This window comes from Schistocerca serialis, chromosome 2, assembly GCF_023864345.2.
Source record: "Schistocerca serialis cubense isolate TAMUIC-IGC-003099 chromosome 2, iqSchSeri2.2, whole genome shotgun sequence".
Taxonomy (NCBI): Eukaryota; Metazoa; Arthropoda; class Insecta; order Orthoptera; family Acrididae; genus Schistocerca; species Schistocerca serialis.
The window spans coordinates 853,760,109-853,904,287 of record NC_064639.1 but is presented as its reverse complement, the minus strand read 5'-3'; the positions used below and the strand labels follow the sequence as shown (position 1 = coordinate 853,904,287).

The 144,179-nt window shown below is 41.9% G+C and overlaps 1 protein-coding gene across 3 annotated transcripts; it reads right to left on the bottom strand.

The window, feature by feature from the left end:
* Nucleotides 1–30,420: 30,420 nt before the first annotated feature.
* Nucleotides 30,421–120,299, bottom strand: LOC126458151 (torsin-1A-like). Of its 3 annotated transcripts, XM_050095012.1 has the most exons (8): nt 119,850–120,299; nt 119,618–119,710; nt 108,956–109,218; nt 72,777–72,928; nt 69,370–69,518; nt 65,227–65,385; nt 52,987–53,134; nt 30,421–31,246 (listed from the first exon to the last, which is right to left on the bottom strand). In XM_050095012.1, the coding sequence occupies exons 1-8, from the start codon at nt 119,884–119,886 to the stop codon at nt 31,111–31,113; spliced, it is 1,137 nt and encodes a 378-aa protein (XP_049950969.1). In that variant the 5' UTR covers nt 119,887–120,299; the 3' UTR covers nt 30,421–31,110. The 3 variants fall into 3 exon arrangements, with proteins under 3 accessions (XP_049950969.1, XP_049950968.1, XP_049950970.1); XM_050095011.1 differs by having other exon boundaries at nt 30,422–31,246; nt 119,618–120,292; XM_050095013.1 differs by lacking the exon at nt 65,227–65,385 and having other exon boundaries at nt 30,428–31,246; nt 119,618–120,187.
* Between the last annotated feature and the right edge of the window lie 23,880 nt (nt 120,300–144,179).

Sequence of the window (144,179 nt, the reverse complement as noted above, 5' to 3'; positions counted from 1 at the left end):
GTTCGATCGCGTCCGCAATGTTATTTTGTGCCAGGAAGGGCTCTCAACAAGGGAAGTGTCCAGGTGTCTCAAAGTGAACCAAAGTGATGTTGTTCCGACATAGAGAGACAGGAACTGTTGATGACATGCCTCACTCAGCCTCCCCAAGGGCTAAAACTGCAGTGGATGACCACTACTTATGGATTATGGCTCGGAGGAACCTGACAGCCACGCTACCATGTTGAATAATGCTTTTCGTGCAGCCACAGGACGTCATGTTACGACTCAAACAGTACACAATAGACTGCATGATGCGGAACTTCACTCTCGACGTCCATAGCGAGGTCCATCTTTGCAACCACGACACTCTGCAGTGTGGTATAGATGGGCCCATCAACATGCTGAATGGACCACTCAGGATTGGCGTCATGTTCTCTTCACCAATGAGTGTCACACATGCCTTCAACCAGATAATCGTTTGAGACGTGAATGGAAGCAACCCGGTCAGGCTGAACGCCTTAGACACACTGTCCAGCGAGTGCAGCAAGGTGGAGGTTCCCTGCTGTGTTGGGGTGCAATTGAGTGGGGCCGATGTACGCCTCTGGTAGTCATGGAAGGCGCCATAATGGCTGTACGATACGTGAATGCCATCCTCTGACTGATAGTGCAATTATGTCAGCATCATATTGGGGAGACATTCGTCTTCATGGATGACAATTCACGCCCCCATCATGAACATCTTGTGAATGACTTCCTTCAGTATCATTGCTCGACTAGAGTGGCCAGTATGTTCTCCAGTTACGAACCCTATCGCACATGACTAGGATAGATTGTTTCTGGACGACGTGACCCACCAACCACTCTGAGGGATCTACACTGAATCGCCATTGAGGAATGGGACAATCTGGACCAACAGTGCCTTGATGAACTTGTGGATAGTATGCCACGACGAATACAGGCATGCATCTATGCAAGAGGACATGCTACTGGGTATTAGAGGTACTGGTGTGTACAGCAATCTGGACCACTACCTCTGAGAGTCTCGCTGTATGGTGGTAGGACATGCAATGTGTGGTTTTCATGAGCAATAAAAAGGGCGGAAATGATGTTTATGTTGATCTCTATTCTAATTTTCTGTACAGGTTCTGGAACTCTCGCAACCGAGTTCATGCAAAACTTTTTTTGGTGTGTATATATTGCATACCTCTCAGTGACTGGAAGTATGGAAGCATGTACATACTTCTCCGCTGTCTATACAAAGGATAGCAAAAATGATCCTCAGAACTAGTATTTAATGTCATAGATGTCCATCTGTTGTAGAGTCCTAGAACATATTCTGAAATCAAGCATATTGAAGTATCTCAAACAAAATGATCTTCTCCAAAACTCGTTCCACTGACTTCACTTTAGTACGGAAATTAGAAGTATCTGTCAGAAAATTTTGCCATTGATTGACTTTCACCAACTAATAATAGCGCTTCCAGTTTCCAAATACTCATGAAGTTTGCATCATGAATCCACATTATGATCACTAGCATATACCATTCACTTTGATTTTTGAATAATTATGTGACCAACATAATAATCATTAGTCAAGGCACTCAAATTATCTGCCATACTTTACTCTATTCATGTAGATACGAAACACATCTGTTTAGACAAGTCAGTTTTTAATGGTGGGCTATGTAAGCCTCAGTTCTGCATATACAAATAGAAAAATATTAAGCAACTGTTCTACATTAAAAAACTAATTCATTTCAACAACTTTTTAACATATTTGTGATATATGGCATGTTCTTCAAAATGTTCATGTGAATCACAATATTCACTCACATTATTGGCATTTGGAACGGTTAAAAAGTTTATCCAGCTTCCCTTTAATGAATAACGACTATGAGCACATCCATCTTAAAACAGAAAAAAGACTGACCCATGCTGGCCATAAATGAAACTTGCCAAGTGACTCGAGTGTTCTTACTCTTGTTTTCAGTTAATATGAAGATTACAATACTATTACCAGTTTGTACCATCACACAGTTGCTTGCTGTTCCAGATTCTAATTTGTACAGTCTATGTGTACATCGAAATTACAAATTATAACAGCTCACAGTACAATGTAAAATGGATCTTACTATAAAATTATAAAGCTTAAACCTTCGGATACAAGGAAGATTTGGGAGATGCTCCTTTGTTCTATGACATAAAGTGAAATACTGTGGTGATGCATCAGCTGAGAATGTATGATCCAAATAGCGCTTGGAGGTGGAAGCTCGAAACCAAATACTGTGCCATTTGGCAGGAGGGAATGAGCACATCACTGTGTCTGAATACATAAACATTATCGCAAAAACACTAAATGAACTAGATTTTACTAGCCTTCATTCAACCAAATATCTCTGAGACTGTGATGTTTGGGTTATGCGATTGATACACTTAGTTGCCTACATCGTATGGTGTGAGGGTACTTCTGAAATGATTTTTAGCGAACTTTGACAACAACGTAGTGCAAAGAGTGTCTGTCGACAAAAATAAGATATGTTAACTGTAAGTTGGTCGATTAGCTACCTGGTCCTGAATTGGTATTATTCGGAAGGCTTCTGTTGGTAGTAATTTATTTTTACGAACGTTTCCTAGCTGACAGTACTTCTCAGGGTAGCCACTGTTGCCTGCTGTGTTACCTTGTTGTACTTCACTCTAACTCGTTTTAAATGAATTAATATTTGTCATTGACTGTAACTTTTATTACAATATTCACTATTGTAATTTCGACATTAGGTCTTGTTCAAGTTGTTACAAGTGCTCTTCACACAGCAGTAGTCAATATTAATAAAAAAGAGTAAAAACGTTAACCTCTATGGTCATATCAGCCTTTGTTATAAACATCATCGATACATGGCAATGGGGTAAAAACTCATGAAACTAGATACATGCTTTCTGCATTTGTCAGTAATTAAGATTGAACTACTGTAGTACAGTGTTAACTATAGTGGCTCACATTTTTATTCTATTTATTAATGTTGACTACTGCTGTGTTTTCAGCATCTGAAACTGCGTGGAAGCGGCCTAAGGTCAAAACTGTCATGTTGGGTATTGTAATACACAATACACCGAATGACGAATATGAAGTCATTTAAAAATTCTAAGGGACTGTGATACCACAACAAATACAGTTGTGTTCATTCTAGGTTATTTCATACTGGTTCCTTTCCTTGTGATACATGTATGTAATTGTTGCAGTTATGATGTTTAGTAAGTGTGTCAGTGCTGAAGACGATTCCAATTTTGAAAATGCACAACATTTATGTGATGTTTATCTTTATGTGTGACTTAGGCTTTTGCACCAATGGAGTCAGATGGGACTTGCTCCCCCCACATGACTGCTTACTCCGTGGTGGTCTATGTGGGGAGCTGGGCTTTCTTCCTTCATTCCCTGCAACCTCCATATGGATAAAAAACTGTATTATAGTCAACATTCTTAACAATGTACAGCAGACTGCAGTGGAATGAAACAGTAAACACAGCAATTGATCTGCTTCGTCATACATAAAAGAAATGTATTTTTTAATAATGTGAAAATACACATAGCTTTATTTAAATCATTATTTATATTTTCACTGTTTTAAAAACACTACACAATCATGCACACATAATATTAACCAGTACTATTATTTTCAGTACTGTAAAACAGCGTAGTGCAGATTAGAGGCTCCTGACTAGCATTGCTAACCATGCTGTTTTTGGGTAGATTGTCACGGAATTTTAATACTGACCAGGATCCCGAGTATCATACACGCAAACAAGGTTGACACTCGGCGCGGTGTCTGACGGGAGCGACTGTGTATGGCAAATGCCTTTATGGTCGCTCCCAGCAACCAGCACGTGCTAAGTGTCAACTTTGTTTGTGGATACAATAAAGGGACTCAGGACACACTTTTTCTCCGCCTGTACCGAATCTGCTAATTAAGCGAATGAAGAGAAAGAATGATGTGTGAATTTGCTCTCCCAATCACTATACACGATGCAAAATACACATTTATCTGTTAAATTAGAGATTACTGCCAGCGCATTTCACGTTCAATTTGAGCATTTCAGAACTAGAAAGGATCGGCGTTTCGAAAAAATGTTTCGTCCTTCCTCTAATGATGATAGCTGTTCGTCAATTTCGTCTGTGCTGAAGAAGAAAGTTAAAGATATACGGCTTTTATCAAAGACTGGTTAGAAAACGAAGGTTTCTTACATGGTTGATAAAAGAAAACGACTTTACGCAGTTGTTTGTGATTTGCACCACTACGTTTTGATAAAATATGAAGTTGGCCGTTGTGGCCGAACGGTTCTAGGCGCTTCAGTCCGGAACCGCGCTGCTGCTATGGTCGCAGGTTCGAATCCTGCCTCAGGCATAGATGTGTGTAATGTTCTTAGGTTAGTTATGTTTAAGTAGTACTAAGTCTAGGGAACTGATAAAATCAGATATTAAGTCCCATAGTGCTTAGAGCCATTTGAACCTTTTTTTGATAAAATTTGAGGAAAGAAAAGCTGTATTGGATTACCATAAGACACAAAAACACATACAGTTGTAATAGTTGTGTCATAAAAATAAAACAATTACAATTTTCTTTGCGAAGAATCATATGCCTGAAAAAGATGCTGCAATACATGCTGCCATTGCATCTGTTTATCACAGTGTACGACAGAGCCTAACTACACGTCACTGGATCACCAAATAAAACTGCATCATACCCTGTTTCCACAGAGTAATACTGCATCTAAAATAGTGCTGACAGCTCCAGTCAACAATGACAAAAACCATTCGGTTTTTGTCTTACTGGGAAACGAAAATCCATCAGTTTTGAGAGCTAATTGCAACTGTCATGTCGTAAATAATACTGTAAAATACGGTCCTAAAACATTTCATTACAATGTAGAGACGTTAGTTCTCAAACTCTGCGGTAAATTTGGGCTCTCTGTATCAAATGTTCAGTGACTGAAAGATTTTTGAGAGTTTGTGGAGATAGAGTTTAAGTAAGTATTATGACACGTTTGTACCGGATGCTACTTCTTGTAATTGACAGAATTGTAGACTCCTGGCCTACGATCAAGTCATATTTTACTTCAAAGGGCGAGGAACGCTTGTGGGAATCCTCCGTAGCTGAGGTGCAGTAAAGTGATGTACAGATACTTTGGCGAAGAATTCCACACTTTATTCTCACTGTTACATACTGCACAGATACAAAACGTGTAACTGCGATGTTCAGTACTCAAGAGACAAGCGGCAGCAGGCAACTGATACAAGCGTCCGGGAATAACAGAAATGGGGACGCTCGACTACCGAGTAATCCCACATGCCTCTACTGTCATGGTACTGTGATCCTTTGTGAGTTCAGGGTGCCCATTTCTCGCTACTGCTCAGCTCGTCAAGTTAGGGAGCCAAGTCAACGTCTTCACAACTCAAAGCACACATTACAAAAACCCCAATACGTAATTACAATATTGTGAAGAAATAAATGTAGCAGTCAACAGTATACAAAGTGGGTGCACAGTGGAAGATTGAATGAAGAAATTAAATTGTAGGGATGTGGAACGTCAAGTGTTATCAATACATTGTAGGCCACATAAGTGAAAGAAATGTATTTATTTGTACGCTAAATAACCTAATCTAACCTTCACAAATTCCTCGTTAAGTGATTTACATTTCAGGTCACGTTTTTGGAACAGCTTTCGTCTGTTGCTAAAAATCTTAACCTAACCACGAAACGATCATTGGCAGAAATGGCATTCGCGGTTTGAAAGAGGAAACAAGCACTGTAACCAGTTACGTATTTTTTCATGCTTAGCACGACGCATTTAAAGCGTTTATTCTCATAATCAAGTAAAAATATCTGCATATGTATTTTTTGTGATAAATCTGTCTGTTCCCCGATTGCAGACCAGAAACAAGACAGCGGTAAGGTGTGAGAGGCAATACAACGCCCATATAAACATAACACAAAATACCTATGTAAATATTTGCTCTTCATAATGAGAATAACTCCTCGTAACACATCGTGTTAAGCATCAAATGATAAGTATACAGTGCAGTCTTTCATTATTTAACTCATGAATGACAGTTGCAGGCCTTCCGAAAACTTCGATTATAATGAATGAAATTAAGAAATGACATTTATTAAATGGGTATCTTGTTTGCAAATATGGGGACAACTTTCATATGGACAAATTGAAATGTTTATTCGCCCATTCTCAAATGATTTCGTAGTTCTTTATGTCCTTGCACTGTTGCTCGTAGAGCTAATTCTGGTGTATATTTTGTGTTCTACTCGCTGTCCATGATGTCGTCCACAATTTATCCATTTTTCTTTCTTTTCAAGAAATGATCTCGTCCCCAACATTAAATTAATTGCTGTTGTACAGATGACTAACTGTTCAGCACCATTTCTGAGCAACTTTACGAAAAATTTTAAGATAGCGTAGCTCCAGTGGAGTAGTTTGGTAAAGTATTTTGACAAAATCTTTGACAAAGATCTCGCAAAAACGTGTTTGTGACTAATCTTCAACGGGTCGCTGTTTTGAATTGGCGTCTCCCACCTCCCCAAGCTGAATAGCAGAAATGAACAGCCTGAACTCGCAAAGGATCATGGTGGCGTGACTGTAGAGACACCATTTGGATAGATCTGTAGTGGTCAGAAACGAGTACCCTTAACTCGCAAGGAATCATGGCACTGTGACCGTAGAGACATCTGTCAGATTGCTCGGTAGTCGACAGTCCCCATTTCTGCTAGCCCTAGATGCCTGTACAGCAACAGATGAACGAAGATAATGATTCTCCATTACAGATAAAACATTTTTGTAGTTGCTGCTGTCGATATACTGCGCAAGGTCTATCCTGACGGTTGATGCCTGCATAGGTAGAAGCAGTGGTTCACTCCCACACGTAGTTCTGTCGAAATGGTGGGGGAAGGCGGGTGGAGGGGTCCGCCGTAGCGGGGCGGATGTGGTCGCATCGGCAACGTGTTGTGGGGCGGCGGGTGGAAATTTTTCTGTTGTTGCCGTTCTCAACACAGGCTCTCTGACTACAACGTTGGCAACCAGAAAGTGATTAGCAAAAAACGTGGTGCCTGTAATTACCGTTCAATGTGCCCATTCTGATGGAGAAATAAAGTTATTGACCACTGAAGTTCATTACGCTGAGGATTTAGGATGATGTCTGGGATTCATAGAAAATGCAGTTTACTATAACAATATTCACTATATTCTGAAAACGATAAGGCGTAAAGTTCCAGACAGAAGTTTACCCAAGCAATGCTACTATCAGCTCTAGTACTATCAGAGCTGTTCAGAGTCTATTGTGCGGATCCTACTATCCCTAGATAACGAAACTGTTCAATAATCGTTATCAATGTAAATGTTCAAAGTGAATGCTCGCCAAAATTTGATGTTAATACTCATCAAACGCCACACTAGTAATGGTAGAAGGTCTGTCCTGCGACGACATGTGAAAATACGACATACGCAAATTGAGAATACTTCACTGAAGTCGTTCCACAATTAAAACTTTACCACAATGCGAACTCGTTGTTACGAGCATACTGAGTTACGTAATATGGCATCCAACGCTGTTCGTTGCAACTGCACAGACGCGACGGGGCTTCCGACACAGAGTGCGCGCTGATATGAATCTAGAAGAGAACTGGGGGCCTGACTAGCTCGCAGCGCTCTTATTTATATAGCAGCGACGCGGACCGCCAAAGGCGCAGCCAACCAAATTTACCTTCCTGACTAGCCGCTGGGGCTAGTAGAGCACCACTTGAAGTTACTAAATAATTAATTGCTTCATTAGCTGAAGGCCGATGAAGCTCTCAATTTAATTGTGCCATCAGCACACAGGTAAGTATCTATAATAAAATTCTGATGTGGCTAGGTTAAATACTTTTGGCGAGAGAATTATTTTAGTTGCACTGCACGTAATAGATGAGCTCTGAACTTGCCATTTGGAGAGACACTACTGCTATATTTTATAGCTACCTTTTGGAAACTTCTCACGTCTTTGTTATTATAGCGTCTCTCCATTCTACCTAAATCTAAACATCCTAGCTTTATCTAATCACTTACTTAATCTATCTTGCTTTCGTACTTTTAGAACACAAAAACAGAAAATCATGAATTTCAACCAAATATTACTTTGTGAGATCCAGCATGCTGTTTCCATTAAATCACAATGAAAAAGGAATCTGAATACAAATTTTGAAGTTTCTAGCTCCTTCCTGTTGCGCCGATGATATTTACGTAAAATGTCCAAATCTCGAAAACTGTTAAAGCTACTAAACTGAAACTGAACACATAATCATTGTAGCATCACTCCTTACATGCTATTAACTTTTCAGATTATTTACTTGACTTTTAAGGTATTGCACAACATTCGTGATGTCATAGCGGACTAGGCTGGCACACAGTGGAAAGCATATGAATTCTATATGGCATGAGTAGGCTGCTTCCCTACATCACCCTCTACTTAGTTTTCTTTGAATGTAAAAGAAAAAAATTACAAAAGGGGAAGCAAGAGTACAGCTTAACTCCCGACAAAAACGGAAAAGTCGAAATTTAAACATTTAGAAATATTAAAAGAAAACTTATTACCTACTCCAACTATTTAGATTGCTGGCATGTTCACTGCCTCTTAAGCAAAACTGCAAAACTGATTAGAAGCTCTATAAAATACATAAATTGCAAGTCTGCAAAATTCAAGGCACTAATGCCTTGCATGTTAAATTATTCATGACACAAGTATTAAATGGATGGCTTGATACTGCCTAGAAAATCACTCAAAATTTTAAGTAGTTTCGAAAATTAATGAAACAATTTGGCATACATATTGCCTCAAATACATAAAAACAAAAACATGTAAAATTATGAAAATGTCTGGCTCAAGTTTCACTTAATTAGGTGAAAATCTTAAACCTATTAAATTGTCTGTAGATATTTTTGCATACATAGGTACAAAGAAAATGAAATGGTTATTGTTGTTACATAAATAATTAACGAAATCTTAGCAATCTTTTCTACACCTGAAAGAGAATTTCACGAATCATAACACTTCCACTTTTATAAACGTTGTTGTAGCCGCTTTGGCTGGCGTTCTGCATTTCGATTCACAAGGGTAGAGGAGGGAAGTTGCTATGGTGTGCGTCATTCACGTCCACTCTATACTGCAATGGGGAAGGGGGAGGGTCACTGTGAGTTGTGTCCAAGTCACTCCACACTTTCACGCAGCTACCAGGCTCCCATTATCTAGTTTGCCCTGTAGAACAAACAAAAAGTGTACCTCAGACTCCGTTCAGTTAATAGCTAAGGGAGGGTCACAATGAAATGGGGATATATACATTTTGCCTCTCAACCTGTCACTGAAACAAAGTTAACAGAACTGTTTTCTACTTCAATCTCATGGTTACTTTACTGTAATTAAATCGGTAAACAAATGTCTCAATACGCCGTTAACCATGAACTAAAGAAAAATTTATGCCCAAGGCATACAAACATGAAACCTTTAAATCTCCCATTATCATTCTGGGCCAGAACACTGAACCAATGCTCAGTACATTCCTGACACAAATGTATTTATTTAGAGGCTGACTCATCGTCAACTATCTCATTCTTAGAGACAGTATGAGTATACTTAATTATTGGTTGTCATTTTTAGCTTCTCTGTACATTTCAGTAACTTGTGGTAATAGGAGTACAACTGCTGAGTGTTCAAAACACACTACGATTGGTCGATTACTAAATTAACTTATTGGTCCTTTGCTGCTGTGTCAGTTCCACATTTCAATGAAGTTTAATTATGCTGAGCTATTAATAATGGCCGGCCGGATTGGTCGAGCGGTTCTAGGCACTACAGTCTGGAACCGCGCGACCGCTACGGTCGCAGGTTCGAATCCTGCCTCGGGCATGAATATGTGTGATGTACTTAGGTTAGTTAGCTTTAAGTAGTTCTAAGTTCTAGGGGACTGATGACCTCAGATATTAAGTCCCATGGTGCTCAGAGAGTTTTGAACCATTTTTATTAATAATGTTTCACGTCTGCAGTTATGTTATTCAATTACATTGCTAGTGTATGCACTTATGTAATACTCACTCTATTAACAATTTAAATCACAGGATAGCACACTGGTTTTATTTCTGTGGTGTATTGCAGCTGATCAGTGTGCTCACATGGCTATCCATTTCCACTTGATCGGATGCTGAAACCACAGGTAGTCTCTCTCGACTTACCCCTAAAGTGCATAAAGTAATCATGGATATGCGTTATCCTAAATTCCTTAAACCTATAGGACATCATGAGCTGCTTTGTCTCATCTAACATAAGAGTACCTACAGTCACATTCACGCCTCCAACTCATAACCTTAACACGTGTAGGCGTGTCCTAGCACACACTACACCAAAATAATGGCCAGTTCCGACCTCATAATTACTTCAAGGACGTGTCCTGCACGTCTGAACCACAAACATTGTTCAATTCCATTATTATTGCCATTTCATTGCTATACAAGGTGGGTTCATCATTACAACTTATCTGCATATATTCCAAAACACTAAGCAATCTCTTCTACTGTTTACTAGTTAGCTCTAATGCAGACAATAGGTCTCATTGTCACTTCAGCTTCTGCTTAAAAACGAATTTGTGTATCTTTTTAATATTACTGTGGAACCATTTCCAATAAAACAACACTTTGTTCAAATGGTTCAAATGGCTCTGAGCACTATGGGACTCAACTGCTGTGGTCATAAGTCCAACACTTTGTACTTATAATATTATCAAGGTTCTTCCTAAAACGTATATATACATACTTGTTACTCAGACACATTTACGTCTTCATTACATCATACCTCTCTATTGTTTACTTGTCACTATTAGGTTTGTCACATCCAGTAGTTTCTTCACTAACCGGTGGATAGAATGGTTACAGAACTCATTGTTTGTTATTGGCAACATTTTCAAAATTTGTTATAGGAAGAAGAAATCGAAATCTTGGGGATAGGAAAGATGAAGAATGAGTGAGACCTGAAAAGGGGGAAAGACGATCTCACACAGCTGGGACTGCACAGCTGCCACACTGTGTAGAGGTTACAGAACAAAATTTATTGGCTTATTACTGACTTGATAGCCATATCGGAAACTTTTAGTATTTGAAGGAAGGGATCGAAACTTTGGTGGATAGGAAAGATGAAGAATGAGTGAGACCTGAAATGGGGAAAGAAAATCTCACACAGCTGGGACTGCACAGCTGCATCAGTACGTAGAGGTTACAGAACAACCTCCTCCCTACAAAACAACATCTTCGTCCCAATACCTTCTATTTTTCAGAACTCGTATAGGGAGATCCCAAGTCTCATCATTAGTTACTATCTGTTTGCAATAAATGGTACCATAATTACTCTGGTTATTGGCAAGACCATTTTTAACTGGCTTCTTTCAGAGTCAACAACACCCTGATACTTTGACAAGAAATCTATGCCCATTAGAACCTCGATACTGAGATTGTTAACTATTAAGCATGGATGATCAATTACATTACCATTAATATTAAAGAGCAGCAAAGCTTCTTGCTTTACCGTTTTTGACACCTTGCCAGTAGCACCAATTATTCTCTGTCCTGATACCTTCATTACTGTAAGCTTATCGTTACTAGATAATGCATCAAAGAAGGACTGAGACAACGCACTCACCTCACAGCCATTGCCTTAGAGACAATGTACATTGATACTAGTATTATAGGGTGGCTTATTCTAGGTTGTACAGGTGGTTCCTTAAATTCATCTAATAGTTCCTTTTGGATTTGTCTCCAGCTAAAGTGATCGACATCTGTTTTCATTACATCTGAATCAAGGTGTGTAGGGGTTTCCTGAACCACATTTTCAGCTGCCTTTTCCAATCGGTCTACTAACTTTAAATCCAAACACCACACGCTTCATTACATTTAGTTTGCTGAACGTGACCCAAATTATTGTGGTCGGAGCGACTCTGCGCCTCCAGACTGGGCATAACACTAGTTACAGGTAAACCACTTTCATTATTATCGTCGGGTTTCTTCTCAAGTGAAAACTGTTCACAGCCACTGGGTTCATCGACCCACAACTGGCTACCCCCTACATTTTCACTTACCTCCTGCCCTAAATCTATCAGCACAGTATCAACATCCTGCACAGGCACTTTAGATAAGAGCACATTATTCTCATCGTAAATATAAGCATGAATTTCTTCTACTTCTTTACCTGACAATTCAGTACTTTGTAGCTCTTCCCTAAAATTACGTTGCTGCGCCTTCTCTTGCTTTTCCCACTTACAAAGCGTCTCTAACACGGTATCAACTAAATACTGTGAGTGGTTTAATATTTCTGCTGCATCATTGGATGCTACCGACTCATCATCCAAATGCTCAGTTTGAGTATTTTGAGCTGTCTTACCAATCGCTGTAATTACTGGCTAAGGAAAAGTAACAGCCTGGTGAGCGCCAGTGTCCTCATAGACGGTAACTAGTTTTTCTGCCTCTGCCGACTACTGTTTCCCTTATTGCCATTATTGTTAACTGGAACAGCATTGCTTTCAACATTGTTGTTTACCTGCACATTTTCGTTAGGGACAAAATTACTATCATCAGGTTGCCATTGTTGGTTATCGTTATTATTTCTCCATTTCCTACCTTTCTTAGGATGGCGAACGCCTACTGTTCACATGTTTACATTGCCATTCTGATCATTTTTAAAATTACTGTTAGTGCTATTACTATTTCTGTTATTACGTGCCTGCTCCTCATTGGCAGCAACACGCTCTACACGTTCCAAATATTCAATGAAACGGTAAAGATTGTCTATAGGGGCGGATATGATTCTAGTTTGCCAATACCATGGCAATTTAGCTTCAAGACCTAGTATTATTATTTCAGGTTTCAGCTTTCCCGTCAAATGCGACAGACGTGAAATCCAAGATCTGGCAAACTCTCTGATAGATTCCCGTTTCCCACTCCAAAATTCTCTCAACACCTCATTCTGCTTATGACTAGACCAGCATTCATTAGTGAAAGCTGTCTTAAATTGGGCTAATGTGCGACACTTCAACATGACAACAGCTGACCAACGCATAGCATCACCTGCCATATGACTTCTAATAAATGAAATTTTGTCGCGTTCAGACCAAACTGATGGAAACACATCTTCAAAATCGTTTCAGAAGTCTAGCGGATGGGTATTTTTGTCTGGATCGAACGGTAAGAACTGCCAACATCCGATAAAAGCGGCGTTTGCAGCTACAACTTGTTGTACACTACCATTACCAGAAGCTACTGAAGCTTCTTTACTCTCACTTTTAGCAATGTTAGTACTAATAGTTTCTACTTTCATTTCAACATTACCTACTCTTTGCACAACATGAGTAGTATCAGCCTTAATTGGTTCTACCTCTGCTTGACATATGTTCACTTTTACATTAACATATTTAAATCTATCTGAGCGCAGTTCAGATTCCGCCTCTATCTCTTCTGTTAACTTTTGCTCCAGTTTCGCATCTTCCTTTTGGAAGTCTTTGTGAACCACGGCAACTTTGGACTTTGCCGTTTTATGCAACTCAGATAGTTGCTGAGCAACCTTTTCCTTAATGTCAGCATAGTTGGAATCAATCTAAACTGTCCAGACCTGCTTTGAGCTCAGCTTCTAAATCCTCTTTCAACTTATTGCAGCCAGCCTTGAAGGAAGTTTCTAATTCATCTGTCACTTTAGCATTACTGGCTGATATTGCCTGTAGTATTACTAAATCAATTATCCCAGTATCTTTGGATTGCTCATTAGCCGATTTTTTATCACACTCAGGTGACGAAACACTAGACCCAATGCCAGAATCATCAAAACTAAATGAAACATATGATTGATCTGTTATATCCAACTTCTCCTTTTTAAACACTGTTGACTGATGACTGTTCATTTTTAAACCATCAGAGAAACTATCATCCAGTAAATTAACAATCTCTGATTTCTGCTTTACTAGAGGGGTATCTATTATTGAATCATTGCCTCTTTTCAAATTATTGTCAGGAGACAATGGTCTGGATTCCACTTTAACATCACTATTTTCAAGCAGATTCACATTTGAACCGTTGTCTGGATTTGCACTTTCTTCATCAGACATTGGTTCTGATTTAATTTCAACCTCAGGTTCTTTTGGCGGTTCCATCGCCGACAGTCTTTTAGCGAAGGTTAGTAAAAGTTGAACAGATTTTCACTTAACTTAGTTCCTTCTGCAGGATGTATGGCGATGCCGGCGCGGCGTACCAGGATTACTGATGCGGCGCTGCACGTTGAACTGCAGACGGCACCTCGACACTCGACGGCTGCTGTGTATGTGCATGGCCCTCAACAGCAGGCATGGCTCCGGCCGCACGGACTGACGACTGCGGTGGGGCGAGACTGGCTTCTTGCGATGCTGGCGGCACAGCTAGATTGTACCAGCTTCGCCAGTCCAGATGCGTTGTAATCCAAGGGTGTCGTTAATCCAATTGCATTTCACTCGCGAATCCGAATAATTAAAATCATTTTCACTCAGTTTAACAGTATTTTTCCCGGCGATTAGCGCCATATGTGGGGTGGTGGGAGGAAAATTTTACTATTGTTGTCGTTCTCCACACAGGCTCTCTAACTACAATGTTGGCAACCAGATAAGTGATTAGCAAAAATTTGATGCCTGTAATTAAAGTTCACTGTGGCCACTCTGATGGATAAATAAAGTTATTGATCATTGAAGTTCATTAGGCTGAGGATTTAGGATGATGTCTGGGATTCATAGAAAATACAGCTTACTATAACAATTTTCACTATACTCTGAAAACGATAAAGCATAAAGTCCCAGATAAAAGTTTACACAAGCAATGCTACTATAAGCTCTTGTACTATCAGAGCTGTTCAGAGTCTACTGTGCGGATACTATTATCCCTAGATAACGAAACTGTTCAATAATCGTTATCAATGTAAATGTTCAAAGTGAATGCTCGCAAAAATTTGATGTTAATACTCATCAAACGCCACACTAGTAATGGTAGAAGGTCTGTCCGGCGACGACATGTGAAAATACAACAAACGCAAATTAGGAATACTTAACTGAAGTCGTTCCACAATTAAAACTTTACCACAACGTGAACTCATTGTTACGTGCATACTGAGTTACGTAATATGGCATCCAAGGCTGTTCCTTGCAACTGCACAGACGCGACGTGGCTTCCGACACAGAGTACGCGCTGATATGAATCTAGAAGAGAACTGGGGTCTGACACCACCTCGCAGCGTTCTTATTTATATAGCCGCGGTGTGGACCGCCAAAGGCGCAGCCAACCAAATTTACCTTCCTGATTAGCCGCTGGGGCTAGTAGAGCACCACTTGAAGTTATTAAGTAATTAATTGCTTCATTCACTGAAGACCGATGAAGCTCTCAGTTTAATTGTGCAATCAGGACACAGGTATCTATAATAAAATTCTGATGTGGCTAGGTTAAATACTTTTGGCGAGAGAATTATTTTAGTTGCACTCCACGCAATAGATGGGCTCTGAACTTGCCATTTGGAGAGACGCTACAGCTATAGTTTTATAGCTACCTTTCGGAAACTTCTCACGTCTTTGTTATTATAGCGTCTCTCCATTCTACCTAAATCTAAACATCCTAGCTTTATCTAATCACTTACTTAATCTATCTTGCTTCCGTACTTTTACGACACAAAAGCAGAAAATCATGAATTTCAACCACAATATTACTTTTGTGATATCCAGAATGCTGTTTCCATTAAATTACAATGAAAAAGGAATACGAATATAAATTTTGAAGTTTCTAGCTCCTTCCTGTTGCGCCAATGGTTTTTACGTAAAATGTCCAAATCCGGAAAACTGTTAAAGTTACTAAACTGAAACTTAACACATAATCATTGTAGCATCACTCCTTAAATGCTATTAACTTTTCAGATTATTTACTTGACTTTTAAGGTATTGCACAACATTCGTGACGTCATAGTTAATTACAGCGGACTAGGCTGGCACACAATGGAAAGCGTATGAATTCTATATGGCGTGAGTAGACTGCTTCCCTACAGTGTGTGACGTGTGGGTGTGTCTCCAGCTCTGGTGCCGAAGCTGTTGTATTGGCATGAAGATTCACGCCAGGTCGATTGAGGGTGGAAATTGAGATAAGAAGGGTGGAAAGGTCGTTGTCCTCCTCTGCTATTAGCACCCAAACAGGTCTGACCCGGCGGACGGATACGCTGTGGGTTTGTCTTTCGCTAATATCGAGAATGTTTGTTCCTCCATCGTAATTCTATGAACAGGCCGGCGTATCGTTGCTGAAGTCCAGCGCAGACTGTATCATTGTATAGCGTTACATGTGAGCAATTGCTTAGCACCTTGTGGATGAAGATTGGTCATAGCTTGTCAGCACGAGGTAGGTGGGTGAGTGTTGTTAATGTGCCATTGGACATTCTACAAGTGCATTCAAGTTCTAAGGCCTCCGATTTTCTTTCTAATTAACTACTCACCCGAAATCGATGAAACTGGCGTTACTTCTCGACGTAATCGCCCTGCAGACGTACACATTTTTCACAACGTTGACGCCATGATTCCATGGCAGCGGCGAAGGCTTCTTTAGGAGTCTGTCTTGACCACTGGAAAATCGCTGAGGCAATAGCAGCACGGCTGGTTAATGTGCGGCCACGGAGAGTGTCTTTCATTGTTGGAAAAAGCCAAAAGTCACTAGGAGCCAGGTCAGGTGAGTAGGGAGCATGAGGAATCACTTCAAAGTTGTTATCACGAAGAAACTGTTGCGTAACGTTAGCTCGATGTGCGGGTGCGTTGTCTTGGTGAAACAGCACACGCGCAGCCCTTCCCGGACGTTTTTGTTGCAGTGCAGGAAGGAATTTGTTCTTAAAAACATTTTCGTAGGATGCACCTGTTACCGTAGTGCCCTTTGGAACGCAATGGGTAAGGATTACGCCCTCGCTGTCCCAGAACATGGACACCATCATTTTTTCAGCACTGGCGGTTACCCGAAATTTTTTTAGTGGCGGTGAATCTGTGTGCTTCCATTGAGCTGACTGGCGCTTTGTTTCTGGATTGAAAAATGGCCTCCACGTCTCATCCATTGTCACAACCGACGAAAAGAAAGTCCCATTCATGCTGTCGTTGCGCGTCAACATTGCTTGGCAACATGCCACACGGGCAGCCATGTGGTCGTCCGTCAGCATTCGTGGCACCCACCTGGATGACACTTTTCGCATTTTCAGGTCGTCATGCAGGATTGTGTGCACAGAACCCACAGAAATGCCAACTCTGGAGGCGATCTGCTCAACAGTCATTCGGCGATCCCCCAGAACAATTCTCTCCACTTTCTCGATCATGTCGTCAGACCGGCTTGTGCGAGCCCGAGGTTGTTTCGGTTTGTTGTCACACCATGTTCTGCCTTCATTAAATTGTCGCACCCACGAACGCACTTTCGACACATCCATAACTCCATCATCACATGTCTCCTTCAACTGTCGATGAATTTCAATTGGTTTCACACCACGCAAATTCAGAAAACGAATGATTGCACGCTGTTCAAGTAAGGAAAACGTCGCCATTATAAGTATTTAAAACAGTTCTCATTCTCGCCGCTGGCGGTAAAATTCCATCTGCCATACAGTGCTGCCGTCTCTGGGACGTATTGACAATGAACGCGGCCTCATTTTAAAACAATGCGCTTGTTTCTATCTCTTTCCAGTCTGGAGAAAAAAAATCGGAGGCCTTAGAACTTGAATGGACCTCGTATACTAACGAAGGTAGTTCTGTGTGTGTGTGAATGGTGCGGAAGGTGAGAGGAAGTGTGCTGGAAGAGTGAGGTTCAAAAAATGGCTCTACGCACTATGGGACTTAACATCTGAGCTCATTAGTCCTCTAGACTTAGAACTACTTAAATCTAACCAACCCAAGGACATCACACACATCCATGCCCAAGGCATAATTCGAACCTGCTACCATAGCAGCACTGTGTTTCTGGACTGAAGCGCCTAGAACCGCTCGGCCACTCCGACCAGCTGGAAGGGTGAGGCAGTCACCGTTTAGTACCTCTGCAAGTGATGACTTCCTGTCGTCTTCGTATGCTGCCTGGATGCCTTGCAGAACCTCGTGGCATATTAAAACAGTCTTCAATACCCAATACCATCTTTCCACTAACCTTTTGACCTGTGCATGGTAGGCCACTGTGTGAAATCGTTGCATGACGCATAGTCTGCACAGTTCAGCAAAGAGGAGGAAATCATATTGCTGACCCTGGCCGATTGTGATAGATGGGAGCAACCAAAACGGAAAAACGAAGTGTTATTGAAAGCCCATGCATGGATTCGGCTGTTATGTCATGTAAAGGGGTTGTTTCTACCCAACAGATCCTGTGGTTGATGGCCAATAAAATGTATTTGTATCCTGTGAACTCTGGTTAGGGGCCCAGTAGGTTCAAGTGCACATGCTGAAAACATTCTTTTGGTACAGCGAAGATGCATTGTGGGAAGAGCGTGTATCATCCTGCCTTGCTCCACAGACTCTCCCCCATTTCCTGCATTCTGCTTTAACCCCTGGAGAAACAAAAGGCTCTATAATGAGCCTTGTGATGGTGCGAACTTTGGGGTGTGACAGATTGTGAAGGTTGTCAACAGTTGATTTCATGAATGGCATGAGGGTCAGTGGGTATAGTCTGCCCTGTTATTTGTCGAGCCATAGTGTGACGTGAGAGTCAGACGACCCAAATTGTTCACGTTGTGGGCCTGTTTTGGGGGCCTCTAGAATTCATGTAAATGACTGTTTGTCCTTGTGCATTCTCTAGGTACGAGTAGTTGATTAATTTACTGATGGCGTGGATACGAGACATATAATCTGCCGCCTCCCCCCCCCTCCCCCCACCTCCAACTCACGTGTTGGAAGTCAGTTGAGAACTGTGCTATGGTTCTGGGAGAGGGGGGGCGGGGGCGGCGGCAGTGAAAAGTGTGAGGGGGCACCCTCAGTGTCCTGCCTGAAATAGTTTACTGCCTTGTAGAATGCAAGTAGTTCAGTCATATGCAGGCTACATCCTTTGGGGTTTGTAACTAAATATTTCGATATTAGTTTGGTCCAAGATATTGTTGTTACATTCCTACAACAATAACTGATGTGGCTTACGACATTCCTCTGCATGTAGGTGTGACACGATTCGCCTTCTATTTTTTGTCGCTTCTTCTTCTTTGGACTTCTCTCTTGCAACAGCTTAGCATGTAAGCACCACTGCAATTACATTTAAGGAGTTGGGTAATAATAATTATAATTTCTACTTTCGTCTATGTTTCATTTAAAGAGCATTTCTGTTATCCCTTTGTCGCTAATGGTATAAAAATTTCTGTATTTCAGTGTAATTAGATCTGGAAGGAGTTCAGTTTGGTGAAATGTCGATTTGCATGCCAACCATGCACCATTACATGCAAATTTGCACAGCACAGGAAAGTGGAATCCTTGCAGTCTAAATTTACTACACGAAGTCTGATTTATACTATTCAGTGTAATGCAAAATTATTTGTTACATTGCATTTAATACAGTCATGGCCCACTGTCACCAAACTTAACTGCTCGCCAACAACAATTCGGAACATGACTAGTAGCAAAGAAAATGGCTCTAAGCACTATGGAACTTAACATCTGAGGTCATCAGTCCCCTAGACATAGAACTACTTAAACCTAACTAACCTAAGGACATCACACACGTCCATGCCTGAGACAGGATTGGAACCTGCGACTGTAGCAGCAGCTTGGTTCCGGACTGAAGCATCTAGAACCGCTCGGCCACTATTAGAAAAACAGGGAATCAAAATTAATTGCAACAAACCATTCACAGTAAAAGTGATAAAATATCGATATTACTTGGTTCCTTTTCATGTTTAGTTCCCGTGTTGCCCCCTCACATGACCCATCCTTACTTCCAAACAATTAAGATTTAGAAGAATGTAACTACAGAAATTTTCTCAGTTTTAGCTTTTCTCCTCTTGTTATCGCACGAGTTACGCTGGCTAAACAGAGACAGGACGTCTTCAACAGGACCACATGTATCATACATATATAAATTGTAAAAATCTAATTGTGTCAGCCACATTATTACATTTAGTCTTTATTTCTATTCACAGAAACAATGCACAGAAAACGACTCATATAAGAGTATAAACACACTAAAGAAGATTATAAAGATAATAATTACATAACTACAATAAAAACTGGATTTTTTCTCTGCTTCTGCTTTATATTTCTTAACAGTATTTTGACATAACTATTATCAGTGGCTTAGTTGAGCAAGGTGGCTGAATTCGTAACGGGAATGCCCGTAATGGCTCAGTGATGCGCGGCTGTTGCATTAAGTTTATGACGTATTTGAGAACATTCTTGCTTGGCATTCTTATTCAGTTGTATGTCGACATAATTTTGTTTATGTAAATCCACATATGTGACTTCAGCCATTTTGTAAATTTTATGGTAAAGGTAGGGAAATGAACGAAGATGGTGTCTGGAAGCATATAGGAGATAGAATTTATTGATGAGAGTGAAAATACTGACAATGTTGTGCATAATATAGATGCTTCAGGTCGCGAATCTCAATCGCACATTAAAACTGGGTCCATTAATCCTATTATTTGTCTCACCATTATCCAAATACATGGTTCAACTACAGTAACAATTAATAGTTTAGTGGAAATTACAAAGCAGACGTCATCTGAAACGTGTACTGAAGATGAAGTAAGCGCCTTGCATAATGAAATGCCTACCTTTCATACAGTAATGATATTTCTTCTCAAACTTCCAGCTCGAATACTACGGTATGAAACTTAATTTTATAATACATCTTGTTAGCCAGTGATGTCACCGACTTGAAGGAAGCATATAAAGTCTTACCTGACAAACAACTGCAAATCAATGCGCCAAGTTACAGTAATGAGAAAAGAGAATCGAAATCAACACACGAAGTAAACCTTCAACAGTTCGGCCTACACTTCAGAATGAAACTTTGGAAAAGGTCATTGAGCCCAAAGTGAGTGAGAATGAGCAATATTTTATTAGAAACACCAGATAATCGTAATGATACAATGCAGATCAGCAAGGTGGAGCCGGAGATTTCCAATGCAAAAGAAGCAACACAAAATACATTGTCATCTACCTCTACTCCACGTAGTGATAACATTGGCACCACAGTACATGCTATAACTTTAAAGAGCAAGACGGAAAAAGCAGGTATGTCACCCAAATGTAAGTTATATGACGTGGGATCAGTGCATCCACTATTAATCTGCGAATGTTTGTCTGACCAAGAACAATACAAGTAAGACAAACAATAATAATAACAACTACAACAGTTGCGGCATGGGGCGCTTCTTGCCGCTTCATTTCAAGAGATCCGTTGTCGTGGTACTTAAGGAACAACTGAGAACTGATGACATCGCTGCCCCAGATCACGTAAGTTACGTGATCTGGGGCTACACTTGGCAATACCGAGTGCGGTCCGTTTTGTGTTAATAAGATTTTGACAGAAACTCTCATATTTACTGTCATTCCGGCTTAGGATCGTACTCTGATCACGATAAAAACACAAACCAACCTATAAATAACCGACAATATGAAGCGAATAAAGCGCTGTATCATTGTGAGAGGTACAGAGATGAACGAGTGTTCCGGGGCTTACCCCAGTTCACTACTACCAGCGCCATGTCATCATAATGCGCATGTGCTTAACTTACAAAGGATTGCGCCATAATCTAAGAGTGAAATTAAAATAACTTCCCCAGACTTCGTCAGGGTACGCTTCAGTGCATTAATGTTAACAATGTTAGGCCTCAGAATGATCAAATGAATGTATTAGGTAAAACGTACGTTCTTAAGAAGAAGAAAAAAAGTGGCGCTGAATAATAAGACTACAAAACTAAACACTTTTCAGAGTATGCAAATGTATGTCACTTAAAAGTTGCAAGCCTCAACTTGATCAGAGCAATATTTTAACCGTAATCGGCGTCTTTACAGGAAACTGAAGGGGCTAAATTTTATACTCAGAAAGATGAATATTCGTATGCAACCTCAGTTACATGTAATAGCCTTATGTATGTGACACCAATATGCTGTATTTATTAGTTTCCAAGTTATTTACTAGAAACCAAATTTGAAAAGAAAACGTTCTCATTCGTGATAGATTAAGTATCATTTGTATTTGTAACAGAAAGTTCTAATTACAGAATTGTTGTAAATAACTGCAGTTAGAAAGAACTTAAAGAGACAGTTCAAAAGTCATGTTCTATTGTCAGCTCCGTTCTAAAAATTCTAGCCAGCGAGGTTTAAATGCATTCAAGCCATAACGTTTTCAGTAACTAAAGCAAACTTAACTTTATTTATATAAAAATGAAGATGATTGTAAATTCTTAAATGGCAGAACTATTAATTAATACATGTCCAACTAAGAGGCCATTTAGATGTTGCTACTTGTACCTAGGGCTGTTGATGGCAGATCTTCTGTTTGGTGGTCCGCTGCGCATAGAGTGAGATAGCAATCTGCTTGCGTCAAACGCCGGCATGCGCTATACTAGGATTACGCCAGAGCTGAACAGACTTGAAAGCGTTTTCGGTAAAAGCAGGAAGTGAACTCGCGAGGAGTGTACACAATGTTCACAGAAGTAACTGATAGTGTGCCACCCGTAATGTTAACTAAAACGTGTGGCAAATGGCAAGATTTTTTCCACTTTTAAGGTGAGCAATTAACTTTCAGTGATTAGCAGTCAGGACGATAGATTATTTTACCAGGACCTTTACGTAGAGGTCACCTCTGAAGTGTTAATAGTGCTGTCTCCGATAGGGATATTATGATTATTATTGCCTGCCGAGAAGCACTATAGTCCTTGGTCCGTGGATAAGCCATGACAATTTGCTGCATTTGCCACAGAGAAACAGGCCCAGCCTGTGGGCAGGTCGATGAGACTAGATCTGATGGGCAGGACCTGCACATTAGTGGGAAATGAAGGGCTTCAGACCAGCCGGCCCAATCCGTTAAGAGATACCTGCAGATATGGCCTGTCACAAAAAATATTATATTTTGTGTATGTGAACTTTTAAAGACTATATCAATCAGTTAGAACCCCAAACTTTTATTGATAGTCACAACTCCTCACCCTGCTGAGTAAATATCAAGTAGCAACATTTTCTTTGAGCGAGTTCAAAAAGTAAAGTGGACCTGCAGAAGTTGACAATCCGTCTTTGCAACTATGGTACAAGAAACAATACTGCCAAACAAGGAAAAATAAATAAATCTTGCAAACAGATGGTGTTTCCTAATGTGAACAAAAATCTTAAGTACTAACATCAACATCTTTTGTAATGATCTGTTTTTTGATGGAGAAAGCATGTCAGATGATACATGTGTTTCATTAAGACTACTGATGTTTTATATCAATACAATGAAACACATCTGGTGGCAAAATATACATTTACTTGGAGTTGCAAGGCAGATTTTAAATACCTTCACTGATTTCAGAAATAACCTCAAAAAAATAGGGCTTTTGAAAGAAAGGTAGGAAAGAGTCATACAGGTAGATGACTCCAATAAAACATTGGTTCCACTATGTTCATTATTGTCAGTTATTGCCGATTGTGTTACATCTATTATTTTACAGGTATTATGTGATTTTTATTTTGAGAAATTTTTTAGCACATAGTGTACAAACTGCCACGTTTTCTTCTTCTTATCATCCATTCTTTTTAATATATAAACAACTCTCGAAGTGCCAAAATGTACTAGAATAAATAAAATGTCTATAAAACGCCGCACTTTGCAACATACTTGCAATGAGACAGTAGAAATTTCATAAATTCATCACCTGTGCCCTCTGGCCTGCCGAGAAGCACTATAGTCCTTGGTCCGTGCATAAGCCATGAAAATTTGCTGCATTATGCCACAGAGAAACAGGCCCAGCCTGTGGGCAGGTCGATGAGACTAGATCTGATGGGCAGGACCTGCACATTAGTGGGAAACAAAGGGCTCCAGACCAGCCGGCCCGATCCGTTAAGAGATACCTGCAGAAATGGCCTGTCACAAAAATCCACTAGTGTGGCCAGCTATCAAGAAGTCACAGACAGCATGTCAATGAAATAGGACCATGGTGATCAATCCATGCAACAAATAACTTGTGCAATTATTCTGAGAATCAACAGTAATGAGGATAGTTAGCAATGCACCATACAAATGGTTGCTGAGCCACAGGCAGGTATGTAGAAAACAACTAAATTTTCAGCCATAGTCTTTGTCATAAAACGAGAGCACACACACATTCATACAACCACTCAGACAAGACTCATGCAAACGTGATCATCTCCAGGTGCTGCATCTACAGTCTGTGAGAATCAGATCCAAACAAACCACTCCTCATGCCTTCCTGCCTTTCGTCTGCAGCTGCTTAGGCTTGCGGAGGAGGAGATTAGTGTTCCTAACGTCCTGTCGACAAGGAAGTCATTAGAGACAGAGCACAAGCTTGGACTAGGGAAGGAAATCTGCCGTGGCCTTTCAAAGAAACCATCCCGGCATTTGCCCAAAACGAGTTAGGGAAATCATGGAGAACCTAAATGAGGATAGTGAGAGACAGGTTTGAATCGTCATCCTCCAGAATCCGAATCCAGTGTGCCAACCACTGCACCACCTCGCTCGGTTTAGGCTAGTGACAACAACTGATGGCAGCACTGACTGTAAGCTGAGGGGTGTGATAGGAAGGGGAGAAGCTGTAGCAATGAGGGAGTAGGGAAGCTGTGCATGTGCTCACCTGCACCCAACCAGTGATGATGCATGACATCTCAGTAAACAAACCATGTCATTTACTGAGACAAAAACGATTTTTTTCCAGTGTTTTTTTTTTCCATATTTCTCTAACACATTTGAAATTCCCTAGTTTCCAGAACCTATGAGAACCCTCATAAAGTACGAATACTGCCCAAAGGAGGTAACCGTATGCCTTGCAGAAGCCTTTTTAAGGATATTCCCAGTACATTTACTTTGCTTCTGATAATAAAAATCAGTTTCAGCTAAATGAGATTACATAATCGATACAATGCAAAGAATAATTTTCATGTTAAGTTTGCCTCATTCAGAATGGATTTATGCACTCTGGTTCAAAGGCATTCAACAAGCTCCCAGCAAACACACAGAAAAAAAACCTGCCAGTTAAAAATAAATAAATAAAATAAAAACATTAGCTGAACTTTCTACAATTATGTGACTATCTTGATTCAGAGTTTGAAGGCAAAATGCAAATAGCACTCATAATTTACATATATAAGAAAATATTTCTTTGAAAAATAACACTGTAGTCAAGTAAATATTAAACTACCATCAGCTGATAAACAGAAGCTATACTGTTGAGTAAAAATGGGGATACAATGCTTTTTTCAAAGTACTACTTACTAATTTACTGTATGTTGGAAGCCGATACCGAAACCATCGGTGCCAACGATGAAGGCACACCCAACGCCACGGTCAGTCTGAGACCCCATCAGTGTACACAAAGGTACTATCGTGAAGTTCCATACGAAGGTCATAAAACTGAAGCCAATGAAGTGAGGATGGAGTAGTATCCTTAGGAAGTGAATGAAGGACAAGGTGAACACAGACTGCCGCGCGAAGCCAACTTGGTGAAAGGTTCACACCCACCAGGAAAGGTGCAGGGAGCGTGAAGTTAATCTGCCAGAGCAAGAGCTGAAAGCGAACTCCAAGAGGTAATAGAAAAGAGGTGCGCACCATACTGATGATCAAAGGAGTCGTCGAATAAGGAGGCGCAGGATGGGTGGCCATGCATGGCAAACAAACAGCATGCATATCTGCTGAGGAGAGAGTCACTGTGGTAGGACTGCGATAGTTCGGCAGCTTCTGCATACAGACTCTCAACCGGGCTAGTGTAAAAGGTGCCAGTGGTGAAAAGGATGCCACGATGGTGGATATATTGAAACAGAATAAGAGGGACGACGTGCATATGCATAAACAAAGCACCCATAGTCTAGTTTTGAACAGCTAAGGAACCGGTACAAATGGAAGACGGTGGTTCGTCAGCACCCCTGGAAGTACCATTGACAACACGTAGGGCATTGAGGGACCACACACAGTGGGCTGCCAGGTAAGACATGGGATGACCAAAAGAGTTTCCTATCGAGAAGGAGCCCCGAGAATTACGTAGTTTCAGCGGAAGGAAGAGCAACAGGCCCAAGATGTAAAGTCGGTGAGAGAAACCAGAAATTCATACAAACCATTTTGTCAGTGGAAAAACGAAAGCCATTGTCAATGTTTATGAGTAAAGATGATGAAGAGACTGCTGCAGACACCACTCAATGAGACAGATCTGTGGAGAACTGCAATAGATGGCAAAATCGTCAACAAAAAGGGAGCTGGAGATGCCCAGCAGGAGACAGGCCATTATAGGGTTAATGGCGATAGCAAAGAGAACAACGCTCAGGACGGAACCCTGAGGCACACCGTTTTCCTGGATAAAGGTGTCCCACAAGGCAGAACCCACATGTACCTTGAAAACTTGTGTCTTTTGAAAATTCCTCAAGGAAACAGTGCGGGCAACCACAGAAGCCCCACATGTAGAGTGTACAGTGGATACCAGTCCTGCAGCAGGTGTCATTAGCTTTCTCCAAATTGGAAAAAAATGGCCACAGTGTGGGATTTCCGCAGAAAACCACTGATGACATGGGTGGACAAAGTGTCAAGATGGTCAACTGCAGAATGGCATGCTCAAAATCCACACTGTGCAGTGGTTAAAAATTGCGAGCTCTGAGCCACTATACCAGACAGGCATGAATCATAGTTCTACTGTAAACACAACTGGTGAAGGAGATGAGGCAGTAGTTAGAAGGAAGCCGTTTGTCCTTATCGGGCTGAAGTATGAGTATGACAGTGGCTTCACGCCAGCACATCTGGGAAATGTGCCCTCTGCCCAGATGTGGTTATATGTATTAAGCAGAAAAGTGCTTGCCTGCAAGAGAAAGGTGCTGCAACATCTGAATGTGAACTGTGTCTGGCCCTGGTGTGGAGGATCAGGATGAAGTGAGAGCATGATCTAGCTCCCTCATAGTAAAGGCGGCATTGTAGCACCCACAATTCTGAGAAGAGAAGGATATCGTCCAAGCCTCCTCTGCTCGTTTTGGATGGAGGAAGGCAGAGTGATAGTGGGAAGAGCTCCAAATTTCTGCAAAATGGTGGGCCACGGTGTTGGAGATAGCAATAGGGTCCACAAAAACATCATCTGTTAGTGTCAGACCGGAAATTGGGGAAACGATCTTGGCTGCAGAGCCACCAGAGGTTGGCCCACAGGATGGAAGACGGAGTGGAACTGTTAAAAGAACTAGGGAATGAAATCTAGCTAGCTTTTTTGCTATCCTGAAGAATGCTGTAGCGGCACCACAGTTTAAGATAGGGAAGTTAGGTTTGGTGCAGTATTTCGGAATGCACAAGTTACAGCCGGGTGTGGGCTGGATTGCAGTAAGTTACGCTGATCAGCAGTTGCAAAGTGGAATGGAGGCCACAGGGGCCATCGAACCGCTGAAAAGCGTAAACGCAGTGGTTCGCATGTCACAAGCTATAGGAAGAAGGGGACCACTGACGCAACCGTGGTGTGGGGCGTATGTCTCGGAGTGATGCGTTAGCGAAACAGAGCCGCAAAGCCGAGTATAAATAGGTGTTTTTTTCTAATGAGATTCATCCACGTGTGGCAGCTCTCCTGGACGGCAGGGCATGTCACACTACTGGCGACACACGGCAACAGATGGGGCGACAGCGTCCCAGTCCACGGTGGGTCGTTGGTTCGACCCTCTGAGGCCAACGCGGGGTCCACAACCAGCCAGAGTGGGCCACTCTTCAGGTCACTACCACGGGCAGTCATCTCGGCTCCCGACACACGCCGGAGGCTTACAAGGCGAGGGCCACAGGTCTGGGCGCTGGAACGGGAGCGGTCATTGCTGCCGCATTCCCAGCGACACAAGTAAAGGAAGAAGCAGCAGCGCGGCCGGCTACGGCTCTCGGCGGAGCAGTGTGGAGTCAACAGGGACGGTGGCCGCTGAGTCGGCTGCTGGCGCAGCCATCTTTACGTAACGGGAATCCTGCAGCTGGCGAACAAGGCCGGCACGACACAGCATTGCGTTGCACAGCCCGCTGGGGTAGTACTTCAGCAATGCGGGGCCTGTGACGCGGACTGAGGTCAACAAAGCTCTGTAGAGGAAAAAATAAGTCATCTGAAAAGCTCAGACGAGTTTTAATATGGCACCTCCTGGCACCCATTCACTACAACGCGATGACATTGTGCACGCATTTGTTTATAATAAATGCAGTTTGCCAATGTAGGATGATGGTTAAAAATGTGGAGAGCATGTCTCCACATGCAAATTGCGTTGCAGCATCCACCAAGGGACTGGGTGTGGTAAAGAAGAAGTACAAAGAATGGAATGTGCTGCAGTGGCAAGGATAATGCTTGTAAGATATTCCACCCAGTCATCACAAGTGGGGAAATCTTGTTCAACAAAGGTTGCCAGGGACGAGTAAAGCCCCCCAGTCAGCCTTCGTAAGCTGTCATTTGGGTGTGCATGCAGGTGGGGTGGGAGTCAGCAAACAGACAGCACATGGGAAACGGTCGCTTGAGTAGGCGTCAGAAAGAACGGGCCATTCAAGACAATGGGCAAGCTGGGAAATGCAGAAGGATAGGTCCAAATAGGAATAGGTGTGCGAAGAATCTGCTAAGGCAGAAGAGATTAAGTTGATTAAGAATGTCAACCAAGAGGGCACTTCTCGGACAGGTTCTGGGAGAATCCCAAAGGGGATGAAGTGCATTAAAAGCCACCGAACAGCAGAAATGTGTGAAGTAGCTGCCCAATAAACTGGAGGAAGTCTGCTCTGGTGACATCGAATGACTGAGGGATGTAAACGGTTCAAAGGGAAAAGTTCAAATGAGGAAGGAAAAGGCGAACTGCAACAGCTTGAAGATGGGTAGTCAGGGAGAAGGGTTGACTCTCAATGTATCATGTATGAGCAGCGTGACTCCCCCACGAGATGGAATGCCGATCTCAATAGGAAGGTCAAAACGGACCAAGAAGAAATACAAAGCTCAAAGCGGTCATGAGGATGCAATTTTGTTTCCTGAAGGCAGAGTACAAGTGGATGCTGCAATTCTAAAAGCAGACACAAATCCTCTTTGTTGATTCGAAAGCCAAAAAAAATGGTTCAAATGGCTCTGAGCACTATGGGACTTAACTTCTGAGGTCATCAGTCCCCTAGAACTTAGAACTACTTAAACCTAACTAACCTAAGGACATCACACACATCCATGCCCGAGGCAGGATTCGAACCTGCGACCGTAGTGGTCACGCCATTCCAGACTGTAGCGCCTAGAACCGCACGGCCACTCCGGCCGGCTTTCGAAAGCCACAAATGTTCCATTGGAGAAGAGTCATGATGAGGAAACTTGAAGGGGTCACCTCGGTGGCTGCAGAATGCCAGGCTGCGACAACTCGCTGCTGCAGGCAACAGAGGCTGGAGGATCCTGCTCCATGCTGTCGGCCTGCAGGGGGCGGGGGCGGGGGAAGCTGAATGAATGGTGTGCTCCAAAACACTTGCCCCTATGCCATCACTGCACTTCGTCATCAGATCTGATTGAGATGTATCCTACTTTACAGAGCAAGCAAACCTCTGATCCAGACATCCTGTAATTAAGAATGGACATCCAACACCTTGCCGCCTACTCATGGTTTCACTGTCCTTCAACTATTGTCCACAGTGTTCAGAACAGTAGTACAAGAATAGGCCATAAGAATGTGCACTTTGTCACAGCTGCTTTTGTCAGTAGACTATTTGTGGCTCATTTTGTCACCTGAACAAATTCCCATTCATCTCTACTCCACTTATATACCTTACCGCATCACGTGCCCACAATGCCACCAGGCAGCATTCAATATTTTGCAGTGGGCAGCAATCGTGTTGGCTCAAAAGTGTGTGTGTTTGCGTTTGTGTGTGTGTGTGTGTGTGTAAAACACCAATGACCACTGCAGTATCATAGCATAAGTACAGTAGGACAGCAGCAGGTATTACTGAATTTTTTAGTTGACCTTCAAAACATAGCTGTAGTATTTTAAACTTCAGGAAAGCAGAAACATGCTCATCTAATATTTGAAGTTTTTTTTCAGTTTACAAGTGAGCATTTCTGTCCTCTTCATGAAGACCTGAGAATAAGTTTCATAATTACACTATAGTAACAGGACTGCTTTCAAAAAATAACAATAATGTAGGTAGTGTTACACTGCTGTGTTCAAAAATAGGTTCTAAACTCATTTCAATGCATTCCAATATGAAAGTTTCATTTTTAACATGTTAATAAATTTCTTTTATTTTTTTACATTATTGCGTAACAAAGTACACTTACAGATATAATCACAAGATCCTTAGTATGATTACTGCACTGAAAATATTTCTCATATACAATTGTTCTATAAATATGCGCTTTCTGTATTCATTCACAAATAACTTATGCGTGCATATCGAAGTACATTTATACAATCCATACAAAACAATATGCAAACACTCATTTCTGCTGTCTTATAATGTCTATGGTAAACCAGTATAAGGTTTTTAAGCTGCACTTGTCTCATGCTGTAATGTGCAACAAAGCTATATTTTATATATTTTACACCCTTTTTTTTTTTTACATCAGCCACTCACAGACAAAATAGTGCAACAAATTAAAAAGGAGTATCACAGTTAGCTTTCAATGCCTATAACAAGCAATGAAAATAAAAGAGTTTCAATTACGGACCCAATCAAGTATTGGAAAACATGGCATACAAACATCTGTTAACCCATCTCCTCCCTACACACACACACACACACACACACACACACACACACACAATTACACTGCCTATAAAACATTGTACAATAAACATAAAAAATTGCTTTCAGTAAATTGTTCACATCACAACAACTTTTGCTATATAGTGGGTTAAAAATCTGATACAAGACATAAAATGCTCAGACACGGTAAGATCAAAGATTCAATACTGAAAAAACAATTCAAAGCTCTGTACGTCTTGGAGGGTACCTCTTCTTTTCCACAACTGTTGCAACCTTCTGTGAAACTCTTTTACATCCAGAGTTTGAAAATATTTTCATTTCCTCTGGGCCATATGTTAAGTATTCCAAAACTTCTCTGAAATTAAAAAAAAAATCAATATTACAGCTTTAATGAGGTGGCACAAGGTTGTATCAGTATTATCTATACAAACAGTAACTTCTGTTATGGAAATTTTAAAATCAAAGAGTTAAGAACAAACTATTCCCCAACATGAAAGGTTGCACACACACACTGGTAATAAATGAGCAATTCTCAAGCTTATACAACAGAACGTTTGTTATTTAACAGTACAAAGACATCCTAACAAGAAGCCGGGAAGAATGTGTCATTCAAAACCCTGGGTAATGGAAGTGCTTGTTGGACAAAAGGCTATAGTAATGAATAAAAATTACCACAATGGTTAGATCTATGTTCTAGGCATGTTTTCATTGTAGGAGCATGCAATTCCACTGTGTATTAAGGCACACAACAGAGTTGTTTTGTTTGCTTGTTTGTGGTACTTTATGGTGCTTAATAAAAGACTTGTTTTAAAGTGACTGGCTGTGCTGTAATGGGATGCCTGTTGTACAGCAGGAAGACAAAAGGTGACAGTAAACAAATCAGTGAACTTTGTAAATGCAGATAAGGCTTAGAATATAGGAACCACAGACTGACAGCTATGTGTGCAAAACTGAAGTACAGTGAGAAGTGCCTGAAACAAAAAGTGAAATTTAGTGTTGAGAAAATAAAGCATTAGCAAATTTATTAAAAAGAAGCAAGTGGGAAGAGGCGGTAACAAACATGAGGGAAACTGATTTCAAGAAAGCAGATAAACTGCTTCCTAAGAGGAAAGGAACAAGCAAAGTGGCAAAGAGAAGATATCTGCAAGATAGTTACTCTTAGGCTGTATCTAGGAAGTGTTATTTGTTTTTAAGAAATCAGGTTGGCTCAAATGGCTCTGAGCACTATGCGACTTAACTTCTGAGGTCATCAGTCGCCTAGAACTTAGAACTAATTAAACCTAACTAACCTAAGGACATCACACACATCCACGCCCGAGGCAGGATTCGAACCTGCGACCGTATCGGTCGCTCGGTTCCAGATTGTAGCGCCCAGAACCGCACGGCCACTCCGGTCGGCGAAATCAGGTTGACTATCAACACTGAGAAGATGGACATCACACTCTTTCAGATGCTTTCCTGGCATGCTTACATATATTTGTAGCTAATTGAAGTTCAATCATCAGTATTGTCAAAAGCTCAACATGTACTCTCATTCAATGAAATGAATGTATACAGTAGTGTTAAATATGATTTTGATAAAGATCGTGTTATGTGGCCACACACTAATGTGTTATTTGTTATGGTACGTGGTTTGTTTGCTGAATGGAAGCAACCACTCTATATGATTTTGATACATGGATAACAGATGATCAATTATCTTCTCCATGCAAGATGATGGGCACAATACTGCTGCAGCAGTGTTTGATCTCGGCATAAAATATCGATCAGTGTGGAAAGGTCTTAATGTAACAGAGACAAATATCTGCTTTCTAAATCTGCAGTACAAAAATAAATATGTCTGGGTGTTTTCAGATGTTCCACTTTTATTTAAATTAATGAGGAACCACTTTCTGGATGACGGCACATGACTTTTTGGTAAGAAAGCTGTTAATTAAGCTGTTGTAGAAAGACTGCTCATGCAGTACATCTTGGTAACTAGGAATATGAAATTAAATTTAGACTGCTATAATGCAACACGATGAGTAGAAGGAAAAGACATTCAAAATATTTCGTAAATATTTGTGATCATGTCTCATTTTGCATAATGCCAGACAATACAACATATCATCAGGCAATTACAGTCACAATTTTAGGGTTGCTGAGGGTGGCAGCAATCTGAAACAGAGTACAGTCAACACAAAGTGTTACAAACTGTGTCAACTTTTAACCATCAGCACTTGGGGGCTGGCAGCCAACTTATCACGCTCTTACTATACCTAGTCTACTGGGGGGCTCACAACATCCTCATTTATGTAAATTCCCAGTTAATAATAAGGTTGGTATATATGCGACCTGAGGCAGTGCCCCACGATGTCAGTGATAGCTCTTGGGGGAAAAGAGAGAGAGAGAGAGAGAGAGAGAGAGAGAGAGAGAGAGAGAGAGAGAGAGAGAGAAATACTGCTCTAGAGCCTTAAAATTGATAGCAGTAAACAGATCGGAAGAGCAGTGTAGTAGTTTTGGTACCTTGTTAACATCCAGAAGGTGGTGGTTCGAATGTCATCAAGTGCTTTGAAATTATTTATTTGTACATTTTTATTGAAATGACGCTGATTATTTTTATTCAGTTAATTGGTAAAAATGTATTTTTTTTATTTACAATCCTTTGTCACATTATTTTAATCACCATTTTAACTTTTGTCATTTGCTCTCATTTTTTCAACCTGTCATTCTTTTTTCATTTGGTATCTCCGTTCATATGATTTTAATTATTTTGGTATGGTAAATATCACACAAACATTTGTAACACAAATTTTTATTACATTGTGGATAAAATAATGCAGCAGAAGAATTAAAGGATTACAAACAAAACAAAATTCAAGCAAAATGATGAATAGAAATAATGAATGCTAAAAATGGTCAAAAAGATCAGATAATACAACAGAACAAATTAAATCAAAGTTAATACTAAACATAATTGTCCATGTTATTTTAAAGATACCAAATGAAAAAAATAAAAACAGGAAGAAAAAATGAGTGAAAATGAAAACGTTAATATGATGATTAAATTAACATGACACAGAATTCAAAATAAAAATAAATACATTTAAATCAATTAATTTAATTTAAAACAAATAATTATCAAAATCATTTCAAAAAATATCTTAGCAACCTCCACCTAAGAGGGAGTCCAAAGGCTAGTGTTGTGGAGAATAATCTCTGTTGAAGATAGAAAAGAAAATCATCAAAGCAACAACCTGAGATGCAAGTTTAATTGAAACACTCCAGGAGAAGTACTACACAAAATAGCAAATACTGAGAACTGGACTTCATGATTGCATCTTTAAGACTGGAAGTGCTAGATGTAAACTTCTGAAAGATTCAAACTTTAATTCTCTGCTTAGGCCTACCATGAACAACCTTCTTAACTTACTAAATGATTCAACATATTTACAGGACTAATCCACACTTTCAAGATCATTGATGTTTCTGCCTGTGATATCCAATAGTTGCGCTACAGTTCAAGAGTGTGTCATATACAACTTTTTCATTCACTGTAGTCTCCTTGTCATCAAAACGACAATTTGGTCTTTGCAAGATTATGTCTCATCTTCGAGGAAGCAAATTTCAAAATCATGAAGAAATCCTTACAGCTCTTACAGAACATTTTGGAGACAAAGGAAAAATCATTATCCTGAAGGCATGGAATTGTTAATCCCATGTCATGAAAAATGTGTTCCAGCAAAACTGGGATATACTAAAAGTAATACGCTTCCTATTCTACACTTACTCTCTTTCAAATTCTAAAGGTGGAAGGGGTAAAATACAGGGAGCGAAACGCTATTTACAATTTGTACAGAAACCAGATGGGAGTTATAAGAGTCGAGGGGCATGAAAGGGAAGCAGTGGTTGGGAAGGGAGTGAGACAGGGTTGTAGCCTCTCCCCGATGTTATTCAATCTGTATATTGAGCAAGCAGTAAAGGAAATAAAAGAAAAATTTGGAGTAGGTATTAAAATCCATGGCGAAGAAATAAAAACTTTGAGGTTCGCCGATGACATTGTAATTCTGTCAGAGACAGCAAAGGACTTGGAAGAGCAGTTGAATGGCATGGACAGTGTCTTGAAAGGAGGATATAAGATGAACATCAACAAAAGCAAAACGAGGATAATGGAATGTAGTCGAATTAAGTCGGGTGATGCTGAGGGAATTAGATTAGGAAATGAGACACTTCAAGTAGTAAAGGAGATTTGCTATTTGGGGAGCAAAATAACTGATGGTGGTCGAAGTAGAGGGGATATAAAATGTAGACTGGCAATGGCAAGGAAAGCGTTTCTGAAGAAGAGAAATTTGTTAACATCGAGTATAAATTTAAGTGTCAGGAAGTCGTTTCTGAAAGTATTTGTATGGAGTGTAGCCATGTATGGAAGTGAAACATGGACAATAAATAGTTTGGACAAGAAGAGAATAGAAGCTTTTGAAATGTGGTGCTACAGAAGAATGTTGAAGATTAGGTGGGTAGATCACGTAACTAATGAGGAGGTACTGAATAGGATTGGGGAGAAGAGAAGTTTGTGGCACAACTTGACTAGAAGAAGGGATCGGTTGGTAGGACATGTCCTGAGGCATCAAGGGATCACAAATTTAGCATTGGAGGGCAGCGTGGAGGGTAAAAATCGTAGAGGGAGACCAAGAGATGAATACACTAAGCAGATTCAGAAGGATGACCTGCGTGATGAAGGAGCTTGCACAGGATAGATTAGCATGGAGAGCTGCATCAAACCAGTCTCAGGACTGAGGACTAAAACAACAACAATTCTACACTAACATCTATACTCCATGACCCATTTTAAGTTGAGTGGGCAAATGTCACTTCTGGTAACATTATCACTCTCCCACACCTATTAACCATTCCATTTGTGAATGGTGCACGGGAAGAATGGCTGTCAGTAAAACTCTTTATAGGCTCTAATTTCTCTAGATTTTCTCATTACAGTCATTTCTGCTTTTTCTAAAATCAGCTTTACATGGTCATTTGACCTTAGGGTGGTCCAGGCGGTTGCTTCTAGATATTTTTGAGATGCCAATGTTTCCACTGATATACTTCCAATAACCTAACACAATTCTCTAATCTAAAAATCCTCTCCGAAGTGCACCACTCAAATCTGTAGTGCTACTAACATAAAAATCTAACAGCTCCAATTCTTTATTGCATTGCTCCTTTCTGGAAAATTAGAAATTAGCAGATAAAACATAATAATCATCTCCTTGCATAAAATATCCACAGTCAAGTAAAAGTGGAAAAGTAAAGTGTGCCCCTGGACTGAATAGCACTATCATAGTGATCATATGGTACAAACTGGGGGGAGGGGGGGGGGGGGATGTGAACTTCTGCATAGAGATAACCATGAAATTGGTAACATCTGTGTTATACCTTCAGAGACACATTTTATCCAAACACAGAAAACAAAGAATGCAAAAATACTATACATTAACTGATTATTGGGCATAGCAAGTACCACATACCAATCCTTTTACAACAAAGATTTAATGAATATGATTCATTACATAATATAACTTTTACTAAATATTTGAGGACTTCATTTTTCGGGTCAATGTAAACACTGAATTTCATAACATTTGGATCAAACAGTTGTCTATGACACTTTTCATCATGAAAGTTGAAAGTAGAGTTACACCAAAATTTTACTTGCAACAAATTAAAATTTTACAAAAGGCAACATGTTCTAATAATCTGAACTAAGCAATAATCCTCTATGGCCTATCGATACACGGTGACACAAGGAACCGGAGTGCTTAACATTTGTAAGCACAAAAAAAAAAAAACTCCACTAAACTTGTACACACACACACACACACACACACACACACACACACACACAGAAGGTTGCTGTACACCAGCGTCCTCCCCTGAAACCAGACACAAGTAGCAATCCCAACTCTGTTTGTACATAGTACTCTGTGTACATGCCAGATGACAACAGAAACATAAACTTCCCCCTCTGTACACGCCAGACTCCAGCAGACTCCGTGAGAGGCACCAGCATCGCCCCCCAGCAATGCACACAGCTGACCAACCACAGTCAACTGCCCTGCTGCAAACGCCACACGACCTTTCTTCCGCATACCACATCAGCCCCATCTGCATTTCACATGGCACTGATGGAAATCCTTCTGTCAGAGTACTTAAGGTGGCGCTTGACCACTAGCACAGCGCTCGCTCCAGGCTCAATACCAGCTTCCACTTAAGCCTTATCTGTCAGTAGCACTCTACAGCAGCAATGTTCAAAGCCATCCCAATATCCGACGAGACGTCAACCCAGCACAGTCCAGGACTCTAACCAATACTGATTTGTCCATACCTGACCAAGCCTAGTCACCATCTATCACTTCAGCTGGACGTTGACCAGACACCGACCTAGGACTCCAATTTGGACTACAGTGAGAACTCTTAGCATTTTATCACAAGTGACTCTTATTTTCTATTTCATGTCAAACAGTGAACTGTTTGTTAGTATGTTACTAATAAAAGTGTTCTTTTGTTGTAATGTGTGGAGGGACTCTATTACGTGCTGTCCCAGTCACTTCGTACGACCAAACCATAGAAGTGGTGACAAGGAATGATCTTACATGTGCAATTCTTCGATTCTTCTTTCATGGACATTTCTCTTATCGTTGTGATCACTACGGCTCAACCTGCACTGGAACTCTCACTTCTGCAACTCTCCCTATTATGTGATCTACAGTTGTAATGTCTCACCCATGGCATGGCTTGCTCGATTCTGCACTGTTTGGTGACAACGCCACCACACGTTACAGAAGAAACAGCACAGCTTCTGAATCCTGCATGACACTTCTTGCACACCACTGAGCTGCTTTGACAGTGCCTCACACATTCGAATGCCCTCCTCTACCCCTCCCAGCCCCCCCCCCCCCCTCCCACCTCCCCCGCCCAGCTTGGGACTCAGCATGTAAGCTGCTGCTTGCCCGGAGTTCAGCCATGCTTTGAATTTAGGACCCACCTTCCCTGCATGGCTGAACCACTTACTCCACATCTCAGTGCTTCCTGATATGTTTCTCCTGGCTGTATCTGGCCTGTCTGCCTCTGGCACCACAACCTCCAGTGCAGTTTCCCTGGATTCTTGATGCTCTCACTTGTTCTAATGCATCCATTGAGTCCAGTACCCTCTCCTGCTTTAATGCAGCCTCGGCCCCCATACCTTCTATAGTTTTCAAGGATCCCTTGGCTCCACTGCCTTCTCCAACCTTCCCGTCTCTTCAAGCTCTGCCAGTCCCCCAGCCCAGAAGCGTCCACCAATCCAGCTCCTAAGGCATGGGCCATGCTAGCTCCTGCACCATGGAACCTACATGTCTCAGTGCCTCCGGTGCATGTGCCTTCATCTGGGACACCACCTCCTCCTGTGCTGCCACCAATCCAAGTGTACACCCTGGTTCCAGTACAGCTGCCTCCAGCATCACTGGCCTGCTTATCATGCAACTAACCATCGCAACATGCCACCAGCTGGCATGTTGCCATACCACCTTCCCTTTAAGACTTTCTCCATTATTTCCAGTGCCCTCGGCGCCCATCCACTCTGGGGACTCTCCTTCGTCCCATGATCACATCGATCTGCTCTTTTCAAACTCTGTGGACACAGGTGTGTCACCTCCTGACATGTAACCTATGTTCTGCCTACAGCTGACACTTCCATTGTGTCCCTGGTTCACCCCATCCCATTCTGGGCCTCTTGCTTTCTCTACGTGTGTTACACCCATCTCCCATCTCATGTACTGACCTTCTAGTCTGGCAGATTACTACATGGCACTCGGTGCACCTACTGCATGGCCCTGTCTGGGGCCGCCTTGGCCTAGTCACCGCTCTCATATGTCCCCTGTCACTGCCATCTCCTGTGGCCTCTGCAGGGCAATATACGTGGACGAGGAAAAAATTCCTGGATTTTTCCCGGATTTCCCAGTTAAAGAGACATACCATGTACTGCTTGGGAATGTAATGTGGCAGTTTCCCGTTACTTTCCACATAGGCAGTAGGATGCATAGCCTAAAGTCAGCCGCTCACCATGAGTCAGACGCTGTCAGTAGCCGGCCAGACCACAGGACGTTTTGAAGAGATGGCAAGAATATATTGAATGTCTGTATAAGGGGGATGAAATGCAAACCGAAATTAAGGTTGAAGAGGAGCAATAGGTGCCGGAAGATGGAAAGGGATTTACCATCTTGGAAGCAGAAGTAGAAAAGGCGCTGAAGGAGATGAAGAATAGGAAGGCATGTGGAATAGATGATTTGCCAGCAGAACTGTTGAGGAGTCTGGGAAACAAGGCAAGAAAAGAAATAGCCTACCTCTGTAACAAGATATATGACAAAGGGGAATGGCCTGAGGACTTCGCTGCAATAGTTATGATACCAATAGAGAAAAAGAGAAACACTAAAAAATGTGAAGAGCACCAGACCATCAGTCTAATATCCCATGCAGCTGAAGTCTAGCTGAGAGTGTTGGATAGAAGGTTATATGGCAAGCTGGATAGAGGGATTGCAGAGGAGCAGTTCGGATTTAGAAGAGGAAAAGGAACAAGAGATGCTATTGGCCTGCTAAGAACTATAGGGGAAAGATATATGAAAAAGGATAGAGAAATCTTTTCTGTTTTTATAGGTTTAGAAAAGGCTTTTGACAGAGTTCAGTGGAACAAGCTGATGGATATCTTGAAGAGGAAAGGAGTAGATTGGAAAGAGAGACGACTGATACAGAATCTATATTTACACCAGAAAGTAAGGATAAGGATTGGAAATGAAATGCCAGAAGAAAGCAGCATTGGACGAGATGTTAGACAAGGTTCTTGCCTTTCCCCACTGTTGTTTAACATATACCTTGAAGAGATTATTGCGAAAAGCTTAGATGAGAAAAAAGGAATATGTATTGGTAGAAAGAGAATAGAATGTATAAGATTTGCTGATGACATGGTATTAGTGGTAGAAAGTGAGCGGACATTGAATAACATGCTCAAAGATCTGAATGAAGCTTGTGTGGAATGTGAGATGCAAATAAACACAGCAAAAACAAAGAGTATGGTCATCAGTACAAGACGCAGACTGTCCAATATTAAAATAGGACAATCTACCATTAGCCAAGTAAGTGAATTTAAATATCTCGGAAGCACAATAGCTGAAAACTTGAGATGTCACCAGGAGGTGAAAATTCGAACTGCCATAGCGAAGGAGGCATTCAACAGAAAGAGGAGACTCTTATGTGGCAAATTAGATAAAGGACTAAGGAAAAGGCTTGGCAAATGTTTTGTCTGGAGTTGGCACTATGTGGGGCAGAAAAATGGACACTGAGACGAGAGGATGAAAAAAGGTTAGAAGCATTTGAGATGTGGATGTGGAGGAGAATGGAGAGGATAAGCTGGATGGAAAGTGTGAGTAATGAAAGAGTATTGGAAAGGGTTGGTGAGAGAAGATGTCTGCTGAAGGTTGTTAAAAAAAAAAAAAAAACTGATTGGGACATTCATTGAGAAGGGAGTGCTTGCTAGTAGATGCTTTGAAAGGGTTGGTTTGTGGGGGAAAACTGAGAGGAAGAAGGAGATACACGGTGATAAATGACAAAGGGAAGAGGAAATTACGCAGACCTGAAGAGGATGGCAGAAGACCGGACAGCCTGGAGAACTACCATGTGAAAACCTGCCTTTAGGCAGAACACTGATGATGATGATCCCAGTTAAAAATACACTTTCTCCCATATGAAAATACACTTTTTCCGTGTTAAGTGACAGTATACTTTTCCTCATAATTGTAAAACTTATCAATCCTTTCAATGGTTGTGGTTTTAAACAGCGGCGTAGAATTGCCCGGCACTTTAGAAAACAAAACTCAGGGGGGTGGAAGAAAAAAAACCACGTTTTGGAAATATGTCTTAAGTGCAGCAACATGTACACTGCATATTTTCATATTACAAAAGTATAAATTCGAATTCCACCAAACACCACATGTTACTTTCTGAAGCACTGAAATCGAGATTGCGATGTGCTTTTGTAAGCCAGTCGTAGCTCATGTCAAGTGATCTCGCCAGCCAATGACAGAATAGGACACGTTATGTAGTCAGCCAATAGCAACATCACTGTTAAGAAGCGTAAACACAAAAATTGGAAAAGGGTAATGGTTTAAATTAATATAGGCAGTGTTGCTACAAGAAAAGAAAAGCTTTCACATATAATATTGGGCTCTAAGATTAATAAGCTGCAAGAGAAGCTAAGCTTTCACACATAATGTTGATCTTTTTTACAAGTGTTACACTTTAAGGTACATCACACAAATGTGCCAGTAAAATTTTTAACAACCACATAAATGTCTGATCTTCTGCGCTCAAAATTATTCTAAATGGTCGTCCTCAAAGAGTTGATTTTTGAATGAGAGTCAAAGGCTCTGTGATTTAAGAATTTCATCGTACATTCTGGAACAGATTTCATCTTGCGTGAAAGGAAATTTACTTTGAAAGTAACACTTCAAACAACTATTCGGAATATTTTCCTGCACTCTGTTAGAAATAGGTTCATTTCAGCAGTTGCCAGAGAGTGCCAGATAACAGGTGCCACTGCACATGCGCAGCTCCGATGATGCAGGAAGGCCATATGTTTGTATGTGTAAAACATTAAAAGATCTTGCATTATGTCATAAAAGAAACAAGACATCAGAGGATACTCAAAGAGCATGGGAATTTTGTGAACCATACTAAAATGCATAATTCGGCTTAAAGTGCACATTCGTATGTCCGGATTCGGATGTAAATTTTCTTGGAGTACCAGTACTGTATTATCTCACGTTTGGTTCTTTATTATGGCATAGTCACATATGTGCTAGAAGATGAAAATGTGCACTTGAAATGCAGCGATCAGTTGAAACTAGCCAATAGTGTGGAATAAAACAATTCGTTTCGAATAAATTAACTATCTCAACAGAAAAGGTTAATAAAAGCCAAATTTCTTTAACAAACCAACAAAAATAACTTCATTGTTCTGTAAGACAATTAATGCTTGACTGTCAGAAAGGTGGAAATAAAATAAAATCTGAAACTAATAACATATTTTAGCCTTCTGTAATTATGTGAAAGTATTTTAATGTACTTGATAGCTTCTGGCCACAGAAACCTGTTTTGTTTCCATTTGACGTGAGAGCAATAAACGAAAAGGAGACAGCAAAATCACTTAATGTAAACACAGGTAATGTGGAGACTACCACCTCCCCACTACACCTAAAGACTGTTCTGTGCTTCAGGTCCACATCTACGATATTTCCGAACCAGGGCAATATTAGACAGTGGCGCTCCCCCTCCCTTGAGTATTTGAAGTAGTACATCAAAAATTTAAAAAAAAGTCGACTTTTAAAAAATATCTTCATTTTGCAGCACACATCTTTTTGAAGAGTCTGATACATAAAACCTATATGTTCGAGGGAATGTAAGACATGCTATTTGGTTGTAAGTGTGCGAAAGTGCAGTGTTACGCCTCTTCACACAGCATTCCTTCATCGCATGTCTCTGTATTTCGCTCTGTGGAATTCAAAGCTGTAATATTTTGTAATGGGTGCTATCAAACTACATCCAGGACAGTGGAAATTATAATATCCTGTGGTGCCTCTCCTGCTCCCAGTCGGCCAGTCTGACATCCTGCCCCTTTTAAAAAAAAACTCGCAATTAATACTGGATGGGATTATTTGTCACCGGCAGAACAAGAACTCTTCACAAAATTTGCAGTCTTTACTGCTTATTAGCTAATAACTTGCTGTTTTGTGTGACATAAAATTAAGTATAAGATACATAAAACGAGTAAAGACAAGAGACAAGGAAGATAGTACACATTTCTTCAATCCTTATGTCCAAGCATTTTTTTCTCTCTAATCTTGCCCCATGAACCATGGACCTTGCCGTTGGTGGGGAGGCTTGCGTGCCTCAGCGATACAGATGGCCGTACCGTAGGTGCAACCACAACGGAGGGGTATCTGTTGAGAGGCCAGACAAACATGTGGTTCCTGAAGAGGGGCAGCAGCCTTTTCAGTAGTTGCAGGGGCAACAGTCTGGATGATGGACTGATCTGGCCTTGTAACATTAACCAAAACGGCCTTCCTGTGCTGGTACTGCGAACGGCTGAAAGCAAGGGGAAACTACAGCCGTAATTTTTCCCGAGGAAATGCAGCTTTACTGTATGATTAAATGATGATGGCGTCCTCTTGGGCAAAATATTCCGGAGGTAAAATAGTCCCCCATTCGGATCTCCAGGCGGGGACTACTCAAGAGGACGTCGTTATCAGGAGAAAGAAAACTGGCGTTCTACGGATCGGAGCGTGGAATATCAGATCCCTTAATCGGGCAGGTAGGTTAGAAAATTTAAAAAGGGAAATGGATAGGTTAAAGTTAGATATAGTGGGAATTAGTGAAGTTCGGTGGCAGGAGGAAAAAGACTTTTGGTCAGGTGAATACAGGGTTATAAATACAAAATCAAATAGGGGTAATGCAGGAGTAGGTTTAATAATGAATAAAAAAATAGGAGTGCGGGTTAGCTACTACAAACAGCATAGTGAACACATTATTGTGGCCAAGATAGACACAAAGTCCATGCCTACTACAGTAGTACAAGTTTATATGTCAACTAGCTCTGCAGATGATGAAGAAATAGATGAAATGTATGACGAGATAAAAGAAATTATTCAGGTAGTGAAGGGAGACGAAAATTTAATAGTCATGGGTGACTGGAATTCGTCAGTAGGAAAAGGAAGAGAAGGAAACATAGTAGGAGAATATGGATTGGGGGGAAGAAATGAAAGAGGAAGCCGCCTTGTAGAATTTTGCACAGAGCATGACTTAATCATAGCTAACACTTGGTTCAAGAATCATAAAAGAAGGTTGTATACCTGGAAGAATCCTGGAGATACTAAAAGGTATCAGATAGATTATATAATGGTAAGACAGAGATTTAGGAACCAGGTTTTAAATTGTAAGACATTTCCAGGGACAGATGTGGATTCTGACCACAATCTATTGGTTATGAACTGCAGATTGAAACTGAAGAAACTGCAAAAAGGTGGGAATTTAAGGAGTTGGGACCTGGATAAACTGAAAGAACCAGAGGTTGTAGAGAGTTTCAGGGAGAGCATAAGGGAACAATTGACAGGAATGGGGGAAGGAAATACAGTAGAAGAAGAATGGGTAGCTCTGAGGGATGAAGTAGTGAAGGCAGCAGTCGATCAAGTAGGTAAAAAGACGAGGGCTAATAGAAATCCTTGGGTAACAGAAGAAATATTGAATTTAATTGATGAAAGGAGAAAATATAAAAATGCAGTAAATGAAGCAGGCAAAAAGGAATACAAACGTCTCAAAAATGAGATCGACAGGAAGTGCAAAACGGCTAAGCAGGGATGGCTAGAGGACAAATGTAAGGATGTAGAGGTTTGTCTCACTAGGGGTAAGATAGATACTGCCTACAGGAAAATTAAAGAGACCTTTGGAGAGAAGAGAACCACTTGTATGAATATCAAGAACTCAGATGGAAACCCAGTTCTAAGCAAAGAAGGGAAGGCAGAAAGGTGGAAGGAGTATCTAGAGGGTTTATACAAGGGCGATGTGCTAGAGGACAATATTATGGAAACGGAAGAGGATGTAGATGAAGACGAAATGGGAGATAAGATACTGCGTGAAGAGTTTGACAGAGCACTGAAAGACCTGAGTCGAAACAAGGCCCCGGGAGTAGACAACATTCCATTAGAACTACTGATGGCCTTGGGAGAGCCAGTCATGACCAAACTCTACCATCTGGTGAGCAAGATGTATGAGACATGCGAAATACCCTCAGACTTCAAGAAGAATATAATAATTCCAATCCCAAAGAAAGCAGGTGTTGACAGATGTGAAAATTACCAAACTATCAGTTTAATAAGTCACAGCTGCAAAATACTAACGCGAATTCTTTACAGACGAATGGAAAAACTGGTAGAAGCGGACCTTGGGGAAGATCAGTTTGGATTCCGCAGAAATGTTGGAACACGTGAGGCAATTGCAACCTTACGACTTATCTTAGAAGAAAGGTTAAGGAAAGGCAAACCTACGTTTCTAGCATTTGTAGACTTAGAGAAAGCTTTTGACAATGTTAACTGGAATACTCTTTCAAATTCTGAAGGTGTCAGGGGTAAAATACAGGGAGCGAAACGCTATTTACAATTTGTACAGAAACCAGATGGCAGTTATAAGAGTCGAGGGGCATGAAAGAGAAGCAGTGGTAGGGAAAGGAGTGAGACAGGGTTGTAGCTCTCCCCGATGTTATTCAATCTGTATATTGAGCAAGCAGTAAAGGAAGGAGAAGAAGTAAAAACTTTTGAGGTTCGCCGATGACATTGTAATTCTGTCAGAGACAGCAAAGGACTTGGAAGAGCAGTTGAACGGAATGGACAGTGTCTTGAAAGGAGGATATAAGATGAACATCAACAAAAGCAAAACGAGGATAATGGAATGTAGTCAAATTAAATCGGGTGATGCTGAGGCAATTAGATTAGGAAATGAACACTTAAAGTAGTAAAGGAGTTTTGCTATTTAGGGAGTAAAATAACTGATGATGGTTGAAGTAGAGAGGATATAAAATGTAGACTGGCAATGGCAAGGAAATCGTTTCTGAAGAAGAGAAATTTGTTAACGTCGAGTATAGACTTAAGTGTCAGGAAGTCGTTTCTGAAAGTATTTGTATGGAGTGTAGCCATGTATGGAAGTGAAACATGGACGATAACTAGTTTGGACAAGAAGAGAATAGAAGCTTTCGAAATGTGGTGGTAGAGAAGAATGCTGAAGATTAGATGGGTAGATCACATAACTAATGAGGAGGTGTTGAATAGGATTGGGGAGAAGCGAAGTTTGTGGCACAACTTGACGAGAAGAAGGGATCGGTTGGTAGGACATGTTTTGAGGCATCAAGGGATCACAAATTTAGCATTGGAGGGGAGCGTGGAGGGTAAAAATCGTAGAGGGAGACCAAGAGATGAATACACTAAGCAGATTCAGAAGGATGTAGGTTGCAGTAGGTACTGGGAGATGAAGAAGCTTGCACAGGATATAGCAGCATGGAGAGCTGCATCAAACCAGTCTCAGGACTGAAGACCACAACAACAACAACAATCTTGCCACAGCTTTATATGGCATACTTTCCTTTCTGTGAAAAAATCTATTACCTCATCAAAGTTCGTCAATGATTAGCTACATGAAAAAACGAAATGTCGTCGTCTAATACTAGAAAAGCTGTTAATACAAATAATACGTAAGACTGGTGTGGTTTCTCGATCTGATTACATGTATTTTGTCACTGTCTGCTAGATAAAACAAAATAGGCCTGCCTAATATTGCAGCAATTGTTACACACACAAAATAAACGAGACTGTTTTGGCACAAATGGTCATTTTTATAACACAACAGATTATAATTCACGAAGTACCAATATAAAATGCCTATTAGGCCAACTACAAGCTAGAAGTTTTATGTCAGGAAATAGCTTCACATTTCATTCATACTCTCTAGCTCCTGATGCACAAGATCGAAGAGTAGTAGTACGAAACTTTTACATAAATTTGGAATCGCCATATTCTTCCATAATTTGTGAGAGTCCCATTTCTTCTCCTTTCTCGTTCTAACAACAGTATTGTCACCACTAATTCTGTAACTATTCCTGCCAGTGTCAATGCTTATTCTCTGGTTAACTTCACTAACTGCCACTACCACCGTGTTAGTTATCCTGAGTTTATTCTCCGGTTAGGTGTTATTACGTGTTCATACAACACGTTTTCTGTGCTACTCACAGAATAGAATTTCAGCGGCTGCTAGCCGGGGACTGTATAACTAGCCCTTAGTAGTGTATCGGTCTGGCCAAAAATTTTCTGTCAAAATTTCATTTTCTTGGACACACGAAGATGATAAAACATACTCTTTGTTATCTGTTATTCATGTTAGTCTTTTATTTCCACTCAGGTTGTCTAGATCTATGGATTTTGCTAGTAATTATAACAACGCTGATCATTTGCAAACCCAGTCAACCACATAAACAGAGAATGTCATTCACCTGTTCAGCTTTATTCGACACAGCTCGTATAGCCCCATCTCCTTTTGTCTGCAGGGAAGTTTATTTCTAGATGTGATGGGGATTCACCTGGCAGAGACATCACATACACTACGCATGCATTCAAAAATCAACTAACAATTCATTCAGAAATCAACTTAGAATTTGTTCAAAAATCAACAGGGATGCATTTCAAAATCATATGAATAATTGATAGCTGGATGCTAGGCGCTTTGTGAAACAAGGTCTTTTCCTCAATACTATGCACTTGGTGCACCGCCCTGCCCCTCCCCCCAAATTAAATTGCCGGCCGGGACAGATACCCCAGTTTGCCCCCGTCCCCTAGTTCTGGGCCTGTTGCGCATATGTGAATCTGGCAGCTTAGGCATACCAGTAAAATTTTTCCAGACAGCATCTGGCTGCCTGCTGCTATTGCTTATACAACTAACAGCCACACTTCTGTCGCCAGAAGCGGGAGAAGGTACTACTCATACGCAGCTCAACTGCGCACGCGTGTGAGCTCACTCGCAACCACTCAAACAAATCTGATGTAAGCAGTTGTGATGTCACGCTCATCGGAGGCAATTTGTTGTTATGAAGGATTGCATAGTCTTCCTAAAGCCTTTGACACATTTTGTTGTTGCCAGACATTTGTATGAGCACTGATTCGTTGTTGTATATGGCACATTTCCTTTGTAACTTAAGTCCCCCCCCCCCCCTCTCTCGTTCATGTTTTATTGCTGCAATATTATTCTGCAGTAGCAAGATACAGTACTTACCAGTCAAAGTTACAAAAATTTAACTGAAAACTAAAACAATGAAAAATTCCTGGAATTCTAAAAAACTCCCGGATCAAAAAATTCCTGGGTTTTTCCCAGATCTCCCGGGTCGTATACACCCTGCTCTCAGGCCTCCTGCTCTGCGCAGTGTGCTGGCCGCAATGGACTTCCATGCACCTCCTGTTCTCCAGTTCTCCAGACTTGCAAGTTTCGTCGCAAGACCTGGCCGCGCATAGTCTTGCTGTCTTTGCTATGAGGTTACAGCCATGGCCAGCCTCCCCTCCATGGGTGGCACAATAAATCTACAGGCAATGAGGTCCCCACCTACATTCCCTTCCAACAGGCACCACCATGCACCCACATGCAACACTGCACACGTCCACGCATGCACTGCAGCTTTCCTCACCTGTGGCTGCCATCACAACTGGACATCGGCCTGCATCTCAGTGTGGTGTTGCTCCACCTCTTCCCCAATAATATGCTGACATTTCTGGACGGGTCTCCCGTTTTCCTTTTATGCCTCTTTGATGCGTGTTTTCCTCTGTGCCTTCTTCATTAACTGGGTTTCCTCCTCTTTCAGTGCCTTTATGTTCATATCTTCCAATTCATTTCTTCCTTGAGCATAAATGCTTCTTCTCTCTGACACATCTGTGCCATGGATCACTTCTCCATTGTTCAAGCTCCTTGCATGCTCATCCCCATTCTTCACTTTTTGGTGCCTGTATCACACCCAGCATCCCTGGCCCCCCTCTCCACCTTCTGTTCATCTCCTCCTTCCCTCCAGCGATCTGTACACAATGGCTTCGCCTTCCATTTTTAAGGGGGGAGGGGCTGTAGTATCTGGCCCTCTGCCTGGCAATGTACACCACAGAACATACATGTGGCTATGGAGTTGCCATACACTCAGCTTTCCACCAGTCAGACACACGCGGCTATCCCAACTCTTGTCGTACACGCCACTCTGTGTACATGCCAGATGACAACGGCAACATGTACAGCTGTGTACATGCGAGAGGACAACAGCAACATTAACATCCCTCTGCGTACACGCCAGACTAAAGCAGAATCGATGAGACGAACCAGCTTCACCTGCCAGCAATACACGCAGCCGACTGCAGTGCTGCAAATGCAACGCTACATTTCATCCGGACAGAATGGGACACGGGTCCACACCTCAGGTGATCCTCACAGAAATCCTTCTGCCAGAGTAGTTAAGATGAAGCATGACAGCTAGCACAGCACTCACTCCAAGCTCGATGCTGGCTGTCCCTTGCAACTGATCCACTGGAAGCAATCTTCAGCAACAGTCCTCTGTGCTATCCTGCTCTCCGACTGGACCCGTGAAATTACAACCAATATTCCTAACTTCTCAGTTCACTGCAAAATCCTTGAACATGTTCTCAGTTCAAACATAATAAAGTTTCTTGAGACTGAGAAACTTTTGTCCATGAACCAGTGTAATTTTAGAAAGCATCACTCACATGCAGCTCAGCTTGTCCTTTTCTCATATGATATCCTGCAAACTATGGATGAAAGGCAATAGGCAGATTCCATATTTTTAGATTTCCAGAAAGCATCTGACATGGTGCCCCACTGGATGCTGTTATCAGAGGTACGAGCATAAGGAATAAGTTCACAGGTATGTGAGTGTTTTGAAGACTCCTTAAGTGATACAACCCAGAATGTTGTCCCTTGATGGTGAATGTTCATCAGAGACAAGGGTATTGTCAGGAGTGCCCTAGGGAAGTCTGATGGGACTGTTGTTGTCCTGGGGACAGGGTGGGCAGCAATCTATAGTTGTTTTTTGATGATGCTGTGGTGTACGCCAGGGTGTCAAAGTGGAGTTACTGTAGGAAAATACAAGATTACTTAGACAAAATTTCTATTTGATGTGATGAATAGCAGTTCGCACTAAATGTGGAAACATGTAAGTTAATGCAGATGAGTAGAAAGAACAAAACCTCTAATGTTCGGTTACAGTGTTACTAGTGTCCTGCTTGACACAGTCAAGTCATTTAAATATCAGGGTGTAACAGTGCAAGGCAATACAAAATGGAATGAGCATGTGAGGACAGTGGTAGGGTAGGTGAATGGTTGGCTTCAGTTTACTGGGAGAATTTTAGAATAGAGGAAAGAGGAGACCGTATATAGGATCCTGGTGCAACTGACTCTTGAATACTGCTGGGTGCAACCTATTCTTGAATACTGCTGCTGTGTTTGGGATCTGTACCAGGTCAGACTGAAGGATGACATCAGAGCAATAGAGAGGCAGGCCACCAGATCTGTTACCAGTAGGCTTCAACAACACGCAAGTGTTACACAGATGCTTCTGGAACTCAAATGGGAATCCCTGGAGGGATAGCGATGTTCTTTTCGAGAAACACTATTGAGAAAATTTAGAAAACTGCCATTTTAAGCCGACTGCTGAATGATTCCACTGCTGCCATCATACATTGCACATAAAAACACGAAGATAAAATTCAAGAAATTTGGGCTCATATGGAAGCATATAGTCATTTTTGCCTCACTCTATCTGCGAGTGGAATAGGAAAGGAGATGACTACGAGTGGTGGTTCAGAGTACTCTCCACCACGCACTGTTCGGTGGCTTGTGGATATCTACACAGATGTAGATGTCATTGATCCAGCGCAGCTCAGGACTGTGACCAACATCTATCTGCCTACACCCAAACAAGAGCTGTTCACCGGCTGGATAACCATGTAAGACAGCCACAGGACACTGACAAGACACCAACCTAGGACACTCCTTTGGACTATAGTGAGAACTGCCAAGACATGCCCTTGGCACTTCTTTAAGAGCAGACCAAGACATGGACCATGCACAAACTCTCTCCCATCCTCCAATCCACATGACAGTGCTCAGATCCTTTCCTTAAGTAATTACACATATTCTGTTCCTTTTTTGCCTCCTTACAAGCATGTGTGTTGCTATGTCACACAAGTTATGGTACATTTTCACAATCTACCATTGCATTGTCACTTTTATACCTGCAACGGCTCTTACCTTCTTCAACACAGAGATAATTTGTTGGTCTATTGCTTATTTTCCTCACTTCTCTCTTTAGTTTCAACTTCTGTTTCCTTGATATTGTACTCTGTCTGAATTACTAACCCCTCTGAACTTGTAATCTCACTGTCACATTCATCTTCATACCTGCACATAGACCTGGCTGCATTTTAATGATGTTTTGGATCCTGAATTAAGAACGTTTTCTCCTTTCTACCATACAAAAGCAAAAGTACTGTACTCTTGACATAACAGAGCAATAAGGATTACTCTACTTGTTCTTATTCACTTACAATTTTTATGGCTTCTCTTCATTACTAACGGATATATTACATGTATACTAAGTTACCAAATTCATATTCATGCAGTATTTCACTAAATTTTATTATTCACAGTCTGCTGATGAAATAGCACATTTTGTAATGACCGAATAATAAAGGATTGTCCAAAAAAAGAAAAATCATGTAAGTATGAATATTAGCAGTAAGCCTTATAACTTCGATGGAGACATACAATGCAAGCCGTTTTCATCAGTTCAGTGCGTTGAGAAAACACTGATTTTACATGCACTGAATGTAAACTGGAGGTAAAAGGTAACTGTCATGTACCATCTAAAAATAAACGGGCCCAAATGCTGTATATAGAGCCCTCAAGTGTCGAGCACTACAGTCACTTCCATGTTTATGTGTAAATGAACCTAAGTGTTCAACTAGAGAAACAGAATCTGACACTGTGTATACCCAAATCCTAATAAAGTTACAGGCTGGTGTAGCCATTCATTTAGGTAACTGAGCAGAGAACCTCTTAAGCTTCATCTATGTTTTACACTTACTGAAGTTATAAACAAGTGTCTGTTCTCCTCTACTTGTTCACTGCAACACTTGACGAAGCATTAAAAAGCAGACCAGTAAGAGAACACAAAGTTTCATTTCCTTATCACTACCATATCTACACCCTTAGCCTGGCATTCAAGTCATTCTGCATTGTATCCAACCACAAAGGCCTGAAAAATCGCAGCTTCATCCATTGCCATCTCACTCATAAAGGTAGCCACTTGCATGCCAAGAGATGGGTGATCTCATATCCCCTACCACTATTGATTTGAGTGCGAGTTTCTAAATAAGTGTATTGTGACTTACGTTGAGTGACGACATTTTTTTTCCTTTTCTTCAGAAAAGTTCATGAATTACCATATCCATGAACTCCACAAAATTCCACCTCTTTTTGTTTATTTCTAGACTGGTGAAGCTTATATGAAACCTCTTGTTCTCCTCTTCCAAGCAAATGTTTTACTTTTTCTCAAAAACTAATACTTCAAAAATTATTCTTATTCAAAATGTTCATTTTACAGAATGTTCCAATCTTATAATTTTGTAGTCCTAACTTTTATGTTTCCAAAGTGTACACCTTAAACTGAAATAATCTGTCAGTTTATCAATTATTTCGATTGGAAAATATCACTATCTATGAAATTCTTGGTTAATTTTGGGAATGCTTGTGCATATTAAAGCTTTGCTCCCATAAGATAGTACTGATTATGTTGCTATTTTCTAATTATACTGCTTTTAGTTTTTAAAAAATTACATCACTGTCCATGTATCTTCCATTTTTTCTGTCTTTTATGCTAATACCCAAAACATAATAGTCATGCATTTTACTGTTTTGTAATTTCTGGAATATGCATGCTTTCAATAGACATTCCACACAAAGCCTCATGGGATCAATACCAGTAGTTTAAAAAGTGAAACTATTACGTCATTTTTGTGTGAAAAATTCTGTCAAACCACTCGTTGTATGTGTAACTTATGGATTCGTGTGCTGAAAACTGGATCCTAAAAAGAACAAGCTGATCATCTAAACTGCTTATTAACAATAAACATGACTGAAAAAAGGAAAAGAAAAGGAATTTTAGTATGTCACAGTTAACAGTTTGGATAACCTAGCAATTATTGTAAGATGATTCGACTCATGGGTTTTAATGAGACTAAAGAGGCACCAGACAAGTTATTAAGGGTACATTTTAAGTTCAAAATACAGCATCTACCTGTAAAAGTTTTGATGTCAAGGCTAAGGTTTTGGTCTAGTTAGACAACTACAATCATTTAACATTAACATTTAGCAAATATCATATATTATATACACTACAATCACATCCATAATGAAGGTAAGCATTATACATTTTTAAAGAAGACTCACTCTAAATCACTGTTCGAAGGTAGTTGAGAGGTCTTGCTTTCAAATGCATCACGGACACATTTCTTTACATGTTCCTCTTCTAATGGGAGGAATGGCACATAATGATCAATCACATTGCCAGCAATAGTATCACTTCCATGAAGGCCACCTATATACAAGATAAATCAAACGCAAGTGAATTAATAGTAGTCACAACAAAGACATCATCAAAAAAGCCTTCACTCTGACACTGATGGTCTTCTTGGTTATTGTAAGTTTTTTATGACACTGTGTGTGTGTGTGTGTGTGTGTGTGTGTATATGTGTGTGTGTAGGGGGAGGAAGGTTAGGGTGGTAACCATGTGGCGTGGGAATCTGCCAAAATTGCACTACGCATGAACAAAAGTAAAAGTATTTTGCTGTTGTGCCCAACTTGTTGCACAAAATCACCCACTTGAAACTGCATGTTAACGAATAACACAGGTACCTCCAGAATTGACAACCATTCATGTAAGATCCTGAGCACGTATGTTCCTAACTGGCTTCCCTCAACTCTGCCATATAACTGCCAATTTAACAAAAATGTTCCACCATTTAAAATCAAATAAACAAGTTACAAATTGTGAAAGTAGTGCCTCTCTTTGCTGGCCCTTCTGAGACCTTGTAATACAATGTGATAATCTAGATTAAAATACAAAACACATGGACATGCACTAATAAATATACAAAAATATATTGGAACACATGGGTGAGGTGTCAGAACCATTTCTGATCAAAACCGGTGTTCAGCAGGGTAACTGTCTGCCTCCTATCTTTTTTAATCTTGTTTTGGACACAGTCATCTGAGAGTGGGGAAATAAGACTATTGGAGTGTCAAACAGAGGTAAGTCCATGATAGAGCAACAACAATATTCAATATTATGAAAGAGATGGATTGTCTCTCATCATATAGAGATGTTTCCAGCCACTGTGATTTAGAAACCCATACAACTTGGAAGACCTAAAAATGACGCCCAAATTCCATGTCTAACTCTGGCAGGTGATCTGGCAATACTAACAGACGACAAGGAACAATTAAACAGAAAAAATCTATTAAGAAATCTGCCGCACGAGTTGGCCTCCACATATCTTTCCAAAACATCAAGTACATCTATTCAAAACACCCTACACAAAAACTGATCACAAAATGTGGATAAATCAGGAGAGTTCCATACTTGAAGTAGTTAGGTGAAATCGTTAAACCTACAGGGGGAGAGAAAAAGGCACAGAAAATTTGGATGCAAAAACATAGGAAAATTTACAGTAAAATCTACATTTACAATAAAAATGTATGTCCACATGCACCAAAATCAGCCGCTATAATGCAGTAATCAAGGCTGAAGTCTTTAATACTAGCAAAAAGCTCTCCACAGGAAAGGTGATATGGAAGATATCCTATGAGAAGAAAGCAAAATTCTAAGAAAGGTACTTGACCCCATATGTACAGAAGACTGATAGACTAAAACACCGAAAAACTATTGAATCTCACAGTAGACATAAGAAAATGAAGACTGAAATTTTATGAGCATATCAACATGCTCCTAACAACAAGACTCAGTCATGAAATTATGATGTATTTAGAGCAACTCAAAACCGTACCCTGGATCCAACAGGTCAAAAAGGATTTAGGACAAACTCATATCAACAGTAGGTAATGTAAACCTTTTAACTTCATTTTGTTAAATTTTGCAAGTGAAGCAAAAACTGTTTTTTAAAAAAATAATATAAAGTGATATAGAAAATTGCTACGTTGTAATAGTAAAGTAGAAGCCTAATTACTGACAGATTTGAGAAATCCATGCACCTTCAAATCTATTTTTGATTATGGCATTATTAGTTACTGGAATTACGAGTTTTCTCAGACAGATGAAATTACAACGTTTTCACAGCCTGCCATCAATATAACTCCATCAGATATTTTTTAACAGAAACTTATACACATAAAAAACCAACAAATGGGAAGTACTGTCAGAGAATGAAGTCTCCACCAGATCAGGAATAAAGTGGAGAAGGAAGAAAAAGAATCTACAGAGAAAAACTGAGAGCCGTTTGAAATCTCTGAAGATTGAAACATAATAGCTCTGCATGATCTGACATGGTCCAATGTACCTAATAATAATAACAATAATAATTTTCTTCTCTGATTGTCAGAAATAAGTGGCTTTGGTCACAACCTTAGCACTGTGATCGCCACACCTAGAGATGAAATATTTTGGAATTTTCATGACGACATCGACATCTTGCCCAAGAACCATATTTACAACTACTCCATCTGGTAAACCTCAAGCAACACATACTAATACTTCACTGAAAGGTTTAATGGCAATTAATTTCTCTCATTGTTATGAACATTTTAGTATATCTGATTGCATACGGTACTGTATATATTAAACCATAGTTCTGATTTTATGAATATAACATTTTACCATATTTTGTTGCCTTGACACAGGCCACCATTAAATACTACATGAAAAGTGGAAGCACCATTGAAGAGATTTTCTCCCTGTTCACACCAAGTCGAAACCTGGAGTACTGGTTTCTTTCTACCAGCAGCATGTGCCTGCTTGCCCAGCACACCCATATCCTCTGCGTTTGATTATTCCACATTTATGTTTCAGCTACACTGGCCTGCCCTGTTCATTTGAGATCTCTGATACCTATTCTTATGGCTGCCAATCAGACAGCAGTGGGCATAATCTTAAAGGTTTGCAGATACCTAAAATCTGCTTTATTGGCACATGTTGACTGTGTTGTCAAGACTGTGCAATCTGTGAAGCAAGTTCCTACAAAAATTTGAGGTCCACTAACTATAAAATATAAGTCATTAACATTAGGTAAGCCTCCTTTAACACTATAGGGTAAAAAAAAAAAACCAGCTAAGGCAAGCATCAGCTTTGACATTACAGCAAACAGGTTATGGTACTACAAAAAAGTTTATTATCACAATATGTTATGTGGAGCACAGTCTGAAAATATCTCAGCCTGGCAATGAAAATGACAATTTACGCTTTCTCAGCCTGGCAATGAAAATGACAATTTACGCTTTCAAAGAAGTTTCATTTTTCAACATAATCTCCTCTAATATCAATACATTTCACCCAGCGGTGTTACAATGCCATTATCCCCTTCCCATTGGCTTCTTGACTGGACAAAAACAGCTGACTAGTGAGGAATTCCTTCAGTTTTGAGAATACATGGAAGTCTAAGGGAGCCAAATTTGGGGAATAGGGTGGATGTTCCAGCACTTCATAGTGCAGATCCCTCAGTTTCCCCATTTGTGGGCAGGTGCATGGTTCTGCTGAAGATGATTTTTTCCTTCATAAGCCAGGTCTGTTTTCATGACTGCTCGAGTCCATTTTACTTAAAAGATAAGAGTAGTAACCTCTAGTTATGATTTTATCTTTTTCACAACAATCAGACAAAAAATTCCTTTTGCATCCCCAAACACCAATGCCATGATCTTCCCTGCCAATGGTACCACCCTTGCCTTCTTTGGAGCTGAAGAACCAGCTTCTATCCACTGCACAGAGAGCTGTTTGGATTCAGATGAGTTATTGCGAATCCATGTTTCATCCACTATCACGTATTGATGCAACAAGTCACTTCTGTTTTTCTTGAAACACACCTTTCGGAAAGTGTTGTACAAATGTGTTTGTGATCTGTAGTGAACACATGTGGCACCCACATTCCACAAAGCTTTCTCATGTTCAGTTCCTGGTGCAAGATGACCAACATGTTCCTTTTCCTAGAACATTATAAATTTTACACACGTTTATATGCCAATCTTCCAAAATCATATCATGCACTCAGTCAATGATTTCTAGTGTGCTTGCACTTTTTGCACATCCTTGGCGTGGACCATCTGAGACATTTCCATGGCATGTTTAAAATTGGCCACCCACTTTTTCGTATTGGAAATTGAAGGTGTAGAGCTGCCATAAAGATTTACAAGCCTTAAACTAATTCTGGGTAGTGTTAAACCTTCTTTTATGAAGAATTTAATCACAGTACTCAATTTTTTTCCATTTTTCAACTCCATTCGCACCACAACTGCTTCCTACAGCCCACCGCTGACTGGAATGTTTTTGTAATTTTATGTGGCATCTACTAACATGTGTATCAATGTACAGGGAAAAAAATCACGTGAATAATGCTTCTAACTCTGGGCCAGGCTGAGAACTTTTCAAATAGCTCTCGTAACAACTTACTGCTGATGGGTTGCAGATGTGCTGCCAATTTGGACAGTATTTTTGCTTACCCACACAGAAATCTAAAGGGATGCACAGGGAGTTGGTGAGGGAGGATTAAAATACCAAAAGAGAAAGAAGTTGTATTAACTAACAACAACTTGCCAAAAGTCATACAATCTCAACTGACCACTGAGTCACACATATCCATTTGCTATGGTAACAAAAGGCAGATGGACACAAGGCACGTATGTCATCATTCGAATATCAATAGATGTTTAAAATCTCAACCAGGCTACTGGTTTTTCAAAATAAAAAGTAAAGAGGTCATGAAGATCTGCTTCAACTTTAGCCAATGATTTCCCTTCACTCCACGTCTATTCCTGTGTACAAGCACGCTTCCTGTCAAAAATACTTAATGGATTTATACTGTGTTGACAAGGAGTAAATTCAACAAAAACAAAGCAATAACACACAATTTGAATGACTGCTGGACAGACCTCCAACACATTTTGCACAAATGAAGAGAGACAACAACATATTTTTCACAAAAGCTGACAATGGGATTTGTCAAAGGCTCCACTGCCACTAATACTACCATGATACACCGCAAATCTCATTATACTTTTGCATACTCCTTGTGTCTATAATAAGGCAAGGATGAAACAATAGGCTAGAAAATTTCAAGCAACATGCTCTGAATATTTTAATAATAATCAGATCCTTTAGAGTTCTAGTAAAAATACCAGATGTAATGCTATCACACCAGGTTTACATCAGCTAAGAGGCACAGTAACTTACCAATTCGATTAATGCTATAGTTCAATTCTTTTATCTTGGTGGCTTGCGCATGCCCGTCCAGACGCAGGAGATTGCTGCGTTCCCAGTTGCACACGACGCACGCACCAAGAGAAGCAGCGCCATTGTATAGCATAGTTCGCAAGCTTACGTTTAGGGGGGAGCGCGCAGTTTATGAAGTAAAGCCACCACGGCTGCATTAACCCTTTCGCTGCTACACAGACGTGCTCCCCGCGATTTTGTCACTGCACTGCTCGCCTGTGCAGACACATGGTGTTCCGACTGCTTTGACACTCTTATCATTCGATTCCACAAAAACTATTTGGCCCAAAAATTAGATTTTCACACATCTTCTTGACTGATACATTCCCACCATAAATGACTTAATTTTGTTTCGATGTTTAACGCAGTTATTATGAAGCATTAAATATGGTAAACTATTGCACGAAATTTCGAAGAGTTTGCAGAGGTAAAAGTCCATAGCGTGTACTTTCCGTATGGTCGATTTTAGTTGCCACAATGTTGAGAATGAAATGTGGACAAGATACCTAAATTTCATATAAAATTTACTGTATAACAATATCTCATTTAATTTAAGTACCACATAGGTGTCGTATGTAATATTGAGAAATATTCCATCTTTTGCGACTGTAACAAAAGTTTTATTTACACCGGGCACGTTTAGCTTTATTTTAAAGCAAACTCTTCAAAATTTCGCGCAATGGTTTACTACATCTAATGCTGCATAATAACTGTGTTGAACATCGAAACAATATTAAGTCATTTATGGGGGGAAGGTATCAGTCAAGAAGACGTGTTAAAATCAAATTTTTGGGCCAAATAGTTTTTGTGAAATCCAATGACAAGTGTGTCAAAGCATTGGGAACACCATGTGTCTGCACAGGCAAGCAGTGCAGTGATGACAAAATCGCGCACAGCGCGGAATGAGGGGAGCACGTGTCGGCAGCAGCGAAAGGTTTAATGAAGAGACAAAGCACTAGAAATTTCAAAAAATTGTATCCAAACGAATAAAATTCGTGAAGTAAGGCACTTCAATATTGTTTTTAAATAAAGAAAATGTTAGGCACCGCACAAGGTTTGAACTCATAACCTTGTGCTTATCAGCCCAACACCTTAACCGTTACGCTAACGCAACTCGTCTGACAACAAAACTCCAGAGAATTGTAACACGTCATGCAAAATACTGACAAACACTGTTGGTGTGACCATAAATTACTCACGCTTCGTCGAAGTACAACAGGAAATAAACAATTACCGCTGTTCTTTATTGCAAAAAAGCGGTTCGTGAGATTGATACAAACACCTTTCCTTGCTATCGCCTGAATTAGGAGTCTTATTGCTTGTTTGGTTTAATTAATTAATAGAATATGAAGCAATTGGTATAAAGAATGCTTTTTCCAAACATTCTGTAAAAGAAAGTCTGCTATCAAGACATTGCTTTTGTTCTATTATTTTATTTTTGACTGAACGTTTCTAAAACTGAGGACACTCGTCCGTGCTCTGCACTGCAGTCGAGATCTGGCAACGTCGTTCTCTGTTCATTGATTGACTGCGTTTTGTATCGTCAGATGCGCAGAACGAAGCTAAACTCGGCCGCCAACATAAATGACGCGCACTTTAGTGTCACTCATTTTTTATAAAAAGAATTCAAAACCAACACAGACTGTCCTTTTCCCAAACATTTCAACTGTCAGGTGTGACAGATGGTCACTATGACAGACCTGGGAAAAAAAGGGGGATTGAGAGAGAGAGAGAGAGAGAGAGAGAGAGAGAGAGAGAGAAAGACGTGTTTACACTAGACTATCAGGAAAAAGCTATTAACCTTCAAGCAGATGCATCAGTTTGCATAACATGGGTGGGCATGTGGTGTACTTTGTACACATATAAGAATAGCTGTGTTTATATTACCACGGGAAACACGTATAACCAAAATCACAGTTTAACCTCAGATTAAATAAGCAACGATAAAATAAACTTATGTTATATGAGCTAAATCACTGTTTAATTATACAATAATCAATTAAACTTCCATTATATCACTCTGTTGCCATTTACAAGTGTTATCCCAAATTAATGATCCACTCGAAGCATTATGCAGCGCAGTTGCATCAAATCCCTGCCAATTATCTTGTAGATAACTGCCTCATTTTGGGACTGTACTGCTAGCTCGGAGTCTGGTCATATTCTTGTGCAGATCGTATGTTTTTTTCATCACCTAGCTCACTATTTATTTCGTAGTACTGCTGCTCACTTGGGCATGTGACACCACCACTTATCACCTTGTTAGCTGAAGCAATATGAAGGAATAGGTACATGATCGCAATTGTAAAACAACAATGAAATGGTAAAAGAATGTTATTTGTGACTGGTGCATTTTATACATTGGTGCACACTCCCAAAGGTTAACTCAAATCCAATCCCATGCAGTAGCTAGGATTCCTGTTAAATTTGCAACTGGAGCACTTGACTTAAGGCTGTAATGAAAACTTGTGAACATGCTTGGACTCTACTTAGCCATGTGGGCAAGTGTATGGGTGTACTGTGCTCAACTGTTTTAAGATTTTCTGACATTTATCCAAGAGTTACTTTTGCACCATACAACAGGTGTTCATAACTTATTCAGCTGATGTCAACAAACTAAGCTAGAGAGTAAAACCACGATGCTTGATATAGTGGATTCCTGCATTCTGCATGACTTTTAATGTCAACAAGCCGTCCTTCCTTGTCATAACAAATATTTGTTGACCTGTTGATAGTTTTAGATTGAAACTAGTTGAAAATAAAAAAATATAGTATAACAGCTTTTCATAGTTCTAAGATTTCTCTTCGGATAATTTAAGATCTGTGGAACACTACCTGCAGAAGTAATTTTGGAAACCGAAAGTAAATAAGTAGTTATACAAGTAAGTATCTAAGTAAGTGCAATGCCAATAGTGAACTGTCTAACAGTACATGTCATGAAGGAATCACACTAAAGAAAAATGCTCAGAAACAATGGACACTACAAACAGATGTACAGAAATTTATTTGGTGGAGAATAAAAAATGAGGTGATATAATGATGAAATGGCTTTTTGGACTATACATTTTATTTATTGCATGTACTTGTGCTCCCACAATCTCTCTCTAAACTGACTAGTGTTAATGGAGCACTGCTAAGTCAATACCTCTAGTGTATGGAAGTTACAAAGTGAATTTTTGGAATGATCTGAAGTGACAGCAGAACTTTGCGATTATATTACAGACAGTGATTGGATCTTGCTTGTGCAGCTTTCAGGAAACGAATTAAAATAATCTTTGGGGAGACACATTCTTCCCTTAGTTTCCAAATGCACTAGGACCATATTCAGAATTAAGGTAAAGTACTGTTTGTAGAAACCAATAATATCAAAAACTGAACACAAGTTTCTTTTGTTCAGTTACTGGCCAATTCTCCGCCACAAACAGTGTTGTTGTTGTGGTCTTCAGTCCCGAGACTGGTTTGATGCAGCTCTCCATGCTACTCTATCCTGTGCAAATTTCTTCATCTCCCAGTATTTACTGCACAGTACCTTCTGAATCTGCTTAGTGTATTCATCTCTTGGTCTCCCTCTTCGATTTTTACCCTCCACGCTGCCCTTCAATGCTAAATTTGTGATCCCTTGATGCCTCAGAACATGTCCTACCAAACGGTCCCTTCTTCTTGTCAAGTTGTGCCACAAATTCCTCTTCTCCCCAGTTCTATTCAATACCTTCTCATTTGTTATGTGATCTACCCATCTAATCTTCAGCATTCTTCTCTACCACCACATTTCGAAAGCTTATATTCTCTTCTTGTCCAGACTATCGTCCATGTTTCACTTCCATATATGGCTACACTCCATACAAATACTTTCAGAAATGACTTCATGACACTTAAATCTATACTCGATGTTAACAAATTTCTCTTCTTCAGAAACACTTCCCTTGCCATTGCCAGTATACATTTTATATCCTCTCTACTTCGACCATCATCAGTTATTTTTCTCCCCAAATAGCAAAACTCATTTACTACTTTAAGTGTCTCATTTCCTAATCTATTTCCTTCAGCATCGCCTGATTTAATTTGACTATATTCCATTATCCTCGTTTTGCTTTTGTTGAAGTTCATCTTATATCCTCCTTTCAAGACACTGTCCATTCCGTTCAACTGCTCTACCAAGTCCTTTGCTGTCTCTGACAGAATTACAATGTCATCGGCGAACCTCAAAGATTTAATTTTTCTATTTGGATTTTAATGCCTACTTTTTTTTTGTCAGGACTGGCTTTCCCAAGGCTGTCAGTAGTTGTAATGGAATGTTGTCTATTCCCGGGCCCTTGTTTCGACTCAGGTCTTTCATTGATCTGTCAAACTTTTCACGTAGTATCGTTATCTCCCATTTCATCTTCATCTACATCCTCTTAAAATTCCCATAATATTATCCTCAAATACATCGCCCTTGTATAGACCCTCTATATACTCCTTCCACCTTTCTGCCTTCCCTTCTTTGCTTAGAACTGGGTTTCCATCTGAGATCTTGATATTCATACAAGTGGTTCTCTTTTCTCCAAAGGTCTCGTTAATTTTCCTGTAGGCAGTATCTATCTTACCCCCAGTGAGATAAGCCTCTACATCCTTACATTTGTCCTCTAGCCATCCCTGCTTAGCCATTTTGCACTTCCTGTCAATCACATTTTTGAGACGTTTGTATTCCTTTTTGCCTGCTTCATTTACTGCATTTTTATATTTTCTCTTTTTATCAATTAAATTCAATATTTCTTCTGTTACCCAAGGATTTCTACTAGCCCTCGTCTTTTGACCTACTTGATCCTCTGCTGCCTTCACTACTTCATCCCTCAGAGCTACCCATTCTTTTTCTACTGTATTTCTTTCCCCCATTCGTGTCAATTGTTCCCTTATGCTCTCCCAGAAACTCTGTACTACCTCTGGTTCTTTCAGTTTATCCAGGTCCCATCTCCTTAAATTCCCACCTTTTTGCAGTTTCTTCAGTTTTAATCTACAGTTCATAACCAATACATTGTAGTCAGAGTTCACATCTGCCCCTGGAAATGTTTTACAATTTAAAACCTAGTTCCTAAATCTCTGTCTTACCATTATATAATCTATCTGATACCTTTTAGTATCTCCAGGATTCTTCCATGTATACAACTTTCTTTTATGATTCTTGAACCAAGTGTTAGCTATGATTAAGTTATGCTCTGTGCAAAATTCTACCAGACAGCTTCCTCTTTCATTTCTTACCCCCAATCCATATTCATCTACTATGTTTCCTTCTCTCCCTTTTCCTACTCTCGAATTCCAGTCACCCATGACTATTAAATTTTCGTCTCCCTTCACAACCTGAATAATTTCTTTTATCTCATCATACATTTGATCAATTTCTTCATCATCTGCAGAGCTAGTTGGCATATAAACTTGTACTACTGTAGTAGGCATGGGCTTCGTGTCTATCTTGGCCACAATAATGCGTTCACTATGCTGCTTGTAGTAGCTTACCCGCAAGCCTATTTTTTTTGTTCATTATTAAACCTACTCATGCATTACCCCTATTTGATTTTGTATTTATAGCCCTGTATTCACTGACCAAAAGTCTTGTTCCTCCTGCCACCGAACTTCACTAATTCCCACTATATCTAACTTTAACCTATCCATTTCCCTCTTTAATTTTTATAACCTACCTGACCAATTAAGGGATCTGACATACCATGCTCCGATCCATAGAACGCCGTTTTCTTTCTCCTGAAAATGACATCCTCCTGAGTAGCCCCGCCTGGAGATCCAAATGGGGAACTATTTTACCTCCGGAATATTTTACCCAAGAGGACGCCATCATGATTTAACCATACAGTAAAGCTGCATGCCCTCGGGAAAAATTACGGCTGTAGTTTCCCCTTGCTTTCAGCCATTCGGAGTACCAGCACAGCAAGGCCATTTTGGTTAGTGTTACAAGGCCAGATCAGTCAATTGTCCAGACTGTTGCCCCTGCGACTACTGAAAAGGCTGCTGCCCCTCTTCAGGAACCACACGTTTGTCTGGCCTCTCAACAGATACCCTTCCATTGTGGTTGCACCTACGGTATGGCCATCTGTATCGCTGAGGCAAGCAAGCCTCCCCACCGACGACAAGGTCCATGGTTCATGGAGGGGGCACACAAACAGTGACTGTGGATAAATTCAGCTTACCAGAAAAATTTAATACCTTGGAACCAGTGCAGGTAGAGGTGATATCAGGCCATGTAAGAACATACTGATAACACCGAGTGGACAACAGACTGATAATACTGAATGGAGAGAGCTGAAGATTTTTCTGGTTCACCGTTTAATTATTAATATCACTCAAGACAGTGAGTTTTTTTAAAGTTGGAGCCATTACTTTCAAACTTGTCCAGCATGTAGGGACATCAACTGTCAATTCGGTCAAAGAATTGGCATCCAAACAGGCCATGTAATGTAAACTTCAGACAGCTGATCCACACCACTGGCCTGAGACCACAAAAACTGTTAGCTTCTTCTATTTATGTTGGCTACTAGCACCACTTCGCCTCCCATGAAAGGATACTGCAGAGTGCCGTCCAAGGTAACAAAAGCACCAAGAACTGATCTCCAGACCTCTGTTTAATGCAGTTGCTTCAAGATGTTACAAACGTTGCTTCATGAGCAGACACAACATGATAGTTACTACCATCTTATAACATGCCTGTCTCTCCATCACCTTGGATGCAGCGACATTTACAGAGCAGATAGCAATTGAGTTACACGATAGGCAGTCGAGAACTTGCAGCAACTATGGTAGACGCTACCATGCAGTCACACTGAATGCTTCGCTTGCATTCGGCACTGCGAGTCATCAGCAGTAATGCAGTAAGCTTCAACTTGTCGCCCTTGTTTCTGGTATCAAATGTTGATTTCCATCGTTTGCATTTCTAATTTTCACTATACAACTCTCACAGTTTGATTTCACGGTCTTTACTGAGCTTCTTAATGTGCTTGTCATGTATAATACCTGGCCTACAGCAGGAAGGCAGCAAATTGATTGTAATTGTGAGCAGAGAAATGTAACTGCATAACAGTGCTACCTTAATTTATGTTCCTTTAGATTTGTAACATATTTTCATGTTTAACTTCACTGAAGGCCATTCACTTGTTACAGATTTCCCCCATCCCTTCTTTATTAATTATATCACTGACTTAATGACAAACCTGTGCAAGGTAGTGAAGAAGACAGACGCCTTTGCAGTCCAGGGAAGGAAGATCGGCAGGTGAGTGACACTCTCACTATCTGATTGAAAAGGACTGTTAGGTTACCCTTCACTCTTTTTTTAATCTCAGTCATCACTAGCATGACAACAGCCCTGGTGACTGTAACAATCCATTGCGACAAAGTGATAAAAACTCCAGTCACTACAAACTGAAATAGAATATGAAATGCAGAAAATAATTTTGAAAACATTGAATCAAATTTTTAAAACAATGGTGGGTGATACAGCTTTTTGTTATATAAAGATTCAGCACAGTAAAAACCACCTTCATTAGAAGCGTTCCTTCATTGGTTGCTTGTGCTATTGAATGCAGTCAAATGCATCGCTTGAGCTTCCATGGGAATTATGTAGCCTTCTCATTTATTCTGTATTAAAGCATATCATTCCGAATAAGTGTAAAGACTCTCTTTTTAATTTTCACCTAAAAGTCTTCTTTGATAAGTGGGTAATTTGGCAAATGAAATACAAGTGTCTATGTGCTGCTTGTATTCTTTTGCCATTCCTTTCACTTAGGATGCTTTGCCTGTAGGCCAACTGACGGAGTTGATAAAAATCCTTTAATACAATGTCAAGCTTCACTATATTATTTGGTTCCTCGAAGATCCTCTGACAATTCTGTTGTGTTCCTGGCAGATACAAATTTCAGTTATCATTTCTAACATTTTCGAAGGTGCATTTTGCATCAGAAACAAAGCAGTTGGGAAATATTTATCCACATTTCTGTGCGAGCCATTGTAACATGCAGTTACCTGCATTGATTCACCAGCGTAGATTTCACTTATTGCTTCGCAAAACTCTTCTAGACAGCATAACATCCAGCACAGGCAGAAAAAGTCTCAGCTTTGTATTTGCATAACTATCATGAGAATCACAACCCATTGTTTCTTCCACTCTACAGGGACTGGCTGCTAGCTCTCTTTCTCCCCTCTGCCTCATCATAGCACCCATCATTGCCATATCATCATTACCACCACCACAACCACAACCATCACCACCACCACAGATGTCAGTTATCATCAATGTTAAAATCATTATCATGATGCTTGCCAACATCAGTTCTACTCGTACACAGGGCTTTGTATTTCTTCCTAATCACTGGAGCTATTAAAAAAAGAAAAAGAAAAAAAAAACACTTAGTTGTCATGAGTTTTGTGTTTCTCTCTATTTTTAGACTATCATCAGAAATTATGGAAATCCATTAAAACAACCCCAACAACTCTTATGACAATACTAAAATAAAAACAAAATTATATTCATAGTGGAAGTGATTTTTAACTGTACATTAGAGAACAGAGACTGAAGTCCTTGAAACAAAAGATTATTTATATCAATGTAATAAGTAAAGCTCTCACCATGGTGGGGGATAAAATTTTGAAAACATAGTTAGCGATCTCCAATAAAGAAAAATATTTTTTGCGATCAAGACTGTTTTAAATTTTAATTTTAATGGTGGGGGATACTTAAACGGTGGACACACACATAAGAACGAACTGGAATATAGCATCTCTGGTTGTAAGCTTTGTATTATTTCTCAAAAAACAGAGATAATGTAGATTAAAATTTATTCCAATCCATTGCGGAACGGTGGTACAGCAACATTCTATTGCAATTAATATTAAAAGAATGTCCTAGATTGCAAAATGCTCTTTATTGGCTCAAAAATTATGTGTTTCACCCAGGTAGGGCATCATGAGGTTACCTCATGATGCAGCCCATAGTAAGACCACACTCATAAACTGTAAACATGGCCCTGGAACAAAGTGCTAGTGGCCGATCTGCTCTTACACAAGGTGTACACAGCATGATCTTACTCTGCACTGCTATGACTGGTGACCCACATTGCACAAGATAACCTGCCAAAAAATTTCATTCTGTAAACTAGAACTGTATTTTAATATTAATAATGTAGATTTTCTTTGGCTTGTATTTCAAGCATTTCATATTGTATTTTAAGTCAGTTCAATATCTCTTACACTGTGAATTTAATATCCTGTCATTTTGACTTCATGGAAACCTGTTGCTGGTGCAGGTTTGCAAATGATAAAATTCAGGAATAACAAAAGCTCCAACATAAGAGAAAATTAAAGTCAGCAACATATTTTAATTTAACCAGCCAAACTCCATGAATTTTTTATGAGCCTACCTATTGCACATCAGTTCCACCAAAGACTTGTCATCATCTTTATTAAATTAACTGCTTGTCTTCCATCTAGAATATCAGACCATACAGAAGTTCCCTGAAACCATTACACTATCTTTAAGTGATGATGATACTATAAATTTGTCTTACAAGGGGAGGCCGCCAATTGTGAAATTCAGATTCGATTCATACTGCGCATAATAAAAGCTCATGGCCAGAGGTGTAATGTGGCAAAGCACCAAGATGCACTTCTCAGCCGTTGTCGAGAAAATCGACAGTTAAAAGAAACCGTTGCGGGGAAATACTCTCTACGATTAATAATTCTCTACAGCGTCGTGGCGCAGCGGTAAGCGCTCGGGTTCGTAATCCGAAGGTCGCCGGATCGAATCCCGCGCCATGCAATTTTTTTTTATTATTAGTTTTTTGTAATTCACACACATATATATATATATATAAAGTATTAATGAATTGCTTATGCATGTTGGTGAAGGCGGATCGCTCTCCAATTGTACCGCCTCCATTTTTCCGTTTTTTTTTTTAACAGGGTGTACCAAAGCTCTCCCGTCCGCACTGATTTTCGACAATGTTATAAGTTGTGCTAGGGACCGCATCTACCTTCTTTCGAATTTAGCAGGCAACTATGCTGTTATACAGCGGCTCGTTTCGGCCCATTCAACATCTGTCATTCAAGTGTAACGAGCGAGTAACGGAGCTTATATTTCATACCTGCCACAGCAAATTTGTGTTCGTGGGGTCTCTATTCTAATTCGAACGTTTGACTTACGCTATACGTATTCGTTTCGGAATATCGTTTCTACGTCTTCCGTTAACTATACGTGGATAACATTATGAAGACAATTAATAACATTTGTGAAATACAACTTTGTTTGCGGAAAACATAATGATGTCGCCAGTTTTTCCACGACAAACGACTTTCAACAAGTTATTATATGCATAATTGTTGCAACTGATTGCCGGGAATTATATATATGAATTATAAAAAACAAATACTAAAAAAAAAAAGGTTGCATAGCGCGAGATTCCATCCGGCGACCTTCGGATTATGAACCCGAGCGCTTACCACTGCGCCACGACGCTGTAGAGAATTATTAATCGTAGAGAGTATTTCACCGCAAGGGTTTCTTTTAACTGTCGATTTTCTCGACAACGGTTGAGAAGTGCATCTTGGTGCTTTGCCACATTACACCTCTGGCCATGAGCTTTTATTATGCGCAGTATGAATCGAATCTGAATTTCACAATTGGCGGCCTCCCCTTGTTAGTATTGTTGTTGGACTCTTTAACACTGATACAGAGATGAACACCCAGCATTAACCATCTTGATTTGTTTGGTTTCATGGCTGTACTGTGTATGGTGTGAACTTTTTGCCAGTCGGCAAAACTGTCTGATGGCTTAAACTATGACAAAAATGCACACGCCTTCCTCGTCCAGTTGTGTTTATGTATCAAAAGCTTTTGGACTGTCAACATTATTATTCGCACTCAGTAACTCCCATTTTTCTCAGTTTGCTGCTGTGGTTTTGCTCATGCACAGCTGATGATTCCTGGCAATCATGTTTTGGCTTTCTCTCGGTTTGCCTCTTGTACTTTTATACAGTTTTTGCTGTTGCCCACTCCATTTCCACAGCTACTCACCATTTTCTCAGCGGCTGCCTAGTGGTGCTCCCTAGCCTGGGTGGTGCATTACCAAATTTGTCAACATCTCGGAGGCCCATATCAAATTCTCAAAAACAAACTTAATTTTAGAAAGAAAAGTGAAAGGTACATACAATGAAAAAGTTATTACTTGATATTATTTACTTCTTCAAGTACCATTAAAAGAATATATATATATATATCACTACTTACGTCTAGGGAAAAGTTTATTTACTACAAATATGTTTCAAGAGTTTCCACGAGACAAATAAAATAATGGTGTTATTACCTTTTTCATTGAAAGCACCACTGGCTATTAGGTTTTCAAAATCACTTAATTTGAGATCATTACGTTTTCTCCCATTTTTGTAAAGCTCAATCATTGTCCTAGTAATCACATTACTTCCAGTGTTGGACAGAAATATGAAAATTGCATTCCTGAAATGTAAAATCAGATTAACCTTAATACAGAATATAATCACTAGCACACAGAAGACCATTTTACTGGTGAAAAATTTGCAAAGCATCATTTACCATGACAATATGAAAACTGGCACGTAAACAGGTGATGGAATTTTAAGAATCCATTCAAATACCAGGGTTAAATAATTATTTATTACAGAACAAGATGGGATTAAATGACGAAATTTGTATATGTGACAATATGCCACCAAAAATTATGAATCAGTAATATACAATGATAATTTAAGACATACCACTGACTTGAATATAGAATCACTGAAGTATCAAATGCTTTAAAAAAATTACTGTTACACTTCAGATCAAGCTTAATTCAGAATATAATCACTGCCACACAAAAGACCATTTTACTTGCAAAATATTTGTAAAGCATCATTCACCATGACACAGATGTGAAAACTGGTACATGAACAGGTCATGGAAAGTTTGAGTATCCATTCAGTACCAGGGATAAATGATTTTCTTTTTACAGTAAATGATGGGATTTGATGGTGAATTTTGTACAGGTGATGAAACACCATGCCATGACAAGACTTGTTCTGGCTTGTGCCACTTCACAAGGAAATCCTGGCTTATGTTGTGCTAAGACATTATCGTAGAGTACTTAGATTTTAAGGTCACTTGTGTCGAGATAATATCTAGATTCTGTGGTGAACACTACTTGATGGCATCTCCTAAATGTCCCAATTACAACAGACGTGCCAAACTAATTTCTAATGTATGTGTGTGTGTGTGTGTGTGTGTGTGTGTGTGTGTGTGTGAGTGAGAGAGAGAGAGAGAGAGAGAGAGAGAGAGAGAGAGAGAGAGAAAAGGGGTCGTCACGTACGGGTGATGAAGCAAAGAGCACTAAGGTTTTGCCTGTAGTTGGACTGAAGTTGATGAATATAAGAAGTCCCAAAACTGGAACTAAGCAAAAACATTCAAGTGCTGGGTTCCCAAATAGAGTTATGGGTCAACATGAACTGTGGTACAATGACAGAAAAGCATGATCCCATTTTCTTGGGGGGAAAATTGAAAGTCATGGGAAAGGGTCCACATGGAGCTCCTTCAGCTGGCTCCTTGAAACTGGCTTTCAGCCAAGCTACAGATTGGAAACTCCATAAAACACAAAAGTTGTTGACCTAAGGCACAGGGATATCCACTGGTCTGACAGAGGTAACTAGCCCATTGATACGCATTAGGAAGTGTGTAACACTCTCAGCACGGTGCCAACTGCTGTTTGAGTGTAGAACCAATGCCAACACTTAATGGAACTGATCTCTAACTCATTCCATGATGATTAAGCTTATCATGAAGAACTGAATGGATAGTTATAACACTAACAGGATGTAAAATAGTAATCTTCATAACTTCTGTGTACCTGTCTTCACAAATAAGGACATTTATGTGAATTTGCAGTGCAATGGTGGTGTCTCCATCTAGATGTCAGGTGCAGTGGACATTGGTGATCCTAATATGGCCTACCCTGAACCATTCAGTCATCTTTCACATGTTTTCATCACAAACATTTTCCAGTATACTGTTTCAAAATAATGGGAGAAGAAAGAAAGGAGGCCGAGTTGCTTTTTGGTGGTAATCTACATATGATTTTATTGACCAGTATTATCAAATCAGGTCAAAGCTCCTGCCATGATGTAGCAGTGATCCTAGAATCTATGACGTCTGAGATGATACAAGGAAACAGGATCTATTTTGCTTGTACTAGTGGGATTTGAGTTTGTTTCAGAAAAGACCTTACACTTTTAGTGTTCTGTAGTGGGTGGGCAGTACATATGGCATAGCAGCAATTGAATGCATTCCAGATAGGCAAGATGGCAGGTGAGCTGAGCTTGCAGTATAGAATTTAAGACTATCACAATAGTGGAGTTATTGTTCCAGACTAAAAACAAGCACAGATTTTAAAAGGTGCTGCCTTGCGATTCCCAGTTCTCATGTCAAATTTTGTTCATATGTGGTGCCGCCTGCGTCACATCTTAAAGTGAAAAGGCAACTGTGGCTTTCTCAGGAAGGGAGCATTATCTACATTCAACTGAAAGTGCAAACATGTAGCACAGATGAGATTTTCAATTCACTAAAGACTAAATGAAAGGCAAAGCAAAAATCTGCAGAATGCTTTTTTTTTTTATCAGTTTCCTGTCACTCTATGCCAATGTAGGTTCCACGTATGATTTTCAACATTTCATGTTCCTTAATGTTGCAATGCTTGCACAACCCATTTGAACAGGTTGTTGAAGAATATATCAACAGTGTCTTGATTTCCTTGACAATTATAGAGTAGCGAACAAGTCCACCTGGTTCTCTGAACTGTACAGGACTTCCACACTGAGTTTGTTATTCTACACCTGTTGATTTGTTATGGTATCTAAGTCACAAGTGATGCTTAAGCTCTGTCAACCATGTGTTAATAGCTCTGTTCTTTTTTTCCTCATTGATTTAAAGTTATCCTGGTATGTACAGTGAATTAACAGAAGCCTATAGAGATTCAACTGACTTCATTCTTTGCTGGTGGTGTGACTGTCTTAATGCCCACTTGGGTGATGTGAAAGGGCTATTTTTTTCCAAATGTTTGGTGACCTTTACCAAATACTGTACCAGTGCAATGTTCTTCGCTCCATTGTCATAATTCTATGATAACGCTGTTAACATAGTCATTTGTATCTGAGTGTGGTATGCGTCTTCGGCAATTTTGAGAACAAATTTTGTGTGTTTCTGATCTGGTGAGCCCTATTAGTTGACATAGAAAATGCCTGAATCGCTTTCTCGAGTATTTGTCTATACTTTTGAGAACAAAATATTTTTTTTTTTTTTTGGCTCTAGAACATTAATAAAATTCTGTGGTTCATATAATATGGAAGGGAGGAATATGCTTTTCCAGGTTGCAAGTGATCAAAAAACGTCAAATCACTTCGGATGAACAAAAGGGAAGATAATTTGCTTCAGTTTCAACAATATCTAAAGGTACACCTTCATCTGTACTGATGACAACAGCCTCTTTAACAGGACAGTGTGGCCATTACCCACATATCTGGCGATAGTGGACACTTTCCGCATAACATTTCTGCAGAAATTGTAGCTACTTATCTTGCCACATAGTATCATTCAGCATTACAAATTAAATATGCAGATGGACTTTTCCACATACATGAAATATATAAATATTTTACAGTATTTCCAATAAAATTTCAATTATTATATTAAATGCAATGAGCACATTACCTAAAATCAACGTGATCAAACCATCCGTGATGGTCAAGATAAGGCTTCATAGAATCAAAAACGCCAGGTGGCATTTTGTCAACTTCATCAAAAACGAACATTGATGTAGAACACCGGCTCACATTCCCTCTAATCCAAGTTTTCAGTTGGTGCTGGAAATAATGAAAACTGAACAATGTAAATGGTCAATAAATTAAAATTTCACAACGTCTTTGCAGGCTTCCCATCGAGATTATGTCTTAAAGTAAGAGTGTTGAACTGCATCTAAGACAGGTTATTTAAAATAGTAATACTTGAACAAAAACAACTTTAAACAGATAAACTATGCAAATAAGAATGTTTTAAAGACTTGGAATGGTTTGCATGATGCGATTACATAGTATTTTCAAGCTTTTTTTTCTTTCTAGAACTGTAATTAATTACTTTATGCAATTTGAGTGTTTTAACTATCAACATAAAAAAAAATATTATAAATTCCCAAGATTTACTGATACAGAGTTAAAAAAGCAAAGCATAAACAAAAACTCACTTGTTGCTGGTTTCTTATCTATAGCAGTGCAAATGGCCATTTTTCTAACAGTCATTGTGACACATTATACAATAAGGAGATCACACACACAGGGCATGATCTGGATGTGATCTCCTTTACTGCTGTACACATCATCAGAATGATTGTTTTTATTAATTTAATGTTTCTTGAATGATCCAGCTCCTCAGCTCATGTATATGGTCAACAGTTTGCCACGCGTTTTTTTCTACGAAAGTGTAATTATAACTGTAAACTGACTTGTTTCACATCATACCAGGAGATCACAATTAAGATTCATAGAACATGAAAAAACTAACTAACTAACTAAAGCATAATCATACACTGCCTAAATCTAGTAACAAATCTAGTGAAATAGTTATACAGAGTGTCCCAGGAGGAATAATCAGTATTTGGCGATACGGCAGGAATGGTCATTTGAAGCAAAAAACCTTCCTACAGATATATGCCCTATTCTGAATGACTCTGAGATAGAAAAAATTTCATGCATTTTGTTATTTATTTCCTGCTTTGGTCAACACACTGTCACATTTGCACATGTATAACAGTTAGTTAACATTACAATAAGTATTTTACAAAGTATCAATTGAAAAATACATATTTTTAACACATTCAACTTTAAGCGTTATCGTACACGTCACATAACAATTATTGTACAGTTCACAATAAATGTTCGGTTGTTCCACCGTCAACTTCAATGCATTTGTGCACTCTTGGGATAACATGTTGCTTGTCTGAGTGACTTTTCATGTTTCCTAATAAGGACAGAAGTGTCCGTGATGTGACCAAACAGTTTATCTCACACATTCCACTTTCATTTGCACATAGCACCCTTCATTCAACCACATAAACAAAAATCTACTGACATTACATTCCAGAAATTTTTGTGACCAGTTAGTTATAGTACCACCACAAATCCAGAGATCAGGTAAAATGCAGCTGAGACATTCCCTCCCACATCTGGTAAAACGTGTTCATCTCGGAAACCATTCAGAATACGGCACATCTAAATATGACGTTATTTGCTTCAAATGCCAGTTCCTGTCATTTCCATAAATATCATTCCTCTTGGGACACCCTCAAACTTTAGAAGTGGAAGGTCAGCTATATGCAAACACACGAAAATAAAGACCAAATAAAGGAATGGTAATTACGGAAAAATAAAAAGCTCAATATATTAACAAAAAAATTTAATAGTTGTTCATCCTTGAATTCATGTTTAGCATCTCAAAGAATGAGTGAGAAGTCAAGGTACATAAGGAGAAAAGAGAGAGGATTGTTGTCAGAACTAAATCTGCACAATCTATTTGGAAACCACTGTAACTAATATGACATCCGTCTGATTTTGCATAACTTCTGTGTGAGTACTTTCTACATTTTCATCAGCAGTTTATCATAAGTGTTCTTTCCAAGAATAATGACAATATTATGAAAAGAACAATTGTTACTCACCACATAGCTGAGATGTTGAGTCGCAGATGGGAACAACAAAAAGACAGTCAAACAAGCAAGCTTTCTGCCAGAAAGGCCTTCATACGAATTAGAAAAAAAAAAAAACACACACACACACACACACACACACACACACGACCACAGTCTCTGGCTGCTGAGGCCAGATTGCAAGCAGCAGCAGCACGTGATGGGAGAAGCAATATGGATGGTGGAGGTAACGAGGAGGCTGGGGCGCGAAGGAGGAGTGTTAGCTGGGTAGGGGTGGGTGATGGGTAAGTGCTGCTTGTGGGAACATAAACGGATGAAGTGGAGAGAGGGTAGGGCAGCTACAGTCAAGTGGTTAGACGGAGGGGGAAGGGGGCAGTGAAAAAGGAGAGAAGCAGAGGTGCGGCAATGGAATAGAGGGCTGGGTAGTGCTGGAGTGAGAAAAGGGAAGGGAGCAGGTGGGTGTAGGAAATGATTAAAGGTGGTTTTTTTTTTTTTTTTTTTTGTGGGGTTTAAGGGCGCTCAACTACTGCTGAGGTCATTAGCGCCCAGTCACCGTTGTTAGAGCACATGGAATCTAGTAAAACTCAAGGGGAGGGGGGGACAGCAGAAAGACCTGACAAAGATGCAGATAAAATAAGTAAAAAGGTTAGATGTCTTTGGACAAGCCAGTCAAAGTTATAAAACGCAGAACACAAGCAGCTGCTCGAGCGTCATCAGCTAAAATATCCGGTAAAGTAGACGGCAGGGACAGGACAACACGAGATTGACTAAAGCGGGGACACGACAATAAAACATGGCGCACTGTTAAAGCCTGACCACAAGGGCACTGCGGGGCTGGGTCACCGGAGAGCAGGTAGCAGTGGCTAAACCGGCAATGCCCAATCCGCAACCTGGTCAGAAGGACCTCCTCTTGCCGAGATGGTCGGGAGGAGGTTGTCCAAGCAGTTGGGAGCGGTTTTACTGCCCGGAGCTTGTTTCCTTGGAGGGATGACCAAGCATCCCACCACAACGACACAAGCCTCTTACAAACATCCCCACGAACGTCAGATGACGGGACACAATGGGAGGCTGGCCGAGGCAGGAGGACTGCAGCCTTGGCTGCAGCATCCGCAGCCTCATCCCCAGGCACTCCTACATGTCCGGGAACCCACAGAAAGCTGACAGGAGAACCATTATCAGCGAAAGAATGGAGGGACTGCTGTATCCGTTGAATCAAGGGATGGACCGGATAGGGAGCTCCAATGCTTTGAAGAGCACTGAGTGAGTCAGAGCAGAGTACATACGATGAATGGCGGTGGCGGCGGGCATACTGAACGGCCTGATGGAGAGCAAAAAGCTCGGCCGTAAAGCTCGAACATTGGTCAAGGGAGCCAGTATTTAAAGGTGGCGGCCCCGATGACAAAGGCACAGCCGACACCATCGTCAGTTTTGGAGCCATCTGTGTAAATAAAGGTGTGACCGGCAAGTCAAGCACGAAGTTCGACAAACCGTGAGCAATACACTGCAGCCGGAGTACCCTCCTTCGGGAGTGAGCTGAGGTCGAGATAAATATGAACCGGAGCCTGGAGCCAAGGTGGTGTCGGGCTCTCACCCTCTCTGAAGGTGGTAGGGAGGGCAAAATCCAATTGTCGAAGCAGGCGACGGAAGCGGACTCCGGGGGGCAGCAGGGCAGACATATACAACCCGTACTGACGGACGAGAGAATCGGCGAAGAAGGGCTGGTAAGAGGGGTGGTCGGGCATAGACAACAGCCGGCAGGCATACCGACACAGCAGTACGTCGCGCCGGTAGGTCAATGGTAATTCAGCAGCTTCAGCATAAAGACTCTCGACAGGACTAGTGTAGAAGGCTCCGGTCGCAAGACGTGACCCCCGATGGTGGATGGAGTTGAGACGGCGTAAGAGGGATGGCCGAGCAGACGAGTAGACGAAGCTCCCATAATCCAGCTTCGATCGGACTATGGATCGATACAAGCGAAGCAGGACAGTGGGATCTGCACCCCAAGATGAACCACTAAGAACTCTGAGGACATTAAGGGAACGTGTACAACGGGCCGCCAAATAAGAGACATGCGGAGACCAACACAGTTTCCTGTCCAACGTGAGCCCTAGAAACTTAGTTGTTTCCACGAATGGGAGAACAACGGGACCGAGATGTAAGGATTGCGGAAGGAACGCTTTATATCGCCAAAAGTTGATACAAACCGTCTTCTCTTCAGAGAACCGGAAGCCATTTGCCACGCTCCATGAGTATAGGCTGTCTAGACAACGCTGAAGGCAGCGCTCCAGGAGGCATGTTCTCTGGGCACTGCAGTAGATCGCGAAGTCATCGACAAAGAGAGAGCCTGAGACATTAGGTGGAATGCAATCCATAATTGGATTGATCGCGATGGCAAAAAGGGCGACGCTCAAGACGGAGCCCTGAGGCACTCCGTTCTCCTGGAGGAAGGCGTCGGACAATACAGAACCCACACGTACCCTAAACTTTCGATCCGTTAAAAAGGAATCAATAAAAAGGGGCAGGCGACCGCGTAGGCCCCACCTGTGCATAGTGCGGAGGATACCTCCTCTCCAACAGGTATCATAAGCCTTCTCCAAATCGAAGAACACGGCTACCGTTTGGCGCCTTCGCAAAAAGTTGTTCATGATGAATGTTGACAAGGTCACAAGGTGGTCAACAGCGGAGCGGCGGCGACGAAAGCCGCATTGGACATTGGTAAGCAGCCGTCAAGATTCAAGAATCCAAACTAACCGAGCATGAACCATGCGCTCCATCACCTTACAGACACAGCTTGTAAGAGAAATGGGGCGGTAACTAGAAGGAAGGTGTCTATCCTTCCCGGGTTTGGGTATAGGAACAACAACGGCGTCACGCCAACGCATGGGGACCTGACCTTTGGTCCAGACACGATTGTAGGTATGAAGAAGGAAGCTTTTGCCCACCGGAGAAAGGTGTGCCAGCATCTGAACGTGAATGGCATCTGGCCCCGGAGCAGAGGACCGGGACAGTGCAAGCGCACGTTCGAGTTCCCGCATAGTAAAGGGGGCATTATAAGTTTCCAGATTCAGCGAGTGGAAGGAAGGTCGCCGAGCCTCTTCTGCCTCTTTCCTGGGAAGGAAGTCAGGGTGGTAATGGGTGGAGCTTGAAACCTCCGCGAAAAAGTGGCCGAAGGCGTTGGAGACAGCCACAGGATCAACGAGGACCTCATTACCTGAGGTCAGGCCAGGTACCGAGGAGTGGGCCTTAATGCCCGACAGCCGGCACAGGCCACCCCATACGACAGAAGAGGAAGTAAAACTGTTAAAGGAGCTGGTGAAAGAGGGCCAATAAGCTTTTTTGCTGTCTTTGATGACTCTATGGCATTGCGCTCGGAGTCGTTTGTATCCAATACAACTCGCCAACGTAGGATGGCGGCGAAAGGTGCGCACAGCACGTCGTCGAGCACGGATAGCGTCTCTACAAGCCTCGTTCCACAGGGGACGGAAACGCGACGTGAAGAAGAGGTAGTACGAGGAATGGAACGTTCGGCAGCATTGATGATATCAGCCGTGAGGTATTCGACCTGACTGTCACAACTGAGAAAATCGTGGTCCAGAAAGGTCGCCAGGGAGGAGTAAAGTCCCCAGTGAGCTTTCGGTATGTTCCAGCTCGAAGGACGTGGGGATGGGGTGTGGTGCAGGAGACGAACGACACAGGGGAAGTGGTCGCTCAAATAGGTGTCAGAAAGGACATACCACTCGAACCGACGGGCAAGAGTGGTAGAACAGATCGAGAGGTCCAAGTGGGAGTAGGTATGAGTAGAGTCCGAGAGGAAAGTCGGGGCGCCGGTATTGAGGCAGACAAGACTGAGATGGTCGAAGACATCCGCCAAGAGTGAGCCTCTTTGACAGGATGCAGGAGAGCCCCAAAGGGGATGATGGGCATTGAAGTCGCCAAACAATAAAAACGGCGGGGGAAGCTGAACGATCAGGTGCATCATGTCAGCCCGACTAACAGCAGATGACGATGGAGAGTAGATGGTACAAACTGAAAAAGTAAAAGCAGAAAGAGTAATTCGGACAGCTATTGCTTGGAGTGGGGTGGTCAATGGGATGGGATGGTAATAGACATCGTCCCGAACGAGCAACATGACCCCACCATGAGCTGGGATACCGTCCACAGGGGTGAGGTCATACCGCTCCGAGGTATAGTGGGTAAAGGCAATACGGTCAGTCGGGCGCAACTTGGTTTCCTGGAGACCAAGGACGAGCGGAGAGTGCAGGCGGAGGAGCAGTTGTAATTCCTCCCGATTAGATCGAATAACTCTTATGTTCCAATGTAACAAGGCCATCGCTAGTCAAAAAAGAGGGGGAACGAGACAGGGGAAGAGCTGGTCACTTTGACGGCCGCGGAGGGCCAGGTTTCGAGGGAACAACGCTATAACTGGCGGGAGGCGGATCCTGTTCCATCGAGTCGTCGCCAGCTGCGGCCGCTGTCCCTGGTTGTGTAGGAGGGACAGCATCATTTGCCGACGAGAGGCCAGCTGAGCACCTGGCAGCAGAGCGTCCCGGCGAAACTGAGGACGGCCGGGAGCAGCGACTCACGGATAGAGCGTCAGACGAAACGCGCCGGGGTGGAGAGGGGGATAGAGACTTCTTCTTGGAGGCCTTCTTGGAAGTCCGAGGAGGCACAGGGATGGTGGGCTGGACCCGAAGAAGGTCCTCACGCGCAGGGTCTGTTTTGGAACGCCGGACCTCGGAAGCTGGGGTCCGAAACGTTTCCCCAATGGACGCTTGAGAAGAGGAATGCTTCTCAGGCGGCGGGGGGAGGGGGGGGGGAGGAGGAAGGGTGGCCCCTGGGGCAGAGGGGGCGGGGGCCACGGGGGAGGAGGATTTGGAAGGGAGGGATTTGGGAGGCTGAGGCAGAGACCCCGGATGGGGGGAGGAGGCGGTGGGGGGACAGGATAGGGGTGAGGATACCGCGGAAGAGTGGACACAACTGAGGCAAACGAAGTGGTCAACGGCACGGGATGGAGGCGGTCATACTTCTTCCTGGCCTCAGAATATGAGAGCCGACCCAAAGTTTTGAGTTCTTGTATCTTCTCCTTCTGATATGCGGGGCAGTCTGAGGATCTAGGCGAGTGGATGCCAGGACAATTAACGCACCGAGGTGGTGGGGTGCATGTATGTTCCTCACGAAGAGGACGTCCACAATCGCCACAAATGGGCTCAGCCTCACACCGTGACGACATGTGCCCAAAGCACAAACACCGAAAACAGCGCATAGGAGGTGGGACGTAAGGTCGCACGTCGCACCGGTAGCACATCACCTTTACCTTCTCCGGGAGAACGTCCCCCTCGAAGGCGAGGATAAAGGCCCCTGTGTCAATGCGACGGTCTTTGGGGCCGCGCTGGACTCGCCGGACGAAATGCACGCCTCGGCGCTCCAGGTTGGCCCTGAGCTCCTCATCAGATTGCAGCAGGAGGTCACGATGAAAAATAACCCCCTGCGTCCTATTTAGTGCCAGATGCGGGACAATGGACACTGGGATGTCCCCTAGGCGGTCGCACGCCTGGAGCGCTGCCAACTGTGTGGCGGAGGTGGTCTTTATAAGAACGGACCCCGAACGCATCTTACTGAGAGCCTCGATTTCCCCGAAGATGTCCTCAATGTGCTGAACAAAGAACATGGGCTTGGAGGTGGCGAACGTCCCCCCATTGGTTCGATAACAGACCAAATAGCGGGGGAAGTACTTCGCCCCAAGCCGGCGGGCCTGTCCCTCCTCCCAGGGAGTGGCCAAGGGGGAAAGGGCAGGAGAACCAGAACTAGAAACAGTACCTTTCCTTTTGAAAGACTCGGCCGCAGAGCGACCTGATACGTGTTGACGTTTCATCTGCGAAACGTTCGCCCCGATACCACCCACTCTGACCAGGGGCTCTCCCCACGGGCACCACCCAGCCTCAGCAAGGGCCACCTGGTAGGATGACCGTTGCCGGGAGTCCTGATGCCCCAAGGAGACGGGCATCTACTCCTTGGCCGACGTGGGGAGGGTGCAGCTCAGGTATCGGCAGTACGATACCTGTGTTGTCAGGGGGCTACAACCTAGAGGGTACATGACGACCCCACCATAACGGGCCGGCTACCGTGCTGGATTTCTGGTGCCATGGAAAGTCCATCATGATCGTAGGTGCAGATGGGGACGCACTATGGGCATAACTTGTACCACCCATCAGGCGTTTAGGCCCAATTTGAGGAATAGTGGGTATGCAACAATACCGGTACAATGCTGAGTGCCAAGGTCTTAGTGCACTGAGGACCAGTGGTACACCACGTAAGGCGTCCTTCCCCAAAAGGCTCGTACTTCTGTAGAATTTTGAAAAATGGAGGTCAAACCCCAAGGGGGACCATCACATGGAAGGCCGAAACGGTTGAAACTCCTTTTAGTCGCCTCTTACGACAGGCAGGAATACCTCGGGCCTATTCTTACCCCAGACCCGCAGGGGGTGATTAAAGAAGGTTGAGGCCAGGTGGGTTACAAGAATGTAGGATATATTGCAAGGAGAGTTCCCACCTGCACAATTCAGAAAAAGTTTGTATCATTAGGAAGGGTTCAGAGGGCACACGCTGTGAAGCAGTCATTAAAACTAAGAACATTGTATTGGGCAGGATGCTCGGCAATTGGTGATCCAGCTGTTTCTTGGCCCCACTTCGTCAGGACCATTCATCAGAATAGATAGCTTGTTGATTGTTGTGCCCACGTAGAACACACCACAGTGGTTGCAGATTAGATTGTAGATCACGTGACTGGTTTCACAGATAAGCCTGCCTTTGATGAGGTAGGTAATGCTTGTGACCAGAATGGAGTAGGTGGTGGTGGTGGGAGGATCTATGGAACAGGTCTTGCATCTACTTCTATTATAGGGATATGAGTCATGAGCAAGACGTTGGGACCAGGGGTTGTGTGGAGATGGAGGCGGATATAGTGTAGGTTTGGTGGGCACCGGAATACCACTGTGAGAGGGGTGGGAAGGATAGTGGATACGACATTCCTCATTTCAGTGGAGGTAGTCAAAACTCTGGCAGAGAATGTGAGTCAATTGCTCCAGTCCTGGGTGGTACTGAGTCACAAGGGGAATGCTCCTCTATAGCCAGACGGTAGAACCTTGGAATGTGGTGGTAGACTGGAGAGGTAAGGCACATGAGATCTGTTTCTGTACAAATTTGGGAGAGTAATGATAATAATGATGGCCTCAGTGAGACCCTTGGTATATTTCAAGGACTGCTCGCCACTAAAGATGTGACGGCCATGGCGGGGGGAGTTGGGTGGGGGAGAGGGGGGGGGGGGGGCTAGGCTATATGGAAGGGACTTCTAGGTATAGAATGGGTGGCAGCTGTTGATGTGGAGGTATTGCTGGTGGTTGGTAGGTTTGATGTGGACAGAGGTACTGATGTAGCCACCTCTGAAGTGAAGGTCAACATCAAAGAAGGTTGATGAGCACCAGGTGAAGTGAATGGCAGAAAAGGTGCTGAGGCTCTGGAGGAATGTGGATAAGGTGTCCTCACCCTCGTTCCAGATCACGAAGATGTAATCAATGAATCTGAACCTGATGAGGTGTTTGGGATTCTGGGTGATTAGAGTCTATCGAGATTTGGGAAAGGTAGTGTTCAACAGTGGCAATGCCATCAGCATTAGGTTCAAATGGCTCTGAGCACTATGGGACTTAACATTTGTGGTCATCAGTCCCCTAGAACTTACAACTACTTAAACCTAACTAACCGAAGGACATCACACACATCCATGCCCGAGGCAGGATTCGAACCTGCGACCATAGCAGTCCCGCGGTTCCGGACTGAACGCCTAGAACCACTAGACCACCATGGCTGGCATCGGCATTAGGGATGTTAGTGTAAGGGAGGTGGCACCAACGGTAATAAGCAGGGCAACATGAGGTACAGGAACAGGAACTGTGGAGATTGGTGAAGGAAACTGTTGGTATCTTTTATATAGGAGGGTAGGTTGCGGGTAATGGGCTGAAGGTATTTGTCTATGAGAGGAAAAGTCTCACAGTAGGGGCACAGTAACGTACGACAATGGGATATCCTGTGTGGTCATGTTTATAGATATTATGATGCATGTAGATAGTAGGAGTGCGTAGAGTGGTAGAGGTGAGGAGACAAATAGACTCCTGGAAGATATTCTGGGATAGGGCTAAGGATTTGGAGAGAGACAGGAGATCCTGCTGAATTTCTGGAATGGGGTCACTGTAACAGGGTTTGTAAGTGGATGAATCTGACAACTGGCAGAGTCCTTCTGCCAGGTAATCCTCGCAGTTCAAAACAACAGTGGTGTAGCCTTTGCCAGCATGTAGGATTATGCGGCTGGGATCAGTTGTTAGGTGGGGGATTGGGGTTCTTTCTGCAGATGTAAGGTTAGTTTGCATGTTGCAGGATTTGGGGAATGGTGGTGAGGCAAGGTTCGAGGTTAAGAAATCCTGAAAAGTTAACAGGGAGAGATACATTTGCGCGAGTGTGTTGTGTACGTTGTCTAATTTGGATGAAAGCTTTCATGGCCAAATGCTTACATGTTTGACCATCTTTTTGTTGTGCCTATTTGTGACTCAACATATCCAACATATGATAAGTAGCAATCTATCCGTTTCCTAAAATTGTCATTATTCCAGGCTGGATTTTCCATTGTTTGATTTTGTCAAACAGTGTTTCTTCCATTCCATAACCAAGTGCTTTTTCCTTTGTTACTATTTTATAACACATTACTATACTCAGTGTCCGTTTTCCTTTCTCTTCTTTCCTGTTTTTTACTTTTCACCTTAAAAACTGCACCGCACACTCTACTTATGAGGCACCCTGTATCAACCATCTCGTCCACACACAACACACAGCTACAAGACCATGCTGATTGTTGGTGCAACATCTCATGTCCCACATCACTCCTGCTAATACTCTTACATCTTCAAATTGATCAATCTTCCTCCATAACTCTCCCAAATTTTTGTATCTTATTTTCCTGTGGCATATGAACTTGTGCCTCATCCTACCAAGCCCTCCCAACCCCCCACTCTTTCTCCTCTCTTATTCCAGTTCACCTAATCTAATCAGATCTGCTGTCCCCCTTCCTCACACTTATCTGCTCACAGACCTGCAACCCACATTACAATAGTTTTATTTATTTTTCCTTTGATTTCATTGTGTTTTCACATTGATTTCAGCTGATTTTCCGCTTTCATTATCAGTCTACTCCCTCAGATTTAATCACTTCCCCATACTTCACCCATTTCATTCTCTTCATGATTTTTCTCAAGTAATTTGGTGTATTTTTGTAATTTTTTTCCCCACATATTTTTGCGGATTTTTGCAAATTTTTTCCCATGTACTTCTACATTATTTATGTATTTTAAGTGTTTTTATCCTCCACCATGGATCTTTGTTCCCTCCATCTGCATCAATACAGAAGTGTTTCCTTATCCCTCGACAGAACTCAGTCCTGCATACTGTTCCTGCATTGTTGCTTGGCTCATGGAATCCCCCCAAATGACCTTACCATCGAATTATGTATCTCCAGCTGCAACCCCTCCTCCCACAATGACCTCCATCTGTTCAGATTTTGCCAATCTTTAACCCTCATCAACATAGTCCTGCAAATCCATGTCAATCAGGCCCAAACCTCCTTGCAATACCTCCTCTCCACCTGTAACAGTCTCCCTGCTATGCAATCTCCAATTCCTGGATCCCTCCACGAAGTAAAGCAGCATGCGCAATGCCACCCCTGCTACTCTCACCTTGGACTACCACTATCCGCCACCTTTACAAAAACCTTCAAACCTCTCCCACATCCCCTCATAGATGACGAACCCTGCCTCACAGATCTTCAGTTACTGCACCCTCAAAAACTTCCTCCCACCACCATACAAAATCCAGAACATAAACACATCTGATCCTTTCTTCCAAAAGCCTTAGCTTTACAAAAGCCATTTCAAAAGCCTCACTTACTGCCCCGCTCCCAAATTTAACCATGCAGGACTCGTTAAAGACCTTCTCTCCTTCTCCTGGTCCCTAGAGTGGAAACACTTTTTCACCATCAACCTTAACAGACTCAACCAAAGACCAATGTTGAACCCTGTCTTACTCAAGTTCACTACTCCATCCAATTATGATCCACCCTCTCCATTTACACTAACAGCCCTAGAGCCCATGGCCTTGCCCCTATTGAACGCTACCTTCCCCAACACCCAATAAATTCCAAACCTACAGGCTCTTTCTGGTCACCATGTCCAACTATATCCTCACCCACAATTACTTATCTTTTGAAGGTGTCACCTACAAACACATACGGGGTAAGGCAATGGGCACCCGCATGGCACCATCCTGTGCCAACCCATTCAAAGGCCATCTAGGGGAATCCTTCCTAACCATCCAGAATCCCAAATCCCACACTTGGTTCAGATTCACATCTTCGTGATCTGGATCTAGGATGAGGACACCCTATCCACATTCCTTCAGAACCTGGACACCTTTTCCCCATTTGCTTGACCTGGTCCTTCTCAACCCAAGAAGCCACCTTTCTCAATACTGACCTCCACTTCAAAGATGGCTCCATCAGTACCTCTGTCCATATCAAACCTACCAACCACCCGTAATCACTCAACTTCAACAGCTGTCACCCATTCCGTACCAAGAAATCCCTTCCATATAACCTAGACACCAATGGGCATCGCATCTGTAGTGAAGAGTAGACCCTCTTGAAATATACCAAGGGTCTCATTGGCACCATATTTACCCTCCCAACCTTGTAAAGAAACAGATCTCTTGTGCCGTCTCTCTCCAGTCACCCACCACATCCCAAAGTCCCACCATCTGGCTACAGAGGAGTACTGCCCCCATGACTCAGCACCACCCAGGACTGGAGCGGTTTAATTCTTCGCCAGGGTTTTGGCTACCTTCCCTGAAATGAGTATCCACTATCCTTCCCACCCCTCCCACAGTGGTAATTCGTCGCCCACCAAACCTACACTATATCCTCCTCCATCTCCACACAAGCCGTCCTCCCGACCCCTTGCCTCATAACTCATAAGGCAGAAGAAGAAGGTAGATAGAAATGGGAGAGTGGGAGGGGGAAGGAGGAGGTGGACAGGAAGAATGGGAGGAGGAGGAGCAGATAGACACAGGGGAGAATGGGAGGGGGAGGAGCAGGTGGATAGGGAGGGGGTGAGGATGGAGGAGAAGAGACAGGGATGGGTAGGGGGAGGGGGGAAGGAGACGGACACGGACACAGGGGCAGGGGGGCGAGGAGACGGACACAGACACGGAGAGAGGGGGAGCAAGGAGACGGACACAGACACGGAGAGAGGGGGGGCGAGGAGACGGACACGGACACAGAGAGAGGGGGACAAGGAGAAGCAGACGGAGACGGGGAGCAGGAGATGGAGACAGAAGGGAAAGACAACATGAGCAGAGCAAGTGGGCAGGAGGAGATGGGTAGACAGAGTGATGGGAGGGTGAGGGGAATATGAACCGAAAGAGAGATAGGTAGATGAGGAATATATGGATGGAAGGAAGGATGGGAGGTTGAGGAGGAGATGGATGGAAAGAGAGATGGGACAAGAGGATGAGATGGGTGGAGAGAGGCGGTGAGGGGGAGGCAAAGAAAGACGGAGAGAGGGAGACGGGGAGGAGGATAGGGAGAGGGCGGCACGGACAGCGCGTGAGGGAGAGGGCGGGGGCACGGACAGAGCGGGAGAGGGAGAGGGCGGGGGCACAGACAGAGAGGGAGAGGGAGAGGGCGGGGGCGGGGGCACGGACAGAGAGGGAGAGGGGGGGACGGACAGAGAGGGAGAGGGGGGGACGGGCAGAGAGGGAGAGGGTGGACGGGCAGAGAGGGAGAGGGGTGGACGGGCAGAGAGGGAGAGGGGGGGGACGGGCAGAGAGGGAGAGGGGGGGACGGGCAGAGAGGGAGAGGGGGGGACGGGCAGAGAGGGAGAGGGGGGGACGGGCAGAGAGGGAGAGGGGTGGACGGGCAGAGAGGGAGAGGGGTGGACGGGCAGAGAGGGAGAGGGTGGGGGCACGGACAGAGCGGGAGAGGGAGAGGGTGGACGGGCAGAGAGGGAGAGGGTGGACGGGCAGAGAGGGAGAGGGCGGGGGCACGGACAGAGCGGGAGAGGGAGGGGGCGGGGGCACGGACAGAGCGGGAGAGGGGGGATGGACAGAGAGGGAGAGGGTGGGACGGGCAGAGAGGGAGAGGGGGGGGACGTGCAGAGAGGGAGAGGGGGGGGACGGGCAGAGAGGGAGAGGGGGGGACGGGCAGAGAGGGAGAGGGGGGACGGGCAGAGAGGGAGAGGGGTGGACGGGCAGAGAGGGAGAGGGGTGGACGGGCAGAGAGGGAGAGGGGTGGACGGGCAGAGAGGGAGAGGGGTGGACGGGCAGAGAGGGAGAGGGGGAGACGGGCAGAGAGGGAGAGGGGGAGACGGGCAGAGAGGCAGAGGGGGAGACGGGCAGAGAGGCAGAGGGGGAGACGGGCAGAGAGGCAGAGGGGGAGACGGGCAGAGAGGGAGAGGGGGAGACGGGCAGAGAGGGAGGGGGGGAGACGGGCAGAGAGGGAGAGGGGGAGACGGGCAGAGAGGGAGAGGGGGAGACGGGCAGAGAGGGAGAGGGGGAGACGGGCAGAGAGGGAGAGGGGGAGACGGGCAGAGAGGGAGAGGGGGAGACGGGCAGAGAGGGAGAGGGGGAGACGGGCAGGGAGGGAGAGGGGGAGACGGGCAGGGAGGGAGGAGAGGGGGAGACGGGCAGGGAGGGAGGAGAGGGGGAGACGGGCAGGGAGGGAGGAGAGGGGGAGACGGGCAGGGAGGGAGGAGAGGGGGAGACGGGCAGGGAGGGAGGAGAGGAGGAGACGGGCAGGGAGGGAGGAGAGGGGGAGACGGGCAGGGAGGGAGGAGAGGGGGAGACGGGCAGGGAGGGAGAGGGGGAGACGGGCAGGGAGGGAGAGGGGGAGACGGGCAGGGAGGGAGAGGGGGAGACGGGCAGGGAGGGAGAGGGGGAGACGGGCAGGGAGGGAGAGGGGGAGCTGGACAGAGAGGGAGAGGGGGAGATGGACAGAGAGGGAGAGGGGGAGATGGACAGAGAGGGAGAGGGGGAGATGGACAGAGAGGGAGAGGGGGAGATGGACAGAGAGGGAGAGGGGGAGATGGACAGAGAGGGAGAGGGGGAGATGGACAGAGAGGGAGAGGGGGAGATGGACAGAGAGGGAGAGGGGGAGGGGGAGCTAAAGGGGGAGAGAGGGAGCGGTGGATGGATATGGGAGAGGAAGTAGATGGAGAGAGGGAGAGAAGGTAGATGGACAAGGAGTAGAGGAGGAGATGTGCAGAGAGGAGGTTCGAGGATGAGGTGTAGAAAGCATGTGAAAGGTAGATAACGTTAGTGTGCAAGTGGGAGAGGGGTTCAGGAGGTATAAGAAAGAGAGAGAGAGGGTGTGTGGAGTCAGATGGAAGAGGGGGAGAGTGTTAGGAGGCAAGTGGAGAAGGGAGAGAGTATCAGGAGGCAGGTAGGAAGAGGGAGGGGGCAAGTGTATCAGGAGGCAGGTAGGAAGAGGGAGAGGGCAAGTGTGTCAGGAGGCAGGTAGGAAGAGGGAGAGGGCAAGTGTGTCCGGAGGCACGTAGGAAGAGGGAGAGGGCAAGTGTGTCCGGAGGCAGGTAGGAAGAGGGAGAGGGCAAGTGTGTCCGGAGGCAGGTGGAAGAGGGAGAGGTGTCAGGAGGCAGGTGGAAGAGGGAGAGGTGTCAGGAGGCAGGTGGAAGAGGGAGAGGTGTCAGGAGGCAGATGGAAGAGGGAGAGGTGTCAGGAGGCAGGTGGAAGAGGGAGAGGTGTCAGGAGGCAGGTGGAAGAGGGAGAGGTGTCAGGAGGCAGGTGGAAGAGGGAGAGGTGTCAGGAGGCAGGTGGAAGAGGGAGAGGTGTCAGGAGGCAGGTGGAAGAGGGAGGGGATGTTTGAATATCATACATCACTCTCTAGTCAAACATATCAGATAAAAAAATCAAGTGTAAAATTTTCTCACAGCAAATTAGCTTCTGGTTTCATTTCTTCAACCATAGGTAAGTTATACATTCACAGCATCGGACATTAAATGCAACTTTTAGTTGCTACTTGTGACCCAGCTTGACTGAAATTACAGCTAAATGCTATAAAGTTGTTATTGTGAAAACTGTGATGTCTCAACCATCATTATTATTTGTAAAAGATAAGTGATTTCTCGCCCACCTCTAGTGGGAAAGATGTTTCAATAATGAAGAAGACAATTAATGAACAATGTTTGCACGTAACTTTACACATAAGCTAACTATACAACTGCAATTGGGGCAACATAAGTTTATTCATTATTTCTGTTACGTTTGTCAAGCAAGCAGTAAGAAAATGAAACCATTCTCTCTTCATTTTATTAGAGCTAAGGAAGTGAAATTTTTATTGCTAATTGGTGATTTGACACTATCTATAACATAATTTGAACATATTTACCGACATACAGTTAGCCTAGTGAAAAGAGTGAATTCAACGGAATTCATAAAGCAGGGCTGTCATAACTTTCTGGCAACAACAAAAATCTTGAAAAAGTGGGACATTCGAATGGAGACATGTTTTTGTAGTGGAAGCTATACGAACTGTGAAGAACAATAACTTCAACATCTGCAATTATTCTTCATTTTGCTGCCTTAAGATTATGGCAATTTAAAAGATTTTTCTCACCAAGCAGGTTTTGCTTGTATTTAAAAAGCATCATCTGAGTTCACTGGTGTTTCCTCTTGTTTGCATATTTTGAAGTCCAATGCTTTTTCCTTCATTGTAGAGTCAGGGGAAGGGTGAAGGGGGGAGGGGGGGGGGGGGTGGAACCATGGTTGCACATCATTTAACCTTTGTGATTTCTTGGCTTTCACAAAGTCATTTTTTCTTTTGTGGTGATTTTTTGCATTTATCTTTTGTAAATTCCACAACAGTTGTTTTCATGGAAATCGAACTCTAGTTCTACTTCTTCCACACTCAGCACCTGTGCAACTACATTTCAGATTCCAACATCCACTAAGAATGAAAGGAAAAAACAGTGCATTTTAAAACATAGAGACAAGAGGAACAGGCACCATTGACTACAAGAAGATGCTTTATAGATATACGCGAATAGCTCCTGCCGGAAAACTTCTTCAATCTGCAGTACTCTTAAGACAGGAAAATTGCACATAAAAGCAAAATGGGTGTGGTGAAAAACTTCTCTTAAATTGCAATAAGCTTAAGAAGAGAAAAAAAAGAACAACAATTTATACATATCTGCTGTGGAAGATTCCCATGCAAATAAACATACTGCATCGTTTCAAAACCATGCAGACATACTGAGCAATAAGTTACAAGGCTAACCAGCCTCAGATCTCAGACTGCCTTTGACCACATGCATGACATCACAGACGGCGCAGTACAGACTATCTTTCTTCATGGGGTGCTGGTCAGTTGCATGGCCACCATGATCACCCAATCTGTCCCCAATCGATTTTTTCCCTGGGGTATCTGAAGGCCCTTGTATATGAAACATCTATTACAACACCCAAGGACCTAATGGGCAGCATTGTTGCAGCAGCATGATGCCTTCGATATACACCAGGTATCTTTGAGAGGGTGCGCAGTTCAATGCAGCGTCACTGTTAGGCATGTCTCAATGCATCTGGACAAAACTTTGATCATCTTCTGTAGTGGCTGTCCATTTGCAGCATGTGACTAAATAAATGTAACTCCATTTAGTAGTTTCAGCGAGTCTTTGTGACCCCCAGTTCGTATGTGATTACTGACACTTTTTGTATGCCCAATGTGCCATGTTAGTTTGTAAACATTTTTTTGAATCACAGTGTAGAGAAGAAGAAGAAGAAGAAGAAGAAGAAGAAGAAGAAGAAGATTGAATAATAAGGCAGAAGAGCTTCTTGTCTGTTAGGAAAATTTGGAGAGCTCTGAAAATATAGACATCCTGTGCCGACCTGAGCACCACATAACCATAGGGTCCAAGAAGTTTAATATAAATGGTTACACTCTCGCAGCTCACTCATACAGACCTGAGATGGAAAAAGGGGAGTTCTTACATTCATTAAGACAAGTAGATTTTGCAGTGATCAGCACACAGATGAGAGCTTGTAAATTAAAACTGAAAAACGTTCACTGTTTATGAGGAATTGGATACCCTAATGTGCTATTTGTCAGACAGGCAGCAGACAGTTAATTTGTAACTTAATTTGTAATTTTGTAAAGGATTCTGGTAGGAAAAATGATCTGGACAACTTATCTGGATCCTACAATTTGACTAACTTCCAACACAGGTCAATAAATAAAGAAGGAAGTTCTTTGCTGAAGCTCAAATTAAGAAAATAACTATATACTCAATGCTCTCTCTGATCATGATGCACAATTAGTTATGATAAATGACGTAGTATCTTACCATATAGATAACTCACAGTGTAAATCAGTTAGAATAATTAATGATCCCATAACAAACATTTTTAAGAATAGTAAGAATAATTTACAGGTGATGACCTCAGATGAAAATTACAATAAAGAAAATGCTAACATAAAACTTAATCCATTCCATGATAAATTTATATTATTATTTGTGTACAGAAAGTTCTGGTTGAGAATTATGAATTATTTAGGAATAAAGGCTGAAGTGCTGCGTCGTCGACAGGTACTTGAACAAAAGGTACAGAGCTTGGCTAACTTTTGGAATGCACTTCCTTTTTCATTTGGAGGAAAACATGCATATGAACACACACTTACCTGCACACAATTCTTTTCTGGCCCAAGGTGAGTGTACTAGGTTGAGGTGGGAGTGTTGGTTGGTTGGTTTAAAGGCGGGAGAAGGGAACAAACTACGAGGTCATCGGTCCCTTGTTCCTAATAAAACAGTGCCATAAGTTTGAGAATAAAACGGACGAAACATATAACACAAAACGGAAAGAAAGGAAAAAGCCATAAGAACAAAGAGAAGGCAACGAACACTAAAAGGAACAAAAGAGGACACGAAAACAGAGACGCTAGAAACAGAAGAGAGTAAAACATGAAAGCAGATTACAGTGGCTGGCCAATCACGAAAATAGAAAGACAACCCCTCTGCAACACATTAAAAACTTCCACCCTAAAAGCACTAGGGTGGAAGAGACAGAGGGACAAAGGACATGTGTTAAAACCTATATAGAAGTATAAAACCCACTCTGATGGATAAAATGTAAAACTAAATCTGCTGTGGAGGCATTGTCGTCCAACACCAAAGGCAGGATGCTGGGAAAGTTAAAAGTCTGCAGCAGAGCGGCTTAAAGTGGGTAGTCCAGCAAGAGGTGGACTACTGTCATTTGGGAGCCACAGCAACACTGAGGTGGGTCCTCGCGGCGGATGGCCAGAGGGTGGCGAGGGAAGCACTGGTCGATAGCTTGTAGCCTGCTCAATGAGTCAGTACACAGGAGAAATGACATGCCGGGGCTGCAGTGACAAACTGCAGCCGACTGGCAAGGAGTGCTGCTGAACATGTCCTCCATGAACACATGCGAAGCCTACGTCACCATCAGCCATTGAGCCGTCAGTGTAAACCACTTCAGAGCCCCAGAACACGTCAAGAATCGAGAGGAAGTGACAGCGGAGAGCAGCGGGGTTAACGGAGTCCTTAGGGCCATGCAAAAGGTCCAGACGAAGCTACGACTGAGGCGTGTACACCATGGAGGCGTATGCAAACGGACCGCAAGCAGAGGTGGTAAAGGGAAGAACTCCAGTTCATAGAGAAGGGACTGCACATGAACTGCAGTCATTAGCCCCGATCTGGGCCGCCGATGCGGGAGATGGACTGCTACGGGCGGGAAAAGGAGTCGGTTATTCGGATGCGCAGGGGATCTATGAATGTGTGCTGCATAACTGGCGAGCAGTTGCACACGTCTAATCTGTAGTGAAGGGACACCAGCCTCCACCAGTATGCTGGTTACCAAACTCGTCCTAAAAGCTCCTGTCTCAAACTGAACCCCACAGTGGAGCACAGGGTCAAGTAAATGCAATGCTGAAGGTGCTGCTGAACCATAAACCACACTCCCATAGTCAATTCGGAATTGGACAAGGGCTCTGTAGAGCTGCAGCAGTGTGCAGCAATCTGCACCCCAATTGGTGTTGCTCAGGCAATGGAGGGCATTGAGGTTCTGCCAGCACTTCTGCTTAAGCTGACGAAGACGAGGGAGCCAAGTCCATCGAGTGTCAAAAACCAGTCCTAGGAATTTATATGTCTCCACTACAGTGAGTAGATTGTCATTAAGGTAAAGTGTGGGTTCCGGATGAAAGGTACAGTGCCGACAGAATTGCACACCCTTTGCGGCCGAAAACTGGAAGCCAAGGGCTAGAGCCCATGACTGCACCTCGAAAATGGCTCCCTGGGGGTGCCGCTCAGCAACAACAGTACTGGAGCAGCAGTACGAAATGCAGAAGTCGTCTGCATACAGAGAAGGTGAGACGGATGGCCCGACTGCTGCTGCTAGACCATTAATGGCCACTAAAAATAGAGAGACACTCAATACAGAGCCCTGCAGGACTCCATTCTCCTGGATATGGATGGAACTATGGGAGTCACCAACTTGGAAATGGAAAGTATGGAGCGACAGGAAGTTTTGGATAAAAATCGGGAGTGGTCCCCGGAGACCCCACTCATAAAATGTGGCAAGGATATGATGTCGCCAAGTCGTGTAGTATGCTTTACGTAAGTCAAAAAGCACGGCAATCAGGCGTTGCCGTCTGGAAAAGGCTGTTCGGATGGCAGACTCGATGGTCACAAGATTATCAGTGGTGGAAGCCGCCCTGACATGGAGCCAGCAAGCCACGGGACTCAAGGACCCAACCCAACCGCCGACATACCGTACATTCCAGAGCTTACAAAGAACGTCAGTGACACTGATGGGCCGATAGCTATCCACATCAAGTGGGTTTTTACTGGGTTTGAGCACCAGAATGATGGTGCTCTCCCGCTACTGTGACGGCAAGATGCCATCGCACCAGATCTGGTTGAAGATGACAAGAAGATGTCGCTTGTAGTCAGATGAAATGTTTTCTCACCTGGCTGTGGATGCGATCAGGCTCGGGAGCTGTGTCGAGGCATTGTGCAAGGGCACTGAGGAGCTCCCACTCCGTAAATGGGGTGTTATAGGATCACTGCAGCATGTAGTCAATGAGAGGACATTCCGTTCCAGCCGCCATTTGAGTGTGTGAAAGGCTGGAGGGCAATTCTCCAATGCAGAGGCTCGATCAAAGTGCTCAGCAATCGTGTTTGCGTCAGTACATAACTTGCCATTTACGGTAACACTGGAAACAGCTGTTGGGGCCTGGTAACCGAAAAGAAGTTTGATCTTTGTCCAGACTTGGGAAGGTGCCGTGTGGCACCCAATGGTGGAGACGTATCTCTCCCGACACTCCCTTCTTCCGTCGTTTGATAAGGTAGCGAGCACGGGCACGGAGCCGTTTAAAGGCTATGAGGTGCTCCAGGGAAGGGTGCTGCTTATGCCACTGTAGAGCTCACCGACACTCCTCAATTGCTTCAAGGACTTCCGGCGACCACTGAGGGACTGCCTTACGCCTTGGGCAGCCTAAAGAGAGAGGGATCGCATTTTCTGCAGCAGAAACAATTGTGCTAGTCACCTGCTCAACCATCACATCGATGTTACCGTGTGGGGGAGATTCAGCGGTGACAGCAGAGGTGAAAGTTCCCCAGTCCGCCTTGTCCAAAGCCCATCTGGGCAGGCGTCGGTGTGCCTGACGCCGGGGCAGTGACAGGAAGATGGGAAGTGGTCACTACCACACAGGTCAACGTGTGCTCTCCAGTGGATAGATGGGAGAAGTCCTGGGCTGCAAATTGATAAATCAGTGGCCAAGTAACTACCATGAGTCACACTGAAATGTATGGCGGCCACAGTATTTAAGAGGCAGAGGTAAAATTGTGACAGTAAAGTTTCGACATCTCTGCCTCGGCCAGTAAGCATGGTACCACTCCACAAGGGGTTATGAGCATTAAAATCTCCCAGAAGTAGGAAAGGTTTAGGGAGTTGATCAATCAGTGCAGCTAATACATTCAGGGGTACTGCACCATCTGGAAGAAGATATACACCACAGGCAGTTATTTCCTGCATCTTCCTTATTCTGACAGCCACAGCTTCAAGAGGGGTTCGAAGGGGCACATGTTCACTACATACCGAGTTTAGGACATAAATGCAAGCTCCACCTGACACTCGATTATAGTCACTACGGTTCCTGTAATATCCCTTATAGCTGCAGAGGGCAGGGGTCTGCATTGCTGGGAACCAGGTTTCCTGGAGGGCAAGGCAGATAGCAGGTTAAAGCTCAGCAGTAGCCGTAGCTCAGCCAGGGGATGGGAAGAATTGCTGCAATTACACTGGAGGATGATGTCATCGTGAGACTGGGAAGGCACGGAACATTCAATTAGGCAGTTTACATCTCAGGGTCACCTGCTGCCACCGACTTATTACCCGAGCAGTCCATATGCACTCTGTCTGAGGGTCTGGCGAGGTATAGGTCGTAAGCGAACGCCAAAATCTCCACCCCATCCTCAGCCACAGAGCTCATAGGTAGCAGTGGTGTGGGTGCCACCGCAATTTACTTGGTCTTAGAGGTTTTCTTTTTGGATTTCTCTCGCCACTCCTTGGGTTTTCCTGGCTGGGGGGACTTCACTGGCTCAGTCTCCGGGATGAGCGTGAAGCCGTATGACCAGCTGCTTTTGGGCTCTTCAGCCACTGGCACGTGTCGCCCTTCCCACTAAAAAAAAAACTGGGAAAGGAGTGACACAAGGGACCCTTTCCTAGCGAGAGAAGCCAAAGAAGACTGATGGTTGGGGGGTGTTGCTCCCGAAGTAGGTGGTGCAGGAGCAACAGGGAGGGAAATGCCCGCCACAGTTCAAGGGGGCAGGTGTGGTCCTCTGGCTCTGAGAAGTGACCTGGGTTGGCAGAGCTGATGGTGCCAGAACTATTGTAGCAGCGGCTTAAGACGATGTCATACGCACAGGATGCAGGCATTCAAATTTTCTCTTAGCCTCAGTGTAGGTCAGCCTGTCCAGGGTCTAGTACTCCACGATTTTCCTTTCTTTCTGGAGAATCCTGCAGTCAGGCGAGCAAGGCGAATGGTGCTCTCCACAGTTGACACAGATGGGAGGCGGGGTACATGGAGTATTGGGATGTGCTGGGCGTCCACAATCTCGACATGTGACGCTAGAAGTACAGCGGGAAGACATATGGCCGAACTTCCAGCACTTAAAGCATCGCATCGGGGGAGGGATATAGGGCTTTACATCACACCGGTAGACCATCACCTTGACCTTCTCAGGCAATGTATTACCCTCAAAGGCCAAGAAGAAGGGCCGGTGGCAACCTGATTATCCTTTGGACCCCAGTGGACACGTCAAACGAAATGTACACATCACCGCTCTAAATTGGCGTGCAGCTCATTGTCGAACTGCAAAAGAAGGTCTGTATGAAATATGATACCCTGGACCATATTTAAGCTCTTACGGCATGTGATGGTTACAGAAGCATCCCCCAGCTTGTCACAAGCGAGTAACTCCTGTGACTGGGCAGAGGGTGCTGTTTTGATCAAGACTGACCCAGATCTCATTTTGGACAAGCCCTCCACCTCCCCGAACTTGTCCTCTAAATGCTCAACAAAAAACTGAGGCTTCATCATCATGAAAGATTCCCCATCAGCTCTCGAACATACAAGGTACCAGGGTGAATAAGATCTACAGCCATCCTTAGCCTGATGTTCCTCCCATGGTGTGGCCAGGGAGGGGAACGATTTGGGGTCATACTTCTGTGCGTTGAAGTGAGCTCATGATCGCTTAAGAGATTGCAGGCTTTTCACCACTAGCAAGAGATGATGGACTACGCTTCACTGCGTGTCATCAGCCCTGATGCCACCCACTAAAACCAGGGGCCCTCCCCACAGAGGCCACCCTGCCGCAGCAAAGGCCACCTGGCAGGATGGCATTTGCCGGGAGTCCTGATGCCCCCATGCGGATGGGCATCTACTCCTTGGCATACGTGGCTAAAGACCTCAATGCACGATGGACATGATGCACCTTGCAAGGCACCCTTCCCCAATTGGCTCGCTCTTCAGGAAAATTTTGAAGAATGAAGGTCAAAACCTACAGGGGACAATCACATAAAGGCCGAAACGTGTGAAACTCCTTTTAGTCGCCTCTTACGACAGGCAGGAATACCTCGGGCCTATTCTAACCCCCAGACCCGCAGGGGGAGAGGTGGGAGTGTGGGATGGGGAGGAATGAGAGATGGAGAGAGGCAGGAGATAGCGAGGGGTTGGGGGAAGTGACTAGCAGCTCATGGGAGAGTTGGGAGCCATCTGTGGGCTAGCTAGGGGTGCAGATAGAGGGGGCAGGTGGCAGACTGCTCCGCACATGATTTCGTAGACTAGGCGTGAGATAACAGCACAAAACTGGCTGATATTGGGACACAAACTGGGTGGAAAACTGGGTGCACATGCTGTGCATGCGTGCGTGTGCGCACACACACACACACACACACACACACACACACACACACACACACACACACACACAAGTGCGCGTGCACAAACTAGGGGGTGGGAGATGAGTGTTGGAAGGGGGGGGGGGGGGGGGGGGGGGGGGAGATCATCGAGTTACCTTAGGTTTACGCCACGAAGGTTACAGGAGCAAAGGCTGTGCTGTAAATATAGCTTCCATTGGTCATGTCCATTACGACAGCTGTGCGCACAACTCCGTGTGCCATGCAACTCCCAATAACAGCATAACACTCTTCTAGCAACTCAAAACCCTCCTTCCATCACATATCACTCCCAATCTGCCAGTCCTTGTTTCCTTTTTATCTCCTACATGCAACGATAAATCACGCAATTGGATTTATTTCATGAGCCTGATGATAAACCACGTGCGATCAAACATACCCCAGTGCCAACACTACCCCCTGACCCAATGTAATTCCTTTCATTCCTTACACACGTCAATGTTATTCGACTCCCCCTACAACCACCTGACACTTTTACTCACCACTTTCAATGCCAACTTCTTTCCTCAGTACTGTCTCCCCCTCCCCCCCTTCCCCCACGCCCTCTACATTGGCCCCCTTCCTCTATTTATCTGAACCAGTTCAGAAAAATTCCCAACCACAACCAAAAACCTGTCCCGCATGCTGTTAAATGCTGCCTAAGCCCCCCTCCCCCATAGTCTAACCAATAAAATCCTTATTTCTGCATCTCACCCTTCCTTCCACAATAACCATCTTTTCTGATTCCGCTAGTCCCTTTCCCTCACAAACCTGGTTCTACAAAAAAAATCTCCATGGCACAGGCATCCCTGAACCACCTCCACTCCCTCTGCAAAATACTGTTACTATGCAATCACCACTGCCTACATCTCATCACCCAAATTGGAATCCTGACACTCCCAACACCTTGAAGAATACTCCAAACCCCACCTCCACAACTTATCCATCCTGCTGACATCCTATTCCCACCCTGAGGCACCACTATCCAACCCCCATCTTACCTGCAGTGCTCCTCCTCATCAACCCCTCATAGCACCCAGTACCTGCCTAGCCGACCTTTTCAACCTCCTACATCCTCCAAAAACCCCTACCAACACTCCATCAAAACCGGGGCCAAAATATTACCAGAACATTGTTGTTAACCTATCCACCAAAAGTTTCAGCCCCCACAGAAATTTCAGTCCTATACAAAGGTCTCAATTCAGCCCTACTCCCAGGTCTAACCATGCTAGACTTGTGACATACCTACTCGCCTTCTCCTGCGCCCTACAGTGGAAACACTTCTTTGCCCCCATCCCCTGGTCAACTTCCAGGAACTCCTAACTTCCAACCTGGCCTCACCATCCTTCCTCAGGTCCCTCCCTAAGAACAACAACCTTTCAACAAAAGAAAGGACTGCCCTACACAACCTAAAAGCAGATCCCGACCTGATCATCCTTCGAGCAGACAAAGGTTCCACCACTGTTATGATGAACTGGAGTGACTATCTGGCAGAAGGCCTCTGCCTGTTGTCCAACACCTCCGCCTACGAGCTCTGCCAAAGTGATCCCATTCCGGAAGTCCGTTCCCAGAACCTCACCCCTGAATCCATCTCCCTATTCACCCCAACAACAGCTTCCACACCAACATTCTACATGCTCCACAAAATCCACAAACCTAACAATCCTGGGCACCCCACTGTGGCTGGTTACAGTGCCCCCCACCAAAAGAATCTCGGCTCTTGTTGATCAACATCCCCAATGATTTGTCCAAAACCTAACTTCTCACATTAAAGATACCAATAGCTTCCTGCATTGGCTCTGCACCATCCCCACAACCCTACGTCCTAGATCCTTGCTCGTCACTGTTGATACAAGCTCCCTATACACCATCATTCCTCATGCGCATGGCCTTGCTACAACTGAACCCTATTTCCAATGCCCTGCAGATCTCAAACCAACCACTTCATTCCTTGCACACTTAATCAACTACGTCCTAAACCATAATTGCTTCACTTTTGAAGTGAAGGTATACAAACAAATTCATGGCAGAGCCAAGAGGACCCGCATGGTATCCTCCTATGCCAACCTCTTCATAGGTCACCACGAGGAAACATTCCTAGCTTCCCAAAACTCCAAGCCTCTTGTCTGGTTCAGGTTTATTGATGACATCTTCATATTCTGGACGCAAGACCAAGACAAATTATCCTCATTCCCCCACAACCTCAACACCTTCTCTCCCATCCACTTCACCTGGTCCTCCTCAATCCATCATGCCACCTCCCAAGATGTTGATCTCCTCCTCTCATATGGCTCCATCCACACCACGGTCCACATCAAACCCACCAATCACCAACGTGCCTACACTTTGACAGCTGCCACACCCCTTCCACATCAAAAAATCCCTCCCACACAGCCTGGTCACCCGTGGTAGACACATCTGTAGTGATACGAACACTCTCACCCAGTACGCTGAAGGCCGCACAAAGGCTTTCGCAGACAGGCAATAACTTCCTGATTCCCAAACAGGACTCCCGTGCCATATCCTCACACATACCCGCCTCCTTGTAATGCACTACCACCCCGGACTGGAATGACTGCACCATGTCTTTCGTCAGGGCTTTGGTTATCTATCATGCCCTGAAATGACAGACATCCTACCCAAGATATATACAACCACCCCCCATCCAACCTACACAACATCCTAGTTCATCCCTAAGCCACTCCCTCTCCCAAACCCCTGCCACAGGGATCATACTTCTGTGGAACCCCCAGATGCAAGACCTGCCCAATCTGCCCACCCAGCAACACCCTCCCCAGTCTCGCCACAGGCTTATACTACCCCATCAGAGGCTGGGCCACCTGTGAAAGCAGCCATGTTACATACCAGCTCTGCTGCAACCACTACACAGCATTTTACACTGATATGACAACCAACCTGGTGTCAACTAGAATGAATCACCACCGCCAAACTACTGCCAAAAACAAGCTTGACCACTCAGTGGCAGATTTCTATAGCTGCTTCACAACCTGTGCCATCTGGATCCTCCCCACCACCATCAGGTTTTCTGGGCTGCGCAATGGGAGCTATCCTTACAGTGCATCCTTTGCTCCAGTAATCTTACTAAGATAACTTGTTGCCTCCCCCCCCCCCCCCCCCCCCCGTGTGTGTTAATTTGTGTCTTTACATCAGCTGGTTGCATGTTGTTATCTCAAGCCCTAGCCTATGAAACTGTATGCCCAGCTGTCCACCACCTGCCCCCTCTACCCGCATCCCTAGATAGCCCACAGCCAAACTCTGTACCTTTTGTTTGTGTACCTATTGATGACGCAGCGCTTCTGCCTTTCAGTGAGTCATCTCCTTTATTCCTAAATAATTCGTTATATCATTTTTTCATTATTTGAAAACAATTTTCCACATAAGCTAATCATTAAGAACTTTAAATGGCTACATAAGAAAACCATGGATCTCTAGAAGGTTAAAGAAAAAGGATTTGTTATCCACTGGAAAGAACAAGTAAAGATTCTGCAATAGCTGCACACTATGAGAACTACTCTTAAATTCTTAAGAAATATTAATAAAAATCAAAGAACATGCATGTTACACCAGGACTTAAAATTCTGGCAACAGACTCAAGGCTACATGGAAAGTAGTGAAACGAGACATAGAGCAACAAGCCATGGAAAAGAACAAAATCATTATTAACTTTAATGGAAAGGCTATAAATGACCAGTAACAGGTAGTAGACATGCTTAACTATCATTTCTTAAATGTATTAGAAAATAAAGGGACAAAATGTCCTAGAAAAGAATGGAAAGAGTATGATGAACAAGCAACTTGCATAAAATTCAATTAGATGAATGACTCATCCATTTCTTCTTTTGGAATTAAGAAATTTATATGTTCTCCGAAAAATAAAAGCTCATCTGGATTTGATGTAGGTTCCAACAGAGTACTGGCAACTTTCACCTATGTAATAAGAATCGTCTTTTCTGAAATATGTAATGCATCACTAACTCAGGGCATTTTTCCAGGGAGACTGGAATATGCCTTTGCTAAATCTCGGTATAGAGATGTCAATAACTACCCACCCATTTCACTACAGACATCAATTTTTAAAATTTTTCGTAAGGTCAGGTATGTTAGAATAGTATCCCATGTGAGTAACAATAATATCCTCAATAAATCACAGTTTGGATTTCTGAAGAGTTGCTCAATTGAGAATGTCATTTACACATTCACTCACTCAATTTTACAACCACTAAATAACAAAATAGCACCAGTTGGTATTCTGTCTGACTTATTTTACACATTTGACTGTGTAAATCACAATATTCTCCTGGATAAACCAATACATAATGTCATACATAACTAAACAATGCAAAAAGTCACAATAAATTCAACCAGTGTAAGCAAGATAAATTCTTTTGACGGGGGAGAAATAACTTATGAGGTTCCAGAAGGCTCAATCTTAAATCCACCATTGTTCCTCATACATGTAAACAACTTTCCGTCTAAAATACACTGTGTCCATAATTAAAGTTCCAGTTCCAAGAGGCTGCAGAAGGAGAACCACTGCTCAGAATCAAATTTGAACAGCATATTACTGACGCAGGCGGAAACATCATGGGGGGAGGAAATAAAAGATTAACGAAAATAATAGGTGGCACTGAATGCATCAGAATATGCACACCAACAGATGTGCGGCACATGGCTGTTCCTCAATTTGCATCTGAAACACCCAACATGACTGTCTCCATGAAGGATAGCGTGCCACTGATGGTGACTGGACACCGGAGCACCATAGAGGTTCCAGACACTCAAGAGTATGAAAAAAGCTGTTGGTCCAATATCTGCTAATGGTCTGTAGAAAAATGATTACAAAATTTGAAAAGGCAGATTCTTCTGAAATGCAGTGTGGAAGAGAGATAAGAGCAGTTGATACGGTGTCTGTCTAAAATGTGGTCCCACCACTGCAGGAGGGGTCAAGCGGTGGTGTGCAAACATGCAGTGCACGGGGAATTGCCTGAACATTGGACACGCCTGCAGCACGGTGCATAAAATCCTACAAAACATTCTGCACTCCTATTCATACAAAATCATCCATGTTCAGGAGTTACTTCTTGCTGACCTGCCAGCACGACAAATGTTCACTCTGGAATTTCTGGCTCAAGCGGAAGTGGACAATGAACAGTCAATGAATATTCTATGGGAAGACAAAGGCGATTTCCATCTCTGAGAACATGTCAAAATGCAGAACTACAGAATATGGGTGATGGAAAATTCAAATGCACATCAACCAGTCCCTCTTCATTCTGCAAAGGTGATAATGTGGTATGGATTGATGACATCTACATCTATATGAATACTCTGCAAATCACATTTCCATGCCTGGCAGAGTGTTCATCGAACCACCTTCACAATAATTTTCTATTATTTCAATCTAGTACAGCGTGCGTAAAAAACAAACACCTATAATCTTTCTATGCGAACTCTGATTTCCCTCATTTTATGATGATGATCATTTCTCTCGAAGTATGTTGATGGCAACAAAATATTTTCGCATTCTGAGGAGAAAATTGGTGACTGAAATTTCATAGGAAGATTCTGCTGCAGCAAAAAACGCCTTTGTTTTAATTATGTTCACACCAAATCCTGTATCATTTCAGTGACACTCTCTCACCTACTTCTCAGTAATACAAAACATGCTGTTCTTCTTTGAACTCTCTTGATGTACCCTGTCAATCTGATCTGGTAAGGATCCCACACATCACAGCAGTATTCTCAAAGTGGACGGACAAGGGTAGTGCAGGCAGTCTCTCTAGATATGTTACCTTTTCTAAGTGTCCCACCAATGAAACACAGTCTTTGGTTAACCTTTCCCACAACATTTTCTGTGTGTTCCTTCCAATTTAAGTTGTTTGTAATTTTAATTCCTAAGTATTTAGTTGAATTTAGAGCCTTTAGATTTCACTGATTTATTGTGTAATCAAGTTTAAAAGATTCCTTTTAGCACTGATGTGGATGACCTCACACTTTTCGTTATTTACGGTCAATTGCCAATTTTCGCACCATACAGATATCTTTTCTAAATCATTTTGCAATTTGTTTTGATCTCCTGATGACTTTAGTAGTCGATAAACAACAGCAACATCTGAAAACAACCTAAGACGGCTGCTCACATTGCCTCCCAAATTGTTTATATACACTCCTGGAAATTGAAATAAGAACACCGTGAATTCATTGTCCCAGGAAGGGGAAACTTTATTGACACATTCCTGGGGTCAGATACATCACATGATCACACTGACAGAACCACAGGCACATAGACACAGGCAACAGAGCATGCACAATGTCGGCACTAGTACAGTGTATATCCACCTTTCGCAGCAATGCAGGCTGCTATTCTCCCATGGACACGATCGTAGAGATGCTGGATGTAGTCCTGTGGAACGGCTTGCCATGCCATTTCCACCTGGCGCCTCAGTTGGACCAGCGTTCGTGCTGGACGTGCAGACCGCGTGAGACGACGCTTCATCCAGTCCCAAACATGCTCAATGGGGGACAGATCCGGAGATCTTGCTGGCCAGGGTAGTTGACTTACACCTTCTAGAGCACGTTGGGTGGCACGGGATACATGCGGACGTGCATTGTCCTGTTGGAACAGCAAGTTCCCTTGCCGGTCTAGGAATGGTAGAACGATGGGTTCGATGACGGTTTGGATGTACCGTGCACTATTCAGTGTCCCCTCGACGATCACCAGTGGTGTACGGCCAGTGTAGGAGATCGCTCCCCACACCATGATGCCGGGTGTTGGCCCTGTGTGCCTCGGTCGTATGCAGTCCTGATTGTGGCGCTCACCTGCACGGCGCCAAACACGCATACGACCATCATTGGCACCAAGGCAGAAGCGACTCTCATCGCTGAAGACGACACGTCTCCATTCGTCCCTCCATTCACGCCTGTCGCGGCACCACTGGAGGCGGGCTGTACGATGTTGGGGCGTGAGCGGAAGACGGCCTAACGGTGTGCGGGACCGTAGCCCAGCTTCATGAAGACTGTTGCGAATGGTCCTCGCCGATACCCCAGGAGCAACAGTGTCCCTAATTTGCTGGGAAGTGGCGGTGCGGTCCCCTACGGCACTGCGTAGGATCCTACGGTCTTGCCGTGCATCCGTGCATCACTGCGGTCCGGTCCCAGGTCGACGGGCACGTGCACCTTCCGCCGACCACTGGCGACAACATCGATGTACTGTGGAGACCTCACGCCCCACGTGTTGAGCAATTCGGCGGTACGTCCACCCGGCCTCCCGCATGCCCACTACACGCCCTCGCTCAAAGTCCGTCAACTGCACATACGGTTCACATCCACACTGTCGCGGCATGCTACCAGTGTTAAAGACTGCGATGGAGCTCCGTATGCCATGGCAAACTGGCTGACACTGACGGCGGCGGTGCACAAATGCTGCGCAGCTAGCGCCATTCGACGGCCAACACCGCGGTTCCTGGTGTGTCCGCTGTGCCGTGCGTGTGATCATTGCTTGTACAGCCCTCTCGCAGTGTCCGGAGCAAGTATGGTGGGTCTGACACACCGGTGTCAATGTGTTCTTTTTTCCATTTCCAGGAGTGTAGATAAGGAACAGCAATGGGCATATAACACTGCCTCGGGGGGACTCCAGAAATCACATCTGTTTTACTCGATGACTTTCCATCAATTACTACCAACTGTGACCTCTCCAACAGTAAATCACAAATCCAGTCACATAACTGAGACGATATTCCATACGCATGCAATTTAACTACAAGCCGCTTTTGTGCTACCGTGTCAAAAACCTTCTAGAAATACAGAATCAATTTGAAATCCCTTGTCAACAGCATTCAAGGCTTCGTGTGAGAAACGGGCCAGTAGTGTTTCACAAGAACGATGTTTGCTAAATATGTGTTGACTGTGAGTTAATGAACCATTCTCTTTGAGATAATTCATAACGTTCGAACACAATATATGTTCACAATTTTAAACATGGCTGCAAAACAGCAACTGAGTAATTCACAATAGATAGAAAATATATGTTCCATAATCCTGCTACATATCGATGTTAGGTATGTGGGCCTGTAATTTAGTGGATTACTCCTACTACCTTTCTGGTGTAACCTGTGCAACTTTCCAGTCTTAGGGTACAGATCTTTTGTCGCGCGAACATTTGTATATGGAGCTATTGTATCAGCATACTCTTAAAGGAATCTAAATGGTATACAGTCTGGATTGGAAGACTTGCTTTCATTAAGTGATTTAAGTTGCTTCACTACTCCGACGATATCTACTTATATGTTACTCATGTTGGCAGCTGTTCTTGATTCGAATTCTGGAATATTTACTTCGTCGTCTTTGGTGAAGGAATTTTGGAAGACTGTGCTTAGTAACTCTGCTTCGGCAGCACTGTCTTCTATAGTATTTCCACTGCGCAGAGGAAGTGCTGATTTTGTCTTCCCGCTAGCATACTTCACTTACGACCAGAATCTCTTTGGATTTTCTGCCAGTTTTCAAGACAAAGTTCCATTGTATTATAATCACCTCACATTGAAGTCTGCACTAAATTTCAAGCTTCTGTAAAAGATTGCCGATCTTGGAGATTTTATGTCCCTTTAAATCTGGCATTTTTTTTCACTGTTTCTGCAATAATGTTCTGACCATGTTTGTGTACCAAGGAGGATCAGCTCCACTGTTTATTAATTTAATTGGTACAAATCTCTCAATTGTTGCCAATACTATTTCTTTAAATTCAAACCACATCTGGTCTACACCTACATTGTTAATTTGGAAGGAGTGGAGATTATCTCTCAAAAAGGCATCATGTGAATTTTTATCTGCTTTTTTGAATAGGTATATTTTTTGTTTATTTCTGTAGGATTATCATTTATCATAGGGCCATATTTTTCCGAGATGATTTATGCAGGTCCTCTTACACATACTGTCCCTGGTAAATGCTGTGAGTCTTTTGCGCAGTCATTCCAATCCTTCAACAGCATGGATGTGTGGGGTAGGATCATTTTTATGTAATATGGTGCTCCTCTGCACAGTGGACAGTCAGTGAAGTGGAAGCTGAAGAGGCATTTTGGAAATGCTAGAGTTTATCGGTCATCGTTTCCCTACAGCCTGGCCATCCAGACCACCTGTTCTTAATTTGTGTGACTTCTGCCTGTGGGGTTATCTGAAAGATGTCAGGTTCAGTGCTCCAATTACAAATGTAGCTAAACCGAAAACATGCAGTGCGCAATGTGGTACAATTCCACACACTGTCGGGTGGCTTGCCGAGTATGGATGTAGATGTAGACTGCCATGGTGGATGGGATTATCTAACTCACAGTGCCACAACAGTTGACTGCCAAACTTGTGCCATCATCCATTCTGAACAGTTTGGGTAGTGTGCTATGCAACTCAAACCATAGCCGCCACATTGTGATTCATCTGTCATTTGTAGCCAACCCTATTTATATCTACTGGTTCATTTTTTTTTAAATATTTTTATTTTGTTCTATGGCATTTCTCCTTGAGTCAATAATATACTGTTCAAATTTGACATCATTCTGAACAATGGTTCTCTATCTAAAGTGTTTTGAAACTGGAATTGTAATTATGAATACCTTGTATAACAAGCAGAATTAGTTCTTTTTGCAAATGACACTAGTATTTTAATCAACCCAGCCAAACATACAGCAAAAGAAGCAACAGTATGCAAGATTCTTAAAACTATTATTTAGTGGTTTTCGGCAAATAACCTCAATCTCAAGGTGAAAAAGACACAACATTTTCAGTTCTGCACACCTAGATGTACTACATCAACACACGGCGAGCAAGTAATAAATAGGGTATAAAAGTCAAAATTTTTAAGTGTCCATATTAATGAGAATTTAAACTGGAAAAATACATTTTGGAACTCCAAAAACAACTTCAGCCACATTTGCACTTTGAATTATTGCAAATCTTGGGGAGTGGCAAATAAGTAAGTTGACATATTTTGCGTATTTTCATTCAGTAATGCGATATAGGATGATGTTATAGGGTAACTGAACTTTAAGAGAGAACGTCTTCACTGGTCAAAAGTTTGCTGTAAGAATAATATGTGGTGTTCATCCATGATCATCTTGTAGACATATTGAGATTTTCACTCTGCAGCGGAGTGTGTGCTGATATGAAACTTCTTGGCAGATTAAAACTGTGTGCCGGGCCGAGACTCGAACTCCGGACCTTTGCCTTTCGCGGGCAAGTGCTCTACCAACTGAGCTACCCAAGCACGACTCACGCCCCATCCTCACAGCTTTACTTCTGCCAGTACCTCGTCTCCTACCTTCCAAACTTTACATAAGCTCTCCTGCGAAAGGCAAAGGTCCTGAGTTCGAGTCTCGGCCCGACACGCAGTTTTAATCTGCCAGGAAGTTTTGTAGACAATGTTTAACAAGTTGGATATTGTGACTATTGCTTCACAGTATATTTATTCCCTCATGAATTTTGTTATAAATAACTCACTGTAGTTCAAAAGGCATAATGATGTACATAATTACATCACCAGAAGAAAAAAATGAAATTCATTACTTCACATTAAAGTTGTCTTTAGCACAAAAAGGAATGCACAATGCTGACAACAAAATTTTTGATCACTAACCCAATGATACAAAAATGTCTGACAGACTGCACAGTTAAATCTGAGAACAAACTGAAAAAGTTGCTCCTTGGGAACTCCTTCCATTCCACAGAAGATTTCCTAATTTTGTAATGTGTAAAAGGTAATGGGTAGGAATTATTAACTCACAACTGTAATACTGTAATTTAAAAAACACATATGATCAGCTTTTATGGCCATATTTACATATTAATGTGTAATGGGAATGTAAATTGACTCATTTTACATCTTTACAATTACTCGTATGAATGAGCCACAGAACATGAAACTAAATAATTAACTACCAGGCAGGGATGTTAAACTCCACACGTCTCCTCCCCTTTCGTAGAGTGAAAAATTCATTCTATGTGCAAGGTTTATCAACAATGTAGGAAAAGAGACTGCTACTTGGTGTAAAGAAGACACGTTAAGTTGCAGACAGGCATAACTGAAAGACACTTACAAAGCTTTCAGCCACAGCCCCCATCAATAAAACAGAGACAAAAGAAAGACAGATACACACACTACTCATACACACAAGCAAGTGTACCTCATGTACACATGAACGCCAACTCCAGTGGCTCAGGTCAGAATGCCTGGCATATTCCACTCTCTCTCCCACTCTCTCTTGCTCTCTCGCTCTCTCGCTCTCTATCTCTCTGTGGCTACAATTTGCTGCCAGAATTTTTGATATCATATAGAAAACACTAGAGATAAAGCACCCGAAGACTCTTAGGAGAGACACTGGGCTTATTTAAATTTCCTCCATCTGATCGAAACAACAATATTCATGGATTAAGAGAGGAAGTCAGTACAGACACAAGGTTAAGGGAGATACAGTAGGAGAGAGAGGAAGGGAACTCAAAGAGAGGTATACGTAAGATCAAACAATACGGTTTTGCATCTAGTAAAAATTCTGACTAAAATGCCTCTATCTTGTTACTTTCCAATACAATGTGAAAACACAGTACTTATTTCTCCTACCTGGTATAAATAAACTTCTTCAATTAAAGGAAAATGAGCTTTCCCAGAAAAAATGTGCACATGTTTATCAGTTTCGCCATTCTTGAATAAGTTCTTCATGATAAACTTTGTAACATAATTCTTCCCACCGCCCGGCCAGCCATGAAAGCTCATCACTAAAGGTTTATGATTATTACCTTTCACATGACTTCTTATCGCATTGACAATTAAGTCATGAGCTATGTGTTGCCCATACAGTTTTTCTGCCAGTTCATAATCCAAACCTGAAAAAGGAAAGAGAATAACAATAACAATCATTTAATGGGGGTTCTTTCAAACTAACCTTAATACAAATAGTTTCATTACAAGAATCAGCTTTAAAGATGGAAAATAAACTCTTCTATCTGTCACATATGGTGATAAAATTCAAATAAACATTAAAAAAATTCACAATACAGTGACTTAACATCTTCGTTACATGACAAGTAGCAAACTATTCCTTTCATAAGATAGTCATTATTCAATCCTCAATTTCCATTGTTTGAAACATTAAGAAACATCTGTTAAGATTGTTCTACAACTGGTTTCAATGAAAAAAAGATAGGTGCTTAGTGTCTCTTCAAGACTGTGTTCTTTATACCCTACATTAACTTAGAAGGAAAATTTACTTGTGAGTGCATAATTGATAAAAGTATTTTTCTACAGATAGTGGATAAATATTTACAAAGTGCCCAGTGACAATGCCAGGTTCCAATTTGACAACTTGGCTGAATGCTGCAGAAAAAGGCTGTCACCCTGGGACTATATGTGTAGAAGAAATATGAATACATAAACTAAAATCAATAAGTTTAGCTGTAGAATTACTATTTCCAGAAAAAGGCTGGTCAATGATGGACATCCAGTCCAGTTGGAATAGGACACGAGATTAAGTACACCATAATCTGGATGAAAGAAATATTCAGGTATTTGTCTTATCTAAACCACACGAAACACGGACCAGTGTGGATGCACACAAATCTGAATAATTTTATTCCAGAAAATGAGCCGGTGTCTTGATGTGCCGAGTTGATGGATCTGATGAAGGAACAATGACCATATCAGATGAATAAAATTAATGATTCCCTACCACAACACAACAGAAACATATCTGTTCCGTAATGTTCAACATTAATGTCGTAAGTACTCCACCAACTGTCTTGTCAAGTAACACTGTACCGCACATTTAAGTAAACCTACTCATTTCACACAATGTTATCAGTCAACTGCAGGGGCATCCATGCTAAGATCCCCGAATAGTCTAGCTTTTTTAAAGTAATGATACCCACAAAATATCAGGAACAGAAAGTTTACAGGAATTTGAAATGATCAGCAGCAAAATACTAAATTCTGATTGGAATACATATCCCAAGGCTAGGATAGGATAGGATAGGTACCACAGATGGTGGTGTATTTATTGACATAAAGACCCCTATAGTATATCGTGAGGTTATTAAAGATGCTGAATGTGGAATAGTCTGGCTAAAGGTAAAGATCAACGGTGAGTAAAACATGGTAATCTGACACTTTTATGGATCACCTGTGTCAGGAGATGCAGTGGCAGGGCCTTCAAACATTACTTAGAGAATACCCGAGGAAGTTTTCTGATCATGCTATTGTAATATGGCGAGACTTAAATATTCCAGACATAGGGAGGTCGTGCAATTAAAGCAGTTGGGTCCTTCCATGTGAAACCAACCAATGGTCTGGTTCTTGACATCTCACAATTTGATACATTTTTATAAATTGGTAGCAGTAGTTGCCTGCAGGAAAAACCCCAAATTAATTAATTTTTTCTTTTTTGAATTTTATGTTTTCGAATTATTGATATCGAAAGGTTCCAAAATTAAGTGATTTTTGTCACATTTTGAGACCTTATTTGACTTTTAACATTTGAATTGCACAATTTTATTCAGTTTCCTTTAAGCTTTAAAGTATCTAAAACTTCATTAAATTTATAAAATGTGTGTTGTCAAACCAACATCATTTGTTAATGTATGAGCCAGATTTCATGATGATATTCCAATGTGAACATGTTACAATAAATTTTATTTTGCTAGCGAACTTAGTATCCAGCATGTAGTACGTAGGACTTTATGCTTATTATTATGCTGTAATAGAAAGATCAAAGGATGAAAACAAAACAAGGCTGTACCATCACTTATTTTTTATTTCATGACTACTGATTTATTAGATTATCAGAATCCTACATTTAAATTTTGAATCACTTTTAGCTTTCCCTGTTAACTGTGAAAATATTCTAACACACACCATAACAAAATGCACTCAATAAAGACAATAAATAATTAACTTAGCTGTACCTTTATTTTACAAGTATAATAATATTAATTGATATTATTAATTAAAAATTCCCAAAGCTGTTACTATTTAGTATTGTGTTATTTGAGTGCCTCGCAATAAGACAATACCTATTCATCTTCAACAAGAAAAACATTATGGTGATCCAATTACAATCTCATTAGAGTCTAAGATTATATATTACAGCCTTGTTTTAAATGATGTAACTGTGTCCTCTCAAGCAGTATTACTGATATTACAACATAGTCTTTTCCAAAGTAATCTATGAGCTTCTTTGTATCTCTTCACCTAATAGTCCGTATGTTTTTCCAGTGGAAGCTGTGGGGCATATTTAGCAAAGTATGATGTCTTTTGGAACAAACAATTTATCTGGTCTTCTTCAGTATGAAAAAGTAGGAACTGTTCCACAAGGATGCACAAATATGAGGTTTACTTCTCTTTCTTTTCCAACTCTCAATAGCACAGAAGCTGTCCACCTTTCGTTGTCACAACAGTGACAAATCCTACAATCTGTTCAAAAGGCATGGCATCTGCATCTGTGTCAACTTGAATTTTACGAGCATCAAAATCCTTAAAATCATAAATGACTTTTGGTTTAACCAAGGCTTTGCTCACGGGAGTAAATGTATGATATTTCTGAGTCCCTATGACCACTAATACTTCATAAGATCTTTTTGTGTAGCTCATTTCTTCTGCAACATGCTCGTCATTTGCCACATTGAAAAAAAGACTGATGGGATATTTGCTTGACACGATTCCAACAGTTGGAAGGGAGTTAATATTTATTATTGTAATTAAGTGTCCGCCCCTGGTAGCTCAATGGGCAGCGTGACGGGTTGTCAATCCTCTGGGCCCGCGTTCGATTCCCAGCTGGGTCGAGGAACTTTCTCCGCCCAAGGACTGGGTGTTGTGCTGTCATCACCATCATCTTATCATACTCATCGATTGCAGGTCGCCGATGTGGCGTCAAATTGAAAGACCGGCAACCAGCGAACGGTCTGCCTGACGGGGGGCCCAAGCCATAGGACTAAATAAATAAATTGTAACTAAAAGATCCTCTGGTTGCAAGGATGTATTAAAAATACAAAATTGATTTTGAGACTCCCAGCCCAATCTTAACATATATATTAATATATACATCTACTTTTGTTAGGTATTATTTTCCCAGAATTACAGATGGCTGTCATTGCCAATCTGGAAATGTGCGAGATCCGAATCAACAACACCACACTAAATGACACTGGTAGTCTGCTGACGACCACTGCCATGTAATTTTGGGTGGTGTTGTGAATGCAGCTCTTGCATGTTTGGTGATAAGTAATAACAGCCAGCTGAGAATTCCAGAAAAAATAACACCTAACATCAATTAAATATACAGGGTGTCCCATTTATCTTGACCACCCTAAATAACTGTTTATTCAGACACAAATTACAAAATTTTTCAAGCAAATGTTCTTTAGCCATCAGGGGGACATCAGTCAGCATGACAGCCTTCATTGTAGCTTTGTTTTTTGCAAAGATATGACTTTTTTAAATGGCATGCTCTAATTTTTATTCAGTAATTCATTTCCTCTCCTAAATACTTATCTAAAAATGTATCACAGTGTACCATTAACTGAAATACAATGTTATTAATTAGTAACACAACATTGACGTTGGCGCTCCCAGCACTTAGTGCAGGTACTCGGGCTCATGGAACAAATTCATGAGCTGACGTTGACAGAGGACAAATACAAACATAAATAGAATGCACATCAGTGATTCCGTCTACCATCGTTAGTTATGTGAGTAGAATGTACACCAACGAAATCCTACTCATTTATGGGGAATGTAAGATAGCAGAACAGTAATTGCAATACTGTTTTCTTATGCATGGGTACATTTAGTACTATACGGGCACATTTAGTACAGTAGTTTAGTTGGAAGGGAGTTAATATTTATAATTGTAACTAAGTCCGCCTCTGGTAGCTGAATGGGCAATGTGACGAGTTGTCAATCCTCTGGGCCCAGGTTCGATTCCCGGCTGGGTCGAGGAATTTTCTCCGCCCAAGGACTGGGTGTTGTGCTGTCATCACCATCATCTTATCATCCTCATTGACTGCAGGTCGCCGATGTGGCGTCAAATTGGAAGACCGGCACCCAGCGAACGGTCTGCCCGACGGGGGGCCCTAGCCATACTGTTGTGTGGAGTAGGCATACAGTAAAGGCTATCCTTCCTACAAAGTGCATCGACATAACATTTCTTTTCTTGTTGTTGTTGAAGGTAGGTGAAATGCTACGCAAGCAACGGAACTGTACAGAGAGCGATATCCTGACGAGAACCCACCTTCCCGGAGGATGTTTTCTTGTCTTGTTGTGACCCTTCAGGAAACGGGAAGCTCCAACCCACAACAACATAATTGTTGTAGCACTCACACAGACGAAGCTGCCAAAGTTACTGTTCTCACTTCCATTGCAGTGAATCCACATGTGAGCATACGTACGACAGCTTGAACACGAGACTGGCATTCCTAAAACCAGTGTACATCATATTCTTACACATTACCAGTTAAATCCTTACCATGTACACTTACATCAAGAATTGCATGGGAATGATTTCCAGAATCATGTACAGTTCTGTCAGTGGGCACAGCAGCAAAACTTCACCAACCCGAACTACTTCTCCAGTGTTCTATTTACCAATGAATGTTCCTTCTCAAACAAAGGACAGGTAAATACAAGGAACATGCATTATTGGTCCAGCGAGAACCCACGATGGCTTAGACAGATGGAACATCAGTGTCAGTGGAGAGTTCACGTCTGGTGTGGGATGCTTGGTACTACAATTATTGACCCTTATTTCATCAATGGTAGTCTAAACAGCACAGCGTATGCCAACTTCCACAGACTGGTTCTTCCTCCTCTTCTGGATGACGTGCTGCTAAGAACCAGAATACTTACGTGGTATCAACACGATGGATGTCCAGCACATAATGCCTTGCGTGCACGTCATGTTCTGAATGGAAGGTATCCTGCCAGATGGATTGGTCGAGGAGGAACAGTTACTTGGCCTGCTAGGTCTCCAGATTTAAATCATCTGGATTTTTTTCTTTGGGGATGCATTAAAGACGTTGTCTATCACGATATTTCAACAACTCCAGAGGACATTTTTGCAGGAACGTATCGTACTTACTTGTAACTCTCTTCAGCAGGCAACACTGGAAGCAGTAAATAATTCTTTCACTCAACGAGTGCACCAGTGTATTAGTGTCCAGGGTCACCACTTTGAGCACCTTTGAATGTTCTACTCCTGGGCAATGGTACAGGAGAGTCAAAGTCAATTTTGTGTTATGTTTTGACTTGGTTTTCATTTGTTTTCTGACAACTCCAGCAAGTAAACGAGTTTGTGATCCCGGGCTCAAAGTCAATGTTCTGATATGTAATTAATAATGTTGTGTTTCAGTGAGGGGTATACTGTGATACATATTTGAATAGATATTTCAGAGAGCAAATGAATTACTGAATAAAAAATACAGGGTGCCATTTAAAAAAGTCATACCGCTGTTCATATCTTTGTAAAAAACAACGCTACAATGAAGGCAATCATGCTGATTGATATCTCCCTGACAGGTAAAGAACATTTGCTTGAAACATTTTGTAATTTGCATCTGGACAAACAGTTATTTAGGGTGGTCAAGATAAATAGGACACCCTGTATATTAACATGAGTTAATATTCAATTAGTCATAGGATTCTGCAAACTAGCTTTGAATTCAAGCCTTTTTAATGTGCAGCGAACCTCTTTCCATGTGTAGTAGCATAAAAATGCCATTCTGCCTCAATTCCTGTCAAATCTTCAAAATAATGACATAAATTATAAAAGTTTTTGAGATTTTTATATTGTGCTGCAGTGCCATCATTAAAGTAAGAAATTATTTTCAAATTGGGACAAAAATAAAGTTCTGTAAACTCCCATTTTAAACTGTTGTACGGCTTGGTTTGTTGCACTGATAATGTGATTAACTGAAGTGTGCTTAATTTGTAAAGAATACTTTCATTTTAACATTAGTTTTATGAGCCAGCCTGAGTGCTGTTGTGGGACAGCAGGCAAAACAAATCTCAGGAAAAATAAAATTTATTCAATATGTTCTCACTAGAATACCATCATGAAATTTGGTGTAAATGTTAACAAACAGTGCACACCAGACAAATTTTTTCAACAAAAAAATGCAGATTTTGAAAAGAAATTGGTTTGGGAAAATTTAAACTTTTTATTTGAATATAGCCACATAGACATACTTCTAAAGCCTATAAAAAAACTGAATAATATGGCAAGTCTATAAGTCAAATGATTTTTGAGGTATGGTCGTGTTAAGGTTCCAAAACATGACAAAAATAGCACAATTGTGGAAACTTTAAAAATTAAATAACTTAAAAATGTAACATCTAAAAATCTTTAATTTCTTATTTTACCTTATTTTGATAGGTAGAACAAAATGACAAAAAAGATCACAAAACTATAAATCATCAAATTTCAAATTTATTTTTTTTATTTGTTGATTTCACATGGAACGACCCTGTTGACAGAGAAGAGGATTCATTAGAGAGTGTTCTGGATGTTACCATCGCTATCATTTTGAATAGCTGCCTGCCCCAGATCGGGTCTGTTTGGAATGTCTAGTATGAAAATTACTTCAAGCAAGTAGTTAAAGAACTTATACCCGAGGACAATGTCTTATACCTTCCAATAACTAACTGCCCCAAACTTTGCAAATCGGTTAACATTGGGGAAGGAAACAAGTGACCATATCACTGGCCTTATGTAAAGTCAGTAAGTGAATCAAAATAACTTATCCAGTCGCTCAGTGCCCAAAGAGGCACCGAACCAGAAGATGACATACAGAACACTGAATTCGATCTCCTGAAATTGTACACTACATTTTACTACAATATAGTTGCTCTTTTCAATCACCGAATGAATTTCGATATTGCACATGCTGACATAAGCTATCACAGTGTAGAAAAATCAACTTAAACTGCTCAGAAGTGGAAAGGCAACTAGATTGGATGAGACAGCCATAGGAGCTGGAGGGAGGGGGGGGGGGCTTATGGAGATTATGTGAAAGAACTTCCACCCTTCTAGCGGTCATAGATCACTTAAGCAAGGACGAGTACCTAGTGATTGGAACAAAAATTCACTGAACACATGCATGTAATTGTAAGCCTACATCACTAATATTAATCGCTGAAGAATTGTGGAACACGTTCTACGCTCACTCATAGAACAAAAGACTATATTCCAAAATTAAAATGGATTCTGCAAACAGAGAACTTGCAAAACTCCACTTGTTTGTCAAACGAGATTGAGAGCACCATAGATAAAGGTGTCCAGGTGGTTCCTCGACTTCTGGAAAGTCTGCACTGTTGTTCAGCAAACAAAATACAAGCTTAACAAGCATCAGACTAGACTTGTGAATGAATTCAGTACATTAATTCAAACAGAACAATACACTGTTCCTAACAGAACAAACCTGAATGGTGTAAAGACAACTTCAAGTTAGTTTTGTAAGCCCGTTAATATTTACTTACAATGAATATAAATAGTCGACAGGATAATGTTGGAGGCTTTGTGAGGCATTCACGAATGATGCAATTGTCTAAAGGAACACTTGTAACAATGTTTTGTTAATGTGCAAAACGCCAAGCTGCACTGTGCTTTGGGGTCCACCGTAAACGGTAGATCTCCTATAATTGGCCAGGTAGATCACTTCAAACGTCAAAAGAAGGCAACGGCACACCAACTCCAACAGAACCACACTCAGTAAAGCACTGGAATTGTCTAATCAGCCCTTGATTTGAGAATATTTTTTCTTACATTTAGTAGGAAGCATCAATTGAAACAGAGAACTTGGTCAGGCCAGGACGCATGCTTTTTTTTAAAAAAAAAAAAAAAAAAAAAAAAAAAACAACCAGGAAGTGCAGTTTCTAGTCTTAACTCTGACGCAAATTGTCAATTGTCATTTCAGACACAAATATTATTCTACATGTGAAGCAATATGGTTTTCTCTCAATAGTTTTAGAAAACATTTCTAATTGCACCAACAAAACAAGTTTTGATTGCCGTCTAGCGTGAGTTAATGCTGAAAATTATAGGACAAGGGAAAGTGGCTTCGGTGATGATTAGTATAGTGTTGCATTGAAATACTGGAATACAAAAATGTATATGAGTAGCAGATGTGGTCCATAAAACAATTATCTAATACCACTGATTGTATCTTAGAACATATTCTTAGCTCTAATAAGATAATCAGGTTATCTAAAACAGAATGACGCCATCCATGCCAAACCCATCTCTGACGTTTCTTGCACGACGTCATGAAAGGCATGGAGCAAGACAATCAGGTTGAAGCAGCATTCACTTGCTCCCAAAAAGTGTTTCAGTCAGTACCATACTAATGTTTATTAGCAAAGGTGCAACATACATGGTATCAAATGAAGTTTGAGACTGGATTGAAGAATTCTGGGTGCGAAGACACAGCTGGTTATCTTTGATGTAGCATATTCAACAGATGTAAAAGTAATTACAGGTGTGTACTAGGAAAGTACAGACCCTTGCTGTTCATGTTGTATATTAATGACCTATCAGACTCTATTAATAGTAACATCAAAATTAATGAAGCAGTTATCTAATGCTTAAATATTAGGGAAAAAAAAATGTTGCAGAAATATTCTGCCAGATCTTAAAACTGCATAGCGTTGTCAACACTAGCAACTTGCCTTAAATGTTCAGTAATGTCAAACTGTGTAATTCACAAAATGCAAAATATAGTATACGACAGTACCAATGAGTATCAAATGGATCAGTCAACCCATTCAAACACCTGCAAGTCACAAATTGTGGTAACATGGGAAAAAAACCCTCTTAGGTTAAACTGTAGCAGGAGGCAGAGTTCAGTCCATTGGTAGATTGCTAAAAAGACTGTACTTAATCCACAATGCAGATTGCTTAGAAAACACTGCAAGATGTACAGTTACCCACTTTACGATATTCTTACATTCTAACAGTTAAATATTTACCACTGTTTAAAACAGGTCATGGGCAATACATTTTTTTGTCATCTTTCTACATGATTCAGTTTCTTCCTTGTACACACAGCAGGCCTATGTGTAACAACAAATGACCACTTAAATCTGGTTTAAACATAAGCCATACACCAGGTTATGGTTCTCTGGGACTACTCTAAAGGTCCACCCATCACCTCAACCATCATTTTAGTGTGGAGCCCATTATTACACATTAGTCCCGTAAAGTGTCAAAAACCAATCACCACAGATCATGACTGATCAATTTCATTAGTACAAGACATCTCCACTGATGTGCCAAATAAATTTCTCTGGATGGGTCTACAATAAAGGTTCACAGTGTGTAATGTTAATAAGTACATTTCTGTGAAACAATCAGTGCAGTTATAAGTTTCACAATGAACTTGTCACATTATTAGGTAAAATAGTAATGGAAATGTAAAACATAAAGCACACAGGGATAAAACAATGATTTTTTTTTTCGTTTACTTCAACTGTGAAGGGAAATAGAAAATGTCTCAAGACATTCCCAAGCAGTATCCTTACTCTACTCTGTAATACATGTGGGCTTACAGAGCAGAAAAGTAAAACAACTACATATGAATGGGAATGGATGTAAAATTACTTAGCCTATCCTAATTCCGTGATGGATATAAAGCAATATTAACAGTAATGAACAGTGAGTGGGTGAAATTTGGTTTTCTCTACTAATCAGCTACAAAATTTCCAGTAGGCCTAAATAACAAAACTGTAAAGCCTGTACTCTTATACTTGTCCCATTCGATCAATATCTTTCGTTCATAATAAACCTCTTACACGATAAATAAATGTGCGAAAGATTTTGCGCGAGACTTCATTCTCACAAAGCTTCTGCAAGTTCATTGGCTTGATTGAGTGGCAGATTTTTTTTTTTATTAATCTGTGAACCGATTTAAACTGTACATATTTCATCACTCAAAACGCTGAAAAATTAACAACTTAAAATCAATTTTTTACACAGTAGGTGTAAATGAGTTTTCTTTTAATCTAAATAGATTTTTTTAGTCTTAGCTAATTATCATGTCTATACATATGATAAAGGACTTATGAAATTAGGTAAGCTATGACTATAAATCCACGAAAAAAAATAATGATTACTTTGTTTTCGTCACCGTCATTCTAGGAATGCTGTGCCGGCTGCTAACGTATTTTACATAAGATTAATAATTTAAATAACTCCGTCCACTGTCCTTTTTATAATCATGATTTTTCTTTTTTAATACTTACGTGAGACGTCGGCGTTTTCCCACGTAGAATCACAGCATTCGAAAGCTTGACACCAAACTCCAGAAACGGCATTTGTTAATAGATCAAAGTACCCTGCTTCAATAATGTTAATACGTACAAGAGTAACATAAATTATAATTACTACGATACGTTTCATTGCTGAAATTCAACAAATCAACTAAAAATGCACAATCATATACAATTTCTATTTGAAATCTCATTTGTTAAATACCATCCGGTGAACGATTAACAACAGGCATATTTATCATTCTACATCGACGGGATTCCCCCACGAGGCTACTAATCTAATGTTGCAGGCATATAAACATCTGTTGCCTTTATTCACTCACTTCTAAGTACAACATTTTCTACGGTTGTTCAAAAACACTGATTCCGGCGCTCATTGTACTATATAGTATATACATAGTGTCCAGTGCATGCCAACTGTAGGGGAAATCCACCACGTCGGCAAGACACTGAGAGAGGAGACCTTGAAAATGACATAGCTTGTAATCTTAAATGATTAAGCTGCAGCACATGACAAACCCGACCCCTATTACAAGAACTACAGTACATATCACGTCATCAAAACAGTTTTTTTCTTTCAATCAGAAAAAAGTGTCTCGTAGGTAAACAATAATTATGACTGATTTCAGCTAATGAGCGACAGGGGATGGTTTCGACACCGAAACAGTCGCAAAGAGTCAAATATTGTTATTTTTTAAAAAATACATCTCGTATTAGTTGACGTATGCGTTTACATTGACCTTCAAACATGTTGACTGCCAACATGCTTCCCGACGAAATTTGTTCATTCTATGTGACAGATTCCAATTGGAACTCGATTTGCAGTCGTACGATATTTCATTCTAGGGTTTTATGAATTGCACAGTTTTACCTTTCTGGATATTTGAATGAAGCTGCCAAACTTTGTACCACACTGAAATATTCTCAAGCGTTGATATTCTCTTTTGCGGGTTTTTTCGGATATAACCTCATTTTGCATCGTCTGCAAAAAGTCTGAATTCACTGTTAATAATGTCTTCCAGGTCATTAATATATAGCGTGTTACCTAACATGTGGAAAACCTCTGGCGAATGGATAGAGGACTGAGAAAGAAGCAAAAAAATTTCAGATATACGTATAGCATATTTTTTTTTGTATTTTCTTAGTTACGCTCTTTTGTTGTGACACGTTTGCTTCGTTTCTGTCTTTTTGTTTTCAGTTTTCCACGTTCGTTCTATAAATATTTTTTCTTTTCAATTGTTTGTTTTGGGTAGTGTTAAGCCACAGCTCTCTTTAGGCGGCCACTCACGTAAATACATGCTTGACAATCACGCTTGCGCAAGAGTGCTTGAGCAATGATGGACATATTCCTGGCGCCTACACACGGTCAAGCATGTTTGTACAAGCATTAGTTTGTTTATCAGAAAATGTCGAGCTCAGACTATGATGCGTTGCCTTTAGCAACCTTTTTGCTTGTGTTACGAAAAAAACAAGGAATGTAATGCGATATGTGGAGTAAGAGTGGTTAAAGAAACGAAAACATTTTTCCCATATTAACTATTTGTGGTAGACACGCTATGGAAATTATCTCACAGTACTGTTGATTTTCTTCTCTGTTTCTCCGTGAAACATTGTGTTCTTTGACTTGACCCACTGTACAGTACACCTTGTGCAGAAAGTAATATAACATAACCAATGAAATTTAAATCAAGGGCAGATAATGCTCGGTTTACACTAGCAAGTTATTGCAGCAATTTACTTGCGCGGAGGAACTCGCCGCGCGATTTGCGAGTGTAAACATATCGCCAAGTCGACTTGCGACCGTAGCAATTTATTACAGAAGTGACTTGCTGTACGTTTTCCGCTTCCAGTGTGAACGCCACGCAAGAAGTAACTGCAAGTAACTTGCAGCTTTTAGGATTTATTTCTATTTCCTGCAAGTAGGAAGCGCAAGTTAGAGTATGTATGTCGTCTGCATAACAGTCATATTTAACATTTTACTTACTGTGGTGACTTAATTTTATGCAACCATCTTACGTATTATATGCAAACAAATTTCAGAAATGGAGGAGAAACGGGAATGGATGAAGCAGGATGCAGAACATTTTACTGACGCCGTGGAGAGCTACCCCGAAATACAGAACGTGCATAACCGAGACTTTAAGGATAGAGTGAAGAAGATGAGCGCATTAAATGAAATCTCGTCGATATTCGACACATCTATAAAAGAAGTACATACAAAGTAGCATAACTTGAAGACACAACCCCTTTGCCACCTGTATCCACTCGCTTGTTGTTTTAGGAGTCTAGAAAAAGATGATGTGTAATCATTATATGTTCTATTTACTTAGCTTGTCACTTTCCATTTTATGAGCATTAGAAAAAAAAAAACAATTTTATAGGCATATCGTTCTGTAAAATTCAGTTTATTTCAATAAAAATTTAATTTGATTGTTGTGTTTTCACATACCTTCAAATAATTTTCCCTTTTCAAAACGTTAAAAATGGCTCTGCATACATCGGGTACGATCAGAAAAATCGTGCTGACGGGAATATGAAACAGGTACATTAGGGACTTGTATGAGTCTCCTACAAAGAAAAGATTTCAAAATTCAAACTTTTTTTGGTTGTGTGTTTCACATAAATAACTGAAATGCCTATTTTATTCGTAACTCACCGGTGGCTATAAATCATAGAGTGAGCAGCAAACGTTCCTTTGCTGAAATAGCATTACCCAAGTTTGATATGACGGGCACTATTAACACCAACAAATACTCCAGATCATTTGAGGACATTCTGCAAAAGTTTTCAAAAGTATCCATGTTCTCGATACTCAGTTCTTGCAAAAGGTTATTACAGGCACCATTTTGCGATCTTCTCATTATCTACTCTCTAACCCAAATACTTCTCTTTTTCTTTTTCACGTTTTGCATTACAATTACAATAGCTGCAGCATATCTCACCCGCCTACTTGTCATTTTACACTTTGGCTGACACTCGTAGTGATACTGAAAGCATATGTAAACAGTATCAGCAAGTTATTGACGCAAGTTTCTTGCCAAAGAACTTGCGGAAGAATCTTGCTTAATTCTTGAGCTGCTGTGTAAACACAGCTGCAAGCGGCTAGCAATAACTTGCAGCAATAACTTCTGCAAGCGACTTGCTAGTCTAAACCCACCTTAACTGACAAATGCTTGCACAAGTCTCCCTATTCTTGATACACTCAAGAACACATAAGTTTGAAGGCTTGCACACGCATACATAATCAAAATTCCATCGAGCATCAAGCTGCTTGTACAGTACTGATGCTTGCGCACATTTACCCCACACTCTCATGCATTCATGGGCAGTCGCGTCGTAAAAGTAGAGGGGCCCGTCCAGTGGTTTCTGTGCGCCACGAACAAGCGGCGTCAAGAGACAGCAAATCTTGGTGCCGACCAGGTGTGCTGATCGGTTGAGCTCGGCTGGCCTCTGGTCTGCAGCTCGTAGCACTAACAGACGACAATGAAAGCTTATACATTCGCAAAGGACAAGGAGCTGCTTGATTCTTTCCGTGCGAAATTCAAAATTGTACGTTAACTATGCAGCTCGGTTATGCAGTTCTTAGGACCTAGTTTACGATAACGAATAACTTCACAAAAAATTCTTCGAAAATATGTCTCACAAGTAAAAACATAAATAAGTTATCGTCAAACTACGAGTAATTTCTCACGAGAAAAGTGTTGCAGTTCTTATGGCCATAATCGACTACTAATATACTTTATGACTGCAGAGGACTAATCAGATAGATTGGACTGAATCCGGTGTTTATCTCTGATAGCTGCACAAAGCTCACTGTCACTTGTTTCCTTGATTAACCTAAAGCTGAACTATATCTTTAAGTGGCAGAACTTCATGAAGTTCTTTCGAGAAGTTCGTATCTGACTAAAGCAGTTTACGAATGGTTTTGTATTTTTATGTGGCATTCCTTTCAACAGATTGAATCTGCCAGTAACACAAACACTGTTGTAATTATATTTCACAATCTTGGACGTGCGGAAGTGTTTATTAATATATTCCACTGAAGTAGAGAATCAGAAACTGTTGACTGGTATTTTGGCATAAGATAATCATGTTAATGAGAAATAATTAGAGCAAGAACTCTACTATACCAGAGTTTATGAAATATTCTGGAAACTGGGAAACTGTTTTAGAGTGCATAATCTCGGTGTTAGTGACCTGGGCAATTTTCTTGCTAAAGACGTTTCGAATTAAGAAATTAACAGTAAAGTGAAAACAGCGTTGCAGGAATTCAGGATTATTGATTATTAAGATTACTTTAGCACCATAAAAGAGTGAGCATTTAGAATAAAAAAACCGCCTGTTCTGTCTGGCTGCCGTTAGTGTATGTGCTGATAAATAAAAAACAAATGGAATTGTCATTGCTAATGACAATTAGTTAAAAAAAGTAAAACAAATTGTCAAAGCGCTTTTTTTTACACTGAGAACCATTACAAAGTAAGGGACAGTAGGTTTTTTGATACGATTTGTAGACTTATACAGGCTATATCTCAGAAATGAGATATTTAAATTGTACATGCAATACAGTTTTTTTATACGATTCGTAAATTTATGTAGGCTATGACTCAGAAATGAGATATTTCAATTGCACATGCATCAAAACAGAGATCAGACTGTTCGCATAAATAAATTTATTATTTCATCAGTTTCTATTCTGATGAAATATGGTGTACATTCCAAATATGAAAAACGTAATATTTGGTATGAGAGTAGAACAACGTTGTGGAAACATCGTTCTTTCCATAATTTTTTTGAGATGGCAAAGTCTGAGGTCCTCGAGATTAAAAGTTGGGGATAAGAATGTTGAAATGTAATCTTTAGTAAGGATTTGCAGATTAAATGGAAAGCTGTATTCATTAGCTCCTCAGCTTCTTTTCACTCTCCTACAGCAAATAAAACAGTAACGGCCATTTGTAAGTATCTTTAGATTTCGTGCCACAAGATTGAATATAAGGACCCATGTGGCAAGGCCGTGCCGTGTACGACACTTAGATAGTTTTTTCCCTTACAAATCGACTTGAGTTGCTTTACTTGCGGTACTGAAGAAACATTCGCGATGTTTCCTCTGCAAACGAAAACAAACAAGATGTGTCGCATCCGATTCCACCTCCTAGTAAAAAGGTTAACTTACACGGAAATATTATTATCATGGCTGTATCTTGGACATCCCCCCCCATGAACAATAGACCCTGCCATTGCTGGGGAGGCTTGCATGCCTCAGCGACACAGATAGCCGTACCGTAGGTGCAACCACAATGGAGGGGTATCTGTTGAGAGGCCAGACAAATGTGTGGTTCCTGAAGAGGGGCAGCAGCCTTTTCAGTAGATGCAGGTGCAACAGTCTGGATGACTGACTGATCTGGCCTTGTAACATTAACCAAAACGGCCTTGCTGTGCTGGTACTGCGAATGGCTGAAAGCAAGGGGAAACTACAGCCGTAATTTTTCCCACGGGCATGTTGCTTTACTGTATGGATAAATGATAATGGCGTCCTCTTGGGTAAAATATTCCGGAGGTAAAATGGTCCCCCATTCGGATCTCCGGGTGGGGACTACTCAAGAGGACATCGTTATCAGAAGAAAGAAAACTGGCGTTGTACAGATCAGAGCGTGGAATGTCAGATCCCTTAACCGGGCAGGTAGATTAGAAAATTTAAAATGGGAAATGGATAGGTTAAAGTTAGATATAGTGGGAATTAGTGAAGTTCGGTGGCAGGAGGAACAAGACTTTTGGTCAGGTGAATACAGGGTTATAAATACAAAATCAAATAGGGGTAATGCAGGAGTAGGTTTAATAATGAATAAAAAAAATAGGAGTTCTGGTAAGCTACTACAAACAACATAGTGAACGTATTATTGTGGCCAAGATAGACACGAAGCCCACGCCAACAACAGTAGTACATGTCTATATGCTAACTAGCTCTGCAGATGACGAAGAAATTGAAGAAATGTATGATGAGATAAAAGAAATTATTCAGATAGTGAAGGGAGACAAAAATTTAATAGTCATGGGTGACTGGAATTCGATAATAGGAAAAAAAGAGAAAAGGAAACATAGTAGGTGAATATGGATTGGGTGTAAGAAATGAAACAGGAAGCTGCCTGGTAAAATTTTGCACAGAGCGTAACTTAATCATAGCTGACACTTGGTTCAAGAATCATGAAAGAAGGTTATATATATGGAAGAAGCCTGGAGATCCTAGAAGGTATCAGTTAGATTATATAATGGTAAGACAGAGATTTAGGAATCAGGTTTTAAATTGTAAGACATTTCCAGTGGCAGATGTGGACTCTGACCGCAATCTGTCGGTTATGAACTGTCGATTAAAACTGAAGAAACTGCAAAAAGGTGGGAATTTAAGGAGATGGGACCTGGACAAACTGACTAAACCAGAGGTTGTAGAGAGTTTCAGGGATAGCATAAGAGAACAATTGACGAGAATGGGGGAATGAAATACAGTAGAAGAAGAATTGATAGCTTTGAGGGATGAAGAGGTGAAGGCAGGAGAGGATCAAGTAGGTAAAAAGACGAGGGCTAGTAGAAATCCTTGGGTGACAGAAGAAATACTGAATTTAATTGATGAAAGGAGAAAATATAAAAATGCAGTAAATGAAGCAGGCAAAAAGGAATACAAAAGTCTCAAAAATGTGATTGACAGGAAGTGTAAAATGGCTAAGCAGGGATGGCTAGAGGACAAATGTAAGGATGTAGAGGCGTATCTCACTGGGAGTAAGATAGATAGTGCCTACAGGAAAATTAAAGAGACCTTTGGAGAAAAGAGAACCACTTGTATGAATATCAAGGGCTCAGATGGAAACCCAGTTCTAAGCAAAGAAGGGAAAGCAGAAAGGTGGAAGGAGTATATAGAGGGACTATACAAGGGCGATGTTCTTGAGGACAATATTATGGAAATGGAAGAGGATGTAGATGAAGATGTAATGGGAGATATAAATCTGCATGAAGGACTTGATACAGCACTGAAGGACCTAAGTCGAAACAAGGCCCCGGGAGTAGACAATATTCCATTAGAACTACTGACAGCCTCTTGAGAGCCAGTCCTGACAAAACTCTACCATCTGGTGAGCAAAATGTATGAGACAGGTGAAATACCCTCAGACTTCAAGAAGAATATAATAATTCCAATCTCAAAGAAAGCAGGCGTTGACAGATGTGAAAATTAACAAACTATCAGTTTAATAAGCCACAGCTGCAAAATACTAACGCGAATTCTGTACAGACGAATGGAAAAAGTGGTAGAAGCCGACCTTGGGGAAGATCAGTTTGGATTCTGTAGAAATATGGGAACACGTGAGGCAATACTGACCCTACGACTTATCTTAGAAGCTAGATTAAGAAAAGACAAACCTACGTTTCTAGCATTTGTAGACTTGGAGGAAGCTTTTGACAATGTTGACTGGAATACTCTCTTTCAAATTCTGAAGGTGGCAGGGGTAAACTACAGGGAGCAAAAGGCTATTTACAATTTGTACAGAAACCAGATGGCGGTTATAAGAGTCGAGGGGCATGAAAGGGAAGCAGTGGTTGGGAAGGGAGTGAGACAGGGTTGTAGCCTATCCCCGATGTTATTCAATCTGTGTATTGAGCAAGCAGTAAAGGAAACAAAAGAAAATTTCGGAGTAGGTATTAAAATCCATGGAGAAGAAATAAAAACTTTGAGGTTCACCGATGACATTGTAATTCTGTCAGAGACAGCAAAGGACTTGGATGAGCAGTTGAACGGAATGGACAGTGGGTGATGCTGAGGGAATTAGATTAGGAAATGAGAGCAAAGTAACTGATGATGGTCGAAGGAGAGAGGATATAAAATGTAGACTGGCAATGGCAAGGAAAGAGTTTCTGAAGAAGAGATATTTGTTAACATCGAGTATAGATTTAAATGTCAGAAAGTCGCTTCTGAAAGTATTTGTATGGAGTGTAGTCATGTATGGAAGTGAAACATGGACGATAAATAGTTTAGACAAGAAGAGAATAGAAGCCTTTGAAATGTGGTGCTACAGAGGAATGCTGACTAATGAGGATGTATTGAACAGGATTGGGGAAAAGATGAGTTTGTGACAAAACTTGACACGAAGAAGAGATCGGTTGGTAGGACATGTTCTGAGGAATCAAGGGATCACCAATTTAGTATTGGAGGGCAGTGTGGAGGGTAAAAATCGAAAAGGGAGACCAAGAGATGGATACACTAAACAGATTCAGAAGGATGTAGGCTGCAGTACGTATTGGGAGATGAAGAAGCTTGCACAGGATAGAGTAGCATGGAGAGCTGCATCAAACCAGTCTCAGGACTGAAGACCACAACAACAACAACATATTGGACATTTTTGCGAGTAAGCTTTCATTACTGCCGCATGCTGCGGAGCACAAGTTGCAAATACAGTTTTACATTTTTCAAATGAGAGCTGTATTAACGTCACATAAACAAATGCATTAAAACAAATGCACGCCAAAAACACTATCAGATTAATGTTTGCGATTGCTTCTTGTTAATTGTTTCTCTCGTGTGCACACAACAGCTTTTTTTAAATATTAAAAATTTCAATGTTTGCATGAATTAAATAGTGTCAGAAAGGTAATTTTGTAGTTATTGTGTTCTTGAAGGCATATTAGCTCTTGTGATACGACACATTTGTTCTCGTTAATGTAACGTGTTTTTTTCTTGATATATTTTGAATAACCAAGAAGAGAAGGTTGATATGTAAGAGGATGCTTTCGTAGTCCATGTAATTCCACTTTTGCTGTATTTGTCTCGATAACAAATGAAACTGTAACTCCGAAACCAATACCTGTTTGCTTACTGGTATCTGTTTCTTGTTCGTTACGTTTTCAGTTCGTATTCGCTACATTTTTAGTGTTCAAGTTTTCAAAAAACGTACCTATAGGTTTTTGTCAGCTCACAGATGTGTGCAGTGAGGAAAAAAACAAGACATGCTGTAGTATCTTGTCCAGATCAACAAAATGAACGATTATAGAAATATCAGAGAAACAGAACTGCATGCAGCATAGGGATTTTGATGAAACAATTACGTCTCCACACAGCCAAAACACCGAATGTTACTTGGGATACGAACATGAAAGTCGATAGCTATTCCCAAGAGTCGAAACTGGACATGTCAGCGTCACCCCGTCTATATAGAGCTCTCATAACCGGATTTCGCAAACGGATTTCCGAATGTCGCTTCTGAGTGGTCACGTAAACACTTCAATATCGATTCCGAAAATCGGCTATAGTTACCGGTTTTCCAATTCTGCGATAGATTTTTGCTTCCATGTAAGCGCAAGCCGTTTTGAAACATGCTTGGGTTCTCAAGTTACGTCATGTTTTCATAATATTCCGTTAACATGGACTTAAGGTGCAGTGAACGAAAAGCGGAAATATTAGAATGAGGATGAAGCCGTTGCGGTGGGGTGAGTATTACGAGGGCAGTTCAATAAGTAATGCAACACATTTTTTTTCTCGGCCAATTTTGGTTGAAAAAACCGGAAATTTCTTGTGGAATATTTTCAAACATTCCCGCTTCGTCTCGTATAGTTTCATTGACTTCCGACAGGTGGCAGCGCTGTACGGAGCTGTTAAAATGGCGTCTGTAACGGATGTGCGTTGCAAACAATGGGCAGTGATCGAGTTTCTTTTGGCGGAAAACCAGGGCATCTCAGATATTCATAGGCGCTTGCAGAATGTCTACGGTGATCTGGCAGTGGACAAAAGCACGGTGAGTCGTTGGGCAAAGCGTGTGTCATCATCGCCACAAGGTCAAGCAAGACTGTCTGATCTCCCGCGTGCGGGCCAGCCGTGCACAGCTGTGACTCCTGCAATGGCGGAGCGTGCGAACACACTCGTTCGAGATGATCGACGGATCACCATCAAACAACTCAGTGCTCAACTTGACATCTCTGTTGGTAGTGCTGTCACAATTGTTCACCAGTTGGGATATTCAAAGGTTTGTTCCCGCCGGGTTCCTCGTTGTCTAACCGAACACCATAAAGAGCAAAGGAGAACCATCTGTGTGGAATTGCTTGCTCGTCATGTGGCTGAGGGTGACAATTTCTTGTCAAAGATTGTTACAGGCGATGAAACATGGGTTCATCACTTCGAACCTGAAACAAAACGGCAATCAATGGAGTGGCGCCACACCCACTCCCCTACCAAGAAAAAGTTTAAAGCCATACCCTCAGCCGGTAAAGTCATGGTTACAGTCTTCTGGGACGCTGAAGGAGTTATTCTGTTCGATGTCCTTCCCCATGGTCAAACGATCAACTCTGAAATGTATTGTGCTACTCTTCAGAAATTGAAGAAACGACTTCAGCGTGTTCGTAGGCACAAAAATCTGAACGAACTTCTCCTTCTTCATGACAACGCAAGACCTCACACAAGTCTTCGCACCCGAGAGGAGCTCACAAAACTTCAGTGGACTGTTCTTCCTCATGCACCCTACAGCCCCGATCTCGCACCGTCGGATTTCCATATGTTTGGCCCAATGAAGGACGCAATCCGTGGGAGGCACTACGCGGATGATGAAGAAGTTATTGGTGCAGTACGACGTTGGCTCCGACATCGACCAGTGGAATGGTACCGTGCAGGCATACAGGCCCTCATTTCAAGGTGGCGTAAGGCCGTAGCATTGAATGGAGATTACGTTGAAAAATAGTGTTGTGTAGCTAAAAGATTGGGGAATAACCTGGTGTATTTCAATGCTGAATAAAACAACCCCTGTTTCAGAAAAAAAATGTGTTGCATTACTTATTCAACTGCCCTCGTAATTTGCAGTCTTTCTTCGTACTGTTCACTGCAAAAGTTCCACCTATCTCAGTACGGTGTCAGTTCAACACCCCGTTTCTCTGCATACGTATATTCTGTTCAGACGGCGTAAAAACAGCGTTGATGCATACGTCGCCGATACTTACGTAGCAAAGTCCGCGTAAGTCCAGTAGCCAGCTATCATGTAAATTTCTTATAATAATTTTCGGGCAGAAGTTGATTGCTTCTTTCCTTCAAAATTCTAATACAAGTCTTTTTATTTCCTTTAGCTCAAATGAAAAAAATCTGCCATCAAGCCTGCGTGTAATTAACTAACAAAACTACTGCTCTCAGTTCACACACAAAGCAGCCAGACATGTACATATGTCCTACCCGAATAATTACGCGATCTCACAGTCAGTACTCCGCTACTGTATACGAGTTTCAAACTCGATCCTTTTCAGTGGATTTCTAGCAAAGAAACTGCTCGCCAAAAATATTCCATATATTTATACGAAACATGCCACGCGGAATTAACACACAGACCGAAAGTTCACACGTGGTTATCTTTCCAACAAACGAATTCCAAAACTTCCAACTATCACCTGTCTGTCCATAAATGCAACTGCCTTCACGGCAACACAATCTGGACGAGAGTAACCAATTACTTCATCATTTTACACATTACGAAGACTGAAACGTTCAACATGACTTGCACGTCCAATAGCTGACTAGCGACCACGCTGAATGCTGCTTCTGCCACAACATATCTATCTAGCAGTGCTCAGGAACTGCTTAAGTCTGATTGGCTGTTCATTTTGGCTGGCCAATCAGAAGAATTGTTCGAGATCATTCATGTGTCAAAACTGGCCTTCTTCAATCACTATTCATAGATGCATTTACGTCATTCCAACATGCAAATATTTATATAATGTTTAACAAAACCAAACGAAAAGAAAATTAATCTTGGAATAAATTTACAAAAAGGGTCTAAACTTTAAACCGATATTCTAGCTGCCTCCTTACAAAAGCAAGTACACTTAGACATACGTCATCAGCAAAATGGGCACAAATATCTTTCCTATGCTATGATTACAAAATGTATTATATAAAATTAATCTTGATATTTAACATATTCCCACATACTCTCACTCTCTCTCATTTATTCCCACAACAATATGAGAGACAAAATTTTGTCTGAATTTTATTTTACGAAAATAACAAATAAATAAAGTTTTGTAATTAAATCTTAATTAAATAATTCTGCACTGAGATTCTGGTTATGTTTTCAAATGATACCAAAAGATAAACTGTTATAGTTCCTAACTGAATTTAATTCCTTAAGTGTCGGTATTTGACTTTTTAAGTAATTTTCTCTATCTCCAAAACTATGACAAATAGACGGCTGATATTTTTATACAATCTTCTCTTGAATAACAAAAACTAGCGTACCGATTTTGAACAATTTTGAATTCTATTTAGTATAGTTTATTTAGATTCATAGAGAGGCTTGAATATAAGCTCCGGATAAGTGACACTCTGACGCATTCACACGCTGCAGTAGCAACAGGTGCACATAACTCATTGCTAGGACACAACTTGCTGTCTCCTTCACAGCCTCCGACTCCAATACTGTGAGTTGTACTACAATGTAGCTTACTGCAATAATTTTTATCGAACATTAACTCGCGACGTCACACAGTCCACCTGTAATATTTAAATAAAGAGAAATAACGATTGTGTTGACTGAATCAGAAACTGGATCAGTTGTTTTCCAGACGTCATATTCAACTGGGCTAGCAAATCAAGAATTTTATTCACCATACACTATGTGATCAAAAGTATCTGGCCACCACCAAAAACAAACGTTTTTCAAAATAGGTGCATTGCGCTGCCACCTACTGCCAGGTACACCATATCAGAAGCCTCTGTACTCATTAGACATCAGGAGAGAGCAGAATGGGGTGTTCCGCAGAACTCACGGATTTCCACACGCCTAAATATCCCTAGATCCACAGTTTCTGATGTGATAGTGAAGTGGAAACGTGAAGGACACATACAGCGCAAAAGCGTACAGACAAACCTCATTTGTTGACTGACAGCGACCGCCGAAAGTTGAAGAGCGTCGTAATGTGTAATAGGCAGACATCTATCCAGACCATCGCACAGGAATTCCAGACTGCATCAGGATCCACTGCAAGTTCAAAATGGCTCTGAGCACTATGGGACTTAACTTCTCATCAGTCCTCTAGAACTTAGAACTACTTAAACCTAACTAACCTAAGGACAACATACACATCCATGCCCGAGGCAGGATTCAAACCTGCGACCGGAGCGGTCGCGCGGTTCCAGACTGTAGCGCCTAGAACCGCTCGACCACTCAGGCCGGCTCCACTGCAAGTACTATGACAGTTAAGCAGGAGGCGAGGAAGTTTGGAATTCATGGTCGAGCAGCTGCTCATAAGCCACACGTCACGCTGATAAATGCCAAACGACGCCTTGCTTGCTCTAAGGAGCGTAAACATTGGTCAGTTGAAAAGTGGAATAACGTTGTGAGGAGTGACGAATCATGGCACACAATGTGGCGATCTGATGGCAGGATGTGGGAATGGCAAATGCCCGTTGAATGTGCCAGTGTGTGTAGTGCCAACAGTAAAATTCGGAGGCAGTGGTGTTATGGTGTGGTCGTGTTTTCAATGGCCTTGCACCCCATGTTGTTTTGCATCCCTTGTTTTACGTGGAACTATCACAGCACAGACCTACATTGATGTTTTAAGCACCTTTTTGGTTCTCACTGATGAAGAGCAATTTGGGGATGGCGATTGCATCTTTCAACATGGTCGAGCAACTGTTCATAATGCATAGCCTGTGGCTGAGTGGTTACACGACAGTAACATCCCTGTAATGGACTGGCCTGCACAGAAGCCTGACCTGAATCCTATAGAACACCTCTGGGATGTTTTGGAACGCCGACTTCGTGCCAGGTCTCTCTGACTGATGTCGATACCTCTCCTCAGTGCAGCACTCCGTGAAGAATGGCCTACCATTTCCCAAGAAAACTTCCAGCACCTGACTGAACGTATGCCTGCGAGAGTGGAAGCTTGTAAGTCATTTTTAGCCAGGTATCAGGATACTTTTGATCACACAGTGTAGGTCATTTTATGATGTTCAAATGTGTCTGAAATCTTATGGGACTTAACTGCTAAGGTCATCAGTCCCTAAGCTTGCACACTGTGTAACCTAAATTATCCTAAGGACAAACACACACACCCATGCCCGAGGGAGGACTTGAACCTCCGCCGGGACCAGCTGCACAGTCCATGACTGCAGCGCCCAAGACCTTTTGGCTAATCCTGTGTGGCCATTTTTTATAATGATATTGGCTTCGTCATACAAGATGTAGTAGTACATACATAATAATAAAATAATGTCAACACATTATAGTATAAATTTTAAGCATTCCTTTTTTCGTAATTTCAAAATGGTTTTTGATGTGAGGGGAGTGCCCCCATATAATCAGACCATATGAAATATATGATTGTAATAGCCCAATGTATGTCACCCTAAGGTACTCCAAGCTCATTACTTCCCTTAGTTTTAAGATAAGGTATGCCACCTGGGATATTTTTTCACATATGTGATTGACATGTTCCTCCCAAAAGAGTTTTGAGTCGATGTAAATACCTAAGAATTTTACTGACTTATTGCCTACTTCATTTGATATTCGCATTAAAAGCTGTTGTGCTTTATCAGGATTGCATAGGAACTTATTGGCAGCAAACCAGTCGAGGGCCTTCTCAAGTGTTTCTTTTGTTATACTATTTAGATCTGAAACGTTTTGGTGTGTGGTAAGAAGTGTTGTATTGTCAGCATAACACACAACAGGTTGGAATATGTTATTAGGTAAATCATTGATAGTTACAATGTGGTACACCTGTGCTGATTTCCATTATGGAAGAATTCACATTTCTGACTAAACAAATTGTCTTCTATTACTTAAATAACATCCTATCACAGCTAAAGTGCTCCCTCTCACCCCATAAAACTCTAGTTTTCTCAGTAGTACATCAACAGGAATGCAATTGAAAGCTTTGCTTAGGTCACATAATACCAGTGATACCATGTTATTGTTTTCAAAAGCTGTTAAGGTTTGGTCAATGACTTCCAAGATGTCCCCTGTTGTGTTTCTGCCATTGCGAAAACCAAACTAATTGTTACATAGGATACTGTGTTTTTCAAAGAAGCTGCTTATTTGTGTGTGTATCAGTGCTTCAAATATCTTTGAGAATATTGGAACAACGGGGACTGGCCTGTAGCTTCGGAAAAGCTGTATGTCCCTTTCTTTAAACACTGGGACAACTTTTGGTAGCTTAAATGCATCTGGAAATACTCTAAATTCCACATATTTATTAAAATGAAAAGCTAATTGTTTGGCGACTGAGTATATTGTATTTTTAATGGTGTTATTCGATACCCAAGAACAGTCCATACTTTTAGAACCTGCAAATTTGGATACAGCTTTTATAATATCAGCAGGTGCAACAGCTCTCCATTGCAATACCAGGTTAACAGGCAGTGGTGTTCCAACAATGTCCATTGCAGATGAATTTGTTGCTTTAATACTGTTATTTATTTCTTTAACTGAGTTTTAAAAGACTGATTTAATTCCTCAAGTTAAAGCAGAGCTGCTTCTGTGAATTTTGGTGCATTCCCTTGCTTTATTATTTCCATGCTGGCTTGCATTTATTGGGAGCCCTTTCTATATAGTTTTCCACTGCTTGCTTTTTTGCCATAAGAAGTTTAGCTTTGTAGAATTTTTTGCATTTCAGATAATCCCTATGTATGTTCACACTCTGTTCTGCCCCTTGGGTAGAAACTTGCTTATGCATCTGGTACAGCATATGCATGTTTCCTCTGATTTCTGCTAGATCTTCTGTAAACCAGTTCAGTCTTTACTTTTTCATTTCACTCGGATATCTAATTTTTTAGTGGTGATGAAGAATGTCATAAATCTGTGTACTTTTTAAAGAAGTTATCAAAGGTAACTTCAGGTTCCCTTTCCCCATTTGACTGTTATATTAAAAGCCCCAATCTGCACTTCCTTCTCTATCAATAACCATACTCATGTACTCTTCCTTTTGCCCTCGTACCATTACTACCTTGGGTTCTTCAATTTTAACTGCTTGCCTCTTACAGAGTGTAAGAAGCAGTGGCTCATGATCTGCAAGTCCACTTCCTACAAGTCCGACTGTAAAATTTTCCTTTTGGAAGTTCACAACAATATTGTCTGTGCAGGCATTCTTACTTGTGGCACAGTTATTTGCACAATAGAGGTCTAATGATCTTAGCATATTGATGAATGTCCTAGTGACTTGCCTCGGGGTGTCTGCCATTTCTATGTTGAAATCACCATACATAGCAATTCTTGTCTTACTCTTCAATATCTTTTTAACTATTAATTCACATTTTTCAATAAACAAATTTACATCACTACCTGGCCCCAGTATAGTTTCATTCATTTGTCTTACATGACTAAACTCCTCAGCTAGTTCTGAGGAGTAGGGTAAGAGTGGGAGGAATGTGACATTATTTAAATTATTCATTCTCATTCATTTCCAATAGACTCTACAATGTAGTTAATGACAGACAATATTACATCCATCTTTGATGCACACAAATTCAGGAAAATGGACAGCATAATTCACCTCAACAGTGATTTATGAAGTGTACTGTAAGCTGGCGCAAATATCCCACACCTCCCATACCTGAAGAGGGAATGGGACAGAACTAGGGAGGTGTGGGACAACATCATACAGCGCTAGTTTGTCAAGATTCTGTTGAACATATAACTTTTATTGGTCTACAGCACTACTGTACATTCTACATTGAAAGATTTACAGACAATGTATACAAAGATTACACATGTTCAGTGCTTACAGAACATAATGGGGCTGCTAACTACATTAAAATATCTGCAGTTTCCACAAGACTAACATCTTTTTCAACTGGGAAATAGAATTTAGAAACTCCACTTTTTTTCCACATAAATGTAATTTCGATTTCATCCTTTGGATAACAATTAATTATTCTGCCAATGTAATAAATGACAGATTTTGTTGTAGAAAACTTTACAAGAACAGAGTCTTCTTCCTGACTCTTCATTGGATTGCCTTCCCAGTCTGTTTCTTCCATTTCATCTTCCTCAGAGCTCAGGAACATGTCAAGGTTATCATCAGTGTCTTTTTACTTGACATCCGCTGCTGATTCAGGATCTTCATCAAATGTATTCTTTTTGAAAGATTTTAGCCACTTTAGGTCTGGGTCTACTTGATTTTTCTGATTGCTTTGTTTTCCATTCACGTGCTAATCTTTCTGCCTCTGCGCCTTCTGCAGTGCTAGTTAAAATCCGAATTTTTATCCCTTTTCCTTCCTCTTTTAGCTTCTCTTCATGGTTCTGCTTTCGGAAAAGGACGAACCTATTCAGGACTTATTGCTTGCATCACTGAAGAACTGCCAATTATACATTCTTTTTCAACTAAAACAGAAGAAACTTGTGAAGAAACACGTGACTGAATCGATTCTTTAGATGTAGTAGGTTCTTGTCCATCTGATTCAAGGGAAACTTGCGGAGATGGAAGAGGACGATCAGTTACAGAATATATAAAAATTTGTGCCTCTGTGAAGGGCTCACTGTTATATTGATGTATGCCAGATTTCCTAAACCCAGAAAGAATAGTATTCTGTGTGACAGCCAGAGGATACGCTTGTCCTTACCAGCTCACCTATGTAATAGATGGAATTAGTTTTCCTGGGTGATTTAGTAACCTGTCACTACAAATTCAGTTGTAATGGCTTTTAAACGGAGCCAACACTGACTCGTCAAGAGGTTGGAGTCAATGGCTACAATGTGGTGGAAAGGTTAACAAAAATAAATCCATTTCCCTTTAAAAAGAAATCTTTATACCTAATTCTTGGAAAAATAAAAACCGGAGGCAAAAACATTCCCAGTGGCATTTACAGTGAATAATGCCATAATTTGTTCCCCTCCTTCTGCAGATGTTGTCTGACCTACTTGGTTTTCATCACATTTTGCAACAACATTAGGTGGTGTACTGACTGTAGATATTCCTGGTTCATCACAATTGAATATGTGATCTGGTGTAAGTTCATATTTTTCAAAAACAGACTTGTGATTATTTAAAAACAGATCAACATTTGGTTTGTTGAAGCTGGCTGCTAGCCATAAACTTGGTGCTTCTGGGGTCCTCAACGATAGTGCCTTATGTCATCCCATAAAGCCTTTGAACCAATCATGTCCCGCCATTTTTGTTCCTTCGCAAGATTTAGGGATTTTGCATTGTAAAACACAATCATACGGGTAACCAAGAAATCTCACCTGAATTGGAGTCAACCCATAATGCATTCTACTGGCAGTCAAAAATACTCCACTAGTGCTGACTCCTGATCTTTGGAAAATACCTAGCCAAATGGCAGGGGGCGAAAGACATTCTGGAGGGCTGAATGGAAGGCCTGTCCAATTTGTCTGACGAACCGGTTTCAGGCTCTGTCTCAGGCTGATACTGATCTTCGGCCGGACATGGCTGCTTGTCCTGTTGCAGAGGTTGCCCCTCAGTCTGCAAGATCCGGGCAGTCGCAGAGGGTGGGCTTACTGGTAGTTGGGAGCTCCAACGTCAGGCGCGTAATGCGGCCCTTTAGGAATATGGCAGCAAGAGAGGGGAAGAAAACCAATGTGCACTCCATGTGCGTACCGAGGGGAGCCATTCCAGATGTGGAAAGGGTCCTTCCGGATGCCATGAAGGGTACAGGGTGCACCCATCTGCAGGTAGTCGCTCATGTCGGCACCAATGATGTGTGTCGCTTTGGATCTGAGGAAATTCTCTCTGGATTCCAGTGGCTATATGATTTGGTGAAGGCTGCCAGTCTTGCTTACGAGATGAAGGCAGAGCTCACCATCGCAGCATCGTTGACAGAACCGACTGCGAACCTTTGGTGCAGAGCTGGGTGGAGGGTCTGAATCGCAGGCTCAGGCGGTTTTGCGACCGTGTTGGCTGCAGATTCCTTGACTTGCGCCATAGGGTGGTGGGGTTTCGGGTTCCGCTGAATAGTTCAAGAGTTCACTACACTCAGCTGGCGGCTACACGGGTAGCGGAGGCTGTGTGGCGTGGACTGGGCGGTTTTTTAGGTTAGAACGCCTCGGGAAAGTACGGGGTGGGCTGCAATCTCAAAGGGTGCATGGCAAATACAGGACGTGCTTGGATCCAGGAACAGTCGGAATTGTAGTTGTAAACCGTTGTAGTTGGGCTGGGAAAGTCCGTGAGCTACAAGTGCTAATAGAAAGCACAGAAGCTGAAATCGTTATAGGTACAGAAAGCTGGCTAAAGCCTGAAATAAGTTCTGCAGAAATTTTTACGAAGTCTCAGACGGTGTTCAGGAAAGATAGATTAGGCAGAATTGGTGGTGGAGTGTTTGTGTCTGTCAGTAGTGGTTTATCTCGTAGTGAAATCGAAGTAGATACTCCGTGCGAATTGGTATGGGTGGAGGTTATACTTAACAGCCGAACTAAGTTCATAAGTGGCTCCTTCTACGGACCCCCAGACTCTGATGATATAGTTGCTGAACAGTTCAGAGAAAATTTGAGTCTCGTAACAAATAAATACCCCACTCATACGGTTATAGTTGGTGGGACTTCAACCTTCCCTCGATATGTTGGCAAAAATACTTGTTCAAAACCGGTGGTAGGCAGAAAACATCTTCCGAGATTGTCCTAAATGCTTTCTCCGAAAATTATTTCGAGCAGTTAGTCCACGAACCCACGCGAATTGTAAATGGTTGCGAAAATACACTTGACCTCTTAGCCACAAACAATCCAGAGCTAATAGAGAGCATCATGACTAATACAGGGATTAGTGATCACAAGGTCATTGTAGCTAGGCTCAGTACCGTTTCTTCCAAATCCACCAGAAACAAACGCAAAATAATTTTATTTAAAAAAGGGGATAAAGTTGTCACTAGAAGCCTTCTCAAAAGACAATCTCCATTCCTTCCGAACTGGCTATGCAAATGTAGACGAGATGTGGCTCAAATTCAAAGATATAGTAGCAACAGCAATTGAGAGATTCATACCTCATAAATTCTTAAGAGATGGAACTGATCCCCCGTGGTACACAAAACAGGTCCGAACGCTATTGCAGAGGCAACGGAAGAAGCATGCGAAGTTCAGAAGAATGCGAAATCGCGAAGATTGGTTAAAATTTACAGACGCGCGAAATTTGGCGCGGACTTCAGTGCGAGATGTCTTTAATAGGTTCCACAACCAAACATTGTCTCGAAATTTGGTAGAAAATCCGAAGAAATTCCGGTCGTATGTAAAGTACACAAGCGGCAAGAGGCAGTCAATACCCTCGCTGCGCAGTGCCGATAGTACTGTTACCGACGACTGCCGCTAAAGTGGAGTTATTGATCGGAGTTTTCCGAAATTCCTTCACTAGGGAAGACGAATAGAATACTCCAGAATTTGAAACACGAACAGCTGCTAGCATGAGTTTCTTAGAAGTAGATACCCTAGGGGTTGAAACTTCCTGGCAGATTAAAACTGTGTGCTCGACCGAGACTCGAACTCGGGACCTTTGCCTTTCGCAGGCAAGTGCTCTACCATCTGAGCTACCGAAGCACGACTCACGCCCGGTACTCACAGCTTTACTTCTGCCAGTATCTCGTCTCTTACGTTCCAAACTTTACAGAAGCTCTCCTGCGAACCTTGCAGAAATAGCACTCCTGAAAGAAGGGATACTGTGGAGACATGGCTTAGTCACAGCCTGGGGGATGTTTCTCATTCTGGAACCCCCCCCCCCCCCCCTCAGATTTAGTTATATGTTGGCACAGTGGATAGGCCTAGAAAAACTGAACACAGATCAACCGAGAAAAGAGGAAGAAATTGTGTGGAACTATGAAAAAAATAAGCAAAATATACAAACTGAGTAGTCCATGAGCAGGATATGTAACATCTAGGGGTATGTGAGCTCTGGAGCGCCGTGGTCCAGTGGTAATTTATGATTGCAATTATCTGTCACCTTATTTATGTCATTTCATTGTAGCCATTTTTGTTACTGTTTTTGGTGAATAAAAAATTATGTTTTCATCACTTTTTTGGGAGTGATTATCACATCCACAAGAAAACCTAAATCGGCCAAGGTAGAAGAATCTTTTTACACATTCGCCAAGTGTACAAGTTAGGTGGGTCAACAACATATTCCTGTCATGTGACGCACATGCCGTCAGCAGTCTCGCATAGAATATATCAGACGTTTTTTCCTGTGGAGGAATCGGTTGACCTATGACCTTTCTATCAAATGTTTTCGGTTCCCATTGGAGAGGCACGTCCTTTCGTCAACTAATCGCACGGTATTGCGGTGCGGTCGCAAAACACAGACACTAAACTTATTACAGTGAACAGAGACGCCAATGAACGAACAGAGAGATCATAACTTTGCGAAAATAAAGAAAGCAAACGTTTTACTCGAGGGAAGACTAGAACCCAGGACCTCTTGTTTCACAGCTGCTCACGCTAACCACGGGACCACGGCGCTCCTCAGCTTACACTATCCTTGATGTTGCCTATCTTGTACATGGACTACTCAGTTTGTATATTTTGCTTATTTTTTTCATAGTTCCGCACAACTTCTTGCTGTTTTCTCGATTGATCTGTGTTCAGTTTTTCAAGGCCTATCCACTGTGCCAACTTGCAACTAAATCTGAGGGGGGTGCGATGGGGAGGTTCCCTAGTAAGGGCCAGTTATACAGTCCCCAGCAAGCAGCCACTATAGTTTCATTCTGGGAGTAGCGCGGAAAACGCGTTGTACAAACACATAATAACGCGTTAACCAGAGAATAAATGCGGGATAACTAAATCGGCGATTGTGGCAAGGTTAGTGAAGTTAATCAGAGAAAAAGTTTTGACACTGGCAGGAATAGTTACAGAATTAGTGATGACAATATTGTTTCTTAGAACGAGGAAGGAGAAGAAACAGGGAGTCACACAAAACTTTTTGCTTGTAGTAGGCCTAATAGGCATTTGATATTGGTACTTCGTGAATTATATTCCGTCGTGTTATAAAAATGACCATTTGTGCCAAAACAGGTGTGTGGAACAATTGCAGCAGTATTAGGTAGGCCCATTTTGTTTTATCTAGCAGACAGTGACAAAATACGTGTAATCAGATCGAGAAACTACACCAGTCTTAAGTACTATTTGTATTAACAGCGTTTCTAGAATTAGACGACGACATTTCGTTTTTTTCATGTAGCAAAACGGTGACAAACTTTGATGAGGTAATAGATTCTTTCCCAGAAAGGAAAGTACGCCATATAAAGCTGTGGCAAGAATAGAGAGAAAAAAAAAGCTAGGACTTAAGATTTAATTTTATGTCACACAAAACAGCAAGTTATTAGTTAATAAGCAGTAAAGACTGCAAATTTTCTGAATAGTTCTTGTTCTGCCGGTTACAAATAATCCCATCCCTGGGAGCTGGAGAGGCACCACAGGACATTTTAATTTCCACTGGCCTGAATATAGTTTGATGGCACTCATTACAAAATATTAGACGTTTGAATTCCACAGAGCGAAATACAGAGACGTGTGATGGAAGAATGCTGTGTGCAGAGGTGTGGCACTGCACTTTGGCACACATAAGATCAAATAACATGTCTTATGTTCCCTCTAACATATATGTTGTATGTACCAGACTCTTCAGAAAGAATGTGCGCTACAAAATGAACATATTTTTGAAAAGGCGATTTTTTAAATTTTTGGTGTCCTACCTCAAACGCTCGAGGGAGAGGGAGTGCCACTATCTAATATTGCCCCGGTTCGGAAACATCGGAGATCTGCACCTGATGCACAGAGCAGCCTGAGTTGTAGTGGGCAGGTGACCCATGTGACCCAGGTGACCCATGTTTACCTTAAGTGATTTTGCTGTTTCCTCTTCGTTTATTGCTTTCATGTCAAATCAAAACAAAACGGATTTCTTGTGGCCGGGAGCTATCAAGTAAATTAAAATACATTCACATAATTAAAATATGCTATTAGTTTCAGATTTTATTTTGTTTCCACCTTTCTGACAGTCAAACTTTAAACCCCTTGCAGAACCATGTATTTATTTTTGTCGGTTTGTTAAAACAATTTGACTTTTATTAATATTTTCTGCTGAGGCAGTCAATTTATTTGAATCGAAGTGTTTAATTCCACACTATTGGCTAGTTTCAACTGTTCGCTGTATTTCACATTCACGTTTTCATGTTCTAGCACGTATGGTATTATGCCATAATAAAGAACCAAACATGAAATAATGCGGTACTGGTACTTCAAGAAAATTTACATGTGAATCTGGACATACGAATGTGCACTTTAAGCCGAATTGTGCATTTTAATATAGTTCACAAAATTCCCAAGCTCTTGGAGTATCCTCTAATATCTTGTTTCTTTTATGACATAATGTAAGAGATCTTTTAATGTTTTACATGTTCGAAAGGAACGGGCTTCCATCGTCATTGTAGCTGCGCAAATGCGGCGACACCTATCTGGGGATCTCTGGCAACTGCTGAAACGAATCTATTTCTTCTAAGAGGTCGCGGGAAAATATTCCGAATGGTTGTTGGAAAAGCGTTACTTTCAAAGTAAATTTCCTTTTATGCAAGATGAACTCTGTGCGCATTTGTCCGATGAATTTGTAGGGGTAATTTCACTACATAAAGGAAAACACTTGTGTGGAATTTATATTGTGAACGACCACCTTTATTGTACCGCACAAACACACTTGATACATACGTTAACGCGGGAAAACGAACACTCGTCCTGTCCTCCAAAGAACCCCGCTCGTAAAGAGAATCTCTCAGTGTCTTGTCGACTATCGACTTGTCACTCCCACACAGCCCCCCCCCCCCCCTGAAGTGCGGAGCACCCGGTATGGTGGGGTACTTAAACTTCACCTCTCGGCCTGCCCGAGTGCGGATAGTGCGGGTGCTGCTTGCTGATTCTGTTGCTGCATTAGGCCCCCTGGTGTGGGGCTCATGTGGGACACAGCTGTCTGGTTCTGCGGAAGGTGTGGGTTTGTTGCAAGTTGTGTCTGAAGTCGTCTGTGAGACTGTCGTCGGTGCTGGCATTGTCCAAGCGGGTTTTACTCGCTCAATGGAAACTTTGGTCGACTTTCCCTGGAGGAGGATATCCATTGTGTGTGTGTCCCATCCTAGCACTTGGTATGGTCCAATGTACGGTGGCTGTAACGAATGACGTACCAGGTCTGTGCGGAGCATGATGTGGGAACAAGTATCGAGGGACTTGTGTATGAACACTGGATGCGTGCCGTACTGAGACGTCGGGGCTGCACGTAGTGTCTCTGCCTGCTTCCTCATTTGTTGCAAGAGGTGGGGTAGTTGTGTGTCATCTGGGAGAGGAACTGGTGCAAGGAATTCTGCTGGAACTCGGAGTGGTTCTCTGTATACCAACTCTGCCGAGGAACAATTGATGTCTGTTTTTAATGCGGTCCGTAACCCCAACAAAACCAATGGCAACGCTTGAGTCCATGAGTCCTCGTGGCACATCAGGGCAGCCTTTAAGGTCCGGTGCCACCTTTCCACCAAACCGTTGCTGGCCGGGTGGTAGCTAGTAGTACGGTTTCGTTGGAAGCCACAGAGTTTTGACAGTTGCTGGAACAGCGTTGACTC

Bases quoted from the DNA above. Each gene is read 5' to 3' on its own strand.
- LOC126458151 (XM_050095011.1), bottom strand. From the start codon at position 119,774: ATGAAACGTATCGTAGTAATTATAATTTATGTTACTCTTGTACGTATT. The intron at 69,519-72,776 runs GTAATGTGCTCA...TTTACATTTCAG, and splicing joins TTTGATCACGTTGATTTTAG to GAATGCAATTTTCATATTTC. The intron at 65,386-69,369 runs GTAATAACACCA...GGATTGTTACAG, and splicing joins TGGTGCTTTCAATGAAAAAG to TCACCAGGGCTGTTGTCATG.